General features: G+C 37.9%; 7 protein-coding genes and 2 long non-coding RNA genes across 11 annotated transcripts; 3 read left to right on the top strand and 6 right to left on the bottom strand.

Moving 5' to 3' along the window:
* Window positions 1–2,660: 2,660 nt before the first annotated feature.
* LOC144642945 (adenosine receptor A1-like) lies at window positions 2,661–4,319 on the bottom strand. The gene has a single exon (XM_078502066.1). The coding sequence runs from the start codon at window positions 4,261–4,263 to the stop codon at window positions 3,196–3,198; it is 1,068 nt and encodes a 355-aa protein (XP_078358192.1). The 5' UTR covers window positions 4,264–4,319; the 3' UTR covers window positions 2,661–3,195.
* Window positions 4,320–7,834: 3,515 nt separating this feature from the next.
* LOC144642983 (structural maintenance of chromosomes protein 3-like) lies at window positions 7,835–33,088 on the top strand. Its single transcript, XM_078502107.1, has 36 exons — window positions 7,835–7,959; window positions 9,433–9,508; window positions 9,593–9,631; window positions 9,723–9,793; window positions 10,566–10,637; window positions 11,069–11,227; window positions 12,712–12,829; window positions 13,072–13,186; window positions 13,347–13,407; window positions 13,534–13,614; window positions 14,533–14,697; window positions 14,996–15,117; window positions 15,565–15,664; window positions 16,230–16,274; window positions 17,443–17,511; window positions 17,993–18,096; window positions 18,730–18,829; window positions 19,354–19,490; window positions 19,775–19,916; window positions 20,133–20,283; window positions 20,606–20,755; window positions 21,150–21,219; window positions 21,411–21,492; window positions 21,972–22,091; window positions 22,552–22,623; window positions 22,826–22,900; window positions 23,771–23,879; window positions 24,566–24,638; window positions 25,219–25,309; window positions 26,069–26,155; window positions 26,790–26,933; window positions 27,516–27,584; window positions 28,885–28,974; window positions 29,854–29,940; window positions 30,395–30,572; window positions 32,443–33,088. Exons 1-36 carry the CDS (start codon window positions 7,945–7,947, stop codon window positions 32,619–32,621), a joined length of 3,618 nt encoding a protein of 1,205 aa, XP_078358233.1. The 5' UTR covers window positions 7,835–7,944; the 3' UTR covers window positions 32,622–33,088.
* A 1,564-nt stretch (window positions 33,089–34,652) lies between these two features.
* LOC144642978 (uncharacterized) lies at window positions 34,653–36,894 on the top strand. The gene is made up of 2 exons (XM_078502105.1): window positions 34,653–34,928; window positions 35,691–36,894. Exons 1-2 carry the CDS (start codon window positions 34,686–34,688, stop codon window positions 35,796–35,798), a joined length of 351 nt encoding a protein of 116 aa, XP_078358231.1. The 5' UTR covers window positions 34,653–34,685; the 3' UTR covers window positions 35,799–36,894.
* Window positions 36,895–37,209: 315 nt separating this feature from the next.
* Window positions 37,210–45,250, bottom strand: LOC144642933 (uncharacterized). The gene is made up of 5 exons (XM_078502042.1): window positions 44,887–45,250; window positions 41,665–41,814; window positions 39,848–40,270; window positions 38,993–39,142; window positions 37,210–37,931 (listed from the first exon to the last, which is right to left on the bottom strand). The coding sequence occupies exons 1-5, from the start codon at window positions 45,148–45,150 to the stop codon at window positions 37,695–37,697; spliced, it is 1,224 nt and encodes a 407-aa protein (XP_078358168.1). The 5' UTR covers window positions 45,151–45,250; the 3' UTR covers window positions 37,210–37,694.
* Window positions 45,251–45,917: 667 nt separating this feature from the next.
* On the top strand, window positions 45,918–57,861 carry LOC144642943 (N-acetyl-D-glucosamine kinase-like). Its single transcript, XM_078502064.1, has 10 exons — window positions 45,918–46,016; window positions 47,284–47,368; window positions 48,237–48,335; window positions 48,707–48,848; window positions 49,153–49,263; window positions 49,930–50,042; window positions 51,662–51,749; window positions 53,532–53,632; window positions 54,333–54,423; window positions 56,060–57,861. Exons 1-10 carry the CDS (start codon window positions 45,937–45,939, stop codon window positions 56,242–56,244), a joined length of 1,095 nt encoding a protein of 364 aa, XP_078358190.1. The 5' UTR covers window positions 45,918–45,936; the 3' UTR covers window positions 56,245–57,861.
* A 1,207-nt stretch (window positions 57,862–59,068) lies between these two features.
* Window positions 59,069–66,730, bottom strand: LOC144642905 (uncharacterized). Of its 2 annotated transcripts, XM_078502008.1 has the most exons (7): window positions 66,596–66,730; window positions 65,692–65,848; window positions 64,876–64,950; window positions 63,413–63,514; window positions 62,249–62,684; window positions 61,428–61,826; window positions 59,069–60,837 (listed from the first exon to the last, which is right to left on the bottom strand). In XM_078502008.1, exons 2-7 carry the CDS (start codon window positions 65,845–65,847, stop codon window positions 59,639–59,641), a joined length of 2,367 nt encoding a protein of 788 aa, XP_078358134.1. In that variant the 5' UTR covers window position 65,848; window positions 66,596–66,730; the 3' UTR covers window positions 59,069–59,638. The 2 variants fall into 2 exon arrangements, with proteins under 2 accessions (XP_078358134.1, XP_078358135.1); XM_078502009.1 differs by lacking the exon at window positions 66,596–66,730 and having other exon boundaries at window positions 65,692–65,868.
* A 3,668-nt stretch (window positions 66,731–70,398) lies between these two features.
* LOC144642928 (actin-binding LIM protein 3-like) lies at window positions 70,399–96,500 on the bottom strand. Of its 2 annotated transcripts, none has more exons than XM_078502034.1 (16): window positions 96,374–96,500; window positions 96,147–96,251; window positions 93,869–94,052; window positions 92,609–92,721; window positions 92,171–92,297; window positions 90,999–91,092; window positions 89,443–89,530; window positions 88,935–89,002; window positions 88,447–88,477; window positions 87,866–87,993; window positions 86,698–86,752; window positions 78,489–78,529; window positions 78,265–78,295; window positions 75,045–75,112; window positions 72,315–72,386; window positions 70,399–71,450 (listed from the first exon to the last, which is right to left on the bottom strand). In XM_078502034.1, exons 1-16 carry the CDS (start codon window positions 96,375–96,377, stop codon window positions 71,337–71,339), a joined length of 1,323 nt encoding a protein of 440 aa, XP_078358160.1. In that variant the 5' UTR covers window positions 96,378–96,500; the 3' UTR covers window positions 70,399–71,336. The 2 variants fall into 2 exon arrangements, with proteins under 2 accessions (XP_078358160.1, XP_078358159.1); XM_078502033.1 differs by having other exon boundaries at window positions 87,866–87,996.
* On the bottom strand, window positions 79,245–81,623 carry LOC144642987 (uncharacterized). The gene is made up of 2 exons (XR_013568822.1): window positions 80,271–81,623; window positions 79,245–80,179 (listed from the first exon to the last, which is right to left on the bottom strand). It is a non-coding gene; the product is annotated as an uncharacterized LOC144642987 (long non-coding RNA).
* LOC144642985 (uncharacterized) lies at window positions 81,652–85,953 on the bottom strand. The gene is made up of 3 exons (XR_013568820.1): window positions 85,181–85,953; window positions 83,161–83,235; window positions 81,652–81,907 (listed from the first exon to the last, which is right to left on the bottom strand). It is a non-coding gene; the product is annotated as an uncharacterized LOC144642985 (long non-coding RNA).
* Window positions 96,501–110,516: the final 14,016 nt, after the last annotated feature.

Below are 110,516 nucleotides of genomic sequence, written 5' to 3' on the forward strand. Positions count from 1 at the left end.
CGGGGGGGCTTATAACCGGAATGTTATGGTATACCATGGCTAGTTTTTAATAATTTTTTCAAGGTATACTAACTGAAGGTATTGCATTACTAGTATGTATTTGGCAGTTGGAGAATGATTATTTGAAGCAAGTGTTTATCTACCCATGCGCACCCACTCAAAATTACTAAATTATATTTTTCACCCAACTCTGCATATCACAAATCATTGATGAATCGCTTTCTCCCTAGGAATTTCCAATAATATTATATGTTCCTAAACATGGGAAACTATCAGCTATCCCAATGTCCAATTCGAGTTAAAATCAAAGCAGCAATGTCTCTTAGTTTTAACAAAATTTCTGTAAGTAAAATGTCAGACTTTTGCCTGTATGTCTGCTACAAACTACATGGCAGTTTAATGAAAGCTTCGCTGTTGCTTCACATACACTTCTTCACAAAAGCTCAGTTTATAATATCCCAGGAGTTTCCAGTGCCGTGATCAGAGAAACTACGATTAATAGTGTCCTCAAATTCGTCATCATCTTGCCTCCGTGAACGTCTAAAAGTAAGCAATCCACTTGTGACCAAAGCCATCAACATTAAAATTAATCCAGCGATCACCGTAATGAAGTACACGCGACGTGGTCTCTCGAGAATTCCACCAGTGGACTTCTTGTTCGACTTAAAGCCAATGATAAGCCCAATAAACGTGATCAACAGAAAAGTCGTCAAAAGGTTGGTGAAGAAGGTGCCATAGCGAAGAATAACTCGACAAACTGGAATACGCTTCAAGGTACATTCTCTGCTTCCAAGAAGTCGCGCTAACAGGAAAGATGTTGTGAATAAAAGCAGCAATCCGTTCACGATCGCAGCCAAGAATAACGCGAAAAAAGGGCAGTTTACATTCTTGTTGGAGGAGCCAGACTCGAAATCTGACCAGCAAGAGTTGTTGGCGTTCTTTTTGCCTACTTCCGCCTCGAGGAAACAGACGCTCAAAAAACAGGCCTCTGCAGCCAAAGACGACACACAGGCGACGGCAAATAATGCTCGTGGATTACAGTTTCCCATCAGAGAATGAGTAAAGCAGTTTCAACAACAAAGAGGACAGAAATCCAGCTATTTTAAGGACCCTGATTTCCAAAAGTAGCTGAAAGTGAAAGCCGTGGAGTCGTGTGTGACAGTTCGCGTGACGGCTTCCGCTGACCACTGGAAAGGCGCACCAAATCAAACCAGCTACATGAAGTCCTACATGAACACCACACAAATGTGTTTCAAAAACATTCCAGTGAAGTACAAAAAGAATTCAATTTTTGTTTTCTCTTGTTGTTTTTTTTATTTGAAGTAATACAAGACGGCACTAAATCTTGGAGCTTTGGCGGTGGTTTGCTCGTGGCCCTCAAATGCACAACTTAGTACCTAAACAAAACCACATCGCCTCTTGGGCCTACCAGTACCCCGCCCAACCAAAAAAAAAGCCTGAAACGTGATGTGCTAAATTGCGTGGACAGTAATTAACCATAATATAAGAATAATAATTGACCTTAATTTGTACACCGTGGTACATTCGTCACTTTTCTTTACCCTTGGATTTGAAGAGTAGTTTGTACCCTGTGTATAGCTAATATCTCCGAGCATTCCACAGTAAGCACAGTACAACGGGCAAAGACCACACCACAACACCGATAAGTCCATGCCCTACTCTTTACGATGAGTGTGTGCGTTCTTTTAATTACGTCCCCTGCTGAACTTAACAATGAAGATACAGGAGACGGGGCCTGCGGTTTATCGTCCTTATCCGAGAAGACTAGAATATCAAACCATTTGCAGTTGTTATTGCAAAGGCAGCATATTCTTCTCACGTATTTTAAGACCTTGAGTGTTGGTCCGGTCTGCAGGGACTCGAACCCAAGACCTCCCGCATGGTATTCCGGCGCTCTACCAACTGAGCTAACCGTCGGTGGTGTAAAGTTAGAAGCTTGTAGGCCTGTGTATTTCCAAATTCATAAGGGTTGTTTTTTTTTTTTGTAAAGGTACGAAAACGCGAGAACCCAGAGAAAAACATTTAAAGGAGATTCGAGTTTTGTTTTGGGCAGCTTGTTGCCCTTAACCGCCGGTAAATGATTGCATGAAAGATCTATGTATTGGGAGAGTTTTGTACATTTTTGGGTGATCTTTGTGGATGTTTTGGAGGAAATTATTTTTATCGAAGCTAGGAGTTATTTAGATGAACCCTTAGTTAGATAGATAAGAAATAGTAAAGATTTAGTGTAGTTTTGAAATTTGAATTTGAAGTCAGAAATTAGTAGATGGACATCAAAACAGTCCCTGACAACTTGAGGTGCTCTTGCGTGGGGTCAACTGTCTGGTGGCTTTCTAAAAATAATTTTCTTTCTTCTTCCTGTCCTATTAAACCTCTTAAAGTTCATTCAAACTCAAAGTTACCCCCGCCTTGTATCTTGCAATTGGAGCCTGGGTAACTTGCCTTCGCTCGTGGCCATCAGACGCTAAACATCGTGACGTAACCACATCGCTCCTCGGGCCTCCCCCATATCCCTCCCTCCCCCCCCCCCTAAAAAAAATCCTTAGTTATAAATGTTACCCCAACACAGCTTACCCCTCCTCGTCTCCATAGAAAAGAAAATCGCATCCAGAATCGAAGAAGACAGCTGTAAGCCTTGTTGAAAATTATATTTTATTTTCAGAACGTTTTGTTCCTTGTTATTATTCAATATTTAGACTAAGCAATTATTTTTTGTCGGATCGCGATTTTAAAGTCGTCTTGCTTGTCATTTGAGAAAGATGGCGGTAAACAATCGACATTTTTAATTCGTCAACGTCATTTGATATCCTTTTAACGTGAAACGTGAGATGACTGTCTTTGTCTTATCCCGTGAAACGTGATGTGTTAAAAAGTGTGGGCCGTAATTTGCCATAATATAAATTAAATTACGTTTGTTGTGTCAATAAAACATCACGCTATTGAGGCCATGTATTCCTAATCAAATTGAAATTTAGAAGGGTTTTTGTTTGTAAATGGAAGAAGGCCAGAGAACCCGCCGAAAAAAATTAAAAGAGAACCTATTTTTGTTTGCCGCTAAATGACCGTCCTAAATGGACCGTATTTCACTCAACCATGAAAGATCAAAAACTATTGTAGTTAAAATGTCAAATGTTCATTATACAGACAAAAACTTTGATAAAAAAGCATGAATGGTCAAGTCGATTTAAACTCTTTAAGTTCAATGCTCGATGAATCTGAAATATCAACTCTTCTATTACGCAAAAATCTTCCTTCATGTCCCCAAGCAGTTTTTTGTTGCGTTGAGAGTGAGACTGATTCATGGCAAGGAAATTTCATTTTCCCTCTGAAAAACTGCCAACAGTCAATAAATGTTGCTCGATACTTTGGCAATCTCCAGGCATAGATAAAAGGATTGAGCGCTGAATTAATGAACAAAAACCTAGACAACGCGACATCAATCTTGTGGAAAGTTATCGAGTCTTGACAGGGTTGGCAAAAGTATAGCAAATGAAGCGTGATGTATTGAGGCATATATGTGATAAAGAACAGAGATAGAATTATGATAATCGTAACAGCCATATTTCGCTTCCTTTCCAAAGATTTACTTGCAATCGAGTCATACCCTCCAAGCTCAAGTTCTCGAGTTCGTCTCGCAAGAGCGCGAAACACGTTAACGTAGATTAACGTCAACAAGATGGCGGGCAGCGAGGCGTGGGTGTGCAGATAAATTAACGTGTATGTCTTCTCAGATATACTCGTCACAGGAAGAACGCATGTCGTTAAAGATATCACCCATAAGACAGAAATAAGAATCTTGATTCTTCTCTTCGTTATGATGGATTTATATTCCATTGGCTTGCTGATAGCGATATAACAAGTCATTGACAAAGCAATTATGGAATTACTGCTAACGAAAAGAGTTGTGCTTAGAACGGTGTACATAATTGCCTTAAACACCACAACGTAAGGCATATGAACAAGTCGAGATCGATACACATCCCTCAGAGCCACAAGAAAAACGTTGAACAGTCCCAGGAGTAAATCTGATGCGCTTAAATTCGTGATCAAAAAGGATGGCGGTGTACGAAGTGATCTTCGTGGATCTTTGTAAGTGGTGAAGAGCAGAAGTGAGTTTCCTACGATAATAACAGCAGTTAAAATGAATCCCACCACTGCTAAACTCAGCCAATATGCCTTGTCATCAATAATCGTCAAATAAAAATCGTAGTTCGGATCAGTTGAGTTTGTTAAAGTCATCATAAAGAAAGTGGATTTAAACTACAGAATTCGAAATGGATTGCTGTCCAAACTTCCAAGTCTTAGTTGAAACTCGGAAAAATAACTCCTGCCCTACCTCACAACAGAACTAAGAATAGCATTTCCACTCCTTGTTCATGTATTATTATTGATAATTAAAGTCACAGCATATCCAAAAGTCTTATTAGTTAATTGTCCATGGCAGCTGTCTTTCAGCTAAAGTAGATCTGTCTCTTCGACCAATCTGATTTTACTTCCTCTTGTCAGAATAAAAGAACAGATATATTGCGATTAATCTCATACTGGTAAAAATGCTAAAATAATTGCTACATCATCTAAAATCCAGTTCAATATTCACAGAGTTAAATCCCTCCTCAGTCATACAGTTTTGCAAGGTCTTTGGCAAAAATTTTGCCACAATTTTCCATATGCAATTTTTTTAATTCCAAATGACAGTTTGTCAAAAAATAACCAGAATAGTTTAATTATCCTGGTAGTCTTTTGAATTTGAATAATCAATTTAAAAAAAAAAAAAACGTTTTGACTAACATACACCATACAGCTGAAAATGTTTGAAAATTTTGAATAATTTTGAAAATGGTTCTGTAAGGGTGTGTTTCAGGCAAAATGTAAAAAGAAATCATATTTACTCATATTCCTTAACAGCATGTACATCAGTGTATGCAAGAACAAGCGAAATATTATTATTTGCACTTTCGTCTTATTCACCAGCAACTGGTGAGCGAACAAAAAATGCCAAAGCTTCCTGTCATCGTTTTTTCTTCATTTTTTACACCCGCTTTTAGTAATACGTGCATAGCGACTATCTTCCGATATCCATCTTTCAAAATAACGTCAAACAAGACAGATCGAAATCCGCCAATCACAGCCCACTAGCATAACCTTCGGAACTTGTGGGCTCATTTGCATGAATTAGAAACACCGGTATGCATCGGTTTTGATTGGCCCATCTCAAACAGCACGTCGCAAGACGGATGTAGAAAGAAACAGACAGAAGAATTATGATGAAACGATCAAAAAAATAGAAAGTGTAGTCGAATCATGGCAATTTAGGAGGCTCAGTTTAATCAGAAAAATTACCATCATAAAAAAGTCTCCTGTTTTCCCAACTGACCTATATTTGAACGCCGCTAACCACCTCCGTAAAGGCATTTCAAAATAAATTGTTCTTCGATTTTCTCTGGGATGGTAGAGGAGATAAGATTAAAAGGATTTTCATAACGAAAGATTTCAAGGAGGGCGGCTTGAAAATGATTGATATAAGCAAGATAAATCAATCTCTCAAAGTCTTCTGGATCCAAAAATACCTTGATCCGACAAATCATGGGAAATGGAAATTTGTTTTCGAGGACAGTCTTAAAAAAACATGGAGGAAAGGGATATTTTCACCTGCAATCTTCACAAAGACGACATCCCCACGTTAGGGGTCTGTAACTCTTTCGTCCCGTGAGAGTACTGGAAGCCCAGTGGGCAGAGTTACATTTTACGGATGTCATTGACATCACTGATGTAAATGTTGGTGACCAGATCATCGATATCTGGTCAAGTACAATTCTCTTATTCGAATAAACGATCGACCCGTTTTCCATAAACATTGGTTGAACCACGGAATTTGCAAAATTTCCCACTTATTGGACAAGAATGGCACCCTGCTTAGGTACGACGAGTTGAGGATTAAATTCCCCGAGCTAAAATGGTTGGAATCGTTTGCTGTTCTTTCAGCTATAAGGTCCTTTATAAGGAAGCTACATAATTCTCAAACGCCAGGCAAGAACATTGTGAAAGGAGTATCTTGCTGAACTTACCTCTAAGAGTATAAGGTCAATCATTTTGTGTATACCTCTCTTCTAAAGAGAGAAAAAATCCCACCCATTGGAAGCCAGGTAAAATGGCTGAGAGACCTTCATGTTCAGAACGACTGTGATGTAGACTGGAAAGTAGCATACACAATTGCTTTTAATTGTACGGCGTCCACTAAATTAAGAACCTAGCTTCCATTTTAAATTCTTACATCGGAGGATTGCCACGAGTGATTTTCTGCAGAGAGTCAATCATCAAATGAATGTTGCTTCTGTGAACAAGAAACAGAGACAATCATCCATCTTTTCTTGACCTGTCCCATAACTGATTGGTCTATTAACCCTCCGACGTACAAAAGGGTGAGGGGTGGATGCCACCCTCCCCCCCCCCAATAATGTTTCTTTCGAAATTTTGAAAAGAGGATTTACTCTAAAATGTTGAAATTTACAGTAGCTGTTCAATCATCCCCTACGGAAATTTTTATATGTCAAACATTGTGTCTATATCATTTGACGTTGCCATGGCAACGTCATAATTACAAGCCGATCTTGCCAAAAATCGTCATTTGTAACCTTTTTTTTCTTTATTTTTCCAGACTTTTTTGAAACAAAATCGTACGATTTGTTTATTTTTACCGCATTTCATAAGCATTATGTCTTGATTTTTGCATCAATTTACGTTATTTTCTGACTTTCTTAGAAAATGGTGAAATTCAAGGTAACGGATCCAGGATGGCGGCTCTAATGACGTCATGTGATGCAATGTGATAACACAGACAACAAAAAATTACGTCATCTTGTAGAGCAAGCTAGGGGCTTTTTATACAGTGTAAAATTATTTTGCTATGCCTTAATAGAGCGAAAACCCTAGGGCTGAGGGGGGGGGGGGTCCATCCACTCCCCTTTTGTACGGAGGTGGGGGTATGAATTTTCTTGTACGTCCGAGGGTTAATACTTTGAAGAGTTTTCCAGTTTATTTCACGTACACTGGCTATTAGGCGTCCTTAATACATATCTTATCGAAGGTTTTCAGCTCGATAGCATCTCCTGTCTTTAATTTGAATTTCGGAGTTTTTCGTCACACGACATCAAAATGGCCTCCTGAAGGCTGTCACGTATACGCGTATGCTTTACTGAAAATGCATCATCCTGTTATTTTTAACAATCTAAACAGTTGAGGTTTTACGAGAAGTGTTTATGTAAATGTTTACGTGTTCATGAAGGTGAATTGATTGCTTTTTATAGCAGAAGTAAATGCCAGATGTTTTCATTGATTTCCAAAGGCTATGTTGGAGCCCCTTCACACGGACTCCAGCATGGTTTCTCCATACTGTGCTCTCTAAATTTGTGTGAAACATTTTGAAGGATAACTCAAGTACGGAATACCGCACATACCTGAGACTTTGACTATCTAGTAATTTTCTACAACCTGTAATATTCTTGATTTTAGCAGCGCGCGACAGTAGCGTTACTAGCGTGACTGTGAAAACCAGCAATTGTTTACGCAAATTTTCAAAATCCCAGTCCCAGACTTTCTATTGTTTTACTCTCTGTGATTCCTACTCCCAGTGACCCGAATCCCACTTTCCCAATGAAAATTCCCAAATCCCAGTTCCATTTTGCCCCTACAGAGTAAATCGGAAATGATTAACGCAAATGGACTTTTCATACCACATACATGACAACATTTTCGTTTGCACGGCGCAGGGGCTGATGGGAGTAGTGTATTAACCAATCACAAGCGGGCTGCATATATTCGCGCCAAAATGTGTCCTTGTTGTGTTCCGCCATAGTTTTTCCTCAGCATTGCATGTAGTTTTTCATAATATTTTGCTTTTTGAAGCCTTGATACAAGAGAAGAGTTATGTATATTAAACAGGTAAGGATTTTTCTTATCGTTTATCATTTTATCGTAGCTTTCCTTCGTTTGCAAACGTCGCAAATAATCATTATATTTTGATGAGTTCCGTGCAAAATGGACCTGTCAGTCGAACTGCAGAAAATTTTGCAAGCTTACTCCTGAATGTTTTTTTAATTAATGATAGACTGTTTCGTTTTCCTTTCATTCGTTTTGTCCTCTTGCTTCATGCTTACTAATCTATGGCTTGCAATCGCCGAGCTAAAATAAAACAAAATTCACCAAAATGAGCTTTATTTCGATTTTCATTTCAATTTTATTTTATACATCTTCGATGCCACGGGTACATGTAAAATTTTCCATTTTTTACTTCAGAAATATTGTCATTTGGCGTTGCTATGTTCCGTTAGTGAGTTTAGTTGACATTATGTGCTAAATTTAAATGTGTTTGAGTTGGACAGTGTTGTTATAAGCGGGTGCTATATTAATAAGAAAATGATATTATAAAATGTTGAAAGAGTTGTGTAGGCTAGTATAATTTGGACAGTTTGAATTTATTGTAGGTCAGTAAAGCATGTGCCGTAGGTCATGTATGCATCACTAAGAAAATAGGTAACAGCTCTCAATTAGACTATTGGTCGAGTGTCAACCGACTATTATATTAGCCAATTGTTGACTTACTATCAATTGACTATCATCAACTCTTGATAGTCGGTTGGTTGATATATATATATCAGATAATAATTGCAAAGTGTCAGTTAACTATTATTCAGCCGAGTGTTTACAGTCTATCAGCCAGTAAGTACTAAAACCCGAAATGGAACAAAACAAAATGGTCAACCACCCAAACGAAACAAAATGAAATGAAACCTAACAAAGGGAGTGAAATACAGGCTAGTTTGGTTTTGTCCCTATGGTTTCGTTTTGTTTCGGGTTCTAGTATAATGGCATAATATCGTCCGATTTGGCTGTTGACTATCATCTGATAAATATTGACCATCACAGCAAACATAAGTCAGGTAACTCGACAGTGTGCAAGGACCAAGTTTGCTACATGTATTTCTTTTGTAAAACGTTCAAAGTTCTCAAACTTGTGATGACATGGCCTCTGTTCATTATTTACCAATTACATGTAGAAGATGGTTTTTCAGGTTCTTTAAGAAAATAATGCATGCTTGAGGTCCAGAAAAGCTGTTAGTGGATGTCCGAGCTACTAAGCAAGGGCATTCAGCTGCTTTTCTAGACCTTAAAAATGCATATATATTTTTCTTTTAGGACATAGGAAAACCATCTTCTAGTTTGTTTAGAATATAGAATGCATATAACATGAACTATTGATGTCCAGTTTTTGAAACATTGTTCTAGGCTTATTTTTGCATTTGCATGGCCTTGCCATTAACTCCTCGCATCACCTGTAAGTAATGACCAATTCTAATAAATTTTAGACTGTCATGAGCGAATGCTTCTTGAAAGTAGCATTTTTTTCTGTTACAGGTTATCATTCAAGGCTTCAGGAGCTATCGGGATCAAACCATCATTGAGCCATTCAGTCCCAAACATAATATCATTGGTAGGTATTTGACTGTTCTACTTGAGTTCAATTGATTGCAGTGTTTTATAATTGAATCAATCTTCTTTTTTTGGTTTTATACAGTTGGCAGAAATGGATCTGGAAAAAGTAATTTCTTTTTTGGTAAGTTGTACATTTTATAAAATTGAATCCATGCACATTGTAGGCTAGTAGCGTGATGTGTAGCTTGAACATTGTGCTGCTTTCCTTTCAGCTATTCAGTTTGTTCTCAGTGCTGATGAATTCAGTAACCTGCGGCAAGAGGAGCGACAGGCACTTCTTCATGTAAGCTACCATTATCTATATAAATTATGCAAGAAAGTGTCTTTTATGTGCTGTAGAGGGAAATAAAGCAAACAAAAAAGATATTTAGTTTTTCATTGGACAGTGTGTAGTCACTTTGTTTGTTTTTTTGTTTTTGTTTTGAGATTTAAAGGGGTCTTTTAGGATATGATCTTAAGTCTTTGGTCTTAGATCTTAGTTTAAGACATTTGGAGGGGGTATTACAGCTGTAGGTCTTAAAAATTTAAAAATTTAAGGGGTGTCCTAGGTCTTAGATTTGAAATTTCGATGGTGTCTGAGGTCTTTGATTTAGACATTTTGAGGGTTTCTTAGGTCTTAGCTTTACAGATTTAGATGGCATCCTTTATCATACTCACTTCATTTCAAAGTGACATAATTCATTTATGTAAAACTTGTGAATGGAATTTTACAGTGTATAGTCAACACTGCGCACAAAGTACATGTACACAAAGAGTTAAACCTTGCTACAGTGTATCTCAAACTTTCAAGACTACATGAATCTTGAACTCCGCACTCAAAACCATTTCTCTTTGATTTGCTTTCAGTCATTTTCTCTCGGTCATTAAGTTACTGGTATTTTTTTCTGGGATTTTTCTTGCATCCTTGTATATTTTTTCTTTTTGTTTATGTTTTTAACAACAACAACAACAACAACAAGATGCCTGTAAATAAAATTATTAACTATTCTATTATTTTGTGTTGCTGTAATAAACGGCAAAAAACAAAACAAAACACATCTGCATGTATGTTGCAGGAGGGTACTGGGCCACGTGTACTGTCAGCTTATGTGGAACTCATCTTTGATAACACAGACAACAGGATTCCAGTAAGTGCATGTGTTGGAATTTTGGGTAATGTTAGTGATTATAAAAATTAATTTTTTACAACCTCCAAGTTTATTTTTTGACTAAGTGGCCATTTGGCCACTGACTGCTCAAGTTTGGTCACCAGCGAAAAAAATTTTAGTTGCTAAATTAAGCTCACACTTTCAATCCTTCTTCTCAATTTTAATTGCCAGGCTGGCGACTTCGGTTCCAATTTAGTCGCCAGCTCCAACATTTTAGTCGCCATGGCAACTAAAATGGTCTTAACTTGGAAGGGGTTGTTATTAAGTAACTAAATGTAACTTCGTTTGGCCATTAAAGAAAAGTACCTTTTTTAAAATAACATTCCTTTCACAGACAACAACTATTCTTTTTTGATATACTGTACATGTGTAGATGTTCTAACTTGTAAATGGTGTGATGTTCTTTGTAGATTGAAAAAGATGAAGTTTCCTTGCGACGTGTGATTGGTTCCAAGAAAGACCAATATTTTCTGGATAAAAAGAATGTCACAAAGAGTGATGTGATGAATCTGTTAGAAAGCGCTGGTTTTTCTCGCAGCAACCCTTACTACATTGTCAAGCAAGGGAGGGTAAGTCAAAAGCCAGTGACTTTTGATTACCGTAAAGTTCCGTGTATAAGCCACACCCGTAGATAAGCCGCACCCCCAATTTGGAAGCTCAAATGTCGAAAAAAAAAAATACAGACCATAAAGTCAGCTGTAAAGTTTGAAGTTCAAGTGAAGTTCTATTGGTAAACAAACAAGGGCAAACAAGCACGGTTTCGAAACACTGACACGGTGGTTGTTGCAATGTTTAATATAAATTAAGTCTTACGAAAGCTAAATTTCACTTGTCATACCTCCTTTTTAGTTTGAGTTCACAATATCTTAAACTTGGATGCTCTCTTGATATCATTTTTTCGAGATTATCACTTCTGAACACTCCTGAAACACTTGTAATTTGTTCGAATCGTTCGCGAATGACGAATGCTTAGTAGCCAAGCTCTGAATTGTAGAGAGGAGTCTGGGCATTAAAAACAAACATGGCGGCATTTTCTTCGGAAGAAACCACGTTTTGATTTCAAGATTCTTGGAAACTGCTACCCGCAACAGGATAAAAACTTCATGCAGAATAAGAGTTTGTTAATCCAGCAGATGTATTTGCTGTGAAGGTCAATAAAAACCGAAGTGGTCGGCCATTTGCCTTGTGAGTATTTGCGTTTATCTTGGTGCCTTCTCGCACGCGGCGGAAAGACATGATTCGAAGTGACTGGCAGGCTTCACTGCAAACAGCTTTGCAGAGGAACTAAAAGGTAGTGAACAACAACAAAGTTTTCAGGTTGTTATATGTTTATTCAATGACGTCTTGAGAAGTTTTTATGAATATTAATTAGGCTTTTGAGAACTCGAAACCAGAGATGTTTCCGTAGATAAGCCGCACCCACGATTTTTGACTTGAATTTGGAGGAAAAAAGGTGCGGCTTATACACGGAACTTTACGGTAGTTGCTAGACGGCGAGACTGATATCTTTTCTGCGAGCTCGAGACCTTTTTAGCCTTGCAAAAGAAATCGAGTCTGCGAGAAGGCGTCAAAAAAAAATTCGAGACGACGAGACCCCTGAAATTTGGCTAAAATTTTGCGAGGCAGGCAGTTTTTGAAGGACCATTCACCACCCCTTTTTTTTAGCCCTGCTTTCAATGCAAATTGAAGTAGGTGGTTGCCCTTGTGTGATACCCATTGGGACTGAACTAAACTGAACTGAACTGAAACTTCCTCACCCCCCCCCCCCCCCCCCTTTATTGGGAGTCTCATGAATTTTAGCCAACAGTTCATGACAGAATTCCAGACCAACCAGAGCTCTAGTGGGTTCCAGGTCTTACTGAAAGCCCTGGGTAACCCTTGACATACACTGTAATAATAAAATTTAACGTATTTTGTACAATTTTACCGATTACACATTGCAGTGCAAACCTGTTCGTTTTTTGACCATTTGTTACCATTGCTTTGGTTCCACCGTACCTCTGACTTAAGTACTCTGCTGTTTTTGCCGACATACATGTATATGTACTTGCAGATTAATCAGCTGGCTGTTGCAAAAGATCATGAGAGACTGAAGCTGTTGCGAGAAGTTGCAGGCACAAGAGTGTATGATGAAAGAAAAGAAGAAAGCAAGACTATCCTAAAAGACACAGGTTTTGATACCAAGTTACTCATTTTAAATTACTGTAAAAATGGTCAATCTTGTCATTAACTAGACTTCATGTACATGTACTGTACTGGCTATGAAAAATATTGTTTAATGCAAGGTTAAATCCTTGTTTAATGCAAGGTGTCATGTGTTTCAACTCTGATCTGGGTGGATATCTCATAAATCCTGGCTAGGAGCCCTCAGTTGATGTCTTTTAAAAGGTTTGTTTTTATGTCTGGTTCGTAGAGGGAAAAAAGGAAAAGATAGATGAGTTATTAAAGGATATCGATGAACGCCTGGAGACACTAGATGAAGAGAAAGAAGAATTAAAGGCTTATCAGAAATGGGATAAAGAACGAAGGTACAGCGAAAGCAATAGTGGTCAACCCAAAATAATTGTATCCGTTGTTGTTTAAAGTTAGTAAAATGAAACATCGGTGAATGAAAACTATGGAGCAAATGAATATTGTTTAATGCAATGGTGTGGTGTTAAAATGTTCTAAAACTAAATATATTTCCAGGTGTCTGGAGTATACTATACACGATAAAGAGATGCGAGAAACAAGAGAAAAACTGGAAGCGGTAAGGAAACATTATTATTGATAGTACATTAATTTTTGTGTTATGTTTAATAGAATCTTTGCAAAATATTTTTGCCATGCTCGGATTATTTGATGTCATTACCGGTACTATTTTTCGTTTTAAAAGCTTGAAAATTCCAGGCAACAGGAAACAGATAAAGCAAGCTCACTACAGAAAGAAATCAAAGATGCCAGTGATAAAGTTCAGGTATGATGTTACTACTGTACAGTATGTTCTGTTTCTTAAAAAAGTGTTAATTATTATAACACTGACTGGGTGACCCTTTTCGGCAGAATGAGGGAACGGCGATAGTTTAATACCCTAACCAACAAATAAAAGCTAATTGCAAGCAAACCAGAGTATAAGCTAACCACAAGCAAACGGGAGTGAAAGCTAACCGCAAGCAAACAAGGTCGAAGCTAACTGCAAGCAAACCAGAGTGAAGCTAACTGCAAGCAAACTAGTACCATTTCGTCATTCCACCATTCTGCCAAATAGGGTCACCCCACTGACTTGTATTTCATGTTTATCTTGTTTCATGTATAGTCACGTTCTGAGTTACCTCTGTCCCCAGGGGGGTACTCCGAGATCCAAGTGACGGGGATGTGCGAAGGATTTTTTTGGGGTCGAAATTTTCGATTCCAGGATTTTTTTGGGTAGGAGAATTTGGCAGGTATTTTTTTGGGTGACAAAATCAAACTAAAGTGCCTTGGCACGGCCTTGGCAATTTAGGGGTAATTTGACTAGGGATTTTTTTGGGCATTTTTTTTTTGGTCCAGGGATTTTTTTGGGTAATGTCGGGAGACTTAGGGATTTTTTTGGGTCCTGAGTTTTGCCTCCATTCGATCATCCCTGTCACTTTGATCCCGGAGTACCCCCCCCCCCCCCTGGGCCTCTGTCATGCACAACATTTTGTTACAATGTACAAAACACACATAGTAAAGTTTATAAAGTACAGTATGTACATAAAATATATAGTAAAGTTTGGGAATGCAAACTACAATGTTTTGAATTTCACAGAAACTAGAACATGTCTGTTAAGTTTGAGAAGTTGACTTTTATCTTTTTTGTGTTTCATCATGAATTTTTAATCTTGGTGCTTACGAAACATTTTTCTTAATGTAGTCACTGTCGCAGAACCTACGTGAAGTGATGGATCGCATGACAGCTGCAAAGTCTGAGAGACAACAACTTGATGAAGAATGCCAGGACCACATCAAACAAAGAACAAAACTGGAGCTTGATATCAAGGATCTGGAGAGGAATGTCAGAGAGGACAGTACACTCAAGGTCTTTAACTCAATAATTTAACTTGTTTCAAGATGTCTGGTTATGTTTCTGTCAACACTTGATCAGGCAAGAGGTGCATTCACATGTATAGGGGACCCTCATGAAAGGTTGCGTACACCTTTGAATTTGTCAAAGAAGCACAAAGGCAGTATTTTTTAGAACTGGCATGTCCATGTCTTAATCTAAAGGAATTACTTTTCTTTTCTGTTCTTTTTTTGCCTTGCATTTTGCCTTTTGCCTTTCTTGCCTTTTTTTTTGTTTTACACCCAAATCCTTAAACCTGTTTTTTCTTACTCAGATTCAAAACAGGGAACAACTGGTACGGTTGGAAGAAACAATCCAATCCAAAGAGGAAGAACTGAGTGAACTGCTACCCACTTATAATCATCTTAAAACTGAAGAAAATGAATGCTCTTCAAGGTATGACCAGCTATTAGGGCAGCGCTCCCAGGTACTACCATTTTTCGTTGCCATGGCAAGTGAAAAGAAAATTTGGCAACTAAATTTTCCAAACAGGTCACCAATTGTAAAAGGAAACCAATAGAGCCACAACAATCCAGGGTTTTAATCTAAACTGAACACACTAAACCTGTACATGGTCAGGTAGCATCGGAACTAGTAGAACAACCACAACATGACGGGAGCACTTACATGTAGCATACATGCACATCAAACAAAGTCAACCAATCAGAGTCTGTTGTAACTGCATACATTATCATAAATATTCCAACAGCTAGTTTATGGCGACTTACTGCAGTGTAAACGGCTGACTAGGCATCAGTTGTTTTCTGCAGTATACGGTAATTCCAATTTTCACCAAAAAATTGTCCATAACAAATTAACTTATTTACTATTTCAATTTTTCAGGATGAAAGTGTGTGAGACGCGACGTACAGAGTTGTATGCTAAACAGGGTCGTAAAAATCAGTTTACAACAGCAGAAGCCAGAGACAGATGGATTACAGAGGTGAATTGAGTCGATAACACACCTAAAGTCATGATAATTCTCTGTTTATTAAAAGAACAGGTTTGCACTGACATGCAGGCAACAAATCGTGATATGTAAAAACTCTGTCTTGTTTACTTAAATTAATTTTTGTTAAAACTGATGCTCAAAATAACAACTGGTGTAGAATATCTTTCTTGTAAAATGTGTGTTTGCTGTTTTACAATGTCACATGAATTCTCTAGTTTTTGACCTGAATATATTTTGTATTTGGATAGCATGATATTTTTATTTTGGTTTACACTGTAAGAAAATTAAGGGAAAAAGAGGTTATGTGTACATTATTTGTGTTCATGTACCGTAAAATTCCGCTTATAAGCCCCCCCACCCAGTTATAGGCCCATCTACATTGTATCCCTTATTACATGATTTTTTTTTTTTTTTTTTTTTTTAAAATTTTTTTTATTTTTTAATAAACAAAAAAAAAAACAAAAAAAAAAAAAAATACATTCTACGAAGTAGTATAAGCCCAGGGCTTATAAGCAGAGTTTTATGGTATGTTGTTACATGATCATGTTCTTTGCAGGAGAAAAGCTCACTCTCAGAATCTATAGCAAACAAAGAGTCACAAGTGAGTACAAAACATTCTTCAGTACAATCATACCATATTTTCTCGATTAAACGTTGGGCCCCGAATAAATGCCGGGTCTCCAAGCTGTGTTTGAAAATAAACCCCTTAAACAATTATTAAAGGTTTAATATGCCTTAAACATAATGTCTACATATATAGCTGTCAAAAATATTGAATAAAAACGATTTCATAGAAACATAGGGCTTGAACAAACTCCTGGAATCAAATAAACGCCGGCTCTATCGGGCCAAGTTTGAAATAAACCCCAGGGGTGTTTAATCGAGAAAATACTGTATGTAACTACAGTTGTACTAAAGAAAGAACAATTCCAACATCTAAGAACAGTCATCTTCAGTGTTATTGGTGAAACTTTACAGCATGCAAAGAAGTTAGCGTCTGCTGGCCTGGGGCTAGTAGATTTTGTGGCCGGGCTATCAGACTGAATCCTTCACTGGCCTGACCAGCAAATGTGCATCATACACATGGTGCTTATGAGAATTTTTTGGCTACATGTAGTTAAAATGACTTTCGGGCTAGCAAATTCTGGCTAAAGCTGGCCTTAAGGTCAAGCTTGAAAATTCAATTGATTTGCACCTTGCATAATTTGTCAGCCGGCAGGTGAACATTGTATTTGAAAAGTCTCCTTTTCTGTACTTACTTTGAGAGAATTTTCTTTTATCCCTTTGTACTACTTTGTCAGGGCTTGTATTTTTAGTACTTGAAGAAAGGAAAAGCAAAATAAAGTTTTTATACACTAAATTTGTAGCACTTGCAGTATTCCATTTATAATCATGTGTTTTTTCTGATGGCAAGACAAGACATAGTTTTAAGTACATGTAGATAAAATATGAGAGGAGATTGTATGGGCGAACAATGGATGTAGCGCCCAACGATCGGCATTTTTATTCTATGTGAAATGAAAACAATAAATTGAATGCGAAGTTTTGTTATGCGAATCAGTAGAGATCTGTATCAAAAGTTAATGAATACTTATTAGCTGAGCAGGAGTTTGTATCAAAAGTTAATTCTATTGTTTGATTTGTATTGGGGTTTATAGTTGTGTACATGTGATCTGAATACAGTGCTGGGATTGGTTTGCACCCTCATGAATAGTTAATGAATTTTACAATGGAAATTGGTAATAATAATTAGTGTCGTTCTCATGTAGATTATGGGCATTAGAGCAGAGGTTGAGAAACTGAGGACTGCAGTACAGGAACTGACTGCTGAAATCCAGGTACCCATCACATTTTCACAACCTCCATCACCTTGAGTATGTAGACTATATAGACTCTGCCTCTTTTTGTTTTTAATCTTTCATATTTGTGATTGATTTACAATCATTACATCTTTTCCAAAGGAGTGGCTCCTTTTATGGCTGTCACTTTAAATATCAATCAATCAGTCAGTCAATCAATCAATCAATCAATCAATCAATTTAAAGAAGTTTGCACCTAGCAGTCTTGCAACAGACAAACTTTTCCCCCCCCCCCCCCGATTACTTATCAAATTGGAATTGTAGAAGTGTTGGTTTTTGTGGAGGGAGGACAATCAGAGAACCCAGAGAAAAACCCATTTTATTGCTAACTGTACTCCAAGCACAATATTTGTCAGCTGCCTTTTTTATTAAATTTGCAACAACAAAAAATGTTAATTTACATGTGCGCTTTGTGTTGCCATCTTTTATTTTATAGTTCATTCTTGTTTATATTTTTTAGGAAAGAACAGACAACGTAGAGAAGAGAAGACAAGACATTGAAAAAGCAAACAAGAAACATGCAGAATTTAAAAAGAGAAGAGACAATACAACAAATAGAAGAAAGTAAGTGTTGTGTTTCTAAATGTTTGGATTATAATCTTTGTTTCCACATAAAAATAATAATTATGTACTACCTGTACATATAAGTTTGTACACTAGCTGGAACTAAATCAATATCAAGCTCTTAATGACTTGTATTCATGTGACTCTAATGCAATCAATCCCATGACAATCAAATATTAAAATGAAAATCAGTGACGAAACCTGTAACTCAACCCAAGGCAAATTTTGCAACTTTTCCAAAGAAACCTAGTCCAGACAGTTAAGTTTTGAAAAGTCAGCTGGAACAGTTTAGGATGACATTTCCACATTATTGGTCTGCTTCAAGTGAAAAAAAAAAAAGTGATCATTTGAGCTGTGAGACGTGCAATTTTGCACTGAATTTCCTTCGATATTCGCTGGTAAATTTCCGGTGTCATTGTGTAAAACGAATCAACCAAATAATTATTTCAGTGTTACACTTGAGTTCTTATACTGTAGACCAAAAAAAACTATGATGCCATAAAAAAGTCCAAAAGTTTGCAGTTAGCTAGTTACATGTATATGTACATTGTACATTACACTAAGTTATTTTATACATGTATGAATCTTGTTCACACTGATGTAGGTTGTATAATGTTTTATTCCTCGTAACAGGGAGTTATGGCGAGAAGAAGCAACAATAGAACAAAGCATGCAGAATACAAGAGAAGAGCTGAGTAAAACGGAGAGGAACTTGAGAAGCACTGTTAGTAAAGTAAGTACAATGTTTCCAATGCCCTCTGCTCTTTTGATAATATTACAGATTAGAAATGCAACAAGAATAAATGTACAGTAGATGGATACTGCACAAGCTGGTACATGTGCTTGACTAAAATGTCAGTGTGGGCTGTTTTGTAAAAGTATACATGTGCAAGTTGTACATGTAAGTCTAAGGTGGTTTTATATGTTGGAAAATCCGTGTGGGGTTTTTTTTTTTTGGTGTTTGTTTTTTTGGGGGGGGGGGCGTGGCTTAAGAGATCACAGGCCTTGAAAACTCAATTTTTTTTAATGCTATCATCTCAGAGTGTTAGTTGCGCAGTCTTTCAAAGTCGCAAATTAACATGTACCTTTCACTGCCCCTAAAATATGATGCTTGAGTTACCCCATAACAACCTCTAATAGGTAAAGGTAAATTCTTTCCGAACCTAGTCAATGTTTTTTATCCCCCCATAACATCCTCTAATGCCCACGCATTATACATATTGTTAGTAACAGAATGATTGTTGTTGGTTTCAACAGCACGTCAGTAATGGTATTGACACAGTTAAGAAGATTGTTCAAGACAGAGGTATTGATGGAGTCCATGGTCCACTTATTGAGAACTTTCAGTGTGACAAACAGTTCTTTACTGCAGTTGAAGTCACAGCAGGAAACAAGTAAGGCTTCTACTGCCATAATAAATTATCTCCCACCCCCACCCCCATCCCCATTTAAGCCCCGGCCCCTCTGTAAATCCTATTTTTGTTCAATGAGCACCCTCTCTCTACTACAGTAGTCCTTCCCCTTCCCTAGATGCTACATACATGTAAATCATTACAACTAAATTTATGAGAACAAGGTAAAACGAAGAAATTTTTTTTAGTGATGTTTTTCTTTAAAATATTGCATCCTCTCCCAGCTAGAGACTTCCTTGTTACATTATTTTTCTTTTTATTTCTAGGCTTTTTCACATCTTAGTGGATTCTGATAAAACTGCAGCACAGATCTTGACCATAATGAATAAACACAAGTTACCAGGAGAAGTCACATTTATGCCACTAAACAAACTACAGAGCAGGGATCAGCAACATCCCACCACACCAGTTAGTAATCATCTACTGATGTACTTAAATATACATGTAGGACCTGTAACCTAGCAGCTGTTCTAGTTTGTCGTAGTTTTACTATGTTCAGTGCTGTTCTAATTAACTGTTGAAAGTAGTTTAGTGGTTAGTGCACTGGGATCCTGATTATTCCTAAGTTGTGACATTTGTAAGCCACTGAAAATATGTTCATCTCTGATGTTTTAAATTTTCCAGGATGCCCTTCCAATGATAAACAAACTGAGGTTTGACGAGGCATTTAGACCTGCCATGCAGCTGGTATTTGGTAAAACTCTTATATGCCGCAACCTTGAAGTCGCATCACAGTTTTCCAAAAGTGAAAATCTCGACTGCATTACATTAGAAGGTAATCTGCGGCATCCAGTCTTGTATATTTCCATTTTACATAAGTTGTTAAACAATGTAGTTTAGTTTAATGCAACTGGAAAGTTAGTACAGCATAACTGTACATGCATTTCCTAATAAAAGAAAGTAAAAATGACATAAAGGATACCGATACTCTTTTTGTGATGACAAAAGGAACAAAATAAAGCAAGAAGCAAAACAGAACATACAAGGTTCACTGTATGCAGATACTGCTGAGAATTTGGAAGGACTTATAATCTCATAAAAGATCAATTAATTTAGCGATAAAAACGTAGTATGAAACAGAGACTGTTTTGTTACAGGGGACCAAGTTAGTCGCAGAGGTGCACTGACTGGTGGTTACTATGGAAACAGAAAGTCTCGTCTTGAACTTCAGGACAGCATTTGGAAATTACAGGAAAAACTAGAAGGAGAAGAAACACAAAGAGATCAACTTAAGGGTGAGCTAGAAAGTATCCTTTTATAATGTAGTGTACCATACATTGTGCATCACTTTTTATTTAACTGGTCTATAAGACAATAGAATAGAATAAATACCTTATTAACATGTCAAAACCACATAGCCAGATGGGATAAAACTAACCTGTTGTCACGACAGTCTGAACCCAGCTCACATACCCTGTTGGTGAGTGAACAATGGTGAACAATCCATCACTTGGCAAATTCTGCTTCGCAATGATAGGAAGAGCTGACATCGAAGAATCAAAAAACAACATTGCTATGAACGCTTGGCTGCCACAAGCCAGTAATCCCTGTGGTAACAACTTGTGGACACAACAAGCAGCATTTCACAGTTACTGGTTGATTTATTGGGAAGGTGTTTGAATACCCTTGACAGATTTTCAGAACTTGATTCTGATGTGACAGTTGCACTGGGAGAATTACAGAAAGTAGAAACACAGCAAGTACAGCTAAGGTGAGTTGATCATAACCCCTTACTAGTTAGAGATGGTTTATATAACAACACCAATCGTTGGTAAACAATGCATGTATTTATAGTAAATAATAAAGATGGTAAATTTTAAGCTCGGTAATAAATAATAAAGATAAGATGTTCTACATGACACGAGGAGGGGAGTTAAGCTAACACAACAAACAACATTACAGGGAAACATATGAGAAACAGAAAATTGATGTCAAGGCCAAAACTCAACAAAAGAAAACAGCTGAACGAACTCTGGAGTCAAAAGTAAGTATTCTTATAATTATAATTATACATTGTGTACTGTAGTTCTGTAAATTATCCATACCTCCCCCATGGAAGAGATTTTTCATAAGATCCCCGCCCCCGCCCCCTGTTTTTGGCCTGGAATTGAGCACCCCTCCCACCCCCTGAATTTCGAATGCCTTCTGTGGAGGGGAATTAAACGGAGGAGAATGGACATTTTCTGGAACCACACATTCTGTGGATTAACTTTACTTAGTGATTTTTTGACATTAATTTTGTCTTGTGGACTGAATTTTATAGAGTAAGATTACATGCATATATCATTTTTTTTTTTGTACATGAATGAAACAGTGTAACGGAACGGAACAGAACAGAGGGGAACAGAATGGAATAGATTGAACAGAACAGAACATAACAGAAAGGAATGGGGAGAACAGAATGAAACTGAACAGAATAGTGTAGTGCGACACTCAGACATTTTCTCCTTCATTCATCTCTAGGAACAAGGGCTGGCACATTTTGAGGTAGATCTAAAGTCTATGCGTAGCACCATGAAAGCATTAGAGGAGGAATTGGGAACTGCTTTAGTTTCCCAGCTTAATGTGGAAGATCAGCAAGAGGTATCTCATACATTAATGTCTTTATAATTACTGTCCTTAACCTAACTGCACATACATCTTTAATAAGCTCAAAATGATGCATAATTAGCTACATGTTTCTTAAGTAATGAAACATGTCTTAGCTTTTAATATATATTTTTTCTTTGTAAATAGGTACCAAATAGATTTTTAATTCGGGAAGTGCCCGCATGGGTACTAACGTCCCAGTTGCGCTCTCCCTTGGGAAATACCCTTGTCTTTTTCTTTAATTTTGTACTTTTCAGTTATGTATATATCTACATCAATTTCCCAATAAAATTGTGTTCATAAAATTGTTACTAAGACGTGTACCGTACCCTGTCATTCGAGGGCTACAGTTCATCATTTTGTTTATTGCTCTTATACTTGTGTTTTCCCCCTAAAGAATTGTGTTATGGACGTGTACATACAGCTGTATACCGGTAATTATCTCTTTTTTTAGGTTGATGATTTAAACAGTGAAATACTCACTCTCCAAGAGAGATTAAAAGCATCTCTATCAAACAGAACCAAGGTAAATGCTCCGTAAATATAAAATCTCACAAAATAAACATAAATTAGAGCAGATTGAAAACTTTTAAGTTAAAAAACATTGGCTTGTAATTTGTTTAGATTACCAAGGAAGATTTGAAAGTTAGATTATATTGTAACTTATTGGTTATTGTTCGTTATTTTTGTTTCTTCATGTTAAACATGCACTGTCATCTTTGTTTCAGCTTGAGGCCAAGAAAAACACCTTGCAAAATGTACTGAACAATAATTTGAAAAGAAAACGAGATGAGTTAAAGCAAGTGAGTTAAGCTGAGTTATAGACATTCTCCATTGTCTTGGGGGAGAAAAATAGGTATTTGTTCACTGACTAAACACTTGGGTTAAGACTGATTAAATTTTAAGGAAATACACTGTTCTGTATCAGCATTGAACATAGAGCAGTTTTCAGTATGAGTGTCGTTAAACCAGACCAAAGTTATCACTCTGGCCAATCACAAAGGACGCAAATAATCCAGTTATCCAATTAAAACTCAAAGCAAATAGTTACATGTAGCTGGAACGAAGCATGGGAGAACATGCACAAACGAGTTGCAGTGTGTAGATTCATACAGAAAGGTTTTGGTGTTCCTGCTGAAAATAATTATTAAAATTCGTTTTCCTATTTAGCATTTAGTATCTTACAGTTAATGACTGATCTGTGTGGAAACAGTCATATTTTTTTTGGTTTCGAGAGAATCTCAATGTTTGTCGAGGCAGAGCCAAGGGGAACAGTAAGATTCAAGGGAAACAAAACTAACCTAGTTTCCAGAGGAGAAGTGGACCAGTTAATTTGTGATTTGTAGTAAACCAGGAAAGACATTAGAAGATGCAATATGTAAATAAATTAGTAAATAATAAAGATGGTAATTTTTTTTTTTTTTTTTTAAATAAATGGTCGGTCAACATTCACTTTTTTGAACTGCACCATAACCCTCTTGCGTCATAAATTTTGCAATGTTGTCCGCTCAGGAAGCATGAAACATTTTTTTTGCTTCATGTAAATGTCATGTTATTTCGAAGGTAGCCAATGAGAGTCTGCGCTTCATTAATTTTTTATTGAAGAAATTTTTTCGTTTATTGGAACCAGCACTACAGTATGTCTATAACAGGAGTTTTTTTTTTTCCTACAGGCATTAGAAGAAATCTCACTTGAGGACCGTAACCTACAACTGGAGACACTTAAGGGTGACTTACACACAGTTATGGAAGCTATATCTCAAAGCTCAGCTAAACAGAAAGGTGAGGAATTTGCAGTAAATGAATCTATGTTTCAAAGAATGATTTGGCAATAGTAATTTTAACGAACCAACTGGTCATACATTTACTGCAACTTGCCATATTGGTATAATGATAATATTAAGCAGGGCCGTCATTAAGGGCCGTAACTCGTAACACCTGTTACGGCTGAGTTGACTCAATGTTACGGGTGAAAATGTTGATTGGTAGGTATGTTACACTTGCACACAGAGCAAAATGCTGCGGGTGATAACTTAAATGCTACCGCTGCTTGAAAACTTAATGACAGCCCTGTTAAGCATTCAGAACAAAGCCTTATAACTCATTATGGGGAGCAGGAGTGGGGCAGTGGTGAGATTGCTCGCCTACATGTACCACCAGCATGGCCTGGGATCGTATCCCAGACCTGGCGTCATCTGTGAGTTGAGTTTGTTGTTGATTCTCATCCTTGCTCCAATAATTTTTTTCCAGGCTTTCCATGTTCTTTTGTTCCCGTCCTCCAGACCACAAAAGCTAACACTTGCAATTTCCAATATGATTAAGAATATGTGGCTCCACAAGCTTCTAGCTTTAAACACTACCATGTATGAATAAAAGTAATCTGTTTATTGTTATGACTTTCCAACATAGAAAACCTCGCATACAGTTACTGGTCTAGTCTCATTACATTTATGTCATGTCTTCTGTAGAACTTGAAGGAGAGGTAAAAACTTTGACTAAGAGTAAGTCTGAGCTACAGACATCATTGGATGAATGGAAGGCGTAATAGAGATTGCCAAACTTTGTTGCATAATACTAGAAATGTGTTTTTAGGTTTGCCTCTGTTCGCTTGATACCTGCAGGTTAATATGCAAGGTAGTTTCACAGATGAGAAGTTTCCATGAAAATTGAGTAATAAGCAAATGAACAAACAAAGGTGCAAGTAGTCGCCATGTGATTTTGCGGACAGAATAGCGTTTGGTAGCCAAACGGACTCTTAAGTTTACTTGCAAGTGCACGGAAGTTGCAAAAAGACCATTTCAAGGCAGTTAAATTGTAACAAAATGCAAAGGAGTGACTTGATTGTGAGCAACTTGCGTTGGGTCGCCAAATGGTGAAAAACTTATGCCGACTTGCGCGATCCCTATCAAAGTGAACGCTAGTCGTCGCAAGTCAACGTAAGTGCATGCCTGAAAACTTGCATCTAATTGCGACATCAATTTTGCTAGGCCTTTATCAAATGCTCATAACATGAACTGGCAACCTGAAGGTAACCAAATATCACAAGAGTCAAAATGACTAAGAAAATAACAACAACAAAAAATAACTTGACAAAAAATTATATTGAACCTTAACTTGTTAGAACATGGAGAAGCAAAAAAAGAGATGCCATTGATGACGATGCAAAACACATGGAGAAAATAGCTCACAAGAGAAGTCTGCTTATGAAGAAGGTAAGAATCATGTGGCTGCTATTAAATTCCTTTTCTTTACTGTGCACATTTTTACAATAATATTTCTTTGAAGTGGAAACCAGAATGTCAGTCAGTTTTTTGTAAGCAAATACAAGCAAAGATGTTTCGAATTTAGGACAGTTGTAGAGGGAAATAAAAAGAACATTGGTTGTTTCACATGTTAGACATGTGAAATTAATCAGTAGGAAAAAATATAGACTTTTTCTGGCTTTAGCAGGGCTGCTTTTTTAGTTTTACATTTAGTTTTAGTAAACCCTTTCCAACCACCCCATCTGGACTGTAGAATAGTTTCTGTGTCCCTGAGAACATAGTTAATAGAAGTTCTGTTCCAAACCGCTCTAAATAGGTGGATTAGGAACGGCACACCTCTTTACGTTGATCGCTTGGATAAGCTACATGCGTGCTGATTGGCATTGCTGTTGCATTTTGACAAACTGGTTCAGGTTTTTCCTGTGGGAAGGGAACACAGAACCGTTAAACACATTCTATTTGGTCGGCCTGGGGAGACTGAAAAACAAGCAAACAAACAACCTAAAATATACTTAAAACTGTTTATCAGTTAGCTCTTCTGGGCGACACCTGGAACTCCAAATGATAAGCATACAGAAAGACAACAGTCTCTTCACAACACCGCTTGCAGTAATTATACAGTAAAAAGGGAAAACATGTATAAGTGTTTAAACGTAAGTGTGAGTGTTAATTTTTGAAGTTCATGGATTTTTTTTTTAATCTTAACAGAAAGAGGAATGTACCAAGAAGATTCGTGAGCTTGGTTCCCTTCCTGCTGACGCTTTTGACAAACATCATAAAACTCCAGTCAAGACGGTAAGCTGCAAATGATCACAAACTAACTGATTTTTTTGCTGCGTTTGTTGGGTAAGGTAATTATAGAAGCTGTTCCTTTAGCATTGCTTTTCTCTGAACACCAAAAAACTTGAGAGTCATTAGCTGCTAGTTTGTGTAACACTGCAAGTCAAAAACAAATGTTTTGCTAAGCAATTTGGGACACTGCGTGCCGAACTGGGCATTTCTAAGCACAGACCGATTCGACTTAATCACTAAACGTGTCAGACTCTAAAAAAATGTATTCCTTCTGGAAAGTTGTAGTTCCCATGAAGGATGTAACTTTATGGAAAATAACGCCAAACGCACGTGGAAACTTTGTATAAAGAACAAAATTTATGGACGTCTGTAACTGCACAGTTTCAAGTGTTCTGAGCTCAGCGGTTTTTAAAAACTTTCCCAATATCGCCCTTTTGTGCAGTTAATAAGTCGTCATTGTTCTCTTTTTGGGCTCATCCTCGGTGTAAGAACCTTTGTAACTCACCAGTGACGTAAAACAAAGAACAACTAAGACGACTAAGAAACAATATAGAAGAGAAAAACAATAGCTCCAAAATAAAGAAAAATGTGACAGATTCTTACGCTAAACCTTTTTTTTTTTTACTATACTTGTCAGTTGTGGAAGAAGTTGCATCAGTGTAATGAAGAGCTCAAGAAATACAGTCACGTGAATAAGAAGGCATTGGACCAGTTTGTCAACTTCTCTGAACAGAAAGAAAAATTGATGAAACGGAAAGATGAACTCGACAAAGGATACCAGGTAAGAAGAGATTGCGTTTATACTACTTCTTCTTCTTTATACTACTTATACTACGTTCGTAATCCATCCCAATTTTTCCCCATTTTTAAACTATCCTTGTTCAAGAAGGTTTATCGCAACCTTTCAAGTATTTCCCTATATCTTAGTAAACTGTTATAATGAGATTTGAAGGGAACTTAAAACAACCAGGTTTGCCACAGCTCAGGAAATGGTCAGGGAAAAATAAAATTCTTGAAGTTCAGGAAAAAGTCTGGGAATTTTATTTTTTGAGTCGGAGAATTGAAATCATATTACCTCTGACTTATACCATTGATGGTTGGAAGAAACATTTCAGGTCAATGTATCTCAGCTAAGTTTTTTCTTTTGGAAGCGAGGGCTGGAATCTGCTACTATATTTGACATTTTATATTTATTTGTTCAGGAAAAAGTCAGGGAATTTTGAATACTGATGTCTGTGGCAACCATGACATCGCAAGAAATGGCTTATTTCAACGTGACAGCTCCTACGATACTGTTTTCAAACATTTTTAGTGTAACATAATTGACTTGTCCACGCTTATTGAAATTGTTTTCTTTTATTAGTCAATCGTGGACTTAATGGATGTTCTTGAGCTCCGCAAACATGAAGCGATTCTGTTCACTTTTAAACAGGTACTTTTAAAATGAGTGTATGGCATAGTTCAAATGTCTTCCTATCACTGGGTTAAAATTCGACTTCATCGTGGCTATACTCAGCCGAGCGTCGAATGCTATAAACCGGTTCCCACTTCAGTTTGATGCCAAAAGCTGTATTGAGCTCGCAGGAAAATCAAATAAACAATATGTAACTTATTTAACTTATCTTACTGAACTAACTTATTTTGTTTTGTATACAATGAAGGTTTGTGTATTGTAAGCGTACTGTAATAAGTTTAAGTATTGTAATCAGTGTGAGTAGTTCAAGTATTGTAATAAGCGTAAAGTATATAGTTTCTAGTAGTAGTATTATAAGTTCTAACTTATTTAATTCATAAACCATCTTGGAGCAAAGTTGGTTTTAATGTCGCTCTATACTTTCATCAATTGAGTTTGATACTACGATTGCCCGACAATAGGGCAATAATATCTCAGCGTTATGTGAGGCCTTTAATCTGAAGTTAGTAAGATGATAACAAGGCGATACGTGATGACAGTGTTACAATAGCCAGAAGATGGTGTGACTCCAGCGCAAAGACTTTTAAGGCGGTAGCAAACGAGGACACATTCTTGCGGATACATTGTTGCTCATGATGTTTCTTGGGTGGGCAAACAAAACAAATGATTTGTGTCCGTGCTGTGCAAACCGGGAAACATTTGTTGCGGACACAAAATCAGTCGGGGGAACAAGTGACAGTTGATGGCGATATCACTTCTCCGAGAAGTGACTGAGCCCGCAGTTCTCACCCCAGGGGTTGCTAACCAACATGACGTATTTGTACGCGCAATTGCTTTCGGAGTACTCGTGAGCGCTCGCGCTAGTTTCTGATTGGATGAAATAATTCGGAAATACTTCGAGTGCTTGAACGAAGGTTTGCCAATACTGGCACTTATTCCCCCAACTGACATGTTTCTGGCAAAAATCAAAAACATTTTTTGTGTCTCAGATACAAATTTTGTGTTGCACACGCGGGCAAACGGGAAAACATCTGTGTCCCCAACAATGTGTCTGCAACATTGTGGCCTCATTTGCCACCAACTTTACTGAATCAAAGCCCCCTGTCCCTTTATTTGAAGCCAACTCAGCAGAGTAGCCATGGGCTTGTTCTGTGCGTAGTAAAATGTCAGTATTATATTAACTAGAATCGTGTCTTATTTTGAGGGCACATTTAAACGGCTGTTTATTGTTTTAGAACAAACAAGTAGTAAAATCCGCTCGTATACAAGTTGCTGTTTTTGATTGAGAGTTACGCGTGTTTTTTTTTTTCATCACCAGATGTCACACAACTTCACTGAGGTTTTCAAACAGCTCGTCCCTCATGGGAAAGCCACCTTAGTAATGAAAACAGATCCGGTGGAACAAGTGGTAAAAGCCATTTATGTTCTGTTCCTATTAAACTTTTTCACTGTATTTATCTCAACGTTTCCTGTAATCCTGCCATGCACACATGATAGCTTCAACACTACCATCATTACTAGTTGTACCTACAATCTCGGACGAAACTGTTGTCTTGAGACACTGCCAATTTCCCCTTATTTTGGTTGCTCAGTTCACTTTTTCCAGCCCCCCGCCCCTTTCCCCCATTTCAATGTTGTCAATGTCGTCGTGTTATTAAAAACAAAGCCTGATGAATTGCAAACCCCATAAAACAACATTGAGTAGGGCGAAAGAGAGATAACATATGTTTAACCAGCTTGAATGTCAAGACATTTGCGAAAAATACGTGAAATGCGTTTGTCTCAACTCGTTTCGTCCGAGATTAAAGGCAAGCAACAAAGTTTTTTTCTATGGAACTCCAGCTGTAGTTTAGCCTCCTTAATTGCTTTTGAATAGTTCTGTGTCACGTTGGTGTTCAACGTAATGCCGTTCTAGTCATGCCATTGATAACTTTTTGAAGTACATGTGTGATTCATCTATCTCGACGGGTCGGGTGGCAGCTCTCGCAGGATTACACATAAACGGCTCGCTACTCTTTGAGAGAACAACAGAACAAACAACAGTAGCAAATGCCCTTAATCCGAGTAACAATAGCAACAGCTACGCTAGAGCACCAGTATAATTACAAGCTTATGAGAGCTGCTACACTACAGATCTAAATTAATGTATTGTAATATAAAGGCAGACGCAGCAGAGTGGTTTTCACGTTTTCCTCTAGTATCTCTAACACTCTCTCCAAATCATTTGCTATCCTATCTTAATTCTCTGTTCTCTTGCTTTTTCTCTCGTGGAACCACGGAAAATTAGGAAGAGGAGGAAAGCAGCGAGGCATCTCAGTCTGAGTCCCAGCGGTCTGTACCTCTTGTGGATCAGTTCACTGGAATAAGTATCAAGGTAAAGTGGAAAGGGCGGTTGGGAAGTTAAGGCTGTCGACATACTGGGTGGGACAATTTTGACTGAGCCTAACAACTTTTAAGCGGCAGAATGCTGATAAGAAATTCCAAAGAAATGATCGGGGACAAAGGAGGGTGAGAGTGTACGAGAGTTCACAAAACCACAAAGTCAAGTGCGTGAGTGAAAACTCTTGTCTTCTCATAAAAGTTTTAGCAGATTCAAATTCGATTAGAGTAGCCAAGCACTGATCAGAGTCGACGAGAGTGCTTGAGATTTTGCCAGTAAAACGGCAGCGAAAATTTAAACTCACGGCTAGCCTCGTTCATGTTTGTCTTGAGCTTTAAGCTAGCTTTGGAACTCTAGTGTGAATGGACGGTCATGTTTGACTTGAGCTCTTAAGCTAGCTTTGGAATTCTAGTGTGAACGGATGGTCATGTTTTATCTGTGTCCTTAGGTGTCATTTACTGGGAAGTCCGCAGAGACTCGAGAGATGAACCAGTTATCAGGAGGACAGAAGTCGTTAGTAGCTCTGGCTTTGATATTCGCCATTCAGAAGTGTGACCCTGCGCCTTTCTATTTATTTGATGAGATTGATCAGGCTTTGGATCCGCAGTTCAGAAAGGCTGTTGCAGGTAAACTGCTCCTCTTCAGTTCACTGTGTGTTAGATAGTCACCTAGCCTGCGTTGCAGACGAACAAAACCCCGGTGTAGTCCGTCTGCCAAGCAGCGCACAAAAGCTTGTTCTCACCCCCCGCGTGTTACCAGGATTTTCCATAATATTATCTGATTGGCTCTTGAATAGGGCCGTTATTTCATGCGACATAATTGGTCGAATGGATATCTCGAAACCATAGTTACGCTTTTGATGAATAACAGATACAAAATAAACTTGGCGGCGATCACGGCAGATCGGTGGAAATTAGCGTTTGTAGCGGTAAAAAAGCAGCCGGTTCGAATTTTCTAATATAAAAAAAAAAAAAAAAAAAGAAGAAGCATACACGGGGTTTCGTGCACGCGGATTGTCACCGGGGTGGGTAGAAAACTGTAAGGTTTTGTGTCATAAAATAAATAAGTACTGGAGTTAGGGAAGGGTATTTATTCTTTGTCTAGGGTATGGCAAAATTTTGTCATCATGACTCTGACGTGTTTTGCGTAGATTATGGCTGTGCAGTGTTGCAAGAGAAGGTGTTTTGTGTCCAGTAGACGAAACTGCTAGTATTTTGTAACAGGACAGGGGCTAAGGAAGGGTAGATTGTTGCCGTGTAAGGGTAGGAAAGGGCAGTGTTTGTGAAAGCGAAGTCGATTTCACCAAGGTGCGGGAATTGGGTTTGATTGCATTAGATCGGAGTACGAGTATGACATTGAGTAGGGTTTGTATGGGTCCTGGAAAACCTGGAAAGTCCTGGAATTTTATCGTGGCACTTTCCAGGACTGGAAAGTCCTGGAAAAAAGAATTTCGGTCCTGGAAAGTTCTGGAAATCTGTTAATTCAAGTAACAACTGAATTCTCAGAACTAACATTTTAAGAAATGTACAGACAGTAAGAAGAAATAATATCGAGATCTTGGTAGTGAAAGGGTTAATGTGAATTTTGGAGTTCTCGAAAAGTCAATCTGAGTCCTTTAAAAGTCATGGAAAAGTACTGGAAAATTGTTTGTGAAAAAGTGTACGAACACTGCAAGATGCGGGAAGTGGATTTGATTTCATTAGATCGGAGTATGAGTACGAGATTGAGTACGAATATACGTTTTTTCACATCTAGTGCTTATGCATTTGATTATCGCTATTCCCACCAATCTTGTGCCGAAATTATCCTATAATCTCCTAGCAGTGAGGGTTTTTTTTTTGGATTAAAAAATTCCAAGATCGTACTCCTACTCGATCTCGTACCTGTACTGTGATGTTTAAACCTGTTGATTTATTCCCAAATCGAACATTTACATAACGCTCACAAATCAGAAGCCACGCATAATACTACAACTGATTATTACTTCCTTTTCACTAATAGTCAGCCGCAGTTAGTGGCTTACCCAGACCTCCCGAGTGATTCTTGTGTTTTTTCGTTGGTGGGTTGGTGGGCTGGTTCGTTGGTTCGTTGATTCGTACGTTCTCGTTCGTTCGTTCGTTCGTTCGTTCGTTCGTTCGTTCGTTCGTTCGTTCGTTCGTTCGTTCGTTCGTTCGTTCGTTCGTTCGTTCGTTCGTTCGTTCGTTCGTTCGTTCGTTCGTTCGTTCGTTCGTTCGTTCGTTCGTTCGTTCGTTCGTTCGTTCGTTCGTTCGTTCGTTCGTTCGTTCGTTCGTTCGTTCGTTCGTTCGTTCGTTCGTTCGTTCGTTCGTTCGTTCGTTCGTTCGTTCGTTCGTTCGTTCGTTCGTTCGTTCGTTCGTTCGTTCGTTCGTTCGTTCGTTCGTTCGTTCGTTCGTTCGTTCGTTCGTTCGTTCGTTCGTTCAATCAAACATTTATTGTTTCATTCATTAATTTATTTTATTATTTTTTTCTCTTGTTTAGAAATGCTCCGTAAATTGGCAGAGAAAGCTCAATTCATCACCACAACGTTCAGACCTGAACTGTTGGAGTCCGCTGACAAGTTTTACGGCGTAAAATTCCGAAACAAAGTCAGTCATATCGACGCGATTACCGCTGAACAAGCCAAAGACTTTATCGAAGACGACGCTCAGGAGAAGTAGATACACTTCAGTGGTGCTTACTTGACGACAGAAGTTGATATCAACATGCCTAAGAGTCTTCGCTTTGGTCTTTTGGCATAGTCAGACATTTTAACTTCGTGTATGTACACAACAAAAGTGCTTTTATCGCCGAGATTATCAGATTTGTGAACACATTATATACATGGTTATTCGAAAGTTCGGTGCCCTTAAACAGTATTATTGAAAAGTGGCAATTGTTATATCAGAATTATACGTTTATAGTGCAATGTTACTATTCACCTTTGTCAATAAAACCGAGATTTGAAACTTATCTGTGTTTTAACATCAGTGGCATAAAGCAAAACATGCAGTCGGACGCTCGGGAATTGGCTTTGCGTACAGCGGTTGCATGCATACAACGGTACAAAATGCGCTGAGCAAGATAACAAGCTTTTTATTACTAACGTACTGGGACATACAAAACAGAGGGAAGTTAAATTAAAATCACTTTGTCATGAAGGCTGTTTAGTGTTCGCAGTACAATTAAGGCCCATCCTCACGTACCCGGGTATATTTGAAAACGTATCTTTTTTCCCCGGTTAGGCCAACCGTCCACACTTAAACGGCGTTTTCGGTCACCGAAAACGGAGCTTTTCAAAAACGCTCACCAATGAAGCGCATCGTTTTCAAGTTTACCCGGGTTAATGTGGACGTGGACGGGGCCTTATATTAGCAACTGGGCGTCAAAAAACACGGAAAAGGTCGCGAACCGATTTCACAACTGGTTTTACTCTTACACCTGAGCATTAAACCAGTAAACAGCGCAGAAAACGCAAACTTAAAAAATACAGGTTCCTCTCAGAAGTTAGCGGTAAACAGCAAAACCAAAGAATGCCAACTTTAAAAAAAAGTTATTGAGGCATTTGCAAAATACGAGAAAAACCAAGGGGACTTTGCTGCAAAATAGGTATAGTTATTCGGAACGCGGTGTTTTTATAAGCACAAAACGTTTTATGTTTTTGACAAGAAGAAAATTGACTTTTTTATAGGCATTGTCATAGCTACACCGTGCATACGAGATCTAGGAAACAGCTTAACTGCGGCTGGTAGTTGTTAAAAGCCTCTCAATCAAAAGAAGGCTTGTGGATTACGCTAAGCTTGGAAACGCCACTTTGGTATTAACATCTACCGTACACGCTTCATTCGCGGATTTATGGGCTTATCCCAATAATGGCTCACAATGTTTTTTGTCAGTTTGTCTTTGAAAGGGCCTTCGTTACTTTTATGTAGCAATGAAAACTCTTTGAAGATAGCCTAGACCAGAAGGTCTATAAAATTCCCCAAACGAAAAGCGCGCTTTTATTGGTTAATTGGTTACGAGACGTTTCTTAGCACGGCTTTCATAGATTAAAATTTTCATCATATGCATATATTAACAGAACTTTCTTCAGATTATGCGCGCAAAAAGCACAGAATGAACAAAGAAGGCCTATTTTTAATGAGTACAAATAAAACGTAAATCAAGCTTTTTAGTATTGGTGTTAACTTGCTAGATGTGAATTAATATAAGACGTCGAAAACTAACTAATGATTCACATTTTGGTGGAAGGATATTTTCCACACATTATCTCAATTTAATGCGTGAATCAGCGAAGACTCAATCATATGCAAAAAAGATGGTTAGCAAAATTGGGAAGAGTGTCAAATTTTGTTAAATATTTTATATCTTTGGTTTTCTAGTTACAAAGACGCGAAAACCGAACGTTGTTTCTTAAATATAAACTATCGCTGAATATAAATTTTACCGGTAGAAAAAAAATATAAAAGAGAAATTCGTTTGGTGTTTATATTCGTGGTTTGAAAATAAAATAACTGCGTACATTTCAGCTGTCATTTTTATGCTAGCCCTTTGTGGCGAAATGTTGATTTATTCGAGGGCTAGCCATGAAATAATGATATGACGCTACTCAAGATATAGCCCTGGGAAGTATTTAATGCAACCTCAACCAATCAGGTGGCCCGCAAGCCACCTGCGTGGAGAAAAATTTGCACAAAATAAGATCGTTTTGCCAAACCATCATAACATTTGCAAAGCTATGCCGCATGGCCCAGCTGACCGAAAGCCATAAAAAATCCCAGCTCTGTGTCACGAATTTTGGATTTGTAACCGTCGGCGCTTTTCAAGAAAACGAGAAAAAAGAAATGGCGGATATACTTCAGAAGATTGGCGAAGACAAAGAAAAATCGACCGCTTTAGAAGATGCTTTTAAATCTTGCAGACATCCTGATTCACTGAGCATGTCATTTCTCGCCGCCGACATCGGAGTAACACAAGAAGAAATTGAGGTAATTTCAAGCACAATCATGTCTTGTTTTCTTTTTCCCCTTTTAGAAAAATCAACAGCCATATTTTTGAAGTATTGAGTTGTGTTAAAGAAATTTCGCTCTCGAAATGTAAAACATTGCGTTTGAACTTTTAAAGAAAAATTTAATATCGAATCGTTTCTTTACAACCGGCTGAATTATGCCACAATTAATTACACTAGATACGGAAGTCTGTTCAAGACTGATATGTACTTTTCGTGCAATACCAAATATCAAACTTATTTGAAAAATGTTTGAGGCGAAAATACTTTTAAATCTTTATTCTGAAATACATTCCATAGATCGGAAATAAGCTTTCAAACCGATTTACTTCGAACTATATTAGTGCCTTTTTGTAAACAAACTGCCTAAAGTAGGATTTTTTTGTTTGACAATGTTTTCCTGATATATTGAGTGAAAATGTTTTATTGCTGAATAAATTTTACTACGCCGGAAGCCGAAAGTTGAAATTGAATTTAGCTCACACAGTTTGTCAAATCGTCAATATTAAAAATATTTCGTGCTGTTTTAAGTTTCGATGTAAAACTGTATTTCGCAATAATTAGCCATTTTCTGAGCTTTATGTATTTGTCTGAACGCATTTTGTCAAACTGAATATTTAATCTCTTTTAATTACACAGCATAAGGTATAATAATGCGATGGGCGGAACTTTTTTCTTATTTTTCTCAGCCTTCTCTTATTAAAATGTTCGTATTGAATTTAATTTTATTGCACTTTTTTAGAACTGGTTTGCAGCAAGATTGACAAAATGGAGGAAGGAAGAAGGATTTGTACCCATTGCAGAACGGGCGGCAATTTTAGCTCAAAACATGAATAAAAATGCTAAGTAATAGACAAATTGGTGACGGCCCGGAGGCAAAGGTACTTTGTAAATGGAAAAAGGATTGTGCAACCCTGGAATACGTACTTAGCAGAATTAAATTAGCGACAATGCAATAATTCACTACAGTCGCAAAATAACATTAAAAGCCATATACTTTCCCCCTAAAACAAGATTGTAACTCAAATGTTTGAGAGTTCGACTGCTGTAACTATGCTATGCCACTTAACCAATGAAATCCAATCTCATATTGCAAAGCAGAATATATACTAGTTATGCAACGCTTTCGAGTGGTATACTATGGAATATCCCACGAGTCACTTGTATTTTCTCGGTATACACACGAGCCTTTATAATTAGGCGAGTGTGTATACCAAGAAAATACAAGTGACAAGTGGGATATTCCATAGTATTCCACGAGAAAGTGTTGTGTAACTATTTTATACCATGCCATAGAAAATACGCTTACTAAATTTCGTCGAGAATACAATCGCAGCGCACGATGGGAAGGTTGGGTTGAATACCGTCGAATATACAACGGCTTTCCTGTATTCTGATTGGCTGTATTTTCTATGGCATGGTATAAATCATTTTAACTCAATTCCAAGTTGAAAGGCGATGAGCCGAAACAACTGAGGTCTGATTTTTTTTGTAATTTTGCAATGGTGATTTATTTTCTATTGTTCAAGTGGTCCTGGTTCTTATTGCAGTCGCATTGCAATAGATTATTATTTAACAATTGTATTCTATATTGAATGTCGACTTATCCGAGTATATTGTTTACGGGAAATTGTATTGAAAATAGGAATTATATTCTTATTCAAAAGTAGATTTCTATAAACAGTGCAAATATAAAATTGCCATGTAATTTTCAATGAAAATGTTTGGGGTTAGGGCGCTGGCGCCTCTAGCTATGGAGACCCCTTTGTATTCAGTCGAACGACAAAGACATAACATGCCAATATTAGTTATTTCATAACTGTAAGATGTAATATTTTCATGGAATGCAGTCATCTTGTTAAAAATCATAACTTAGCGTTAAAATAAGCGGACTGTGATAAAGTAAAATGATGAAGTATGGTGATAAATAAAATGGATTTAAATGCTATGGTTGGTTTTTGTTTTCTTTGCTATTTTTTTTGTGTGTTCGTTTTCTCTTTCGGATAAAAATCGACCGGATCATGTTAGCATCCACAGAGAGCAGGGATGGCGCTGAGGTGAGATAGAACGCTCCCCTCCCCCCAATGTGGCCCGGGTTCAAATCCCGGACCGACGTCATATGTTGGTTGAGTTTGTTGGTTCTCGTCCTTGCTCCGAGGGGTTTCTCCGGTTTTCCTCCCTCTACAAAAACCATGCAACACTTTTTTTTAATATATACAACAGAGGCGCACTCATACTTACAAAATAAGAGCACTACTTACAACAAGAATGTGTGCACTTTATTTTATAAATGGACGTTACTTACAATACGGCACTAACACTAACGATGCGTATACAATACTTACGATCAGTCAAACGATCAGTCAAACCTCTTTCGCCGGGGATCTAGATTTTGTCCGTAAGAGCGAGTGTCCGCAATAGCAGGGTGTCCGCAAGGCGAGAGTTGACTGTAGATGTAACCTTTGCCGTGGAAGCTAAGATCTTTATTGAACCCATAAATTAGATCTTGTTCTGAATTCCAATTCGATCGAGAATCCACGGCCCTACAAGCTTCTGACTTTAAACACAACCATGTATAAATAAAGGTTGTTTATTTACTTTTATTTTTTCGCATTTATAACAGCTTTCCATATTTTTTTAAACTACGTTTGAATGAAGGCAATTAATCATTGTTTACTGTGTTACACATAGGAGTAGAAACAATTATTTTTTAGAAGACTGATAAGCAGAACCGTTCAGCTAAACCTTAGAAAGAGAGCAAGTACGCGCTTAAGCAAGCCAAAACAACATAAGATACAAAATGTGGGACAATCCGACCAGCTGTATCCTTTGGAGCGGTTGTCACTGGCTGCATGGCCGCCATAGCCTTCTTGATCAGGTTATGTTTACCACTCAATATTCCAGTATTGCTGTGTTTAGACAGGCCAGAATTTGCATCCGAAGAGGTATGGGCAGCCCATACAACTGTTACTTCGGTATCATCCTGAAAATCAAAACATTTGGATGTGACATTTTGCTGCCAATTACAATGTTAATAGTTCATTATCAAGCTCTCTGCACGCATTGCAGTCCTATAATCCTGTCATACGTATTGTTATAATCATGCCCTCTTCGTGCATTGTGAGCCTACAATTTTAGATAGTTTATTATCTGTCTGTTCGCATTTTAAGTCATCATCCCTGAACTTATAAATTCCAACACTGTTTTGCCTATTTCCACTTATTTAATAGGCCGATATATAGAGCTGTTTTCGCTTGAGTGTCGAAAGTTATCCTTGTTTCCTTTTAATTGCACTACTACGCTTAGTAATTGATTTACCTTATTATAGGAAATTAACGTTTGTGTTAATTAAGGTAATTAACGCGACTTAAATTAACGCGAATCGAAGGAAAAATTACTTCTCAATAAAGGAAATTAACGCGAAAGAGAGGGTAACATTTTAAAATGAAGGAAATTAACACGACGTTCACAAAGAAAATCACTTGTTGAGACAACAGGAAAAACTTTATTTCAACACTATGCGTATAATCCGAGACGGAAACAATTTCCGTGTTACTTCGAGTATTTTTCAGAACTTCAGTGATATCATAGAATTCCAACCTGATGAAATAATGCTTTATTCTAGGAGATTAGAATGTCTTGACTGTATCGAGAAGTTTGGGCCAAAAGAACGAAAATTAAGGTCATGGAAATTAACGCTCCACTTAATTAACGGCACGGAAATAAACGTTACCAAAAATTAACCCGATTAAATTAACGTTAGTTTCCTATAATAAGCCCTGATAATAAGGTAAAACACTAGCACCGTTTTTACAGCCAATCAGAAGTAAAACCAAAACCAATGGTATCTCGCTCGAGCACGTTTTCACGCCCTTAGTGCCGGCTACATGAATTTGCTTCGAGTTTTGATTGGTTCACTGAATTACCTGTGTCCTTTGTGATTAGCCAGAGGGATAACTTTGATTTTGGTTTTGCGACACTAAATTAAAAATTACTCTGACTTCAAATTTTACTTCATTGTCTCTCGTATTTGTAAACCCTTACCGTAAACTGCACATCATTGGCACTGTCTCCTGTATTAGCATCCCTGGAGAACTCCACAATGGTATTTCCACCATCTTCACTTGCCTTAATAAGGTTAAAGTTCTGCTTTGCATCTTTAGGTGGATTTCCTGTCGTGGTACTCCAGAAATCCTGCAAGAAAAAGCAAACTTTTTGCAGGCAACGATCAATGTAATTCCTGAGCAGTGAGTGATGAGAAAGGTAGTATTTTAAAGTTACTGCTCTTACAACACAATAGAGTGGTTCGGGTATTTGCATGGCACGTCTCGAATTTTAATTGAGAGAGAAATATTTATTAATCTATGTTGCTAAATCTTCCGTTTGCCCAGTTTTCAGGTCTTTTTTAATAAGCGCTCACCTTGATGTTAGGAAAAGTTAATAAGCGCCCAGCCTCGAATAAGCACCCCCTCCACACCAAAAAACCTAAATGCACAGGGAGGCATGCAGCAAAAAGAGTTCACTAATTGACCCTATTGACAAGATTTAAATGGACTAAGTATTATTAAGAGACTTCCGCGAACCCCGAGTTTTCTTTGTATTTTACAGAAACTTTTAATAAACAGTTAAAATTCTGCTTTCGTTCATTTTTACGTTTTGTTATGATTATTGTTTTGTTGCAAATAAACTTACTTCTTGCAGAAAATGCTGAAGATTTGGTAAGCGCCCGTCACGAATAAGCGCCACTCTCAAGGTCCAAAAATTTAATAAGCGCATATACGGTATTTATACGTCAAATGATCAGACCATTCAAAAGGATTCGAACATTTTTTAAGCTTGTCACCTCGCTGCTAAGGAAAACATCCAAACATAAAATAAACAACAATTTTATTTACTTACATCAATGTATCCCGCACCAGAAGCGTACCCAGCAACCGCTATATCGTAATTCACCATGCTCTTTCCATCAGCAGTCTTGGTAAATCCTACCGCACACCAGCCTGTTGTTTTACAAGTCATTTTGAACATCAACTTGCTGTTGCTGTAAGTCCATTGTAGCTTAAAGAAACCATCAGGAGAGACGAGGCTTGCATAAGATGGCGGCTTAGCTGTGGAGCCTCCTGCATCCATTGATGAGGTAGGAAGCATGGCTGTTGCGGATGGTTGTATGCCCGAAGATGGCTGCATGGCCGACATTGCCATGGATATCAGGTTGTGTTTACCACTCAATATTGCCGTGCCGCCAGCACTGTGCTTTGTCAGGGCGTTATTTGCATCGCTGCTGGTATGGTAAGCATACACAACTATGACTTCAGTATCATTCTGCAAAAAAAAAAAAAAAAAAAAAAATAAGACGGATTCCGCTGAAAGTTCGAGCAATGAGTGCAAAAATTAAGTACCAAAAGCCTAGTCATGCATAGTACGGTAACATTTTATATACTATTTGAAACATCTCACTGAAATTCATTTGTCTTAGTGACCCTGTGATTATAAACTCTAAAGCATTCTCGAGAAAGTTTAAGTTAAATCTTTTAAAAGTGTTTAAAGCGCGCGCTGATTTATTTTATACGGGCGTGAAACTTCTGTTTTAACTGAAATGTAGATAATTTTTCAAATCCATTTTTCTCTAGAAGGTAAGCTTAAGAGCTAGAGTTTAGGTAGGGTTTTGTTAGCTTTACTCAAACTGTTACCATGCTATGAGATCTCTGAGGTACCTTTTTTGGCCTGTATTGTTCGAGTGTTCGGCAGAAACCATCTTAAACAAACTACAAAACCAATATCACAGCTTGAACAAATCAATTTTTTTTGGAAAAAGAGATAACCGTTCTATAGATATTAAATTAAACTGGATTCCAATTCTCGTTTCTTTCATTCGTATTTTTAGCAAAGAAGGGAAATGATTAAACGGACACACATGATGATGTAAAGATTTCTACCCAGAAAGCAAACTTTAATTGCGTGAAAAAATGTTCAAACATCAGAGCCAAGAAATGGTCGAAACCTCACGTCCATGGGATAGCATACCTACTCATTTAACTAATGTAAAAGAGTATCCCAGGTCTTTCTTTTGAGAGGCACGGTGACGTTAAGCCGGGCCGATAAGCGCGCAGATTGAGAGGTCCCAATTCGAAACCTAACTGGGATTATTGTGCAGTATCCTTGGGCTAAACACTTTTTTGAACTCTCGCCAGGGTGTGTTTGGATTAATCTTGGATAATTTATAGCGAGTATTCGTGGGAAAGTATAGAAATACAGTAAAAACCCGCGAGTAAAAACTTAACATTTAAGAACCTGTTGGCCTAAAATTTGCAAATTAGACCACCTTTTTATAAGAACCTATTTAGCCTAAAGTTTGGAAACAGGTTCTTATTTAAAATGTTCACCGCTTTTGGGAAAACAGGTTTGGACAAGGCATTAATGTACATATACGTTATGTCCTGTTCTGAATGATTAGTGCCTCATTTTTACATAAACAATTGTGTGTATGCGAACTTTATACAAGGGATAGGCCGAATACCACTTTATGTTTTATTATTTAACTTTTCTTTAGAAAATAAGAACCTATCAAGAACCTAAACTGCTAAATTTGTGTTAACTACCATTTATGTAAGAAATCGAGATAACGTCTCGGTTATATGGGATTTTTTTTTCTTGATGCAGACGTTTTTGACTTTGCCCATGACTGAAAAATACACCCGCATTTAACATAATCTTACCATAATCTGCACATCTTTAGCATCATCCCCTGTAACGGCATCTCTAGAAAACTCCACAACGGTAGATCCACCACTTTCACTTGCCGATATCAGGTCATAGTTTTGGTTTGCATCTTGTGGGGGGGGTCCTGTAGAAGTGCTCCAGTAGTCCTGTCAACAATACAACTGAACCGTTATAATGGATCCACAAAATGGCGCTTCATTATGAACGCGACTGTAAAAGGGGCTCAGAAATTAGGGAATCTAAATTTATTTGTGTACTTTAGAAGCGCTGAAGAGTTCTCAGATAAATGTGGTTTTCAAATTCCAATCCCATATTTTTTGTTTTGTTTTGCTTTTTATTGTTTTTTGGAAAAAAAAAAGGAAAACTGCGCAATTCGCTCTAACAACCTTTGGTTTCGATCTTAAAGGATATTTTCAATTTTTCGGCTTGAAAATACGACCTGCAATAAAACACTAATGTTGCTACAAAAATCGCCTGTTCCAAACCGGCCTTTAACAGTCGGACGCAATGAAGATGTACGTATGCATTGCGGACCTAACAATTTCCTGGAGACGAGGTTTTACACTGATCGATCCCGTTATCATCTGGAAAACGCTAGCGATCCATTGTAATCGACTTTGTTCCAAGTTTCAGTTTCAGTTTCGTTTCTTTCTTTCTTTTTTTCTTTTTTTGAAGGTCATTTTCCTCTTAAGTTCAAGCTAAGAAGGGCGAAGAATACTTTATTTCCCGATATACGTGACTTTTTGTGGCTGATTGAAAAAATAACAGCTTTAATTTAAAAGCCCTGGCATCGAGGTAATGTACTAACCATTCGTAAGATTTGAATAACAAAAGATCAGAAGAGGCATTTTTATCATTTTTCTTCACTTTTTGATATTGGCATTGGAAAATATCTCTTGTTTAAGTGCTAAAAAGAGCACCTTAAAATTAGTAAAACAGCCAAGTTTTAATATTAAATCGTATTTTGTGAAGCACTCTTATAGCTCTGCCAAGTCGAGAACTTAACTACAGATGCTTGTAATCTAGGGGGCGGGAGGTGTTTGCCCCGCAGTGAAATGCGTGTGTAAATTTCCCGACTTTGTAGAACAATATTCTCGCTATTTTTGCAAGATATATAGAGGATATTACACGGTGGCGAGAAGATATGAATTTTATGTTCGAGTGGCAGAAACGATATCTCACGAGTGAGCGTAGCGAACGAGTGGGATATCGTTTTTGCCACGAGAACATAAAATTCATATCTTTGAGCCAACGTGTAATGTTCTTTTTATTATATGGAGACCGGATGTAGTTGACGTTGCCGATTTTTATTTCATTGTTTTCGAATAATCGAGCCTGTTTAACAAATCAGCGTTCGTCTTCATAGAAAATACAAAGCACCCGTGCCCAGGATATAGAAACACTAAAAACTGAATTCCGATCAAACAAAATACTTGTCAACTAAATAACACGTAAGAACTGAAAACATTACTGACTTTGACTTGAAACCGATGCGGCAAAGTCTTGATAGCCGATCGATAGTGTTCAACTGCTTTTGTTTTCTTCTCTACGACAACTTGCAATGGTACGCGCGGTGAAATCCCTTGTGAAGAATTCCCTCTAAAAACCTTGAAATTGTCAAGGTTTTCATTATCGTGTACTCATTCTTAACTTTTTTGGAAAACTCATTCTTTTTCGTTGTTTAGTTAAACAAATTAAACCTTCGTGTCGATGCTAACAACAAACGACACGAAACCAATTTCATTCAGCAAAATAGAAATGGCGCGAATCGTGACGTCAATGAGCGATATGTCACTCGCAAGAGTGTCATACGGAAAATACGCCACTCGGGTCCCGGATGGAGTGGCGTATGGAATCTACGAGTGGTTTAGTTCCCAGTAAAACACTCTCCTCCATATAATAAATAGGACTCTCACACTTGGGCATGTCACTAATTTTTAGGTGCTTTATCTAGCGCTGTTCATAGATTTTCGATACTTGATCAAAATCTTTAGTCGAAAAAAACGCGAGAGGGTCAGTAAGTTGTTGAACAATGTTTTTTAGTCCAAAGATTTTTTATTGAATTGCTAATTTCTTTCAACAAGAAAGCGTTTGCCTAGTTATTAAATATGGAAATGTAGCGAAATCTTGCCAAATGGGAAATTTTACGTTTTCTTGTTGCTCCGTGAACGATGCAAACTTCCTAAGCTCTTTCAAAAGATGAATATTTTCTTCCTCTATGAACTGAATGATTTCGGCTTCCGTGACAACACAACAAATACAAGTCCTCTTCATTTTCATGTGTCTAATTGTTTAGTAGATGTACCGAAGCATAAAACAAAACATTGCTATTATTATCTGCAATGTCAGTTAGAGCATGTTAATAGTAGACAACTGCACGGAAGTTTTTTTGTTTTCAACTTTAAATATTGACCAACCTGCGAAAATCTATCCCGAAAAGAGCACCTTTAAATTAGTAAAATGCCCAAGTTTGAAAGTTTTTTGTAAGAGGTACTAAGAGGTAGCAAAAATTCAACTTCTGCCGTTTGCCGTTTGGCGTTCGTACGCGGAAATAAGTAGTATTGGTTTGTTGCGAATGTGGGATTTTTTCCTATTTTTATGAAGGATTAATTTTAGAATTCGATAAAAAGGTAGCCAAAGGAAAGGCAACCTTGCGTTTGTCGTTTGCCGTAAAACGTCAAGCTTAATCTCTCTAAATTTTGGACAATTTCACGAAAAATTTTTTTGGTGTGTCCCCCCGTTTTTTCTACCTGATACAACTCACAAACTTGGCTATTTTACTAATTTTGTGGTTCTGTTTCAGCAGTATCGAGATATTTTCACTCATTGTCAAAATCAGTTGAGGTGAGATAAATCTCAGATAGGCAAGGAAAAACTTCGTAAAAAAGTGAATTTGATTTTTTAAAAGTGAATTGATGGCCCACAACGTTAAAAAAAGCTGTTGGCCATGAATCTGGCAAGCGAGCAACAAAGGGAAATAGGAAAGGCGAGAATATTTAAATGATTAGCATTTAATCTACAATAGAATAGACCTTTTAAAGCTTTTCACTATTTGATAACAGCTTACGTAGCGAAAATCTGTTGATAATGCTGAAAAGAGCATAGCCGAGTTTACCAGTTTAGAGATTGGGACTGATCTACATGCCTTTGTTAACTCGCTGCTTGCTACCAACCATACGGAAATAGTTAAAACACAGAACATAACAGTGTTGACTTACGGTGATATATCCCGCACCAGAAGCGTACCCAGCAACCGCTATATCGTAATTCACCATGTTCCTTCCATCAGCAGTTTTGGTAAATCCTACCGCACACCAGCCTGTTGTTTTGCAAGTCATTTTGAACATCAATTTGCTGTTGTTATACGTCCATTGTAGCTTGAAGAAACCATCTGGCGACTCCAGACTTGCATACGAAGTTGCATCGATCTGACATACAGCATGTGAGACCAGTGCGAATATAAGGAAGGCATAGACGGCCATGATTGCTTTAACCTACTTTGATTTGCTGCGGCGAGGATCTTGATGGCTACACAAACAGTTTGCATGCAACTGCCGGAGTGATGTTGGCGAAACTTTCACATATAAACAATTTTTAGAATTTGCATTTGAAAGCGGAACTTGTGAACCAATCATATAAGGTTGATATTTTGGGCAGAATTTTGTTTTGTTTGCTGAGTCACTATCTTATTTATATTGAACAAAATTGAAACAAAACGAGTTTGACTTGTTGTTCGGAATACAATACTTATCACTATGGGAGGAACAAAAGAAATTGTTCGTTTATTCTTTCGTTGCTGTATTTATTTCATAAGAAAGGTGTTGTTAAGGTAGGGTTCTAACCGAGCTATTTTGGAAACAAGACCTCCTACGGATAAGCTTTTGGCAAAACGTTGTTCCATTGAAGAGTCCTTTAAGAGTTTGAAATCATGGCTTTATTTGACACGTCACGTTACCTCAATAGAAAAAAAAGAATATTGATCTGAAAATAAAAACCCATACCAATAGATAAAGAAAGTGTAATGTTTGATGCTTCGCATTTATTTTTTTTATTTTTCTTTTTTTTTGGTGGTTTTTTTTTTTTTTTTTTTTTTTTTTTTTTTTTAAAATTAAATTTTTTTTTTTTTTTTTTTTTTTTTGGGGCAAAATTTTTTTTTTATAAAAAAAAAAAAAAAAAAAAAAAAAAAAAAAGATTAGTTAAGGGTAACGCGGGCTAAGGGGACGAGGTTAACCTCTGGCGTGACAGTCCGCGTGACAACTAAAAGTTGCATGACTCAGTCCAGTCCCCCCAGCTTTGGTCTCAAGATGGCGGCTGCTACAAGTGATTTGTTCTTTGGCGGAATAGAGGGGTAAGATTGATAAGATTAAGATGAAATGATTATAGCTAAACGATTGTACAGTAAGTGTCAGTTCCAGTGAATGAGTTTTAGTAGCGTTCATTTAAATTTTGCACGATTTATCGCGTAAAAAGTATTTGAATTGGAGAGGTCTGGCCTGTGACTCGCCGTATCGGTCCATGCAGGATCCCATTCATTAGTTCAGATTAGTTAGATTACTCGTCCACCCAAAGAAAGGCCTGATCATTAGCAGTGGGGAAGTTTTAAATAGCGAAACGACGCTAATATTTTGCTTGAGAAAGTGTTACACAAGGCGAACGGATAAACATGGAACCCACCTAAACGTGCGATCGAATTTAATCTTAAACTTAATTTAATTTTAATAATACTTTAATCCCCTGGCTTCTGGTCAGAGTTTTAAACTCCTAGCGCCTGTTCTAATGAGCTAACTGTCCTCCCTGCGGTCAATTCTATTAGGTTTCGTACCCAGTTCAAGTTCAAGTCAATTTATTCTACAATCTTGAGAAACCCGTGACATTACATTTGCTGCTATATTGTACAAATTTCATTAAATCATGTAAAAATTAAAACTGCAAGCAGCAATTATACCCTTACCCTGGGTGGAGTGCAGTAGAATGGGGAGGGGCTGGGGGGGGGGGGGGGTGACCCGGGCCACCCCAAAAAAATTTGGCCGACACAAGATAAAAATATTCAAAAGCAGAACAGCAATAATGTTAGGATACTGTTGGATTTTTTTAGCTATAAGGAAGTGTATTTTTGCCAGTTCTGTATACGTTTTCATGGAGAGTACAACGCAGTACACCAAAAAAAATCTTTAAGATCCACCCGCACCAGAACAATAGGTGACGCCACAGCTATTGTTCTGTGCTGAAGTAAGATTCTTAAATAAAGTTTAGACGCAGCATATCCATAAATGATTTTGGTCAGTTTAAAATTGCTGGAAAATGCTCTCATACAGCTGGAAATACTATTTTAGATACCCCAGATTTGAAAATCTCCCAGACGAGCATGCCCCCGGCCCCACTAGAAGCTTGTGCCTTGGGCGCTCATTATGTGTCACCCCAATACACCTCAGCACTGAGGTGCCAAAGGGATTTTGTTTTGTGATATGTTTGCAGTGAAGCTGCCTTAAAGTGCGATTGCATCATTGTATGATAAGTTATTTTTGGCAGATTTCATCATCAATAACTTATAAATAAATAAAATTTATTATTTAATAAAATAAAAACTCAATGCACTCTCATGCTTTTTATTGTAGTGGTGGAACAGGTTCAACAGCAATAATATTATCTGGTGATGGAAAAATTGTAGGTCGCAGTACAGGACAAGGCACAAATCACTGGGTATGCAAATTGTGCACTGAATATTTTGTAATGTGCTGTTACAGAAAACATCCATACCCCTCCCACAGATAGTTTTTTGTTTGAACCACCCAACCCCTCTGGAAATTCCAGTTAAGCCTCATACTTTCTTTTAAAAATTTTGGCTTTTCAGACCCCCCACCCCCTTAGAATTTTGAATGACCTTCTGTACAGTGGGGATGGATATTTTCTGGAACAGCACAATGGTGTTTATTGTGTCATTAAATTAATTCAATACAGTGTAGGTTACTACCCTAATTGAATTGAAAATATTAATTGTATTAAAAAAAAAAGGAAAAAAAAAGCAGCACTGGTCAGGAAAGTAGTTGATCAAATTAACTTACCAGTAATCTGAAATCTGATAACTGAGAATTTTTAAGACATTGCACTGTATAATTGACCGCATGAAAGTACTGCTCAATAGCTTTTTTTTGAATGGTCACACACTGGGTTTCATACACAGACTTAAACCTTAGAACCAGTCTTGTACTATTAAACAATCTATCACATTGTTGATTGGTCACATGCTAATTATTTAGGCCCAGGCGTTGCTCCCTGGGCTTTGGGGGCCCCCCCGGGCTTTTGAAAAAAATATATAAAAAGGGGGGTACAAAAGGATTGTGTAGTTCCATTTTGCTAACAAAGGTATATGAAAGGGGTACCCCCTTCCAAGCCGACTGATCAATCACTTGTATTAATTATAAGGGCTTCATCCTCATCCTTAAAATATTGTGAGCTATGCCGGTAACCACATTCACTAAATTATTGAACAGATCATTTCAATTCATTTTTTCCCCTAATTTCAACATATTTCTAAGATCTAAAATTAATAACTACTTTCGTCTAATAGCTCATCGGATTAGATGAGTGTCTGCACAGAGTAAACAAGATGGTAGAAGAAGTTAAGAAAGCTGCTGGAATTGATATAAATAAGCCATTAGCTTCTCTGGTAAGTTAATGTGGTTAAATAAGAAGTACTGAGCCTTTGTCTCATGTTCCCAAGCACTAAATTCTGGTTTATGTTTGATGCTTAGCCAGGACTGGTCACAAAATTAGCAACCCATAAATTAAATTTAGTCACTACTGAGATTTTGTTTTCACTTGCCATGGCGACCAAAATGGTTGCAGCTTGTCCAGAGCACTGCCTAACTGGGTCCTCAGTTCCCCATGATTGAAATGGACTTTTAATAATTTACCTACCATGCATATACATAATGATGATGATGATGATGATGATGATGATGATGATGATGATAATGATGATGGATAAGTACTGAACAATCTTAGTTCACACAGTTATCATCTTACCCTTTTTGTTAGGGCTTGTCTCTAAGTGGGCTAGAAAAGGAAGAAATTCAGAAAACTGCTGTCTCTATGATGACATCAAAGTACCCTAGCTGCAGTAAAGAATATCACATGTGTTGTGATACTGTTGGTGCTATTGCAACTGGTTCTGACAAAGGTGACTGCTTTTAAAATTACATTTAAGGTGATAAAATAAAATACCGGTAAAAATCTACAAGACAAATTTTTCACCCCTTTGAAAAATAGCTCAAAATCTGTCTTACAGATTTTTATTTTATTTTGCATCAAGAACACAACACAATGTCCCTGGCCAGAATGACTGCATGGGAGGCTACCCTGGCCAGGACTCGAACCCAGACTGCTTGATCCAGAGTCCCGGTCAGCACAATAACCATTTGGCCAGCACACCTTCCATAGCCATAAACGTTGACTAATGTTCTTATGATGAATCTATTTCTTAGGTGGTGTAGTGTTAATATCAGGAACTGGCTCCAACTGTCAACTGCTAATGCCAGATGGTAAAACATTTAACTGTGGCGGCTGGGGTCACATGATGGGTGATGAGGGATCAGGTGTGCTTATTTATATTATGTCACGTCATGTCATTTCATGTCACGTCATGTCTTGTCATGTAACTTATGTTATTGTTATGTTATACATGAATCAGATTAGATTAGTTTAGTTTAAATTATTATTCAATGTTTTTTTTTTTCAAAAATATTAGTTAGCGAAGAAAAAACTAGGCCAATGTTGATAAATCAAAATTCCAACTCGGCTCTGATGCATACGAGGGAAAAACAAAAGAAATGATTTATTCACCCTTCAACCCTAATGTGAATTCTTTTGTTTCATCTTCCAAAGCGTCAGAGCAAAGTTATAATTTTAATAAGCCAAAAGACCGCGCGTCAAAGGACTTTGAGAAAGTCTACCTACTCACCTCCCTTCAGAATATTACACTTCAGTTATAAATAGCTCTCTTACAATATATTTCTCATCAGAGCCTTTTAAGCAGTTTCATGTCTGCCATTTCCAGACATTTTTATTAAACTGATTAAACCCCCACCCAACCCGACCCAAGATATAAGTTGCTCAAGTTATAGGACCTCACAAAACCCCTTTAACAGTTGTATGAGCCCAGAGCTTATAACAGTGTACAGAAACAGTGGAAGCTCTGTCAAGTCCCCTCTAGAAAGTCTTCATTTTCGTTAGTGCTTCTAACGGAATTCATTTATCTTTAGCATGGTGGATATCGTACAAAGCTATCAAAACAGTGTTTGATGCTGAAGACGGACTTGTTCCATCGCAACATGACATCACTTATGTAAAGAAAGCTGTTTTTGAACATTTCAAGGTATTTAGAACAAATATGACTGCTTTACAAAACAAGTTGTATATAGCATTATGCGCACAAGTCAAACTTTGGACTTTGGACATAAATCCTACCACTTTAAGCTTTTTTTTTTTTTTTTTTTGCTTTTCCTTTTTTTCTTCTTCTTTTCTTTTTGCTGCAGTGTTTAGCCTTCTAGCAGGCTTCTTTTTAGTAGAAGAATTTCCGCGAAAGCGTAAACGAGGCAAGAACTACTTACAATGGATAAGCAAAGTGTGGAAAGAGGCAATTTTCCTCTGAGTTTTTCGCTAAAATTTTGAAGCGTTTTGGTGCATATTTCAAGTTCCATTAATCTAATCGCGCTGGTTTAGGTATCGTTGGAAAGGTCTTCTACTGCTTCACAATTTGAGCATAGATGTCGCCTTTCTGGGTGAAAGGTGATGACGTCACAAGCGGGACAAATGCCCCGATCCTTTGCGGCCGGTTTAGGCCGGTGCAGGAGTCAAAGGGTTAAGCAATGACTCGAAGGAGCTTAATTAAAAAAAAAAAAAAGGACGAAGGAAAAGTCTGCATCGAGCCAAGTGGCGCATACTTCCAGAGCTTATCCTGGTTGCCATAGCATTAAGTGAATGGGAGTATTTCTACTTCCTCCTGGATAGAATGCTAGTCCATCACAGGGTTGCCACCAGCATTAAGTCGCCAGTACCCATTTAGGCCGGCCGGCCAGGTAGAGAGAGGCACTATGAGAGTAAAGTGTCTTTCCCAAGAACAGGGCTGCCCGGACTGCTCGATGCGGAGTCCGGCACGCTAACCATTAGGCCACCCCGCCTCCCATGAAAAAAAGAACTGGGTCATAAGAAAATCGTAGAGAGGTAATAACAAACCGCACATAGAGCGGTTCACTGAGTGTCGAAAGTTAATTGCGTTTGCTTTGGTTTTGATACCGCTAGGATTGGCAAATCTCGCACCACTTCTCAGCCACAGAACTAAACCACCAATGTGACTCGCTCGCGCACGTTCCGCGCTTCGTGCCGGAACATGTATTGCTTGGAGTTTGATTGGTTCACTGGTTTGTCTGTGTCTTGTGATTGGCGGAGTAATTACTTTGGTTTGGTTTACGACACTCAATTGAAACCTGCTCTAAACAAGGGAGGTTGAGATCGTTATCCGTAAAGTAACTAGTGACACTTAGTAGAAACTCAGCTGTGTTCTACTAGAAATCCGCGAATCTGATTGGTTGTCCCACTGTTTTCTATTCGCCGATAAAAAACAGTCGCGCGCGCGTGTAGCTCTTTAAGCGGTAAATTTTCTTGATTTTTGTCTTCAAAGTGCGCAATATTGTAGGCTTTGGACTGCAATCCTTTAGAGTTTCTACTAAAACAATTAGACTACTCGCCCTCGTTTTCTATGAGCGATTGTCAACTCGGCTGCGCCTCGTTGACTATTTGCTCATAGAAAACTCGGGCTCGTAGTCTAATTGTTAATTAGAAATGGTCAAGAAACATTAATCCTCTAATTCTGAATTGCTCAGAAAATGCGCACACAGTAAAATCGTGCGATACAGCTCTATTCTGCCTGTGGAACATTGTCTCAGTGCTAAATGATCGTAATATACACTGTATCATGTCTCTTTTTTACATCAGATAGACAACTTGTTTGGAATGTTGGATCACCTGTACGCGAAATTTGACAAGGCTTATTACGCAGGGCTGTGCAAAGCTATAGCTGTTGGTAAGTATATACCCACTTGTTGCTCTGCTTTTATGTCGATGCAGTAAACCGTGCTTGACGTCGGAAAAATGAGGAACGTGTTTTTTTAATTGTCGGATTTCCATAGCTATTGACTCCAAGGATAGCGCACCCACCTTCTAATTTGACTAAAAAGAAAAACCCCGACCGGATAGCTCAGTTGGTAGAGCGCCGGACTATCGTGCGGGAGGCCTCGGGTGCGACTCCCAGACCGGCCCAACACTCAGGGTCTTAAAATAACTGAGGAGAATATGCTGCCTTTGCAGTGACATCTGCAAATGGTTAGATATTCTAGTCTTCTCGGATAAGGACGATAAACCGTAGGCCCCGTCTCCTGCATCTTCAGTGTTGTATGTTCAGCAGGGGACGTAAAAGAACCCACTCACTTATCGTAAAGAGTAGGGCAGGGAGTTCCCGGTGTTGTGGTCTGGTCTTTGCGCATTGTGCTGTGTACTGTGAAATGCTCGGAGATATTAACTGTATAAGGTAATCTGCGAATCCGACGGCAAACAAAAGTGATAGATGATGTATAAACGTAAAAAATACAAAATAAAGACAACTCTGAAGAACATCTTGCAAACTTAAAATATAAGTATAAGCAAGAAGAAGAAACAGACAAACAAAAAGTAAACGCAATATTTCGGTTCTTTTGACTAGACCATTATGAAACGTGAACAAAGGAATGCGCTAACTTATATAGAGGGCCGCTAGCGAGGTAACGGATAAGAAGGCGAATAAACGTACAACAAGGAACTAAACAATATAAATTATTCTTCCTTTTTTGTAAACCCAATCCAAAGATGGCTACCGTTTCCTTAGATAAACAAAAAAAAAATACTCAAAACCAAGCAAAGGGTAGGGAACGACGTTTCGCCATCATCTTTGCACCATACTTGAAAATGGTGCCAAGTTGACACCAAATAGAATGAAGTTCAACATTTTTTAACAGAATTAAATTACTTAACTTTAGAGATCAAGTCGATGTAAAATTCCAGGCACATATATACTGTCAACTGAAAAACATAAAAAGAGGCTGGGCCAGGGTGGGTTTTCCGTACAAATCTTTTAAGTTTAGATACGTTGCAACATTGCAGTCTTTAAACCAGAAACACTGAAACTTCTCAGAATAGCACATTATTTTATTCATTTTCAAGTGTCGCCATCATTGTTTTAAGACACTTGAATGGACAATAGAAGACAATGGTAGCATGATCTCATTTTTCACCCTCGTATCTAGGGTTTCGTTCTCCTTGACCAGCGGGCGAGTAACGGGGTAACGAGCGACCCTGGAAAGTTCCGATTTGAAGTCCGAAAATATCGGAATTCCGGTTCAAATTGCGCCTGCCTAACTTTCAAAAGCCTGACCAACAAACTTTTCGGTGTTGTACTTCAGGCCATTTTTATTGTTTTTAAAGCCAATCAGATTCGATCCTGGAACGGAACTTTCGAGAGTCGCTCGTTTCGTCAAGCTTGCGCACTAAAGAACGAAGACTCGAGGTACGAGAGTGATCTATATATGTGCTAGTCAATCTCGTCCCCATGGCCTTCTCCGCGATGATTTTCGAACGCGGAGGGACGAGGTTGTTCTGCGAGTCAGTAATGTCTTTTCGTGGACATAAGTGCAACGAAACTAAAGCAAAGTCAATTTAAACTATCAAGTAACAGAGACTGTACGTTTCTCAATGATCTGCCATCAAGACCATTTAGTGATTTTTGTGTCAAAATGTCTTTTCCCAGCTTAAACGGGTTATGAATGTGTTACAGGTGCAGCGGAGGCGAAAGATCCATTATGCCAGCATCTGTTTTTCAAGGCTGGTGAAATTTTAGGGACGCATGTCAGGGCTGTTGTTCAACACATGGACAAAGTAAGTTCTCTCTCACTAAAAATTACGTTATTAACATTGATCCGTTAACGTAGGTATGACACTAAAAGAACATAAAATGACATTTTCTCACCAAGTGTAATACATTTTTCTTACAATAACTACCTTTTAAGTTAGTTGGAATGTTTTTTTTATAACCCGGGCCTACAAAATTTTCAGCCTACTCGTATATTTAAAATGTATAATAGAAAAAAAATCGAGCTGATGCACTTTAAGATAAAATAAAAAGCATTTTTTTAACAGATCTTAGCATTATATATCTCGCTACTCCCCTTTCCTGCTGAGATCAAGGCTCATCTAGCAAGTGCACGCTTTGGAGTCTTCTGGGTTAGCCAGGTGACAGACAAACGCGCAACGGTTTATTTACGAACGAGCGAAAATTGGCGCAATTCCTTGTCAGGAAATGTTAGAGAGCTGTCGAAATACACATGGAATCACCAAAAAGTCGGAAGGAGAAAGTATTTCCTTGGATCTTGATCTCAAAACCTTCTCCGACGCACGCCCGCCAACCCCTCAACTCTCCAGCATGTTTTTTTAAACCCCAGATCAGAGGGATATTAAGAACACCCTCCCCCCTCTATCAGGCACTGCTTTCTCTTCTGAAATTCTTTTCTCAAGGAAGGAAGGGTAGGGATAAATAGTCCGTGTGCAAAATTAGTGAGTGAATATTTTCATCCACTAGGAATGTCAGGACACTCTGTTAAACGGTGAAAAAGGACTGAAGATTATTTGTGTTGGTGCCGTGTGGCAAAGCTGGAATCTTCTAAAAGATGGTGAGAAAGAAGTCACTTAGGCCCAGGCCAAACATCGAACTTCACATGAGTCGAACCTAATGCAAATGAGCAAAGCCTATCGTTTTTGGTCATTTGCATTCGGTTCGGCTCATGTGAAGTTTGACGTTTGACCCGGGCCATAGTTGCTTAATGAGCCATTTTAAGCTAACGCTAACCATTTTAAGCTAATTTTTTTTTTTTTTTTTTTTTTTTTGGGGGGGGGGGGGGGGGGGTGCTTTCTATTGGCTCGACTGCGTCTCGCCAAAATACGAACCACAACCGCTTTCCATTTGAAGGAGAAGCCAGTTGTTCCGGTGAAAAATCAAATTAAAAGAGTCCTTCCCACTAGAAAAGTTTCGGAAAAACTGCAATTCCTTCAAATCAGAAATGTATTCCTCTTGTCTCGTTTTTACCGGAATTTTCGGAATATCACTGCACCATTTTGCTTTTGGGCACTTTCACCATACTCCTTGATAAAATACGCGGCTGTTCTGGTAAGAAAAAGAGTTGTATGTAATAGAGTAATAACTGTTAGCCTCCCCGCCATAATTCAGCAATACTTACATGACAATGACTTTTGTATTTTGAATATTGTATTTTAAGGTGCCGCCAGTCTGCGGGGAGTCGGACAGCGCGCGCGCCGCTCATCCCCACGAGTCACGCGCGAGAAAGGACACATGGCGGCCCAGCGGAGATTGCTCCAAAATTCTGCCACGCCAACAAGAAACCAATCGACCACGCGGGGGTGCACGATCGATGGGAGGGAAACGGTAGATGAAGAGAACGAGTCCCCCCCCCCTCGGGCTGCAGGCCCCGGCCGATTGACGCAGCGCCGAGAAGGAGGAGACGGGACCGCCCCCCCCCGCCGCGACCCCACCGCGAGGGCCGAACGCGGGGGCGGGGGCGAGCGGGGGAGGGCGCGCGGAGGGCGGCGGGGGGCGGGGGGGCGGGGGAGAGAGGAGAGAGAGGAGGGGGGGGGTGGCCGGGGGGGGAGGGGGGGCGCCAGGGACACCGCGAGGAGTGGGCCCCGGCGAGGGGGGAGGGGATGTCGCGAGGGCGCGGGTGGGCGAGGGGAGACTCACAAGGGCGCGCCGGGACGATGGGGAGCGAGAAAGGTGCGAGAATAGGAGGGGGGAGGCGGAGGGGAGGCGAGACCAGAGAGAAAGAGTGAGGAAGGTGACGCTCTGGAGACCTGCCAAGAAAAAGGGAAGGGGGGAAGGATCGCCGAGAGCGGAGAGAGTTCAGCTGCGAAAGAGAGCGGCTAGACGAGGGGGGTAGGTGGGGGGAAGGAAGAAGAGAGAGAACGATGGTGACGGAAGGGGGGAAGGAGACTCGATGACCCCTGCCTTTTGTAGGCAAAAAATCGATACTAAATTGCCCGTGGAGAAAAAAATATTTAGAGAGCCACGAAAAAAAGGAGAAGAAAAGCACGGCAGGGTCGCGGGCCTATGAGATATGAAAAAAGGTGTCAACACACACGATCTAATTGATGCCCCAAACGCGCACAGAAAACCAAAACTGGTACGAGCCACCTTAATCTATCCGCCATCGTGGTACAACAATTTTATAAGAAAAGTTTAAACTGTCCCAGATTTAAAACATTTATTTTTCTCTTTCGCTTTTGCTTTCTTCGTAGGATTTTTAACAGGCATACAGTGTTCCCCTAGCAACACCGCTGTCCAAGTGAAACGCTTCTCGCTTGTAAAGTTGCGCGAGAGTTCTGCTGTTGGCGCGGCTGCCCTGGGAGCGAAAACCGCTGACCACCCGCTTCCTATAGATTATGACTCGATGGTAGACGAATTTTACAGTCACGAATTCTAATAGGTAAACCAAAACAAACTAGAAAATTATGTCCAAAGGACTAAATTAATATGAATTTTACCTATACGTAACTTTAAGACAAATGTGTGAAACCTTCGAATTTCTAAAGGGGTAAAGTAACAGATGGCGATCTCATTGTTGACAATATCTCAATCTTCCCAGTGTCACGTGACTACCCTAGTTTTTCTATAGTTTGCTATTACCTCCTTGGTTTTTCTCTTCGCCAGTAAACCATTTTACTAATCGACTTCAAGCTCGAGGTTTCTAAAGCTGCAATCACGTTTTGAAATATCACATCCCTAGTCATTAGAAATATGGATTAAACAGTCGCTTCATCTTCATCTCACTTGTGATAAACAGTTGTATAAGTAAGGGACCCGCAAATGAGAAAACGTTGCGAAAACATTGTTTCCCAAAATTTGGTTCCTTGTTATGCGGAAACGGGGAAACATTTAGGAAAAAACTGTTTCCGTAAATTTTCGGTAACAGTGTTTTCTCGTTTACGGGCCTCAAATCAAAGTTGGTTCAAAGTCTGGCCCCAGTTGTTTAAAGTGTGGATAACACTCTCCGCCGGATAAATCACTATCCAGTAAATAGCATAGTTTGTGTTGTCAACACTTATCCATTGGATAGCGATTTATCCGGTGGATAGTGTTATCCACCCTTAGAACAACCGGGTCCTGGTTGTTATCTCTGTGCAAAACATTATAGATTACTGAAAGGGCATCATTTCTTTATAGAGAACCTAAAATTGTTCATTTTGTGGGATAAAATGTATTGAATTTCGAAGCCACGTTTCGACAATCACTGATGAGAAATAGCCATCATCGGGCCTTCCCATAAACCTAGAAATCCAGTTGGCTAGTCACGGAAATAATGAATTCGAATATTTTTGTCCTTAAATTATATTAAAATAAAAACCTTCACGAAGGAGTAAGGTAAAGGTAAGGTAAAGTCTGTGTCCGAGCCATGAGGCTCATACAGCCGGAGCTTATCCCGGTTTCCGTAGCATTAAGCGACTAGGAGTATTGCTACTCCCCCCTGGATGGGATGCTAGTCCATCGCAGGGTTACCCCCCAGCAGTAAATTCGCCGGTACCCATTTGTACACCTGGGTGGAGAGAATCACTGTGAGAGTAAAGTGTCTTGCCCAAGAACACAACGCAGCGCCCCGGCCAGGCCTCGAACCCGGACCGTTCGACTCGGAGTCGAGCGCGCTAACCATTAGGCCACCGCGCCTCACGAAGGAGTATTTAACCATAAAAGGAATACCGAAATCTTAAGGTGCTTATTTTTAGTTCAAATCAGTAGAAGTTTATATAGTAATCACATATCATTCTTTCGCTTTAGTTGTACTCTAGCTTTTAGTTATTGTTTTTTTGAAGAAAGGAATAGAATATATTGCTTATTATTTTTAAACGTAAGGTTTTTGCTGAAAATGCATAGCATATACAATAATCATATATCATTGTTTACTTAAGTTACACTAGCTTTAAGTTAGTGCCTTTAAAGAAAGGGATGTATTCTTAAATATTATTATATTATATCTTATTTCTTTTTTCTGACTCGTTTATTATTTTAAGTAATTTGTACAACTTATTAAATGATTTCTGTTGGATATGGTAGTTTATTTTTTTTACAATTTTGGCCATATTTTAAGAGCCATTAGATGAGCTAAGTACAAGTGATAGTTAGAAATAAACCACTATATTCGAAAAAGGAAACTAATTATCTATCTTATAGTTTCTGTAATGTTCAGTGTTATGAACATTTACGAGTTGCACGAATTCTTGAATTCCACAAATCCTAGCAACTAATCACCTTCACCTATTTAGGATAGGGAAATCCGATTTTCTCAAATTCTCAGATTTGCTCTGAGCACGCCATATTTTTTCACGAGCAGCAAAGGCGTCCAATAACAAAGTACTTAACGAAGCTATGTCACGGGGACTTCACATATTTTTGTCGTTTTGTTTTAGTGGTAGGCAACTAAACCTATAAAAAACTATCTTTCAATATCTAAAGGAAGAAAAAACCTTAATTTGCGGATAGAAAGCAAGCTACGGCTATAAATATCGATTTTTTGATGACGCGCGGAAACAACTTAAAAACGTTAGCCTAACTTTTTCAAGTTGCAATCCATTTTAATCCTAGCCATCCGCAGCCAAAGATGCTAGTTAACAGTTTCAGTGCTCTTATATAGCAATTTTTATAAAAAAAAAATGGACTATTATTTTTAGGCTTCCTGCGACAAAAAATATAAATTTTGGCTGTTCAAAAATCTGGTAAAATCCGCGACATTGTCCCTTTTATGACGAAATTTTTGTGCCGTGTACTTCACTAGATTTCTTTTTGTCAATGAATATCCTTCTTTACATTCCCAAATATTCTCAGTCACAAATGATTTTTCCCTCGAATTTTGTCAGAGAGATGATTAAGACGTCATCCACCCTGTCCATAAGGAAATCTAGTAATATTAATTTTATTGGACAAAATTCGAGTACCAGAGTACCATTGTTTTCTACCCTTTTTTCGACGTTTTTGCTTGTTTACAAGCTAAAATGGTAGAATAGGGGTTATGTGGACAAAATTTGGAACCACGTATTTGTAAACTCTCAAGGGACTTTTTTAATTTCTCAAGGGACTGTTTTAATTTCTCAAGGGATTACTTTCCGCTGTGGGTGATCATTTGCGATCTCGTGGAAAAAACGTGACTTGTCACATTTACAAACGTTATATAACAATTTTAAAAGTGACATGTCAGCTTTCTTATCTCAGCGCACGTGTGTCTGAAAGGCGATCTATAAAAAGCGTCGCACAAACAATGGATTGCATAACTAAAACACGAATAAATAATCACTAGCACTTACATCGTTTAAAAATTACAAACGTCAAAAATAAACCATACCAAAAAACTCGCTCTTTTCAAAGATATTATTGAAGTTAAAACAAATGCAAGAGATGGGGGCTTCTTTTAGCTTAGGAGCGATTAAAAATTAGGCCAAATTTGGTCGCTACATAGGAAATTGTTAAACTAAACTACAAAGAAACTGTAATGATAAGTTCGAAGAACAATGCACAGGATAAACCTTCGACTCATACTTCATGCAAAAACGTCGATATCTCGAAGAGACTTTGATTAAAGCTAAAGATGTGATTCATTATCCGTGATAACACCAATAACAATTTCTTATCAGAGCCTGAGAAAATGAATTTCAAAGTTCACGAGAACCATGTAAACTACAGGTAAAATCTCAGGTGTAGCTATTTTGTAAAATCGTCTTTTAAGCGATTCATTGGAACTTAGTGAAACTTCGAAATTTGTTTTCGATGTGTAGGAGGCTAGATCTTTAGAAGAGGCCAGGCAATATTCAAGCTGATACAAGATATCTAGATTACTCTCCTTGGTAGTCTTTACACAGACAAAACTTTCGCAAATCAGGCCTTTTATCCACAATGCACTTGGGCTGCTCGCCATACAGGTTTATCCTGCTTATTTCACCAGAGACTCGGTATGCGCCATCTTGAAAGTTCACTGAAGCCTCGTATAACCCGTTTCCCGGGACAGTCTGAAGTTGTACTTGATATAAGCATTCATCAACTCTCGCTGACCTTGAAAACTTAGGTTTTCTTCCATGTATGTCTTTTGAACCAAGGAATTGTGCGACTTTTACATTTGGAAGTTTTTGATAGCCTGCTAAAATTTCGTGTAGTTGTAAACGCGAGCAAAGGTTTAAGCCCAGCGGGTCTGACAAAGTTAAGTTGTTCACGTGATCAACGACCGCCTGAGCTGCAAGCCGCAAGTGACTTGAGTGAGTGTCAATTTCTTTCCACCGTACGCATGGGCAGTAATGTTCAGCTACTCCAGCGCTTTCACAGTCACGTGATCGATTAATATTGCTAAACAGGCTTTCTCCTCTTATTAAGTCAACGGGAGCCTGGGGATAGCTAAGTATGTGCCTGAAAGTTGCGTACAAATCAAAAGGTGACGTCACGATGTTACTATTTTCTTTTAGACTGTGAATCAAATCGGGATGTTGCTTTTGAAACCATTTTGGAAATGTTAAAGACATTAAAGGTAGTCGTTCTTCGAACCTGCCTTGAAACGTAGCCCTGGTGTCGCCATAGCGAAATCCGTGATCAGACATAACAATCAACAAAGTGTCATTTAGAAGGTTCCCTTCAGATAAACCTTTTAACAATGCGTGGAAATCACTAGAGCAGGAGTAAATAGATTGCAACATGTTGTGCGATATGTCCGTGAAGAAAAACAAGCCGAACTTAGGCTGTTGTCTGTAAGCTTCAAAGAAGGACTTGATATAATCAAAGTGAATTTGATGCTGAGGTTTGCTATGAACACAATGAGATGACGTCATGCGAGCTGCTTCCCAGAAATAGCGCGAAAAATGATCCGTTGGTGGTTCTTTGAAACCATGCAGCCGGTAGTTAAAAGCTGCGAACTCGGGGCAATCCTCACTGAACAGTGTGGAATAACCGTGTTCCTTGAAATCCTTGAATATATGTGGCCATCGGTCGAGAGTGGCTGTGCCTGGGAATTCCCTACGGGCTTCGGGCAGCTCTGATTCAAATTTACCTACAGAGGGTAGGGAGGGGGACAAGTTAGTACAATATTGTTAAGATTTCCATCTTAACCATCCAGGGGGGGGGGGGTTTTTTTTTTTTTTTTTTTTTCCCCCCCGGGGGGGGGGGGGGGGGGAGTTTTAAGATTTAAAAAGATACAGTCCGTTTCGGTCCTTCTTTTGAGTCAGGAAGATTAACAGTGTTCGTTGATAGCTGGTTTACTGTAACACGGTCGAAGTTGGTACTCTACCCTAGATGGGACGCCAGTCCGTCTCAGATTAACCCCTCCCCCCAAAGCATTTTGTCAAGTTGATCAAACAGTTAGAGAAAGTCATTGCGAGAGTTCAAGTTGGCGAACTTTATCATTGTGGTCTCCAACCTAAATGAACATCTCTAGTGACAAAATGTTGACTTACAGGAGATTTTTTTTCTCTAACGCCAACTTGTCCCCCAAAGAAGTAAATATATTATTAGTTACCTCGTCCCCAGGGACTACTCCGCTTTCAAGATGGCGAGACTGCCATTTTGAAAATTTGTCGCCGAGAAGACCCTAGGGACGACGTTGTATCATTAGCATTAGAAGTGCCTGCGTTGTTTATTGACCTGTCATGAACGCTGTTAGCGCAGGGGTAGTACCATCACCAACTATAGAGTAACCTTTTAGAAACACGGAGTTTAACTCGTCTCTCATAAACCTGTATGCTTCTGGTAGAGCTCTTTGGAAGTGTGTCGCAGATACTGAATCAAAGCCTATCATCACAACACTCAGCGGGAGACCTGCTTTGTTTTGCGCTTGCTCTGGAGATCTCGGGATAGTTTGGGCGTGGTACTCCACGTGCTTTTCGCCTTTTGAAGTAGTCAGCTGTACGCGGATAAATTCTGATTCAAGTTTGAATTTGCGTTCCTGAGCTTGCAGGCTGATTGCATTTCCTAGCAAAAATCCCCAGTCTTTGTGCTCAGGGCGTAAAATTGGTTGATATTTCATGGTTGTTATTTTTCCAACTGCGAAATGAATGGTTGAAAATAAATAAATATAAATAAATAACCAAGGGTAAACAGACAAACAAACAAGCAAATAGATAATCGAAAAAATGACCAAACCATCAAAAGAACGAAGGAACAAATAAATTAACAACGAACGTGCGAAGGAAGAAAGAAAGGAAGGAAAGAACGATCGAAACAACGAACGAACGATTGACTGACTGACTGACGGACGGACGGACAGACGGAACGGACAGACGGACTGCGGCCTGACGGACTGAATGACTTACTGCGGACTGACTGACTGCCTGACTGACTGACTGACTGGTGGCTGACCGACTGACTGACTGACCGAATGAATGAATGAATGAATTTATGGACAAATAAATGATTGTGACTGACTGACAATTTTCTGCTGATGTTAAAAGCAAAATATATATCACCTGCTTCCTCAGTTAGCTCCAAGACCCCTCCCTGGTAATGCGTCAGCTGGAAACCTGGACACTGGATAGGATTTGGTTCCCCGATAAACTTTGTTATAGCTTCGTCATTCGGGTCCAATTCAGGCAGGCGGCATTCATCAGCTGAGGACTGGAACTGGTCCAGTGGCACTGCGCATGTCTCATGTTGCATAGTATCATTTTGATAAAAAGCTTTCTTTATATAAACATCGTGAGCAGCTGAAAATACTGTTTTACTCGTCAACTCTCCTTTGGGGAAAAATTCTCCTGTTTTCACGGAATAAACAAATCCTTTGCAGCGAGAGCCATACGAGTTGCAAATAATTTTCGCTTGTTCCGGGCTCGGAAGTTGAAAGTTACGACAGCTTTCATTTCCCATACACTGGATGTCTCCACCGGGAAGATCCATTTCTATTTTCTGGAAAAAAGAAAGAGAAAAGAAGGAAATTGGCAACAGACAGCTTCCTAACAGACTTGTACCTAGTTGCTATGTACGGTACGTTTTTTTTTTTCGAGGCCCAGAGAAAGGGGGGAGGTTAGATACGAGAATGGAATTTGGCACGCAGGTGTCATGGGCCATAACCCCCTGCGCGCTCCCCTCGATCCAGACCGTTCCCGCTTAGGGAAAAGAGACTGGGTACGAGTTTTGCTTCTTAAGGAAAGGAAGGGACTGTTCAGAGCATTTATGAAAGTATAAAAATAAGCCAAGAGGATAATCTGGGAGTCACGAGGATTTTTGTCTTGATGATATACAAGGGAATTTAAAATTCGACAATGGATTACAACTACGCCGACGATTTTCTTGGGGAGGCATGAGGCGAGTAGTTGTGCGCATGCTTCATTTTTCGAGTTTCCCCGAGTAATAGTCCTGTTGACGGATCATTATTTTCTCTTCTTTGGATCTCGTTTTCCATATAGGCGACCAGTTTATTTGATAAGGAGAAACTACTTTGTCTGCTAAATCTTGCTTTTTGATTTAATAGAGACAAAACTTGGGTGTTGAACTGCAGGCGATTGCAGATTTATCATCATCATCATCACCATCATCATCATCGTCATCGTCATCATCATCATTATCATCATCATCATCATCATCATCATCATCATTATTATTATTATTATGTTTATTCATTATTCCTTGACTACCTGAATGTATAAGATCTCTTCAGTGTTGCTCTGTGACAACTCCATCCCTTGTGTCGTCCTTGCCGGTTTGTCTTCGTCGTTCAGTTTCTGGACGACATCAGTCTATAAAAAAATTAAATTAAACAGAATGACTCAGACGAAGCACGGTGAAATTAGGAACAGTTAGTTGTTTGCTTGCAGCAAACTACAAAGAAAATGAAACACTTATAAATTGTTAACTATGTTCAAAACCAGTCTTTCCAAATTTTATCTGTCTAAGCGAGAGACGTACAGTCAAATGAATTCGATAATTGAAATATTGTTTATTTAGATCATCTTAACTTGAGAAAGTTTGGTTGCATTTGGGACGAAAGTTTTGTTCCTTTCTCTAGCTGCCGCACCCCCATTTACTTTTGGTTTATTTGCTATTTATATTGTACGGTTTATGTAGTACGGTTCATACAGAACGGTTCTTTTTTCTTGGAATTTAAGTGTAAATATTTTAAACTTTATGTAGCTTAGTTAGATTTTTAATGTAAATAGTGTCTCCAATTAGTTTTTTAAAGCTAAACACCTCGACACTATAATAAAGTATTTCGTTCGTTATTTCGTTATTACTGTGGTTATTATTGTTATTAAGTATTTCTCCTTCTTGTAATTGTTGTGGCGAATGTTTTCAAGTAAACTAAATCAAGAGCAACGAAAAAATTGGCCCATTAAATGCGGTGGCCTAATGGTTAGTGCGCCGGACTCCGGACCGAGCGGTCCGGGTTCGAGTCCTGGCCGGGGTCATTGTGTTGTGTTCTTAGGCAAGACACTTTTCTCTCACAGTGCCTCTCTCCACCAAGTTGTATAAATGAGTACCGGCGAATTTACTACTGGGGGTAACCCTGCGATGGACTAGTATCCCATTCAGGGGGAGCAGCAATACTCTTAGTCGCTTCATGCTACGGAAACCGGGATAAGCTCCGGCCTGATGGGCCACTAGGCTCGTATGCAAACTTTACCTTTACCTTAAATGCTTTTATTTTTACCAGGTGATTAAGAGCTCGGATGCTGTCGGTTGTTGTTTTGACAATTGCTGTGTCTGGCTTTTTCGATTCAGAGATGGTCAGCCTACCCCTGCATTACAAAGCCTCCCCCGTATGAAGCAGTAGGGAGGGCCTTCTCGTTCCCAGGAAACATCTTGCTTAAGAGCCGGCAGGACTGGGCACGGGAAAATAGGCTCTTGGGACGAGACGAGAATGTACGGAAAAGAGAAAGTACTGAGGGGTTCAAATTCGTCCTCAGTAATTTCCAGCTTGCTTTCCTCAAAACAGGCCCCAGTCAATCTCCGCCTCCGCCACCACCCAACTCCCATCCAAGCCTTGACACGAGTACTTAATTTTTCAAAGAAGGTTTGGCATACTGCTTGGCATAAATGGAGTTCTCGTAACGACTGTGGAATTAAAGAACTATACTAACCACGCAGAATGACTACTTACATGAATGTTATGCTCTGATACGCTGGCTATGTGTGGCTCTGGAAGTTCGGTTTCAGCCTTGACTCTCACAGGTTCCTGTTAAAAAGAAATATGTTATAGAACTCAAGTACAAGTGCGGTTAATATATCTCTTAGGGATGAATAAATAATTTTAGGGGTATTTCCACTCCCCCCCCCGGATAATTGGATGTTAGCCCATCGCAGGGTTACCCCCAGCAGTAAATTCGCCGGTACCATTTATACCTGGATGGTGAGAGGCACTATGATAGTAAACTGTCTTGCCCAAGAACACAACACAATGACCCCAGCCAGAGCTCGGACACGGGCCGCTCGATCCGGAGTCTAGCGCGCTAACCGTTTGGCCACCGCGCCTCCTAATTACGAGCAGCCCTTTTTTCTCAGTCCATCGAGCACGAAGCGAAAAAAGTGCAAGAAAAAAAATGGCCGCGCGAAAACTGGGCCCCAAGATTTCGCGCGGCTATTTTCCCTCTTGCGCCACAAAGAAAGGACAGAGGCAATCCAGTAAAACTCCAAGCAAAACATATAGCCGACGTGAAGCGCAAAAAAACGCGCGTGAGAAACGCGTGTGAGAAATCACTAAGCGTTTTGCGTTGCAAACGAAAGCATTCGTCATCGCACGTAACAATTTCGACACTCAAGTGAAGTTGCACCAGAGACGTGCTTTTGCATTATGTATATTCCCAGCTGTGTAAAACAATGTGACAACTGATCATTATTATTTACTCTAGAATACAGTAATATTATAATAAATCTCCGTTTCTGTGCTGTTTACGTTTGAAAGCTTTTAAATATTTACCTTATGAAATCGTGGATGGAATTCAAGACTTTCCATTCCTTTACCAGAGTACGACAAAGTAGCGAAGAGATACAAGATTACGGCCGCCAGGCAGAGAAACGTCACGGCGGAATGACGGCACAAAAGCCTCATGAAATAGCGTTTTAAAATCAGCATTCTGAAGACAGAAGCATATATGAGAAATAGTCAAAACCTTAAGCTTTCAACCCGGTTCAAACTCGGATTTTCGATCGTTTTGCCTTAAATTCGGATAGGTATAAAGTTCAGAGACTTCCGAGGAAAATTCAAGAAAATAGTTCAGGCATTTTACAACTTGAGTGAGTGAGTGAGTGGACTCGAACCAAATTGAACCAAATTGAAAACGAACCAGTTTAAATAAAAACGCGTAACAATTTCCACAGCGAAGGTGTTCATGAAATTGTTTGTCTTCCAGTCAATTGATCATAATCTCGTCTTATTATTTTATGTAAATACAAAATGCTAATTTTGCCGAGTGATTTTTACTTAAGAAAAATTTCTTCGATTCATGCCAACAAGTAAATAAAAAGCATGAAATAAACGCCAAGCTGATTGTTTAAAAAACTGCTGCCACTTTCATTTTAAGGTCATCAGTAAATCAGAATTTACAATCGACAATAAAAGATCCTCTCGGGTACTTTTAAAAAATCAAATGAAACAAATTCGACGTGTTTCGAAGAATTCATCAATTTTTAATTTCAGCCAGGATTAGTAAATTCATTTAAACTCCTGACTAAAATCGATTTCCCGGCGAACTATTTGAGGAGCTCTAGATAAAAATGTAATGCCTATTTTTCAGTTTTTCAAAAGAGTGAATGGATTAATTATAATACGAAATATCGAAATATTGGGGGAATATATCGTTTTCAAATTCTACCAAACCTACCTTTTTCAAGTCAGACGGTGTACATTGGTGTATTAAATTGCTTCTCATCTAGAGCTTTCTAACGAAACACAGTGTTCAGAAAACGTCGTGTATAGAACATCACAGTCTGTTAAAACTTGTAAGCCCGAATCATGTTTATTCCACGTTGTGGACATGTAAATGTATACTACGTGAACAATAGCGTTCTTTTGAGGCCAAGACAACCAAGCGAACTTCAAAGGAATGCAAGTTAATAATTTTAAAAAGTCAAATATATTCCAGACAGAATTGGAAAAAAAAAAAATCGTTTTAAGAAAACACCGTATATTAAGCCTTTAATACACTATCGGTAGCATGTGATTGCATTCATCTCACTTCAATTTTTTTTTGGAAAATTGTGGCTAATTATGTAACGCGTGAGACCTTTTAAATTTCAACTGTTTAATGCCCGGCTGATAGTTTTGGTTTCGAAATTACAATGACGTAATTTTTAACAACTCAAATGCTAGGAATCTGACCCTGTATAAAGATACTTTTTAAAAACAAGACGAGAGATCTCACGACGGACTAGACTCAAAGTAAATCCCGAGATGTGAATATTTCAGAATTTGACGTTTTCCTTTTTTGGAGAGAACTGTTGAAAATGATTATGGCTACGAAGGTGACAATTATTCGTATCACTTTTTATGAAGCGGTCAACGTTATCAGGGACCGGGGTATTCTCGTGACGCGTGATTAGCTGATTTTTTTTTTCGTGAAACGTGAATTTAACACATTTATTTTTCATGACCCTTGACCGGAAGGTTTTGCGTGGCACGTGAAGAGCTTGAATTAATTACCGATATTCGTGAATTTCACCACTTTACTCTGCGTGATTTTGAGACGCGGGACCTTGGTTTCAAATGTGATCTCCGTATAATTATCGTAACGTCTCGTAAGGCATCGGGAACTACCAAGTAGTCGAGAGCTTCCCTTGCTGACCTTCGCCTATTCTTCGTTGACGGATTTCTTCAAACACGATTTTAAAAAAAGGATAAAAGAGTACGTTTCTTTCCTTTTTTCACAATTTTTTAATCAATTTGGATTTTTTCAAACACTCTTTGTAGCGTAAGAACAGGATAAAAGAGTACTTATTGTCGTGATTCGGGAAAATGAAATTTCAATATCCGTGATCTGTAATTCGTTATATTTTTCGCCCGTGAATCGTGTCAGAGACCCCCCCCCCCCCCCCCCCCCCCCCCCAACCCCGACTTGGATGTTCCGTTGTTCGACGCACACGTTCTGTTCTCTACATGTCTTATATTTAACAATTATTCGCCGAAGGCGAAGTGATTTTTTTTGAATAACCCCCGGGAGGAGGGGGGGGGATTTTATAAAAAAAAATAAAAAAGGCGGGGAAAATATTTGTGGCCTTGTAGACAAAACTTGAGAAGCAATATCCCCCCCCAGGGCGGGGAAAAGGGGCCCAGCCCCACCCCCCCCAACAAAAACAAAAAAAACCCCCCCAAGAAAATATTAATATTATTTATCAAAATGGATGTAATATTAGCTCGAGAAGCGAAGCTTCTAGAGCTAATATGCTCGTTTTAAGAACATCAAATTTCTAGGGGGCAACTATCAAACCGATAGTTCCGAGACAGAAACTCTCTACCGTTTTTATTGCTCACCACTTTTAAATTTCTTCCGCGCGCCCATTGAAAAACGCGCATCTTGAATTTTTTTTTACCTTTTTGGATGAAAGATTTGAAAGCCGAAATTTAACAAACGAAAGGAAAAAAAAAAAACAGACAAGAAACCCACCCCATTATTGTAACCTGAAATCCAACAAATTGTTGCGTTGCAATTTGCAAGAAAAGTAGAACTGTATCCTCCACCTTTTGCCGCGTCATGATAAACACGTCAATCTCAACTTGCAACGTAACGCAATTTTATTAAAATGGGCCAATTAGAGCGCTTCCTCCCTCGCGGGCGATTTCAAGATGAAAAATTTCTAGCGGGTGCGTTGCAAGTTGTGAACAAAAATTGCAAACGTGACTCCCTCTGCAACTTGCAGATTTTCAGTCGTCATCGTTGCGTTGCAAGAAAAATTACCTCGTGTAACATAGGCCCAGTTTAAAAGCTATGCACACACTGAACTGCAGAAATATATAAATTATACCTCAATTCGCCAGAATTTGCGCCGATTCTTCTCCAAGTCTCCTTGGGAAAAACCTCGAGAGTTCATTCAAATGATTTAGCGAGTTTATTCATTAACAACACAACATTTATAGTCGTTTTGACACTGTTTTGTAAACAGCGTAAGGGAATCGGGTCAACGAGCAAGACTGGGCCGTCTTGGGTAGCCAATCGCAAGGCAGGAGTTCATTCATGCCTTCGTGCAAATACATATCACGTGCGCTTTCTTCAATTTTGATTGGCCCAGCGGCACGGAAAACCAATCAAATGACCTTTGAAGCGCGCGCGTAAAAACAACAAGAACATCGACAATGCTAATTAATTCAATCAACTTTATTGGTCTCTGATATAATTTGAAAAGTAATGGCTATAGCTATAATATGGAAAAAAAATCTGTAAAATTATTCGTCTATTAATATGTATTTTTAATTTTAATTGCAAAAAAGTTTAAAATAGAAAGTTATATAATAGCATAAAGTGTTTCGATTATACTTTACTTTAATTCTTTTCGTTATATCTCTACTTAATAATATATTTATTATCACCAAGAAATGGCACTCAACATTAGAAAGTTCCCAAAATTAATCTATCGTATTTTTCGTATTTTTAAGGCGGCTCATAATGGTTTAAACATTGTCCTTGCTATTCTATCGCAGCGAGGAATTACATTTAGTACTAATTTTTACCAATAGAACGGTTTTTTGATCGTGTCGTAAAACCAAAACCAAAGTAATCACTCTGGCCAATCACAAAGGACAGACAATCCAGTGAACCATTCAAACTCGAAACAAATATTCGTTGCCGGCGAAGCACAGAAAAAAAGTCTTAGCGAGTCAAGAATGCTTTTCGTTTTACTTCTGATTGGTTGAGTAAGTGGCGCCATTTTTTTAAAACCAATCAGTAAGCCAAGTAATGCAAAACCGAGGGAAACGCGAATTACTTTCGACACTCAAGTGAAAGCTTTACTGGTTTACAGCAAACGTTTTTCAGCTTCGCCATCGCGCTAGTTGTAGTAGAATACCAAGTACGGGAAGATCTAACCTATTGTGAGCCGCCTTAACTATCCCCAGCTAAAACTCTGTTCTATTATAAATTGCGGCAAAGCGCAAGAAGAAAATAATAGCCTATGGTAATACTTTGGCATAAACACATAATTATCATTAATATGGAATAACAATTATTTCAATAGTCTTTAAGAAATTACAAGTGGAATAATATAAATTGGAGGCTCCGAAGAGACCACCATAATCAATCAGACCATGGCCGAAGCAAAGTTTCCTTCACATTTAAAGAAATTCTCTATCGTACTACTGAAAGACATATATAAAGTTCTTACGAAGACTATAAAAAAAAAATCTGGAAAAGTTAGTAAAGAAAAGTGTGTATTGACATTAAAATTTTTAAAGACTTTTTAAAGAGTTATTGAGAAAAACCTTAGGCTTGTTTCTTACAATTCTTAGAGCAGTTTTCAGAGTGCGACCAAAACCAAGTAAACACCAGCCCAGAACACAGACAAAAGAAACCAAGAACGAGAAAAAAATGTAGGGGGGGGGAAACGTGCGCGAGCGCGCATGATGGGAGGGAGAAAGTGGGGGAGATTAAACCAACACAACGCGTAGCAAGCAAAACCAATGCCGCGAAACCGACACTCAAGTGAAAACCGCTCTATCTCTTAATACGGGGGATTGCTACATCTGGTAGCTAAAACGTGCCCCGTACAGAGTTTGAGGAACAATCCAATTTAAGAAATAAAGGATAAAATTACAGACAAAAGTTGTTGATAAGATTTTGCCTTACAATGGAGTAAAAATGTATTATTCTTAAAACGAAGGCTCATCAAAAATAAACGTCCGTTATAGCCACGATACTTTATCCCTACTTTCAAAGAGTTGTTACTTCCGGAACTTTACCGTATTAATCAATTTTGTTCCTTCTTAAAGCGATCCTTGAACATCCCTGAACAATGAAAACAAAGTTCTGCCTTCTCTGCAGCAAAACAAGCTGCGTCTTTCTGTCTGGTTTATTGTATGAGGGGCCTGATGGGGGTAAAATGGGAACTGGGATTTGGGCAAATTTTCATTGGGAATATGAGATAAGGGTCACTAGGACGGGAAATCACAAACAAAAAACAATAGAACCCCCCCCCTCCTCCCCCTCAGGACCCTCTTGTTCACGACATGAGGCTGCAAAAAAAAAAAAAAAAAAAAAAAAAATACAGCAGCAACAGCACTAAAAGTCGATTAAAATCATTTCTTGGAAAACATGCAGAAAATATATTTCAAACTAACTGAGTTTTCACAAATTAAGATCTTACTCGTTAAACTAGAAGCCTGCGAGAACTTAACTATACTTACTCTTTGTACTAGTTACGACAGCAAAAAGAAAAAAAAAAGAAGAAAAAAAACTGGTTTTGAAGGAAAATAGTTTCTTTTGTGTTTCTACTAAACAGAGATTCCTTCATAGAATCAAAACAGGCACTTGGTTAAGTCGTGCAGTTCTTCTAATACATGGTCTGTTATCATATAGTATTTTAGCGTAAATCCTGCTTTAGTAAAACTGGCCATACGGATCATAATCGAAAAACAAATCAAAATAACAAAACTTCTTTCTTTTTAGACGCTTGTTTCCAAGGTGGTAGCTGGTAAAACTCATCTCTTGTCATTTTGAACACTTCGTGGAACTCTTCATCCTTCAGATACGTCTAATAAAACAGTATCAACAATATAATATAATCTCAATACACAGTCAATAAAATCGATTATTTTCCATTTCCGCTTAGTCTAGTACAAAAAAAACTAGTGCAAATATCTCGCGATATTTAAGCGGTGTTACACGGAACAACTTGCAACAACGATTTTTCGCGCAACACCGCGTCAACTTTTCGTGGTATGTTAAACGAGTCAACTTTTCGCGCAACATCGTGCAAAACGAACTTGGCAACATGATGTTCACGAGACCATTTTTAGCGCAACGCCAACTCGAAACATTTCGCGTATCTGAACAACGCGCATCCAGGCCATGTTGAACAGAACTCTGGGAAGGAGTTGCGCAAAAAATCGACGGCGATCCTGTTACACGAGGCAACTTTCTAAATATTCGTCATTGTGCGTTGTGAGTTTTTGACTTGGGTTCAGAAACTCGCAACGTGTTGCCGAGTCAAACGTTTCGCGAAAAATCGTCCCCGGGTACCATGTTACACGGTGTTCGATTTTGCAAGTTGTTCCGTGTAATCCTGCTTTTACAAGCAAAGCCATTAGTTTCTTAAGATGTTGTGCTGCATCGAAGAGCCGACGTTTCTAGCGTCAACCCTTGGTCGGCTTTTCAAATTCGCTGAGGCGGTTAATTTACCTTAATTGTTGAATCATAATAATTGTTCCTTAGTAATATTTTCATAAACAATTTTTTACGGCGTTTGGAAGTCCTACTAAAACAACAATATTATAACAAGTCTTTGAGTTTCGGATAAACACAAGAAAGCATCCACTACAGTTTTTACGGGACTTCGGTTTATGGTGTGATTTAAGATTAAAAGCTATCTAATTTTTAAATGTTCAATCTTACGTACCTCGAGTTTAGTCTTGTCGGCTCCTCGTGGTAACTTGTAGTTTGTCGTCTTGAGGTCCTTGTAGGCGAAAATCTACGAAAAAAGGTGTTTTTACTGATTAATAATATACATCAAAAAAATTCTCGAATCTGATTGGCTTAGAGAAATGCAGTTTTTAGGAAATTCGATGCAGAAATGACGAAATTCAGTGCAAAAAAAAAAAGAAACAAACGCGGCATCCTGATTGGTTTATAAACAAAGGCAGCCACAGGGGGCCAATGGATAAAAGGATAAGGATAAAATTTTATTGAACACTCCTAAAGAGGTTTTTCAGTGAACAATAATGAAGTTGAATAAATGTAAAATTTAAAATGTGTACCCTAGTTATTATTATAAAAAATAAAAAGAAATAGAAAGGAAAATGCAAGAAATAAAAAAAAAAAAAATAATTTAAAAACTCGCTGAGAAGCTTTGTCTCAGAGTTTTCAAAAAGCAAAGTTGTTCAACCGAATGCTACGTGGATGACACCAAACTTCTTTTGTCTTTCAAAGTTGGTGATGCTGACGAAGCAAGGACACTATCCAAAAAGATTTACATCTAATCCGTAACTGGTGTTTTGATAATTGCCAATCAAACGCTTCCACACGATTTGAATGGCGCGAAGTTTGGATCTGCTTCGAGATGCGAGTGAAAAAAATGGCTGGCGTTTTGAGCACAGTAGAGGACCAGAAGACAGCTGTAAATACCATAGCACTGAAAAGCATTGGTGTTTCATTCTCGTTTTGAAATAACTGGTTTCCTAAGAAGGAAATTGCAGACGAAATCGAAACTCCAAGCCGACTAAGCTTCACGCTTTGCTTGAGCAAATTTATTTACGCCGAATTCGCCGAATTCAAAAACAAACACATTGTCGAAGATTATGAACCAGATAGTCGCAAAGTTATGCTAACATCGCTTGAAAGACACTGTACTTAGAGAACAGAACTTCTGAGTTTTCTATTGTACGAGAGAGAGGATTGTTCCGTCCAAGGAAGTGTTGAAATGAAAAGCGAAACAGCTTCACTTGGCTGGCCGTCGACAAGTGGAATTAGCAGAAGAAAAATCTCGATCTGGAAGAGGTAAAACCCAGAATCTTTTATTCAGACAATTGGTTTTACTGTTTAGCCAGATTTTTCAACTAAAAAACTTTTAAAACATCGAGGAACCAGTATGTTGTTTGGGCTTTGACCTTGCTTTGAATGAATGCGTGATGATATTTGCCGAGTTTGAATAAATTGTTTTTGTACGAGATTTGCGCATGTTATTTTCTCGCAATTTTTTCATGAATATTATTAATAAGTAATCACATTATTTTTCTGGTGCAATGTGGGATAAATAAGCACTCGTAATTTTTTCAAAGACTACAATGCCCTACGGGCTTGTGCAATTTGTAGTCTTTGAAAAATTTACGAGTCCTTATTTATCTCAAATTGCACTCGAAATCATGTGATTACCTATACAAAAAACGTCGGGTAAAAATTTCAGAACACTTTGTAAAGACGACAGATAAGGAAAACGGCTTAAGACGGGCAGTTTTGCATGTATCTTCCAAAGCGCATGGAAATTACTAGTGGTTTAAGAAAGCAGCGTTTAAAGAAAGGGAGCGATTGTTTTCTCAAACGCTCAGTTCTTAGAAGAAGAAAAAAACAGACATATCCCAAGACATTTCCAAAAGATTTGACATTCTAACAATGAAGTCATGTAAATAATTTGTTCAAAAACTGCTTAATTGTTCTTGATAAACAGATACACGTTTCGGGAAAACCTTCATCAGTCCCAAATGAGCTCATTTGAGACTGATGAAAGGGTTTTCCCGAAACGAATTTTAAAGCCAAAGTGCTACACGCAACACTTTATTTATCTTTTAAATAACAATGAATTCAACCTACTTTTGTCCTACTTCTATTTGAGAGGTCGAATTTAAAGGAAATATGTAAGTTAGCTAAGAAGATCGTTAAGTCGAAAATGTCATCAGCAGAGGCCCTGACGTCGTTGGGTGGGTTCTTTAAATGCGAGGCGGTTTGGTCATCGGTTTGTGTTGTGCAAGATGCAAGGAGCATCCCCGAACATTTCGGTGTTTTTAGATCCACCATGAACCAACAACACGGTTATAATAGATATAATACCCGAAATGGCACATGCCCAAAGTCAGTAGGCCAAGAAGGAATGGGGTAAAATGAAAACATTTTATAAAGCCATTATTACTGGCCACACTACCTAGTGTTTTAAAGAAATATGCCGAAAACTATTTTTAAATACAAACTAAACAGTTTTTATTAAATCATTCTTAACCTTATTATAGTATTTTAATTATTTTCTAATTTTTAATCTTAGTTAGCGTACCGCATAGTTTATCTTTTTATTATATTTTAGATTTTAATGTATTTTAAGGTTAAACATTTATTTTTCAGAAGACCCTCCTGAAAACCACCCCTAGGTGATTGGAGGCCTCCTCTTAAAATTTATGTTTTTTTATTTACTTATTTAGCGTCTCATCAATAATAATAAAATTAAAAAATTTACTCGTGCTTATTTATCTCAAATTGCACTCGAAATCAAAATTCGTCTCACCCTAACATATTCAACCTTCACCGATCTACCCTACTTAGTCTTCCTTACCCTTCACCCTACCTCTTTCACCCCCTCACCCCTCACCCCACCCTACCTAACCTTTAACTATACCCTGCTCATCAGTCTCCCCACCCCACTTACCAGAGGCTTCTTGTCAACTTCTCTTTCGAATCCTTCAAATTCTTGCATGTCCAAAGGGGCTCTGGTACCTACAGGAAATACAAAAGTTAGAAAGCAAAGATTTGTCCAGTCTTTTTCGTTTGTTATCGCATTAAAAGCCTGTCAAGACTTCCGGCCAACGAAAACAAGAGAAAATGAACATGTAACAACCCTCAGAAGCCAAGTTTGTAAACCAATAAGAAGATTTCTGAAACTACTCATAATTCACCTGGTAATATTCTAAGTCATTGGACGTCTTTGAATGACCTTCGTGAAACTTCGAAATTTTTTGACAACCTTCGGAAATCTTCGTAATTTGCACTCATGCTACGAATCCAAGTTTTGTTACACTTTTCTGCACTCCGTTTCTTACCACTCAGAATTGAGTTATTATTTACCTACTAGAAGATGATTTTCCATGTTCTATAAAAAAATAATGCCCGCTAGAATTCCATCGCGCGTATACAGCGGCTATATTCTAAAGGATAATAATCTTATTGCTGCCGCAGAAATTCTGAAATGACCAACCGAAGCAGCAACCCTATCCGGGTCTTTCTTTCACTTTTCATGCAAAAATGAGGCATTGTGGTCTGCGGCTAGATTGAAAACGCAAAGCATTGTCGCCTAGAACTTGGGTACCACAATGCATTTTGCAACGTATTATCCGCTTTCGTGTTGTTCTCCGAACTGCTTTCGCTCGTCGACGGAGAGGGCTGAGTGTTTTCTCGCTTTGTTTTCTGACTCCGTTTTAACTTCATTTATATATATTGTGAACTAACATTATATAGTTGGTTTTACTAGATTAGTTAAGACTAAGACTTTCGCTTCCGACGTTTGATAGGCATAAAAATAAAATCAAAGTCTCTTCGAGATATCGACGTTTTTGCATGAAGTATGAGTCGAAGGTTTATCCTATGCATTGTTCTTCGAACTTATCATTACAGTTTCTTTGAAGTTTAGTTTAACAATTTCCTATCCTCGCGGAGGAAATGCAGCCATACAATTTTGTCAAAAATGGCTCGTCCGCGCCAGGCATTTATACACATATTCCTTAACATTACACAAATAAACAGTGCAAATTTCACCGAGATCTGACAATTCTATACTTTAAAATTGCAAGGACCTTTCGAGGCAGTCGATTACGGCAGCGAAATTAGCAAATGAAACAGCAAAATATGCGTTCGACGATTTGTTTTTGCGACGCCATATTTGAATTGTTACAGGTAGACCGCTGTTCAATGTGTTCAAGGCCGTATCGTTACGATTGCTCCACGAAAAAGCACGAAAAAAATACGGATATTTCCGACTACTGTCGGAGAAAACATTGCGCATATAATATTAGAGTGAATTCGTGTAACCCGTTTTTTATATGCAAATGCGCCGTGTAATATTTAAATGAGCTGTACAGGAAAACAAAAAAATTGCGGACAAATCGTAATTATTTGCATGTGGAAGTCAGGTTAAAATTCAAGCATTTACCAATATGTAAAAAACAAAACAGATAACGGGGCTTAAAATTTATCATGCCTTGAATTGTTTTGCGATTTTAGACAAACATTTTATATTCAACATCCCGTAAAGAAAAACAAATTAAACTTGACTGTAACACAATTCTGCGCGAGCAATCAAATGGGGAGCTTTAGCAAATCACGATGACAAACAACTTTTGTTTAGCAAACAAATGGTTTAATGAGCAGGAAAATAGCTGTGCACGTGTTCTATTACTCTTGGCAAATTTCTTTCCCATCTTCTGAAAAACAACAATGTGAAATGACTAAATCCTGCGTGATTTGAACCAGACCGCTAAATTTCGATTTAGGTTGAACATGTTCTTGAAGTGCTTAAAGAAAGACACGTCCTGTTTATACTTATTTTCTGTATAACTATTAAAGTGATTTCTTTGAGGTTTGCTGACCACTCGTGTATTGTTTTATTGTACACAAACATTAGAATATTATACGACTCATTAACATATAAAAAACGGGTTACACGAATTCACTCTATTGCGGCGTTAACAAATCGTTATACTCAAGCTGCGTTTTGTCTAGGCTCTTCGAGGGTCGGATATCAAGACCCAGGATTAAACAAAAGCCATATATACAGTGAATGCTTTCGAATTATATTTGAAGATGAAATACGAAAGAATTTTGCTGAAATTCCACTCGAACTGCGTAGATACGATCGCATGTTGTAAAGCCGATTCATGCAACATTGCTGTCATTCCCTGTCAACGCGAGGTCACGTCCCTAACGACCTAGGCTGATGACGAAATCGAATGGCATTTGCATGTAGTGACCAAATTTGGCCTAATTTTTAACCGCTCCTAAGCTAAAAGAAGCCCCCATCTCTTGCATTTGTTTTAACTTCAATAATATCTTTGAAAAGAGCGAGTTTTTTGGTATGGTTTATTTTTGACCTTTGTAATTTTTAAACGATGTAAGTGCTAGTGATTTATTTATTCGTGTTTTAGTTACGCAATCCATTGTTTGTGCGACGCTTTTTATAGATCGCCTTTCAGACACACGTGCTTTGAGATAAGAAAGCTGACATGCCACATTTAAAATTGTTATATAACGTTTGTAAATGTGACAAGTCACGTTTTTTTCACGAGCAAGTGATCACCCACAGCGGAAAGTAATCCCTTGAGAAATTAAAACAGTCCCTTGAGAAATTAAAAAAGTCCCTTGAGAGTTTACAAATATGTGGTTCCAAATTTTGTTCACATAACCCCTATTCTACGTTTTTAGCTTGTAAACAAGCAAAAACGTCGAAAAAATAAATAAAACTTATTTAAGTGTCAATGTATTTAGCACTGTTGTGCTAATTGAGGACACTGTAAATAGATGAACAAATATAATAAATCGAACAGAAACTTGTTAAAAACCCCAACTGGCAGGAGGCATTCCTAAACTTCGTTCCAAACTCGATACCTTCAATTGCGCCTGAGTTTTTAAATGTACGCTTCGTATCTGGTGTGATTTCCCACATCTCGTTTGATACACTGCGTTCTTTCAGTTAACTTGAGTGTCTGAACGACTAAAGTCACAAAAGGAATATCTCTGTTTTACTCAACAGATTTTTAGCATCCAGGAGTATCATGGTTTCGGTAAACAAAACCCTCAGGCTGCATCGAGCGCGCGCGCTGAGAAAACTTTCTAAACACATACAGGGTGGGTAGCCGTCAGGGAGGGAAAGTACTTGCCTGTTTCTCGTGGTGCTTCATTGAGATTTGCCTTCAAATAAGAACGAGAAATAAAAGTTAATGACACAAAGTACAATAATTGGAACCTTGTAACAAATATAAGTTTTAAGCAATGCAGACAATCTGGATCACTCAATGAACACTCCTTGCGAACACTGAAGCATAGTAAACACACAATTGACAAATGTATCAGTGCAGTTATAACAAATGAAGACTTTTCCTACCTCTCTCCTTGAAGTGATCTCTACATATGAACCACTGTTATCTGATTAAAATAAACAATTATCATAATCAGGTCCATGTAGCTACACGTCTATGATAGTAATATGCGTCTTAAAAAAGTTAAAATAATAATTTTGTGTAAAGTTGTGTTGATGACACAAAAAAACAGTGTTATAACAAAACCAAGCTATATGCAAGTTTAGCTTTAGTAAAACACCCATAAATGTTAGAAGCATAACAGCTCTCATAAGCTTTTAATTCTATTTATCCTGTAAGTGGCATTGTTCTTGTTGTTCGATCTATTGTTCTCTCTTAGGGAAGTGAGTCATTCATGTGAAACCTTGGGAGAACCCCAAACCAAACACAATGTTCCAAATACACTCTTTTTTTTTATATAAGAATACAGTTTTTCCGACCCAGGTTGAATATTCTTATTTTTCTGCCGATTTTAGGCTGAAAATATTCTTATGAACATTCTTAGAAAATACCATTTGACATTTCCCTTTTAGCAAGTATTGGGTAATCAATTACACAGCAAAAAAAGCCGAGTAAAGTGAACTCAAAAAACTGAGTAATTCATTGCATCCATGGTAACCCATTTTATTGAGTAAACTTGAGCAGAAATGTTGAGTTGTTGATACTCACACGATTGAGTAAGTTTACTCAGGATGAGTTAACTTACTCTGCAATATGAGTAAAAGTACTCAGCTGTTGAGTAAAATTAACTCAAATTTAGTGGTAAAACTACTCAAGACAAATGCATCCATACTGACTCTTTATTTTGAGTAAACTAATTATTTACTCGTGAATTGAGTAAAACATACTCTACATTTTGAGTCAAATAAAAATTTACTCATACAGTGAGTACAAATCGTACTCAAGCTATGGAGTAAAAAACCTTATAGAAAAAATACTCTATATACTAACATTTTGAACAAAATGAATTTTTTGCAGACTCTCTTTTGAATATAATTTGAAGTGTTAAATGAAATACTAATTAAAATCAAGTCCTACTTAAGTTACATTATTGCTCTTATTCTATCCACAGGCATCAATTTAGCTCTGATAATTTGTCTATTTTAAGAGGTATAAATTATTACTGACTATTTCATGAACACTTTTACTTCACTAGCTATAACTTTAACCTTTATAACAAACAGATGAACAATTTTTAAGTAATTAATAAGAGATAAACAATAGTGTATTTTTTTTATGAATTCTACTCATTTGCACAGCCAGCTTTCAGTTAAAATAAAGAAATTGAAACCTACCGGAAAATGCAGTCAGAATATAGGTTCTTTCATTTTCCAATATGTATATATATAAATTAATTGTACATACAACTGAAATAATTGCTACCATTTTCTATTTTTGTTTTTCATTAGCATAATTACATCATATTTATATTAGTATATAATAATAAAACTGATATTGTATGACTATTCACAATCATATTTTCATCTTTGTACAGCTGTACCAGGGCTGTTATTACAGACATTGCAAAGAAAATGGTAAATGGTATTTGCTTCATTGGTGAAGCAAATAGGTGACTTTGCTGTTTTCTTTAATCATGGTAGCTAGGCAGGGGAGAAAGTATCTGTGAACACTGTTGATGTTAAATACTTATTAATTAGTGGCCAGGGATTAAAATTTAACTCATAATTTTTGCCAAAGAAAAATTCTGGTACTAATGCTAAATGAAATAGTGTAGGGGTTACTGAATAATGTACAGATGTCAGAAAACAGTCACCTCAAACCCCATAGAGGGGAAGGGGGTACAATACTTTATATTTTACACCCGGGGTAGTCAAGCGATAAAAATTGATATCGGAAAATCAATTGATAAATCGATATCTATCGATAAATTGATTTTAAACGATATCGATTGTATCGGTCAATCGATAAAAATCGATACTCACAAGCCGACAAAGTGTTAATTTTATCGATTTTATCGGATTCATCGATCGCTATCAGAATCGATAAAAATCATCCTGTTTCCGCTGAGGGAGCGTTTGAACTCTACTGACTCGCAGCGAAGAAAAATGACCTCTATCTAGACACTTCCTAGACCACAAGTACATAATGCTTCCATATAAAATAGAACCCTCAGAAAGAAGTCAGAAGGAAATAAGGTCGAAAGACCGAATTAAAACATATAACGGCAAATGAGCGAATGTCACGAACGCAGGACCGTCGCGTAGGCCTGTCGCGTAACCTTTATTTTTTTACTATCTAAAGTGGATTTCAAATTCAACACACGCTGAGTATTACTAAAAGTTTGTAGAAAAGATGTATGAAGTAGTTTTTACCGATTAACAAACAGGGAAGTTGTAATAAGTGTTTCTGCGAGCTTTTTAATATCTTTTGGTGTTTTTCATTCTAAAAATGGTACGATAATTTAGTTTCGATAAATTCGATATTTATCGATAAAATCGATAGCCCTCATTGAAAAATCGATAATTATCGATTACTCACAACGAAATCTTTTATCGATTTTTATCGATTTTTGAAAAAATTAATCGATTTTTATCGATTGTTATCGAATGTTATCAATATTGATTGACTACCCCGGGTTTTACATGAGTAGGCTCCGCCCAGAGTTCAAAAACCTTATAGACTTTACTTTAAACAAAAAGCATAACAATTTCATAAAAACAAATGGACATAAAATTGTACTCCATACACATATTTCCTGTAGAGATACTGCCTGAAAAATACCCCTCCTCGGCGGAGCCTCCCCATGCATACACTTTTTACCAAAATGGCAGAAAAGTAAATTACCGGTATTATTTTGTTTTCATGTTAATTGGCCTTTGTGGCCTCGATCACATCTGCAGAAGTCAAAAGAATATTTTGGATTATTTATACAGCAAAATAAAAACTAGAACTTGGCAACAAGCTCAAACAAATTTGAATTGAAAGGTGCAAGCTGCTTCGATCAAACTGTCAATCAATATTGGTACATTGCTACGCAAAATTGCAAAGTCCGCAACAAAAGAACGTCTGGTTTGACTGTAATATCAAGGTTACATGTACTGTAAGTCATAACTTATACATATGAACCGTAACACTTCTTATAGGTGAGTACAGTAAATTATATTTGGCAAGTATTATTATTTTTTTCCGGCCCTATCCCCCACCAGGGGGCAAGGAACTAAGAGAAGTATTATTATTGAAGATTGCATCTTGCATTTTGTAAGCCCCTCAAATTTAAATAAAAGTTATACATGCAAACATAAAAAGCAGTCATGAGGCCAAGTGTAGCTTCTACAAGGTTTTCTGCAAATATGTACATGTACAGTTGTATGTGTACATTAACCCATCCTGGCTTATAAAGGGTCCCCTTGAAATTAAGATAAATTACTACAAAAGGATTTGTTTTTTCCTTTTACGAAGCAATCTGCTCTGCTCTGGAACTATCCTGTTGTAAAGAAAAAAAAATGTGTGGTAAGTTATGTGCACTGATAACCCACGTTCCTTTTATACAGTGGAACCTTGGTATAAAAAATCTCTATAAAATGAAGTCTCAGTTATAGTGAAATGTACATATGTACATGGAAAAGAACCCCAATAAAATGAAGCCTTGTTATGGCAAACATATTTTGCCAGTCCCTTGGTCCTTCATTAAACGATCAAGCTTCTGCTGTAAGAGCATTGACGTCACCTGCAATTTTATGAGGCTTACGGATATTTTAAATTGGCCCTGGGCTTGTGATTTGTTAGTCTAAACTCACTAGTGCAAATATTAACCAATGATCAACTACTGTACATGTAAATAATCAATGATAAATGTAAAAAAAAATTCCTTGTGCTGCGTGGCACTTGTAAAAGTACAAAAATATATAATAAAATTCTCACTTAATGAGTTTAAAGACAGGCCGGACATTAAGAGAATGCTTCGCTGAGCATCTCCGCAGCATTGAGAAGAACCTGCCGGGATTTCCTGTCGCAGAGCATTTTAATGCAAACGGACACACCCTGCAAGACGCACAAGTCCGAGGCGTCATGCCCTGCGGCGGAAATAAACTCCGCAAACGCCAGGAAATGCGCTTTATTTTCCAGCTGGGCACCAGTCAGCCACATGGTCTGAATTCAGATTTTCGCTATCTTTAGGGTGTCGCGCGTGTGCCTTTGAACTCAAATTTGTTTTCATGGCACAAGCGAGCGTTTTTAACTGAAATCCTGACTTTCCACTGATGAAGGGCTAAGCCCGAAACGTCTGGAGCTTTTAACTTTTTTAAGGCAGTTTAAACTCATTTAGTGAGAATTTTATTATATATTTTTGTACTGTACATGTATGAAGGCAAGTTCATCAGTTTTTAAAATATTTTACAGTACATGTATCATCCTTGAATAGTAATATTATCGCTGAAGGGGGGGATTTTTATAATTTACTGACAACCAATTCTTGCATTTTGTTCTGAACACAGTCATTAATCATAAATTTGTTTAATTATAAATTGAGTGATAATTTTGGAGTGAATGCACAAGGCATGTTTAACAATCACCATGACTTTGACTAGCTGAATTTTATATAGACAGAAGGGTAAGCAAGTGCTGTTTATGGCAAATCTTTTCTTGGAGGCATTCTTGATGTCTCTGACTTTTATTACCCAAGCTTGCACATAAATCATCTTCCCATGGTAAGCTATTTGAAAGATGAACTGCTATTACCTCACAGGTGCAGTGCATCAAATGCTCCTCTCTCAGTGTCTCTGGATGGATCCATACTACACAGGACTAAGATGCCTACCCAAAAAGTAAAAAAAAAAACCTGACAAATCAGCTGTACATGTATAATAATTATTATCCAGTTAACCATACACCTGAACAAACAAGCCTCACTCCAAATTCTACAAATAAAATTAGCCAACCCCTTTCCCCTCAAAACCTCACTAACACAAGGGCAGCTAAACTCTGAGCCTCTTTATAAACATACAACAAACCCTTACATTTGCAGTAATCCAAAGGATAACTCTTAAACAAGATCATACTAAGTAAGCCTTATTTTAAGCTAAGTTCAATTAAAAAATAATTTGAATTACTCCATGTTTTGCTCCTTTTCCCGTTGTATTTATTTACTGACAACCATACAGGCAGCGGGGACCGCAACACTTACACACAAGTAAATCATGTGCAAGATGGTGGATTTTTAAGGGTTTTTTTACACATGTAATATGTAAATAAATGTTACATGAGCTTTTACAGTTACATTACAAACATACTATCCATAAATTGCAAATATCCTGATCAACAAATGGAGCCAAAGGGTACTACAATGTAGAGCTTACTCCCAACACTAATGAAATTATATAAAGACCTCATCAGACAAAGTGATAAAATTCTAACTGAAATAAGATATTACAAACTTTACCCACTATGAAATGAGCCCAAAGTTTGGTATTGCTTTCTCCAAACTTTTTGTCATGAATTCCAAGAGTTAATGAATTAATGGTTTGTCTTGATCAGTCCCAAAACCACTCTACCTTTCTTTGCAAATCAAAACTTAGCTTTCTGTAACACTGGAATGCAAATTAAAGGTCTTTCTTTTACAAAGGGCTGTTGGGGAACTCAACAAAATCTCTCATTTTAAATAAACATTTTTGAATGTCTACTGGTCGAAAAATGCCATTAAGATGTGTTTTAACAGAAAATGTTCAAAATAATGTACATGTAAACAGTATTCTCAAGTTTGGAGACAGCTGAGAACTCATTTGTAAGTAAGCTTCATATTTCCTCTTTTCAGTTTAACAAGCAGTAATGTTGTTCATACATGTACAGTGTATTTATCTTTAATCACTTGCCAAAGTGCTTACAGAAATGCATAAGCATGTACACGTCAAATTTGGTGGGTATAAATTTATGTATTTCCATTTTGATGAGCGGCTTCAGGAACCACTCAAAAATGGTGCTGGTAAAAGGCAGTGTGTACACCACCCAACACAACAACAGAAACTGCATCAACATAAGTTTATACATGCCTTGTGTCCTGGCCTTAAAGTCCTCACTAACAAGCGGAGTTCCACTTGAGTGAGTTATTGGTTCAAGGTGGCTGATGCCACCCTACACAACAGCCGTGTCATGGCACTTTAAATACAGAAGCAAGGCTCCAAACATTTCAGATCATTAGTTTCAGTATTTCGTGTATTTTTTACTTGTCTTCAAATAACTGTTTTACTCATAGAGATAAAGGTCTGCTCATAAAATAAATAATGAATTGATTGCCAAACAAATCTTTGAAAGATTAAATCGTTCATTTGAAATTTCTGGGAGTTCATAGTTTTTGAAAAGCACTTTTATCAGAAGCTCTAACGATTTTGTGCACAAAAGAGAATGGAAATAATTTATACTGGTCAAAATCTACTAGTGCAGGCATAAATTTTAAGTTAGGACCCATGTAATTAAAATGTATTTATAATTCAATTGAATTCAAATATTTAAAGAAATTATTCAGCAGGTTTATACTTAAGAAACTATTGTGTTTGTTTCTACAACTGAATAACCCCAGGATCTTGAAACACGTTTAATGTGGCACATGATTAGTAATTTATTCATCCAATAGAGACTTATAATTAATGTAACAGAATGACAGAAGTCAAGCCCAACCAAATACCCATGAAAGCTAAAAACGACTCAAATTATATTCATTAGAAACCCATAAAATACACCAAGAACAATTGCATTCTAAATGTACCTCTTGAAGGTCTACGTGTATACCTGTACGGGTCCTGTACAGCGATCGTTTGGAAATGAAAAATGGCGCGCAGACAGCTTTGACTCCATGAGACTTGACCAGCTGAAGAAGCCGTACCGATCTATCCAGGCGATCTGAGATCCGTTGAAAAAAGTTCCATAAACTATTAAGTGGCGTTATAAGTTTTATAAATGCAGGATTACGCTATGAACTTCAACAGAAGCAAGAAAGAGCAGCATCTACTTCCAAGGTTCATACAACCGCCACACAACCGAAGTATTCGTTGAAATGACCGCCAAAAGTGCGCACGTCCGAAAGGGACTGTGGGAGAACTGGAACTGCGCATGAACAATTACAATTCGTACCCAGTACCCGTCGTGCCATTCTCGGCGGTACGTAAAACAAAATCGCGTTTCACTTGAATATACCGGCCGAAATTAGTACTACACATATAAACATAAAGCTTACGCTTAAAAATTTGAATTTTATTCATGTCTGTGGTCAGGAGAGCACCGCAGAAATTGGAAAGGCTCTGTGGCAGATGGGAGATAAAAGTAGCTGTTGCGTGATCGGACAACCCAAATGACCTTGGCGTCTGCGATTATCTGCTACAAAGCGCACATACCAGCGAGAGCGATGAGAGGCGGCAGTAATCGCAGGCCCTAGAATACACGTAATTACTCAAATGTACTCCGGCTGGTAGCATTATACACAACACTCGGAGTACTTTGAATGGAGCACGTTTTAGTCTGCTTTATATCAAGTTAAAGTAATTTACTCATATTTTGAGTAAAATAACTTAAAATAGTGAGTAAAATACATTAAGAGGTGCACTTCTTGAGTAAATATGACTTATGCTAAATTTACTCAAAAATAAAAGTTGTTTCAACTCATTTTACCGAGTAGAAAAATTAACTCCTGTTTTGAGTAGAGCCAGAAACAGTTACTCATTCGGCTAAGTAGGTTTCTACTCGCATGTTTGAGTAAATATTACTCACAATCGATTTACTCAAAATAAAGAGTTGTTTCAACTCATTATGTGGGGTTAAAAGTCTTACTCGTATTTTGAGTAATCCTGACTCAACATATTGAGTAAAATACCCACTGTACTCAGAAAAAAGAGTAGTTTTACTCATGCTTTTTTTGCTGTGTACAAGTGTTTGGTGTCTAGATCTGTATCGTGTTACATTGTCCACATGTACCATTGCTTTTCGTTGCAGCCTGGCCGTTTTGGCTTTATACAAAGCATTCCTCACAGAGATAAAGTGACGGAAATGAAAATACCTGATTTCGTCTCAACTAAAAACTATATTCTTTTCAAAGTCTCAGCCTCGGGTTTATTCTTAAAATATTCTTAAAAATTCGCAAATTTCAGCCTCGATATTCTTATAAACTAGATTCTTATAACAAAAAAAGAGTGTATTCCAACAACAATGTAACAGTGTTCCATAATCCAACCACAATGTACAGGTTTCCGTTGAAATACTAAACGTGTATAATTTTCACTGAACACTTACATGTTCTAGAGTCTGTGTGTGACATATATCTTGGTTGGTAGGCAGGCTGCTCTTCCTGTAAAAAACGAAGAATTTTCGTTTTCCATTAACATTTTTAACTCGCCACATTGATCCCAGGACATTGATGAACTTATACAAAATTAATAGATCAGTGTGCTGTGTACAAAATGAAGCACGCTGAATGCCCAAAGTCATATGATTGACTTAGCAATAAAAATATTATTATAAATTATCCTTTGCCGCGCCCCCACCCTAGACTACGAGAAGTCCCTATTTTTTTGCAGAGTCCATCGAGTGTGAAGCGAAAAATAATAATTTTTTTCGCAAAGTGCATCGAGCGTAAAGCGAAAAAATAAAATTAAAATATTTTTTTTCACTTCAAGCTTGATGGACTCTTAAAAAAAATTTCGCTTCAAGCTTGACGGACTCTGCAAAAAAATAGGGACTGCCTGTAGTTATACCCCCGCCCCTGTGAAAATGTAGAACAAAAAGTGGTCATCATCACCTATGGTGCCCTTGTTGCTCTACATGCGATGCACAATAAAATAACATGAAGTCACAAGGCAATATTCCTCACAAGTTGGACCCAATGATGGGTGTTGTTTTTTTGAAATAAACACCCCAACGCCCCACCCACAGCGCCCGCATTCTTATAAGCGCCCCCATTCTTATAGGTGTCCCTATTCTAATAAGCGCCCCCTATTGCGGACAAATGACCCTGCTGAAGTTATCGACGTCGAAAAGATAAACGCATGAACCTTTACCGTACTGTACATGTATATATTTACTGCTTAAATGAACAATTCTTTCAAAAGTAGCTGAACTTTCAACATAAAAATGGTTTAAACAGATCTAAAAATATAAAAGGATACTCTAAATTTTTGATCGCCTTCTGCGGTCTTCAGAAGAAGGGCGATCGAAAATTTAGAGTGAAGACCGCAGAAGGCGATTGAAAATTTAGAGTATCCTTTATTTTTAGATTTGTTTAAACCATTTTAATTTATATTTTAAGCTATGACCACAGATCGCTCCAGAAATGGGGTGTTACAAGTAAAGGGTTGCATCCCAAGTTGCAAGGAAAAAAGTTTCCTCACGTAACATAACCTTCAATAACAAAAAATAAAACATCTTCATTTAAAAAATTTTGAAGCCCTATTTAGCTGCCAACCTGGCTTCCTCTCCAAGGCTCCTGCCTGTACATTTCTTCTTCTTTCTGCGGTGAATACTTCACTTTCCAATCTGTTGTGCGACTTGCTGAAGTTCTGGTGGGAGGGGAGGGACGGTGGGCTTCGTCATCTGCTGAACACAGATAAAATTAATTATAAAATTGACTACATGAACATTTTTCCATGGCTTGCCAGTCTGTCCATTTATCTGTTACAAGTAAAACAACTTGCTTCACTTGCAGTTTCATTTCAGTTTATGTTATAATTTCTGTGATCAATTAGAATGTGCACTGGTCATGAAAAACAGGGTGATGTACAGTCGTTGATCTAAAAGATGGCTTATATTGGTGTCGACATTAGCCTCAAAAGGTCTAACCTAGGGTATATTTTAATGTACTTTTTGACACTGTCATGGCAACAAACTGGACACATGTGACATCACAGTGATCTGAACACATGTGCCAAAGACAGGAATGTCTAAACAAGTAAGAGCCACCTTATATGTAAGTATAAACTGTAACATAGTTTAGCTGTTAACAGTGAGTGATATAAAAATTATAACAGTTTCATAGTGTTTTCTTACCACCATTCTGATACCCGTCCCTTGGAGCTGCCTAGGAAAAAAGTGAAAGTGTGAGTGGGAGCTACACAACAGACCTAAATTATGTCCCACAACCCTCTACATGCCACTGGAAATCCTGGCAAGTATCCACACCACAGACAGAAAAACTGGTGGTATTGGCTGCTCCTTTGGTTGATAGAAATGTTATTAACTGAATGAAGCACAATCTTCCAGTTTTTAACACGTACCTTTTTGTTACTTATTTTCGCGGGACTTAATTTTCGCGATTTTCAAAAAATCGTGAAAATAAAGGAACGCCAAAATTAATTTTAAACGATTTCTATTGTATTTTTTATGCTAATTACGTATTTTTGGCCAAATCGCAAAAGTTAAGTCTCGCAAAATATTCCTGTTCCATTTTCGCGAAATTAAGTGCCCGCGAAAATAAGTAACAATAAGGTAACCACTGATAGAAGTTATTGAGAAAACAAAGAAATTCAATAACTTACTGAGCGCATGTCCAGTTCACCATCCTGTTGTGCTGCAAAACTACAGTCAGGGTGCCAAATTTCAGACCCTACAAAAATGTACACAGGAAAAGATTACATTTTGGTTGAATAAACCCCTCATTTTGATCCAATTCAATGGAGAGCAGGAGCCAAGAAGGGCCAGCAATAATATTAATCCCAGCAATAAATGGGTACTGAAGCAATTAATATTAACTGTATTTCCATCGCCATTTTTGCCCAGCATGAGTTGCTTCAATAATTTGCTAGTTATATGTATTACCCTTTTATAGTGCTGGCTTGAGTAGAGACACATTTCAAGAGTCGAGTGTCTTATTCAAGATCACACATGCCCAAAGCCAAGACCACTTGACCTGCAAGTACCAACACATGGGCCATCCATTGGGCTACCACTGCATCCATGACCAAAGATCAATTTGGATTACTAAAATAATGATTACTTGTTATTGACTTAAGTTTATAAAATTGCTGCAAAAAAGTATCTCCTCACCCTGCAAAAACATCTCCTGTCCCTCGCCAAACACTCCATGACACCTTGCGCATCGTGAACACTGAGGGTGGTAATGTTTTTCACCAGCCTGGTGATATGAAAAGACATCATAAGGTGTGGGTGGGTTAGGTGTAATTATGACCCATTGATTATTTCTGCTTGCTCTCATTGGACAAAACACATCACGTGGTACAAAAATCTGATGACAGGTATCAGACAATCATCATCATCATCATCTTCATCATCACCATAATTATTATTTATTAGCCACTTTATACCCCATCTGATTTAATTAATATCTGTCACCCGAAATGTTTATTGAGGAGTGCAAATCAAACAAAAAATGTCACTTTTTTAGGTCTACCGTTTTGATGAAATCACGGTATCAAAAGAAAAATAATATATAAAAATCAGTTTGCATTCATTTCACCTGCAGTTACGCCATGATTATCACTGTTCAGTATAGGTTTGTTTTCCGTATTACCACAATAAAGCACATCGTAGAAATTAATTGGAGAGTACTAAAATAAGTAATAAAACTCCTTGCTGGCTTGTGTTATATTGGAGGGTAATGCCCTTTACTGAAGGATTGTTTCTAAAATTTTAAAGTTATATGTATCATCTAAGCTTTTCTCTCGTACACCAACTGTTAATATTTGGACAATCATTCTTGGGCATTATTCTCCAGTATACCAGCTGCCTAAAGGGTTTAGGTACATTTACTTCGGTGTACCTGCCACAATTATTATAACAACTTTATTGCAATTTAAAGGAGAAAATAATAACAATAATAATAATAATAATAATAATATTGCAAAAAGGGTGTCGGCAGGGGGGAACCCAATCCTCATATAGAGCCGACCCCCTAAAGTCTATTTGTGACTCAGTGACTCTTGTGGATTTACATGTAACACACACTAGTTTTTTAGCAAACCAGGTTCAAAATAGTTTTTAACAATATTTAAAATTCTTGACTGACTGCTCACTAACAAAAATTTATTAATATCTTATACATGAAATATTCACAACATGTTGATTTCGCGATTCCAAAAAAAAAAACCGCAAAATTAAACTGACACAAACAATAATTATGTGTCGTAAACATAACATGACGCGAAAATTAAGTGACTCACATTATGTCAATAATCAAGAAGTAATAAGTTTAATACCACTAAAATCAATGTAAATGAATGTTGTCGTCCGAATTGACTCAAGAACAATAACCCATGCATGTACAAGCATGACCTACACGTATGTAGACATTTTGAGAACTGCTCTGTATTTAGTTCCGCCCTTGCGTTTTTGTTAATTTTGATGTTATTGTTCCTTTGATGAAGTCCGAAATTCAAGGGCATGTTTTTAATATTTCCAAGGAAGTGTAAATTGTGATTTACTCAAAAACGCAAAGTTAATTAAAAGTGATTCAAAATACAAAATGTTCGCGAAATCGCGAAATTTAAGTGTCACAAAATATTCGCACCTCAAAATCGCGAAATTAACGTGTCGCAAAAATTTCATGTAATAAGGTAATTTCCAGCTGTAGTCATAATATTTACCTGAAGAACCTTTCCAATGATATAACCACCACAGCCAGCACAAGACACACCAAACTCAGCTTGATAATCTTTCTCACAGTATGGCTTGCCATCCCTAAAAAATAAATTATTAAATAAACCTGACTCAAAAAGATCTGCTATCTTAGTGTAAATTATATCCAATGTCAGGTACTCTTGTAATGTATTAAAGATGAATTCCAGTCCGTACTGCGCAATCTCGGCTGCAATGTTTATGTGAGCCCACACGAAGGGAATGTTTACAAGCAAAACTAAAAATTCCGCGACAAACTTACCTTTTTCTTCATTATTAACGCCAGATATCCTTGCAGAACAAATAATAACGAGTAGAAGAACCTTGACGCTATTTCAAACCGACGTTTCAGCTCATCGGAACTTCTTGAACGAAACGAACTGTAATGGCGGACTAAAAAACGTCATGTATGCTGTCACCGAAGTGTAACGTTTCAACGAATTCAAAACAAAAACGTAAACAAACCCCGAGTCTGCGCAGTACGGACTGGAAATCAGCTTTAAGGAGCTACATCAGGGACACACATTTTGAAAAAAAATTGGCAAAGTTTTTCAAATTTGTCCTTCAAAATGTGTCTTAATCTTTATAAGTCCAAACCATTCTTGGTTATTTTCGCATTATTATTACTCCTTTGTTGTCTTTCTATGTTAGAAAACTATTATTTTGAGGTTTCCTTCAATTTGAAAGGAATCAGAAAAATGACTTGATATACCGTGACATTGCTCCTAAAGTTAGCATGGAAGTTCTTTGCTTAAATTGACATCAGTTCAGATTTTTTTGGTGCAAATCTCAGACTGTTCCCATGTGAGGGGATGGAAATGGGCATGATAATTTAAATATATAAAAAAAAAATGATTTCTGCACTACGTAAGCACTCACACAAAGAAAATGATGCTGATTAAAAAAAAAATAAATGTATATTAATAAAGAGTTAGTACTAATAGTGAGAGCTCCTTTAGGACAGTCAAACATAATTAACAATTTATTGTAGAAATCTGTTCTAAAGTGTTAAGGTTTTAATGTTGTCTGGAAACATTAATGCATCAACCACGTATCAAGAATACAAATTATGTATGACTGTCTGTTTTTTTTTAGGATATGCTCAAGGAGTGATTACTTCAGGAGAGTTAGTTAGACTGACCTGCCCATGTACTCTCCAGCCAGCAAGCAGCCACATTTTGTACAAGTAAAACACCACAAATGCCACTGTTTCTCTAGTGCTAATAAGGACTGACCACTGCGAATATCCTCCCCACAACCGGCACACTCTAAACAAGAAAAGAAAACAAAGTCAGCTTACTGTTTTGAGTGGGGTGGGGGTTGGGGGCAGGTGGGTTATTTCATAAAAGCCACACTAAAAGACTTCATGTCTATTGCAAGTTTTCAGATAAAGAAAGAAAGTAATTTAAACTTTACTTTTGCAAGTTTTTTCAGGTCTTTTCTTAATTTTGACAATAGGAATGGTCCAAGATATCTGATATATGTCTGACACATGCGTATATGTGTGAAAGAGATTCATACACTTTTCGAGAAAATTCTTAATTATTAATAATAACCATGACAAGTGACAAGCTCTTACTCTCAAGCTTGTGTCCTCTACCGTCGACACTGCTCGTCTCCTTTGCACTGCATTGCTGACAGACATATTCATTGCCTTTAGACACAACCTTCTCTCCTGGAGGGAATGGATTTCTAATACAAACAATACCAGTAGTAATATTCAAATACATGTATCTTTTTTACTGACAGAGTCAAATATGACTGTGTTAAGGAAAAACTTGTGAAGATGTCTCAATCTTCTGGAAGACATCAGAAGACTTTCGAAGATGACCCAATTACTTTTTACCATTGAATAGATGTGCTTGAAATAGTGTTCAGCATTGATCAAGTACGTCCTATACCGTAAATGATCTAAACGCCCACTCTCACATAAACGCCTCTTATCTAATAAACATCTCCCCTGACGTGTAAAAATTGTCGCCCGCGTGTCTAATAGATGCCCCGTAAGAATTGCCTCAAAACCAAGACTTGCTTATTCCTTTGGGCTCCCTGTTAAGTTTTTGCTTGACTCGGACATCAAAGAGGCCAATGATGCCAACATAATTGACAATCAAAACATCATTATCAAACTATGAACGACATCTGTAGGCTTTGCATTTGCGCAGATTAGATTAATCTCCCATTCGTACTCTGTTTTCTATTTTATTCCACAAGCAAAATGCGCATCTTTTTTGTTTTGTTGTTGTTGTTACAGTACAATTGAAATAAATGCCCCTCTCTAATAAACGCCTCATATCTATTTAACACCTCCCTCAGGACCCCCAAAATTTAATAGACGCCCCAGGCGTTTATTAGATTATTTACGGTACATTGTAGCAGCCAAAATTCACAAAATACAGTATTTAAAGGTGAAAAACAAATTATCCCATTTGCTTGGCAACTGTCTGCCGACAAACAGCAAACAGTTAGCTGACAAGCGACCCACATTTAGGTTATAGTCGGCTGAGAAACAGCCCACAGTCGACAGAAAACTATCTAACAATTAGACTACGACTAAGGGTAGTCTTATTGTTTTAGTAGAAACTCTAAAGGATTAAAACCTACAATATTGTGCACTTTGAAGACAAAATGTTTTCTATCGGCGAAAAGAAAACAGTGGGAGAACCAATCAGATTTGATGATTTCCGATAGAACACAGCTGAGTTTCTACTAATAACTATTACCTGCGTTTCAGTGGAGGAAGATTATTTTAAATACAAAGTAAAATATGTAAGCAGGCTGACATAAAACAAACATTTCAGCTTTACAATGAAACTTAAAAAAAAAAAACAGGCCATACCTACAAGTGGCACAAACAAAGCATCTCTCATGGTATGCATTGCCACCAATATTAATTCCTTCACCTTCCAGGAATTGATGGCAAACATGGCATTTTGTGCCAAAACGTTCTTGGAAATCTTCAGGACAGAAATATTGGTTGTTTTGCACAAAGAACCCAACGTCTGCTAAATCTTTGCCACATACTGTTTAAACAAACAACATAGTCAAAAACATTAGCATGAATGTGTTGATGGGAGTCCTCTGTTCTGTAACTTAGGGGTCAGCAGTATTCCACGCATGGGCACATCCCTCCAAGTTTATTCTTTTCCTTAGTGGCCATTTGGCCACCGACTGCTCAAGTTTGGTCGCCAGTGAAAAATTTTAGTCGCAAAATTAAGCTCATGCTTTCAATCCTTCTTCTCAATTTTGGTCGGCAAGATGGCGACTTCAGTTCCAATTTAGTTGCCAGCTCCAAAATTTTAGTCGCCATGGCAACTAAAATGGTCTTAACTTGGAGGGTTGGGGCATACATGTAGTGTGTGCAGAAAGTCAACATGGCCGGAATACTATTCTGTTCATTCTGCTCCTCAGATAGCAGAATGAATGGAATAAAGGCTACTCGGACCAAGCAGAATACGCATTCTTTTGGAACAGTTTAATTTGGCGGGAAATCATACACGACCTGCTGCCCAAGGTTGTTTGCAACTCGCACATGCATAGATACAATAGTTCTCAGGTCACCTCCGCCACCAGTAGTATTCTGTTTTCTTAATTATATATATGTGTTTTTTTTTTTTCAATAGCCCAATATTCCATTGGGCTATTGCATAAAATTTTTGTTCCCGGCCTGTTGAGGAACGGTAGAATTCGGACAAAAATCATGGGAATTTCCTCAGGGGTAAGATAAAAATAAAAAGGAATTCTTCAGGGGGAATGGGTGAAAAGTTATGGAATTCTTAGGGGTAAGAATGCATTTCTAATGGAATTCTTGTGGGTTTAGCACATTTTCAAAGAATTTCTTTGGGGGTTAAGGCATTTTCAGTGGATTTCCTTCGAGGTGTAGACCTTTCAATGAATTTCTTTAGGGGTAAGAATGAAAGACCTATCCTCAACAAGTGGGGGGGGGGGGGGGTGCGGATATTAAATGCAATAGCCCATTTACTCTGTTATTCCTAGTCCCAAACGAGTGTGCCCTACTTAAGAGAGATTACCCAAAAATATTATCCTCAAGAAAACCAAGGACAAACCTATCAATAAACTTTGATTGGAGTGTCAATCCTTCTAGGGCTACAACATAACCCTGGGTTAATTCTAAAAACACTCAGACACTGTTAACTATAAAATATTTATTTGTTTTGTTAACACTGTCTGATGTTATCAGGTGCCATTTTGTACAGCACTGCTGTATTTATAAACACAGTGTAAACACTTCAGTTAAACTTTTTCAGCAAAGCTGTTGTGAATTTGATTATCAAAGATGTATGTTTTTCAAAAACAACTTAAACTCGTCTTGATTGTTAAAAGTTTTAACTAAAAACGAGCAATAAACCAGCAATAATTAGCAGAAACCAAATTTTTTAACACAAGGTGGTTCTGGCAAAAAGGCAACTGTGACAGTTTTGCGTAGCAAAAGTCACGCTGAGAACGGCGAACAAATAATTACATTGCACGTAATTATGTTTAATAGTATTTGAAGCATTATTTTGTTAGCTAAAAGGGAGGAAATATAAACAACGACTTGAATTTGCACATGTCATGAATAATAATTTACCAAAACACAGTTGAGTAAGCTTACAATGATTGAACGAAAATAACAGAGAAAAGACTTACGCTTCTTTAGATTTTAATTCTCGATCGCGGAAAAAAATTAAAACCCCATTGGGATAAGCGTTATCCAGATAATCAGATTAAAATGATTTCATTCTCTATCTCTTGCTAGTTGATTTATTTATTTTATCATCAATTTGCGATAGGAAACCTTTTAAGTCGTTTTGGAAGCGAGCAAGCGAGCGCCGTCAAGACTCTTGTGGGATTCCGGGCACATATCGCCGACAAACTTCAAAATATATATTTTCGCTCAATCATATTAAGAATTTTAAAGCGATACCATTAATCCCGCCGAATAGCCGTAAACACCCCATTTTCTCGGGCAGAGTTCGTCTAAGTTACAGACAAAAATATGACATGAATTTCAAACATGTAAATTTCAATGCCGAATGATTTTGTTGAATGACACGCGATACGAAATGGCGGACAAAAATTGAGATTAAAAATATGCGTACCCTTCCAATACATACCCAGGCAAACCAGGCAGTTTGCGTGAAATAGCTGATCGTTGAATCGCAGCGTTTCCCCATTGCAAACTTTCATACATCGGGCACAGCGAATTGCGGATTCCCTGTCTGAATATTCAAGCACTTTTCGTAAAGAAAACAGATCAAAATGAACCAAACCACTTTAAAAATCCCGACGATTTTAGCACCCTAAAAAATGAGATGCGGCTCCAATTTACAAGGTTACATACCCATTGATGTTCTTGAGGTAGAATTCCACTTTAGGACAAATCCTGTGTATTTTTATGAGCACAATAACGTGTTATTAAACAAAGGCAGCACGATCGACCGCCGGCGGTCACATTCAAATCCTCCCCCATATATAACCCACAATGCCTTGCGGGCACTGGAGAGGAATTTATCTGCATATTTTATTTCTCGTCTCTTTATTTGTTTTCATTTTTTCTTCATTTCGATCGTTTCATAAAGCTCCAACAAAAACAAACGCCCCTGAAACAAACAAACAAATGAAAAATAAAAAATGAAAATAAAAGAAAAAAAAAGAAAGCAAGAAAAATTTATATACTTTATACAATGAAATTATAAAATACAATTTTTATAATTCCAATGTACGTTTGAAACGTGCCATCGGAAAGTTATTCAAACGTGCCTTCCGAAAATTGAATTTATAATTTCATTGTATAAGAGACATTATTTTTCTTGCTTTCTTCTTTTTATTAACAATACATAAACTGGTTTTAATTTTGTTTATTATTATTGTCATTCTAAAGAAGGCGTGCTACAATAAAACGGTATCCAAATTTTTTTTAAACAGTTTGGATGTAGGGGACCACGCAACGAAGAAAAAACTTTTTTTGGCTTGGGCTTCTCTGCTGCCGGATCTCTTGTTCAAGAAATGCTCGTACCAGAAGCCACTCTACGTGCTTATAAAACCAAATTGATTGCAAGCGCTGGTACAAAAATGTTTTTAGTTTTGTTGTTTCTTTTACGGCAGGAGGGCAAGATTTATTGGCCAATATTTTTCGTGGGGGACCGCCAACTAGCAGAGCTAGTCTTCTTCAGGGCCAGCACTATAATATAAGGAAAATAACGGGAGCCGTTATTTTCCTTATATTATAGTGCTGGCCCTGAAGAAGACTAGCTCTGCTAGTTGAAATATTGGCCAATAAATCTTGCCCTCCTGCCGTTGTACCAGCCTTGCAATCAATTTGGTTTTAATAAAACGGTAGCTCCAAGATAAATTACCTTTCAAATTTTTTTCTGGAGTTGCTCCTCGTTTGCACACGGATTCATAACAAATTTTTTTAAGGATTTCCATAATAATTAAAGACACTGATTTTTTAATCCACCTTTGTTGAAGTGATAGTTTTCGCGCGAAAGAAGTTTAGAACCCAGGTTCCACTCTTCTTTTCTGACCTGACGTAACAAAGTGACGGCACAATCAGTTGTCATAGCAATTATGATATTGACAATTTTTGAGCACTTTCAGACTCTGGATCAGTGAAAAATGTACTTTGTGCTTATCAGTCAATACAAGTACAGAATTTGATAACGTATTCAAAACTGCTTCAGAACCGCTGCAGGAGAATAAAAGACTACAGAAACTAGTGGTTTTCGAAAAGATCTTTCTGGTAAAGTATAAGCTGCTGATCTGCCCTCAGATAACCTGAGTTCCATAAAGAACTTACCTCCCAAGTAAGACAGAATAATCTAGCAGGAGGTCAGTAAGCTGCCCCCAGTAAACATGAGTTCCATACCAGGGAGTTCCATAAGGAACTTACTTCCAAAGAAAGACAGAATAATCAACTACACCAGAAATAAAATACAAACAGCGGCAACAAATGTAACACCTGGACTACGCATGGTCTGAAAAAAAAAAAAGAATCTAGAATTTACTTGACGGTTACAAAAAACGAAAGATTTTAAAACTTAAAAACACAAAGCGAGGTACTGGTAAGGAGCTAAAACAATAATTAACCCTTAATATGCTGAAATTACTCCAAAAAAGCGTTTTTTAACCGTTAATCGATTTTCTTGGCTCTACGGTCCTAAATTTCTCTAAACTTTGCTAGAATGCACTTTCTGACACTGCATTAAGTTTTTGATGACATTTCCATGTAAAAATGTTCAACTTTTTTACTTTGGCGCATGCGCATAAGCCAAAATTTGCACTTTTTTTCCTGAGCCGTTCCGATTTTTTCCCTTGCTCCTTTCCTTTTCGTTTTTCTCTGCTTTCTTCTTCTCTCTTTCTTTTACTCTGTGCACGCCTTCTACTGGCCTGAAAGGGCATTTTGATCTTAATCAATGGAAAACCCTGGAAAGGAGACCATGAAAAACGGTTTTAGCACCAATTTTACACCAAAAACTGATCACGTTTTTTTCGATTAGCTCTGTCGGAATGCAGTCAATGTTCAAGATGGACACTCCTATGGAAAGATCTATCCAAACTCTATAAGTTGCACGTCACAAACATCTGCTGACGTAAATTGGTGACGTCATAAGTGGTTGAATGGCCATTCCTCCAAATCCCGGAATAATCCGGACTTAGCATATTAAGGGTTAACAACAGTGATAACAATAGGCGAGAGCTAATAAAGCCACAGCTTTTCACTGCCAGGCCAACGTTGTCATTGAGGGTGGGTTTTAAGTCCCGTATCAACAATGTTTCTTTTATTTTACACTGTAAGTCACCACTGGCTAAGACCTGGAAATGGTCCTATTTGATATTGTGTCCAGTGGAGGTTGCGTGATCAGCAACGGGAGAAGTGTGACCCACTTGAGTAAGGGCTTTAAAGTGCACAACCTTTCTGTAATGCAGTCGTCGTTTTCTTTTGCCAATAATCAACTACGAGGTCAATATACTGCCCTCACATAACGTGAGTTCCATGGGGAACTCACCACCTAAGTAAGAGAGAATAATCCAGCTCGAGGTCAATACGCTGCCCACACATAGGAACTCACCGCCCAAGTAAGGAAGACAAAATAATCTAGCACAAGGTCAATGTGCCGCTCTCAGATAAAATGAGTTTCATAAGGAACTCACCACCCAAGTAAGAGAGAATAATCTAGCAGGAGATAATGTGCAACCTCTTAGTTAACATGAGAACACCTCAACCAAGTAAGACATAATGATCTAACAGGAGATAAATATGCTGCCCTCAGATAACGTGAGTTCCATAGGGAACTCTCCACCCAAGTACGAGAGAAAAATCCAGATCGAGGTCAATATCTGCCTACATTAGTATTTTTATTTCCTGTAAGGGTCCCCCACCCCGTTTTTTAAAAATGTAAAAAAAATTTTTCGCCCTTATTTTTCATTTTTCACTAATATGCAAGATCACAAAGTTGGTTTGACCACAATCAGTCAATTTTAAATGGACTCTTCCATGTTATAGTTCTTTTGAAAGAGCAATATCTTCTCATGCTTAAGAATTCCTGATCAACTTAAAAAATTTCATTACTTTTTCATAGCGCGCATGTCAAGTCATCGTTCGCCGGCGATCAATAACTAGAAGAAAAAAGCGTAAAACGGTTAAGGAACTCACCACCTAAGTGAAAGAGAACTTACATGAGTCACCACCTAAGTAAGACTGAATAATCTAGCACGAGGTCAAGATGCTGACCCCCCAAAAAACATGAGTTCCAGAAGGAGCTTACCACGTGAGTGAAACAGACTAATCTAGCAGAAGATTAATGTGCTGCCCTTTGATAACACGAGGACACCTCACCCACCTAACGCTAAGTAAGACATAATGATCCATGAGGAGATTAATATGCTTCCCTCAGAAAACATGAGTTCCATAAGGAACTCTCTACCCAAGTAAGAGAGAATAATCCAGCTCGAGGTCACTATCCTGCCCTCACATTACGTGAGTTTCATAAGGAACTCACCTTCCAAGCAGGGCAGAATAATCAAGCATGAGGGAAGAACTCATCATCCGAGTAACTTGAAGTAAGACAGAATAATCTAGCAGGACACTTATGTGCTGTCGACGTCCTCAGCAGATAACATGAGAACACCTCACCCAAGTAGGACATAATGATCTAGCAGGAGATTAATATGCTGCCCTCAGATAACATGAGTTCCACAAGGAACTCACTAACGAGGTTAGAGAGAATAATCCAGCTCGAGGTCAATATACTGCTCTCAGATAACATGAGTTCCATAAGGAACTCACCAGCCAAGTAATAGAGAATAATCCAGCTCGAGGTCAATATACTGTTCTCAGATAATATGAGTTCCATAAGGAACTCACCAGCCAAGTAAGAGAGAAACAAAGAGTCACAACCCAAGAATAATCTAGCAGGAGGTCAATGTGCTGACCCCCGTCAACATGAGTTCCAGAAGTCCCAACTAGACTCCACCTCCCACTCCATTTTAAAGAAACGAAAGGCGAATGCCCACCTCCCCTCCTGCTGTCAGGCCACTGATGGCGGTTTCAGTTGCATAAGCTGATAAGGCAATTGTTTTCAATGTAAAGCTTGCCACAAAATCTTATCCCCTTTATGGGGAGAGCTATAGTTTTGTTTGTGCCACTAAAAATGGACAAAACGAGGTGAGATTATTGCAACAACTGACTGCGAAAAATCAAAGGCCGGAAGGGAGGTTGAGAAGGTTGGAGGGGGAGGGGGGGAGAGGGAGGGGAGCTTGCAGGGTGGAATTTTAAAATTTTTCAACAACGTACATGTAAGTAAATTATGCGACTACTGCTCTTACTTAAATAAACATAATCGTCTCCACCAAATGCTGGTATAACGAATTAGTCAATGCTCAAATATTGGATGGAGAGCAGACGACTTATTTGCAAGTTTTCACTCATAATTATCCATTGAAGTCTTTTTGCGGGTTGTCGTATCCGACCCCTCTTATAGAAAAGGAAATTCAAAAGCCTGCCTTCTTCGCCGCTCCTTTGCCCTGTCCCTTTTGTTCCCCTTTTGCTGCCTATAGGTAATGATTCCAGTTGCATGAGGGTGATTTTTCAATGTGAAACGTCACTACTAAGCCTGTTTTCAATGGCTAAGCTTGAAATTGTGCACTAAAAATAGCTGCAGCCGGCTGGGGTTAAGGTAACAACTGTCGAAGATAAGAAAACTGAAAGGAGTAGGGAGAGGAAGGGCATTATCGCTGAGCCCATAACGAGGACTGACAATAACATTTTACATCAAGTGTTGCTGGAGCATTTCTCAGAAAACTGTCAAAGGATCCCTGTGCTGTGCCCAAGGGTGATACTCGGGATTTCAAGTGACAGAAATGATGGAAGGGTGTTTTTTGGGGGGTTTGAAATTTTTAATTCTGGGAATTGTTTGTCTAGGAAATTTTTTAAAAATATTTTATGGGTGTTCTGAATAAAGAAGGGATTTTGGGGGGAATAAAAAACAATCTAAACATTCGTGGTGGTTCATTGGTTGTATAGTTTCGCGAATAAAGTATAAACAAATGTTTTTTACTGATGATTAATCTTGAACGATGGTGTTCCAGTTCTTTTGTGCTTATAAACTCTAGCGTTCCCCTGAGTTTCCATTTTTTTCTTTGTGTTACCATCATTGCCCCTTTCTGGAAATCTAATGGACAGAAATTCGGCATTGTATATTTTCAGGGTAAGTGTTTGAGTGTTTTTGGAAGCCCTCGGGGTATTTTGGGGGGTTCCATTATCCACGTTACTTGAAATCCCAAGTACCCTCCCTTCTCCCACCCCCTCGAGGTGCTGTGCATGTCTGTTATGTTTTCATTGTCCAAAATAAAGCAGCTTTACACTTGCTAAGACCATTATGGAATTACTTTTAGAAAAGGCCTATTATTTGCATTTTTTCTTATCCTGGATTTCAATTCTTTTTATTTGCATGACTCACAACTACTTCCTCCTCGTTATTTCACGAGGCAGGATCTCTGCTGCTAATTTTGACAGCTTCTCTTCTTCGGAAATTGAACACAAAAATTTCCCTGCGTGATCTGCACGGGCTGTACATACCTTATGAAAACAGAAGGAAAACTGTCAGACGTATTTGTATGTCGAAATGCCGGCATTCAGACAAGAAGCGAATGAGATGTCGATATCTACCTGATCCAACAGGAATCAAATGTCCCGTTCTTTTCATGATTAACTTGGAGAAGATTTTGTTTACCCGTTAAGCTTCCTTCGGCATTCGGACAGTTTCCTCTGACGATTTTATGCTTTGGTATCTCCTGAGGGACCCTACATCTTTAGGTTCCTCTTGTCCAGCCAAGACCATGGGTTTAGCAGTCATTACGTCGACAATTGGAGAAGTTTAAAAAATCGTAGCTCGAGCAAGAATCAACTTTACTTCACTCTCCATATCATGAAACTCCCAGAGTGACTTTTTCTGTGCTATATTTTCAGTGCATGATATTTTAGGGAGACTTTCTCCGTAGGCTGATTTCTGTCGCTGCGTTCAAAGGAGTACTGACTTTAAAAGAACAACAAGCATTCGTCTTGTTTTATCCACAAAAAGCGAAGAGTCGTGTTTACCGATCGAAGCTATCCATATTCGAAGCTTCAGTTCCTTGAAACGAACTATTCGGGCACAAAATACATAGAACTTTGTACATAACTTAGAAAGGCAATGCTATGTTTTATCTGTCTTATACCATAAAATTGTTTAAAATCCTCAGTATTACCTTCAATGTTGAAATCTATTGGCCGTATACAATTCTCCCCAATAATTTCTTATGCTTTATAGTTTTCTCCTTTAAAGGACATGAATTGGAAAAAATATTGGCAATTTGAGACAAAAAGGAAACAACAACACATCAACAAACAACAACGACAGCATCATCGCACTCGACAAATACTTATAATTTAATTGTTGCGCTGTTTCCTTCAGATCACGGAAAGAAATAAACCAAACAATATTGACTCGTTATTACGTAAAAAAATTGAACTGAGGATGCTTTCCTTTATATGACCGGTTTTTTGTGGATGATCGAATGATCAACAGCTTAACCCTTTCAGTGCTAAATTTATCCAAAAACAGGGTTTTTTTCTACCGTTAAACTGAATTTTTGATGCTACGATGCTGAATTTCCTTTAACTTTGCTTAAAAAGCACTTTTCCACAATGCAGCAAGATTTTGATGAAGATTCCATTAAAAAATGTACAAAAATGTACTTTGGCGCATGCGCATAAGCCAAAATTTGGTCTATTTTTTTTTTTTTTTTTTTGCGAAATCGTTTCCATTTTTTTTCTTGCTCCTTTTCCTTTCGTTTCTCTTGGCTTTGTTATTTCCACTTCTTTCTACTGCATCCGTCCTTCCTTTAGACCAAAAAAGTTTTGATTAAAACATTGGTAAACCCTGAAAAGAGGACCTCGATCTTTTACAGGTGTTTTGGCCTGTTTAAGCACCGATTTTGCACTAAAAAGTGATTGACTTTTTCTCGATTAGCTCTGTCAGGATGCGACCGATACGCAAAATGAATAGTTCTTTGAAAAGGTCAAACCTAGCTCTATCAGATGCTTATCACTAAAATCTGCTGACTTTCAAATTGATGACGTCACAAGTGGTTCATTGACTGCTCCTCCAAATGTCGAGAAAAGTCGACTTTAGCAGTGAAAGAGTTAAAACAACTATTAACACAAAACTAAACCATTTAGCATGTTGTGATCAAGAGCGGGTAGAGATCACGCAAAGGTTCCAGAATTGAAATGGCGAAGGGAAAAAATCTAATATTGCCTTTACCTTTTTAAATAGTTCACCACATGACTTGTTTCTTTGCATAGGTTGTTTGACGGAATTCTCACAAGAGCGTCAAACATGCATTGAAAAGGATAATTTCATTGCTGTCACGCAAAAACGGCAGATTATCGGCAAAATTAGTGATAAATACAGGCCAAAGCAGGCCACTAAAAACCTTTTCCCCAGAGATTTTTTTGGATATCCTATTAGATAAGTGTCTATTTAACCCATAATTTTACGATATTTGAAGTTATCGCACATAGAAAAATATGCCAGAGTTTTACCGCATAATTTCGCTCGCTACTCATTTGCCAATTTTAACTTTGGATTTATCCTCGTTTCAGGCTAAAATTAATGTTAATTTGTTTTAGTTTTCGCTCAGTCATACAATAAAGACCTAATTACATTATAAATATTATTAAATGATCAATAAACAGCTGCTGTATAACGCGCGAGACGATCAAACTTTCAAAAAAATCAGTCAAACCGGAAGTGGATTTTGAGCCCCATTGGGGCGAAATCTTTTTTTGACATATTTCTACGAAAGGAAGCTGTATTAGAAAAAACTAACTACGGTCCGTTTGGTTTCTCACCAGGACCTATCTATTGGCAAAATATGAGCGAAATCGTTTATTCCATTTGTTCTGCTGTCTGGTTGATAATTCTAGAAAGTCGCACTTAATAGAGAGATGTCCATAGGAGAGGTTCGAATGTACTCTGTTTCCATGTAATGAAAGAGCAGAGATCCCTTTTACCTTAATATGTATTAAAATACCTTTATTTTCGTATCAAGAAATGCGTTTCAACTTTGATAACAATAGGCTTTGTTTCACAAGCAAAAAATGACCTTATATGGCCATTTTTGAACAATGGCGCAACAGCTTCAGAACACACGAGGGATTTGTCGAAGTTTTCGATTTGCATACGAGCGGGAAATTTAGACGCTCGGAAAAACGAAAGGAGTGACAAATTCTCCCCGGGGAGGGTGATACTAGTTAGTTTTGTTCGGTGCAAATAGCGACGGAGCGGGGGACGGGTAGGAGATACGGTTGCATGAAGCTGAACATGATTAAGCTAAGAATGCCGTAGCTTATAGTGCGAACTTTGATGTGGCCACTATCAGCGCTTATTTTGCTTAACGCGCTACGCTAGGCAATAACGACGAGAGTACTGAACTACGAGCAGTCCCTCTTAGGCCGATAATGATTTTCCAAGCAGACAGCAAAAAGAACATCAAAGAAAGGAGAATAGCAGTGAGAAAGATGAAGGGAAAAACTTTTACTTGTTGGCTCGGCGGACTATATAATCACGATTTTGCCGCTCTCAGTTTTATATTTCATAGCACGAGTGCATTTCAAATCTCCCGCGCGCCACGCAAGTCAGTTTTCTTTGTATGAATAATCTTATTGGATCGCGCTGGTCATTTTGTGTGATAGCTACAGTGTTATCATTTTTTGTAGTTATCCCTTTAAATCGCTTAAGAGACTTCACTTGAACCGCCCACTGTTTTACGATTTGAAAATTGCAAAATTTTTAATTTTTGAATGTCCCGCAAAAGAAACAATGAAATACGAGCAGTCATCCGTGCGAAAAGAACACTGAAGAGTGGCGGAACTGCGAGAAATTTGTAATTGCCACTTCCCGACCACCTTTGCCTTTTTTACTTTTTCGCTGGACGTACTACATTGAATTTTGAAATTACGAAACCTCTAGCTTCAGAGAAAATAAGCATTCAAATGACGCGTGTGCTAAGTGCGTATAAAGAATATTCCCTCCCACTATTAGTTTTGTTTCTTTTGTTTGACGCTTGTAATAGCTACTAATTAAGTCCTATTGAGAAATCATTCTCCGATAGCCTTCACGAGATTTTAAGTTTTCGCGCGCGCTTGTCGTACGCGAACTTCAGAAAAAAGTTATGAACATTGTATCCGAAGTTATAAGAATTCGGTTTACTTACGAAAGCAAACTTTGGAAAGAGAAAGAGTTGTTTGAAGACAAAGACCTGTTGTTCTATTAAATCAGGAAAAAATCACACCTATGTTGGGTGACGCGTCCTTGAAGAGAAAAAACTTAAAATAAATTCTTCGCGCTCTGCGCAAACTTGGTTTAGCTAGCTTAGATTGCTATTTTTTTTTCCAAATGTTTTAATTCGGTCTAAAAACAACTGACAGTTTTTCAAGTAGTTCATTCTCGAAAATCCGTTTTTTTTTTAAGAAAAAACATCACACATCACACATCACACCTCATCAAGTTCCGCGCTCGGCTAAAACAAACAAAACAAGCTAAATAAATACGCCCGTGTGGTGTTTTGTTTGTACTTAGATAAAAAAAATCAGGGCCAGTTCTGTTATAAAAAGTTATAACCAAAGTTGAAACACAACAATAGAGCATTTCTTGATACGTTTTATTACGATGGATCAGGCAAAATATGGTTCACGTTTTAGCAACCCTGAAGTTGCATCCTATCTCCCACCGCCTGAAAGAATGTAACCCTCCGAAAACAGCGATAATAAAGGGCTGCTAAATCAGAGAGTAGTGTTTTTTCGGACCTTTATTGGTTCATCCACGTCAGTTAACCTTACTCAGATAAACATTCAAACGATCTTTGCATGGACTTAAAGGGATTGTGTCACGGCTGAGGTAAGTTAATTTCATAAAGTTTTGCCAAATACTCGCTATGAAACTTTATGTTTGCAAAAAAATAGTTCTTTGGATCTAAATGACAAAACCATAACATCGTTGCAACCAAATGTGTATCGACATTAAAACTTAAAGTTAAAAGCAAACGATATTAACTTTGAAAGCTGTTCAGCCCAACAGTATTTTAAAAACCATACCGCAATCCGCTTTAACCTTCTTCACTTTCTTTTTTTGCATTTGCTGTGTTATTGGAATATTTTTTCACTGTTTTAGGCGGCTGTTTTTATATTTCACCAAATTTAATAGGCATTTAGCATGCCTAAATTTGGTTAAAATACGTGACACAGTTTCTTTAATTTAATGTGCAATGATTGCAATTGTATGAAGGTACATTATATTGTAATTAGGTCATTATCTGTCGTCGTTGTGAGGCTATATTAGTAAACTTTATATCAACTTTTAAAAGCGTAAAAGAAGAGAAGATACTATGCTGGTGGCAACTGAGGCAAAGTTGCGCTTTTCTTTTGAGCAAAGTATACGAAGCATTTTTGTGTTAAATGGAAGCAAGACACAATATAACGTACGCTCAATGTGTTCCATGAAATAAAGAAATCATTAAGGAAACCACATCGTTGATAATCACTAGCAATTAGCTCTTATCAGATGAGTTTTAAGGATAGTTTAGATCAAATTAACTAATCCGATCGATTTTTTTCTTACTCTTTCCCTTTTTGAAACCTTTAAGTACTTTCTTCTTGTGTTGTTTAGAACAAAAGAGCGCAGCGGGAATAAAAATTTAACCGTCGAATTCAATTTTTAGCTTTTTTTACCTTTCTAATTACAATGAACTGCAAGGTTTCAGATTTTCGAATGATTCCGGAAAGCCAGTTATTACATTCACAGCATGAAAATTGAGATTTAAGAATTTTAAATTCCACTGAGAGTTGGCTATCCACCTTGAAACTATCAACGAAATGTTTTTAAAGGCCTGGCCAAACGGAGATGCAAGTGGACGCAAGTTTTCAACTTGCGTTTACTTGCGTCTCCGTTTGGCCAGGACTTGTGTGCACTTGTGTTGACTTGCGATGACTTGCGTTCACTTTGGTTGAGATCAAATTTGCACGCATGTCAATGAAAGTTTTTCGCCGTCTGGCCACCCATCGCAAGTCAACGCAAGTCTTGTGTTAATACTTCAAATACTGAATTGTAGCGCGCGCAGCAGCATTTAAATGGCTTTCTTGACAACTTGCGCGCACTTGTCAGTAAACTTGCGAGACCGTTTGGCCACTCAACGCAAGTTTTTACGCAAGTTCAATTTGCGACTTCTTGCGTCCATTTGCGTTATCGTTTGGCCAGCGCTTAAAGGTCGTGAAACCGACATTTACACGCATTTCATCAGCAGGACAAAAATCTTGATTTTAAATTACAAAGTGGCCCTTTCTTATTCGACTGATATTTCATATGATCTGGATTCAACATGAGGTTGAATTCACGTGGTGGCATTCACCCGAAAAGAACAAAAATGTACATTTTAAATTTCAAAGTTGCAGTTTTTTGAAGATCTGCAGTAAAAATCAGGCGGGGGTTAATCTACATTGTGGCATTTCTTCGCAGGGCCAAAAATCTTGATTTTGAGTTACAAATTGGCACTCTCTTATTCGATTCTTATGGATCTGAAGAAAACATGAGGCTGAATCCACGTGGTGACATTTTTACTAAACTGGCCAAAATGTACATTTTAAGTTTCAAACTGGCAGTTTTTTGGTAGTTTTGCAGTGAAAATCAGGCTTTCAAAAAATCTTGATTGTTTTAGTTACAAAGTGACGGTTACTTCCATTGAGACCCTGTTAAATACATACAACTACAGCGTCATACTGTAGCTGTTGCACGAGGTCTAATTTTACCGTTTAGAATAATGTATGCATAAAGGATATTACACGGCGGCGCGAAGATATGAATTTTATTTTCGAGTGGTAAAGCAATATTTTACGAATGAGCGCAGCGAATGAGTAAAATATTGCTTTTACCACGAGAAAATAAAATTCATATCTTCAAGCCACCGTGTAATTTTCTTTTTATTATATAGACAGAAAATCATGCATGAGGTTAAAGTTAAAACATGTTTATTCATTCCTAAAAAGGTTAAACACGAGCGACGGCTAAATATAACAATTGAGCAAATTGCCAATCTGAAAGGCAAAATTTCGCGAACTGAAGCTTTCAGAAGATGTATAACGTAAATGTAAACTCTGTTCATTAGCTTTCATCACTGCCACTGATGATATAATTCACCGTTTTGAAATATGTTTCTGCTCGAACGCACCGCTTTTCGGATTTCTGATCGCGAATTCTTGCAGTTCGGCAGCTGGAATTTCTTGATCTCCCCTTTCTTCGTCTGACTCTCTACAAGCAAGAAGCTCTTTTAAATACTTTCAAGTTATATCAAGTTTTCTTCTTCGTGTTAGCATTTTCCTGCTCCTCAGTAAAAGCTTTTATCTTGACTTAAGTGAACTTCATGAATCGATAGCTCGTCATTTTCAACCGGCGTTTGGCAGCTTTGCATAAACTACCGTGCAAAGGCGGGAAATGACGTCATCGATATTCTCACTAGTGAGGATATGGAAAATACGCCACTACAGTCCCGGATGCAGTTTCGTATGAATTTTACGAGTGGTTTATTTTCCAGTAAAACACTCGCGGCTATATAATAAAGTCGATTATGATGACTTGCAGTCAGTTTACGAGTAAAATAAATGTGCAACTGCCGAATCAAATCGGTAGGATATTGGTTTTCATTTTGCTTGAATTGAAGTAATAGGGAGATGACTTCAGCGGACTGCCTTAGCTGCTGTTTGGTACAGACGCCTCTCTCTGGAGTAAGCGACCAGCGGAGATAGTTGAAATTAAGGCTTTCTAACTGCAGTTCCTTTTCGTGCAGTATTTTGGAACTTAGAAAACATACTGTGAGAAAAACAAAAAAAAGATAGTCATAGAGTTTTAGCGTTTTCACGTGCCCATAGCAGTTAAAATAGATACGTCTTTCATTATCTCATACGCATCTGCACCTTATTTGATGGTTTTTCAGATATATATACGGACTCAAAATTAGTGGGAAAAACAGTGGAATAATAAATCCCTTATTTGATGGTTTAACCGTCGGACGCTGACTCGTCCCCAGTCGTCTCTCAGTCTCGCCTATTAATATATTGACCCAGTTTCCCTCGACACAGGAGAGACAGAACAGACGACTGGGGACGAGTCAGCCTCGGACGTGCAAGCAAACTCACACCCCCACCATCGTACAAGGGGAGGGGGGTTGGATGGAACCCCTCCCCGGAGTTTTCGTTATATTAAGGCGTAGCGAGATTATTTTACACTGATAAGAAAGCCCTTAGCTTACTCTACAAGATGACATAATTTAATTGCCATCTTGGATCCGCCATCTTGGATTTCAACATTTTCTTAGAAAGTCACAAAATAACGAAAATTGATGCAAAATCAAGCCAGAATGCTTATGGAATGTAAAAATAAACAAATCTTGCACTTCTGTTTCAAAAAACTGGAAAAAATAAAGAAAAATGTTAAAAATGACGATTTTTGGCAATACCTGCCTGTATTTATGACGTTGCCATGGCAACGTCAAATATCATGGACACATGGTTGACATATCAAAATTTCCGTAAAGGATGAATGAACAGCTACTGAAAGTTTCAGCATTGTTGATTAAATCCTCTTTTCAAAATTTGGAAAAAACCTTATGGGGGTTGGCATCCAACCCCCCCCCCCCCCCCTTGTACGTCCGAGGGTTTAATAACATATAATACGAGCGGTCAGTTTGCTCATTGCTGTTTCCTCGCCGCTACAGGGCTTAGAAAAACATTACGCAGCTCGCAAAAAATATCCGAGTGTAGTATTTGTTAAACCATCAGATAAGGTGTATTCATTATTAATATTAGTTTTTAAGCGGAAAATGACAAAAACTTGACGTCATGGATCGGGTAGCCCAAGGACAGTGATGACATCATCGATCAAATTACTCTT

The sequence above is a fragment of the Oculina patagonica genome, chromosome 2 (assembly GCF_052425735.1).
Source record: "Oculina patagonica isolate OP01 chromosome 2, crgOcupat, whole genome shotgun sequence".
In the NCBI taxonomy this organism is placed as follows: domain Eukaryota; kingdom Metazoa; phylum Cnidaria; class Anthozoa; order Scleractinia; family Oculinidae; genus Oculina; species Oculina patagonica.

What these genes read in the sequence shown, in the direction of transcription:
- LOC144642945 (XM_078502066.1), bottom strand. Translation starts at nt 4,263, where the DNA reads ATGATGACTTTAACAAACTCAACTGATCCGAACTACGATTTTTATTTG.
- LOC144642983 (XM_078502107.1), top strand. An exon ending in AGCGACAGGCACTTCTTCAT is followed by an intron (nt 9,794 to 10,565) that starts GTAAGCTACCAT and finishes TGTATGTTGCAG; the next exon opens with GAGGGTACTGGGCCACGTGT. An exon ending in ACACAGCAAGTACAGCTAAG is followed by an intron (nt 21,220 to 21,410) that starts GTGAGTTGATCA and finishes ACAACATTACAG; the next exon opens with GGAAACATATGAGAAACAGA.
- LOC144642978 (XM_078502105.1), top strand. Translation starts at nt 34,686, where the DNA reads ATGGCCCAGCTGACCGAAAGCCATAAAAAATCCCAGCTCTGTGTCACG. An exon ending in TAACACAAGAAGAAATTGAG is followed by an intron (nt 34,929 to 35,690) that starts GTAATTTCAAGC and finishes GCACTTTTTTAG; the next exon opens with AACTGGTTTGCAGCAAGATT.
- LOC144642933 (XM_078502042.1), bottom strand. Translation starts at nt 45,150, where the DNA reads ATGGCCGTCTATGCCTTCCTTATATTCGCACTGGTCTCACATGCTGTA. An exon ending in CTGGTGCGGGATATATCACC is followed by an intron (nt 41,815 to 44,886) that starts GTAAGTCAACAC and finishes TATTGTTGACAG; the next exon opens with GACTACTGGAGCACTTCTAC. An exon ending in CCAATGATGTGCAGTTTACG is followed by an intron (nt 37,932 to 38,992) that starts GTAAGGGTTTAC and finishes TTTGATTTTCAG; the next exon opens with GATGATACCGAAGTAACAGT.
- LOC144642943 (XM_078502064.1), top strand. Translation starts at nt 45,937, where the DNA reads ATGACTCAGTCCAGTCCCCCCAGCTTTGGTCTCAAGATGGCGGCTGCT. An exon ending in GACAAGGCACAAATCACTGG is followed by an intron (nt 47,369 to 48,236) that starts GTATGCAAATTG and finishes TTCGTCTAATAG; the next exon opens with CTCATCGGATTAGATGAGTG. An exon ending in GTGCAAAGCTATAGCTGTTG is followed by an intron (nt 51,750 to 53,531) that starts GTAAGTATATAC and finishes AATGTGTTACAG; the next exon opens with GTGCAGCGGAGGCGAAAGAT.
- LOC144642905 (XM_078502008.1), bottom strand. Translation starts at nt 65,847, where the DNA reads ATGCTGATTTTAAAACGCTATTTCATGAGGCTTTTGTGCCGTCATTCC. An exon ending in AAGAGATCTTATACATTCAG is followed by an intron (nt 62,685 to 63,412) that starts GTAGTCAAGGAA and finishes TCTTTTTTCCAG; the next exon opens with AAAATAGAAATGGATCTTCC. An exon ending in GCTAACAGCGTTCATGACAG is followed by an intron (nt 60,838 to 61,427) that starts GTCAATAAACAA and finishes TACCCTCTGTAG; the next exon opens with GTAAATTTGAATCAGAGCTG.
- LOC144642928 (XM_078502033.1), bottom strand. An exon ending in TAGAGGACACAAGCTTGAGA is followed by an intron (nt 92,298 to 92,608) that starts GTAAGAGCTTGT and finishes TTTCTTGTTTAG; the next exon opens with AGTGTGCCGGTTGTGGGGAG. An exon ending in GTGAACTGGACATGCGCTCA is followed by an intron (nt 88,478 to 88,934) that starts GTAAGTTATTGA and finishes CTTTTTTCCTAG; the next exon opens with GCAGCTCCAAGGGACGGGTA.